Source organism: Prionailurus bengalensis, chromosome D2 (assembly GCF_016509475.1).
Source record: "Prionailurus bengalensis isolate Pbe53 chromosome D2, Fcat_Pben_1.1_paternal_pri, whole genome shotgun sequence".
Classification (NCBI taxonomy): domain Eukaryota; kingdom Metazoa; phylum Chordata; class Mammalia; order Carnivora; family Felidae; genus Prionailurus; species Prionailurus bengalensis.
Genome location: NC_057351.1, coordinates 13,978,456 through 14,100,351, shown reverse-complemented (window position 1 = coordinate 14,100,351; position 121,896 = coordinate 13,978,456). Strand labels below are relative to the sequence as shown.

At 44.3% G+C, this 121,896-nt stretch overlaps 2 protein-coding genes and 1 long non-coding RNA gene across 5 annotated transcripts; 1 reads left to right on the top strand and 2 right to left on the bottom strand.

Annotated features, from left to right (window-relative positions):
* Nucleotides 1-6,675: 6,675 nt before the first annotated feature.
* Nucleotides 6,676-13,661, top strand: LOC122492729 (cytochrome c oxidase assembly factor 6 homolog). 2 transcript variants are annotated; one of them, XM_043596286.1, is made up of 3 exons: nucleotides 6,676-6,784; nucleotides 7,461-7,620; nucleotides 13,347-13,661. In XM_043596286.1, the coding sequence occupies exons 2-3, from the start codon at nucleotides 7,477-7,479 to the stop codon at nucleotides 13,440-13,442; spliced, it is 240 nt and encodes a 79-aa protein (XP_043452221.1). In that variant the 5' UTR covers nucleotides 6,676-6,784; nucleotides 7,461-7,476; the 3' UTR covers nucleotides 13,443-13,661. The 2 variants fall into 2 exon arrangements, with proteins under 2 accessions (XP_043452221.1, XP_043452220.1); XM_043596285.1 differs by lacking the exon at nucleotides 6,676-6,784 and adding an exon at nucleotides 6,791-6,959.
* On the bottom strand, nucleotides 7,618-8,672 carry LOC122492730. The gene is made up of 3 exons (XR_006299755.1): nucleotides 8,526-8,672; nucleotides 8,273-8,415; nucleotides 7,618-7,827 (listed from the first exon to the last, which is right to left on the bottom strand). It is a non-coding gene; the product is annotated as an uncharacterized LOC122492730 (long non-coding RNA).
* A 7,126-nt stretch (nucleotides 13,662-20,787) lies between the features above and the next one.
* On the bottom strand, nucleotides 20,788-109,289 carry TARBP1 (TAR (HIV-1) RNA binding protein 1). Of its 2 annotated transcripts, XM_043596284.1 has the most exons (30): nucleotides 108,314-109,289; nucleotides 102,870-102,967; nucleotides 101,319-101,388; nucleotides 98,939-99,087; nucleotides 98,002-98,054; nucleotides 96,377-96,474; nucleotides 93,092-93,227; nucleotides 92,396-92,492; nucleotides 91,155-91,244; nucleotides 85,301-85,442; nucleotides 79,896-79,995; nucleotides 78,752-78,924; nucleotides 72,918-73,015; nucleotides 68,839-69,000; nucleotides 62,589-62,776; nucleotides 61,899-62,160; nucleotides 61,587-61,775; nucleotides 59,922-60,112; nucleotides 59,431-59,502; nucleotides 57,629-57,749; nucleotides 50,628-50,738; nucleotides 46,756-46,905; nucleotides 38,695-38,781; nucleotides 32,229-32,425; nucleotides 27,536-27,617; nucleotides 25,496-25,667; nucleotides 22,369-22,560; nucleotides 22,066-22,190; nucleotides 21,508-21,644; nucleotides 20,788-21,196 (listed from the first exon to the last, which is right to left on the bottom strand). In XM_043596284.1, the coding sequence occupies exons 1-30, from the start codon at nucleotides 109,251-109,253 to the stop codon at nucleotides 21,028-21,030; spliced, it is 4,851 nt and encodes a 1,616-aa protein (XP_043452219.1). In that variant the 5' UTR covers nucleotides 109,254-109,289; the 3' UTR covers nucleotides 20,788-21,027. The 2 variants fall into 2 exon arrangements, 1 of the variants encoding a protein (XP_043452219.1); XR_006299754.1 differs by lacking the exons at nucleotides 20,788-21,196; nucleotides 21,508-21,644; nucleotides 22,066-22,190; nucleotides 22,369-22,560 and adding an exon at nucleotides 26,649-26,740 and having other exon boundaries at nucleotides 25,557-25,667.
* Nucleotides 109,290-121,896: the final 12,607 nt, after the last annotated feature.

Here is a 121,896-nt window from a genome sequence, read left to right as displayed (position 1 = left end):
CTACTTACAAAGCGGGCAGCATTGTTCATCAACTTTTTGAGGCTCTGAAAAGTTTTCACAGCCAAGGGAGGCGGGGGGGGCCTGGGTGGCTCAGTGGGTTAAGTGTCTGAGTCTTGACTTCTGCTCAGGTCATGATCTCACAGTCGTGAGCTTGAGCCCCCTGTTGGGAGGCTTCCCCAGAGAGAATCAGCTTAAGATTCTTTCTCTCTCCTTTCTTTCTGTCCCTCCCCCATTCTCTCTCTCTTTCTCTCTCTCTCTAAAAAAACAGCAAACAAACACACAAAAAAACTTTTAAGAGCCAAGAGAAGGGAAGGGGAGAAGATGAGGACTTGCTCAAAGTGCTTAAAAGCATAGGTGGTGAGATTGGTGGAAAAACACATTGGTGACTAGGTCAGAGAGGGACTCCAGGGACTAGAGCTCTAAATATAAAGAAGCTTTAGGAATACAATACCTTAGTCAATTTCTGCTTTTGTTTTCCTTCTTATGTGTATGTGATATGATTTTTAAAAATTCATACATAAATATGCCTAAATAAGTTTACTAAATTTAAGATTAGAACCCTAGTTAAGAAAAAGGAATTGCATTATGGTTTAATTGGGAATGCTTTTTCTTTTCTTAGTGGAACATAAAATAACGGTGCAAATTATTTATAATGAATGCATCTTTGATTTGGTGAAACATGGTATTCTCTTCAAAGGACTTCTCTTCCTTGAAGTCCAAGGTCAAGTGACCTCTCAAATACAACATTAATAACTTACACTTACCTTTTTCTTTGTCCTGTAATACTTCTCTATAATACTACCTATAAAATTTCTTTTTTATGTTTGTTGTTCGTTGTCTCCCTGTTAGAATGCACATTCCACGAGGGCAGGAGTGCTCATCTGTATCGTTCCCTGATGTCTCACAAGCCCCTAGACCAGTGCCTGGCACACACAGAATAAGCAGATGAGTGAAATCCTTTTGTGTGTCGGGCACTGTTCTGAGTGCTTTGCCGGGATAATTTCATTTAACATTTACAAGAAACCTAGGGTAAGTATGACTACCATTCACGTTCTCCGTTGAGGAAACCAACATAGGCAAAGTTCCAGTAACCTGCCGAAGGTCACATAGCTTGTCTTTGGGGGAGGCACGATTCAAGCCATCTTGGCTCCAGAATCTACACTTTGCTGCCTCTACTACAGCCTATATTTCCCTTCTGGATCGCTTTGGGAGAACTCCTATGTGAGCTCCCACTGTCCTGGGCACAGGCATGCCTCTACCATAGCTCTTACTCCCATGTGTTAGAGGACAACGTGCCCCCCGTCCCCCACTAGACTGAGCTTCTCGAGGGCTGAGACCTGTCCTCGTTCATCTTTTTTTCCCCCACAGCCTGGCACTGTGCCTGGCACTGAGCAGGTGCCTAATGTCTATGAAATAAACTGGCTGCGTGAGTACAGAGCAGGAAGCATGACAGAGGATTCATAGGTCCCTGACTGGCAGACAAAAGACTTGTGGAACCAATGAAAAGGGAAAAACTGTTCTGGAGAGAAGACACCATGGGTCCAGTTTTGAGCTTACTGGACTAATGGAAGGACATACAAGTGGGGATGTCCAGGAGGGACTTGGAAAGAGAAAAGTGGCACAGAGGTTCCCTTAGGACGAAACTGTAGGCTCAACAGGTCTTTCTGATAAGAGTGAATCAGCTCACCAAGGAAAACAGAGCAAAGAAAATGCAAGCACAGGAAAAAATGAAGAAGGAAGAAGGCCAGCACCTTGGAGAGCAGATCTGTAGTTCACGGGAGGAGAGAGACCAGGGGCTGGCGCAAAGATCGCCGGGAAATTCACAAGGATCTCTGCAGCAACACTCCAGTCAAGGGAGGCTTTCTCCTGTTTGTGTGCCTGCGTAGGTGTCCGTGACACTGGTTGGTACAACAGTGCAGATTATAAATAAAAGTCTGTGGGCAGCAACAGAGAAACAACACATACGCTTTCCCTGCTCCAGGGTCTGTCTGGCCCTGCCCAGCCGTGCTTTGGGGATCGACTTAGCTCAGACTAGAGATACACCCACACGAAGTTTCCTCTGGATGGCAACAGCCAGCACAGCTCTCTTCCACCTGTTCATGCGGACCTCTCTTCGCCCCCTCTCTCCTCCATACACGCGGGGAGACGACACTCCCTTCGTGGCAGGACAACACATGTGAAATCATCTTTTGGCAGCCCCGTTCTCTTCCTTGCCCACAGCCTTCCAGATTTTATAAGGCGAGTCTGGCTTTTGCAGTTCTTACCCTGTGTCATTTTTGGCTTGTCTTGTCAGCCTCTCAAAATGTCTCTTTCCTAGTTGTTTTGTGCTCTGTTGGATAAATCGGGCTTTCTCCGTTGGTGAACCACGGACCTCCTTGGAGGTAAGGGTGGGGACCATTACTTTAGTTCATTGAACCTCTTTAGTAATACTTTCCTGACTGGGGGCGCCTGGGGGAGGGTGGTGCTCAGTCACTTCAGTGTCTGACTCGATATCGGCTCAGGTCACGAACTCACAGTTGTGGGATCGAGCCCTGCGTCGGACTCTGTGTTGACAGCTCAGAACCTGGAGCCTGCTTCAGATTCTTTGTCTCCCTCTTTCTCTACACCTCGCCTGCTCACACTCTGTCTCTATCTCTCAAAACTAAATAAACATTTTTAAAAATTAAGAAATAAAAACTAAAAATTGTGGCATAGATCATTCATACAGAAGAGTGAATAAAACATGCTTGTACCATTTATTTAAAGAATAATTAGAAAGCAAGCACCCAAGTCCAGAAATAAAACTTTGTCGGCCCTTCAGAAGGCCCCTGTTCACCTCTTCCTTTTGCTAATAGTTTTACTACTCGTCTATGTGTCCCAAACATAGCTCATGTTTTGCCAGTTTTTGAACCTTAGGTAAGTGGAAATACACGGTATCTATTCTTTGGTTGACTTGCTTCTCAATACGAGATACATCCTGTTATCGTAAGTGGACTATAAATGCTCCTCTCATTGCTGCATCATGTTTCATAGTATGACTATACCATGCTTTATCCATTCCATTGTTGATATAAGTTTAGGTTGTATATGGTCTCTAGCTAGAACAGACATGTGCGTGTAGAAGTCAGTCTGTAGAAGTGCTGAGCCATAGTGAATGTGTATCTTGAACTTCACTAGATGATGCCACACTGTTGTCCAAAGTGATGGCATCGATTTATATAACCGTCTGTGTATGAAGATCCTTCTTGCTTCATTCTTCTTAAACTTGTTACTGTCAGATTCTCTAATTAATCGCTCTTTGGTCCGGTTGGTGTCTAACAGCATTGCATTGTGATTTGAAAGTTCAAGTCCGTGGTTACTAACAAGGATATGGGTATTTTATTTTATCGGTCATGTGTATTTCCTCTTGCGTTCTGTGCTTATGTAAGCTTTGGCCTATTTTAAAAACTACATTGTCTCTTTCTTATTGATTTCTAAGTGTTCTTTATATATGCTGGGCACCAATTCTTTGTTTTACAAACTTCTCCCACACCGTGGTTTTGTCTGTTCCACTTGCTTTATGGTATTGTTTGGTAAACAAAAATTCTTCATTTTAATACAAATTTATTGATCTTTTCCTTTATGGCTAAAAATACTTCTTGACCCCTAAGTCATAAAAACATTCTTCCATACAGGCCTCTGCATTTTATCTGAAATTCTTGGAGCTGGATGTGTTTTGGAATACAGACTTTTTGGACATTGGAAAGGTACTGTGGAAAATACAATATATATTATTTATGTAACACTCTCAGCAGGAACTGGGAGAGCACCTCTAGTCAATAACCAATATTCAAACATTACTATTTCTGCAGCAAAACATGTAATCACCTAAGTACATAAAGAGCCTATATAGGACTATAAAGAGCCTCATGTCACTAAGTCACATTTTCACCTAATGAGTTCCAAATACTTTGGTGTTTCAGAAGTGGGGGATTTTGTAATTAGCACAAAAGTTATGGTAGCCTCATACAGGAAGAATGTAATTATTTCAGAGTTTAGAGGAACTTACTGGTGGAGCTGTGGACCTGGAATTTGTGTGTGAAAATTTTTTACTACGGATTCAAATTATGGTTTAGGCAGATTCATATTTTCCACTCTTGAGTCAGCCAGCTGTGTTTTGCTTGAATTTGTGCATTTATCTAAATTTTATTTGCATTAAATTGTTTATAAGATGTCCTAACTTTTTGGATGTCTATAGTTTTCATTACTGATACCAGTTAACATCCCTTCTTTTATTGTTCAATACTCTCAGATATTTGTCAATTTTATTAGTCTTTTATTGTGTGAATACTACCATCATGGGCAATTTCAAACCACTAACTTGATGTTAGTGACCATGGAGCTGGGGAGAGGTGTGCACAATTTGCTCTCCTGGGTCAGTACCAACTGTCTCTAGCACACTACTTTTGTTTCCCATTTCATTTATTCCTGCTCTTAAAATTATTTGTCCTTTAATTTTTTGTCCTTTTACTTTCTTTAAATTTTCTCTCCTTTTTCTAACTTCTTGAAAAGGGGTGTTTCGCTAAAAACCTTTTAGCCTTTTTCCTAATATACTTAAGGCTACAAATTTTCCTCTAAGTTCTGTTTTAGCCTCACTCCACAGGCATTGCTGTTGTATTTTATTGTTCAGCTCAAAATATTTTCTAATTACCATTGTGACTCTTTATTTGACTAGGTTTTATATGGACTTGTTACAGTTCTTTAAAAAAATTTTTTTTCATATTTATTTATTTTTGAGGGAGAGAGAGACAGAGTGCAAGTAGGGGAGGGGCAGAGAGAGAGGGAGACACAGAATCTGAAGAAGGGTCCAGGCTCTAAGCTGTCAGCATAGAGTCCAATGCAGGGCTGGAACTCACAAACCGTGAGATCATGACCTGAGCCGAAGTCGGATGCTTAACCAATTGAGCCACCCAGGTGCCCCTGGACTTGTTATAGCTCTTTATTGATTTCTAGCCTAATTGTGTCATGGTCAAGAAACACGTACCAAATGACTTCAATCTTTAAAATTTGATGAGAGTTGCTTTACAGCTAAGTATGTGGTTGATTTGGGAATCATGCCATGTATACTTTGGAAAAAATGTACATTCTGATTTTGGTTGTGTTCAGTGTATATTCATTAAGTCAAGTTTATTAATCATGTTATTCAAATTTTCTAAATCCTTACTGACTTTTCTTTTACTTGTCTTAAAAATCACTGAGAAAGGCTTATTAAAATAACCTAATAGGACTATATATTTTTTCTTTGTAATTCAGTCAAGTTTCACTTTTATATATTTATTATTAAGTACAAATAACCTTAAATTTTTTAAAAATTTAAATGTATTTTTTTTCAACTCACACGTCATCCAAGACCCGTTCTTTTTTTCTTTTCATCCTTTTTATATTTCATCAGTCATACTTAGAAGATATTATCTTTATATAAACTACCTTCGATAGACATAGTGTAAAAGAAATGAGTGGCTGCGGTAAAGATAAAGCATTCCACTATCATCTGAGTCCATTAACTATTACAGAAATACTTCCCATATTGTAGAACATATGTTTGGTAGTACTTAGCTTCACATAGCTGCCCTGAAAATCTGCATATATTTAATTTGGAAAATATCAAACACCTGCATCGAATGCAGAACTGTACATTGTTGATGAGTTTTATAAGCACTTCAGAACAGGATTAGATGATGCAGGTGGAATATGTTAAGAGAACCAGACAGCAGACGACTGACTGATCTTTATCCATAAACGCGCTTTTAAAGATTCTGCTCAGAGATATTAACTTGTTTATCTATTAGAAAAAGCATACTTTTGAAATATCTGGAGCAGCTCTTTTCATTCTGTTTTAAAATACCTTGGCATTTGGGGAGTAAAAAGTCACAAGACTAAATCAATATTACAGATACTGATTTTCTTCATTCTCCTGACCAATTTGTGCTACCTTTCCACAAATTTTATATCCAAGTCCACAGATCCTATCTGTAAACTATAATCAGGCTCACATTTTAACTATCACATCTCAGCCGAACGGCACTTTGCTTTCACATTCTCTTTCACTAGATGTCTCCAAATACCAACTAAAAAGACATTTTCTTTGCACAGAAGCAAGCCTCAAGGGTTCAAGGCAAGCTGGTGATGTTGAGAAATGTACCAGGATGAAATCTCAACCAGGGGGCTAGGAGCTCAAAGCCTAGGGTTCGCAGCTTGATGCACTTTTTTGCCAAGTCTTCTGGGTCGTGTCCCTTTCCCTCTCTACCCATCTCTCTTCCCCTCTTTCCTCTCCCCCACCTCCCCTCCCCATCTTTCTCTCTCTCTCTCTATCATCTCCATCTCGGTCTCTCTACATATCTCTCTCTAGGAAGCGATGAGTCAGGCTTTTCATCTGTAACGCTTTGTCTAGCTCTTATCCCTCAGGGGCAAATTTCCACCCCAAACTGCCTTCTCCCGCAGGGCTGGCGAATCAAGCCTTCCAGGCGGCGCTGGAGGAAATATACATAGCCATTGATATTTACGAAAGGAGCACAGTTCCTCACAACTTTTCAAAGCTGTGGGGGGGGAGAGACTTTACACACCAAAAAGGTTCAGGTCTCTCTAAGCGGTGACAGAGTCACACCCAGCCTCCACCTCCACACCCCCAGGCGCCGCCACCCACAACACCGGAGACCCGGAAGGAAGTAGCTGCAATACGAGAGAGCGGAGCCGGAAGTCCCGCCTTCCTCGAACCGTGAACGGGATCCCGTAAGGGTCATTCCAAGCTGGAGGGCGGATTCACCGCGTGAGTTGCTTTCTCAGGTTGGGGTGTTCTAACGCCGCTCGAGCCCCAGCGGGCGAGGCGACCCTCCGGCCCCAGGACTCGGCACTGTGCCTTCTTCTCCCAGTTTGTTGGGCTCCATGACCCCTGCCTCCCCCCACACCCCCGTCGGTGCCGAAGGAAACCTGGTTCTGGGCGGGTGAGAGGTCAGCGCGCGGTTGGGTCCGGGCGGGCGAGCGAGCGTGGAACGAGGACGCGGCGGTCACCGACTCTGCGCTCCTCGGGCTCCTCTTCTGCAGGCCTGGGTAGCACTCCTGGCCCTTGCGGGGTGATTTCGCCCCCGTGCACTTGTTTGTGCAGAAGTTTGGTTCCATCGGCAACCTTGTAAACTAGGCACTGCTACCCCGTTTCACAGATGGGCAGCAGGTCCTAGAGGATAAATGAGCTCCCCGAAGTGACAGCCCCGTGCCAGAGCCGTACTTCTAACTCGGGCTTCCCGAGACCAGGCTGGCACCCAGCAGTGGACGCGGTTCCATAGAGTAGGAGCTAAGCTTCAAAAGCAGGTGTTCTCATGGGATCGTTAATTTAGAACTGATTGATGTCAGTTGCATCATTAAAAAGAGGAAGTGGGAGGGAACTGCGGCATTATCTGTGAATTGACCAGTTCCTCGTTAATGTCACATGTTGTTTCGGCCGACAGCTGGAGCCCACTGGGAATGGCGGCCCCTTCTATGAAAGAAAGGCAGGCTTGCTGGGGAGCCCGGGATGAGTACTGGAAGTGTTTAGATGAGAACACAGAGGACGCTTCTCGGTGCAAGAAGTTAAGAAGCTCTTTTGAATCGAGTTGTCCCCAACAGTGGGTAAGGCACACTCGGATGCGTTTCCCTCCGCTGTTAAAATGCATAGAGCTTACAGGGTGAGTGGTCGATGACGAAATGAAGCCCTGTCCAAGGCGTGTCACATCTAGTTTCTGTGAGCAGCAGAGAGACCTCTGGTAATCCAGGCATGTTTTGTGCACTTACATCAGGGAGGCATTTGGGATATGTTACCTGACACTTTAAAGATCACTGAAAACAAACATATAGACAGTAACCAAAAATTGTGACCCACTACATGGGTAGGTTTCTCCAGGATCTTAAGAAGAGTCTTGAATCTTGGGCAAGGGTCGGCAAATTCATGGGCCTAGAGCTACTGTCGGAAATAAAGCATTCCCTGTCGCCCACCCCAAATCATAGGGCCATAAACCCAAAATGCTCTGAGAATGGTTTAGAAAATAGAAGAGGATGCCCTTATGATGGCTTCTGCCACCCTCCGCCCCAGATGCCTCCCCGACAGGCCTTTCCCTGCTCTGTACTGCCTGCCCTTCTGGGAGTGGGTGGAGAGGGGAACTAACATTGAGCTCAGCAAATGGTCCTAAGTGGTGGACACTCCTGTATCCGCATCCTTTCAGATGGGCGGTTTGCTCTTTGTCCGGAGGAGGCATCTGAAGCTTGGGGTATTGAAATAACTTACTCTATTGGTCTGTCAGTGGCAGAACTGCAGTTCGAAGTCAGGACCCGCTGGCCCATGGCAGATTTGAACCTGAATTTGTCTGTGCTTTTTCACTCCCATCGTGCTGCTGCAGAGTGTGCTAGGTAGCGTGCGAACAGATCATCCTAGAGATGAGACGTGCTTTTAGGGTTTTTGCCACATTTTTAGATGAGGAGCGGGAGGCGTGCGGGAGACCAGGTGGAGGGTCGGGGGTGGGGTGGGGGGGGGGTCCTACGGGAGGGCTGGGCAGGGAGTGAGACAGTCCGAGAACCTGCTTTAGATGAGCTCCTCGTCAGATCAGCATCATGCCATGTACCTCATGGGATTCCCATGGAGAGTCGATGTCTAACTTGACACAGAAACAAACCTGATAAATGTGGGGCTTTGTGATCAGATTGCATCATGATTTAGGCAAAAAAAAAAAAAAAATGTTATACCTCCCTGGTTTGCCCACTAGCCGGATGCCCTGTGAACTCCCTGGTTTAACTAGCAGGTGGAATTTGGGCTGATCAAACCCGATTCCTGGAAGGCCCTGATCCCTTTCCTGCCTGTGCTGCCCCCTTCCCACTGGGCCCTCCGCCCCGTGGTCACAAGGGGTTGCTGAGAACAGGGCAGGACTAGCCCTCCCCCCACCCAGGCGGGTCACAGCTGGGGTGTTGGTTCCGTTCTCGCCCCACCCCCGCATTTTCTCAGGAGAATTTTGTCACTAGACCGGTCTTTTGACAAGTGTTGCCCTGATTTTCCACTCAGATTACGTCTTAATCATGTGGACGTTTGCTGAACAGCCATGTCCCAGACCTCACCTCCGATTTGATGAATGTCTGGAAATAGAACCCGAGCTTTTCAAACTGGCTGTGGTTCTACAGGTGATTCTGACAGTAACCACCCTTGGGAATCACGATCTTAGCCCCTGGCAAAGTCGCACTTCAGTCCTATTTTTGTCCTTTCTCCATGGAAACCCACTGCTTTCTCTTCAACCCAGGGTTTGGCAGACCCTCTCCCTCCCCTACCTTCAGGGCACCTTCTGTTCTCTGCATCATAAAGGGTTTTGTTTGTTTTTACTGCCAGCCAGTGGCTTCTTCATTCTGTGTCCCTTCCATTCTGACACTGGCTGAATGTTGCAGCCCGAGGGCCAGCCCTCTCCCCAGGTTCCTGTGTCCCTGTCACGCCTCTTACTTACTGAGGAAGGGCTCTGAGCATCTCAGATGTGTTCCTCCTAGCAGCTGTCACCTAGTTTTGCAGACAGGGACCCCGGGCACATTGAAAGGAAATCACCTGTAAGCGCGGAGCCTGGATTTGAGCCCAGGAGTCTGAGTCCGGACCCCACGCTTTCCCCTTCTCCACACGCTGCCGCTTGTGCTTGCCCCGCGACACCGAGATGCCTGAAAGTAGCCTGCACGAGCCTCCTGCTGTTCTTGAACCTCAGTCCTAAGTTTCCAGTCCTTTGAAACGCAAGAGCCCCTTCTCCCTGGGCGCCTTTAGGGTTCACTGCCCTAGTTCCCTCTGCGTGTGTAGCAGCCACGCCTTTTGGAACGCCTGCCTACGCGTGTTAAGGGCTGTGCCCGCTCTCCCGGGGCAGGCTGGTCTTAGTTGGTGCCCGATCTGCAGCTCCAGCTCCGGAGGCACCTGTCGAGCGGTCTAGTTAGATGTTCACAAGCACCAACCTTGCCCTCTGCGTACACAGGACTGAACTCCTCCCCATCCTGTGCCCAGCAGGCCTCTCCTCCCGTGCCCCTCACCTCGGTGATGGCCACCTGCATCGACACAGGCCCGGAGAGCAGGGCGTCAGCCTTCACTGCGGGGCGTACTGAAGGAGCATCCTCAGGAGGGCAGCGGGACAACACAACGGCCCTGCTGTTTAAGGAACAGCAAGGAGGGAGTAGCGGAAATCAGGGTCGGAGAGGCGACCGGAGGCCAGGGGCCGTGGCATTTACTCTGAGTGCTGCGAGAAGCCGTTGGAAAGCTTGGAGTTTGGCAGTGAGGCGGGCATGAGGAAAGGAGAGGGAGCCAGTGACAAGGTGGCGGGTGGGTTATTGGCGTCTGGGTCTCACAGAGAAAGGGAAGAGCTGGTGGTTGGAGAGCAGGATACTCAGGATTGGGACTGCGGACAAGCTGGATTTATTGGGAAGGCCGAGGCCTACACTTTGGTCCTGGGAGGAAGGTTGGGGGACAAGGTCACGGATGAGGTCAAGGAGCCGGGAGGCCTGGGCCACGGAAGCACTGATCCTGCAGACGCTGGAGCCCCCCCCCCCCCCCCCCCGAGCATTAGGACAGGAGTGTTGGTGGAGAGAATGTGCGTAGCCTGCAAAGCCAACCCCAATGCAGGAGGGCGGTGGGTAGTGCAGCAAAATACTGGAATTGACTTCTGCAGCCTTTGACCGTGGTGGCCACTTTCCTGGTTAAAATGGTCTGATTCTGCAGTGCGGTGCTCTTTCTCAGCCACCTCCCGCCTCACCGGAGCGCTCTGCGCAGGTATCAGCTGTTGCAGCCTTACCCCAGTAGCCAGAGTCTAGAAACGGAAAGATGTTTTCCGGAGCGGTGTGTGAGAAGGCGGGGGGTACATGGGCAGGGAGGAGTCAGAAATGCAAGTATCGTTTGGGTCCATCCTGGGTGAGACATTTTTTTTATGAGCTTTATTTTTCATTCAGTCTCGTGAGTACTTGTGTGTTTCACACGGTAGGACCTAAGGCTTAGAAAGGTGAAGTGACTTGTCCAAGATCAGCTGAGGTCAAGTAGGAAAAGGACCTTTGTTACCTAAGAAGCGTGGCAAACAGCTGAAATGCTAGCTGTCACCACAACGAATTACTCTTCGCTCTTGCTTTGTGGCTTTTAATGGCGCTCGTCAGCCTAACTTGTGTAACAGGCCTGTGTAAAGTCTCCTGTCGGTTCAGCAGAGGAAGGAGCAGGGATGAGATCCATCATTCCGGCATCATCCGAGAGACCCGATCCCATTATCAATTTCAGATACCATCTTTTTCATATAAACCTTTGATACGTTGTAGAAATTCCAGAGCATTGCTGTTCGCACTGCTGTCCTGTATCTCATGTAGCGGCTTAGAGGATGCTAGCATTTCGCGTACACGGTCCTTCTCGGTAACTGCTCGTTGGCTTACTAGCTTGGAGAGAGAGAACGCGTGCGCCGTGTCGATCCTGGACTGTGAACCGAGGAGGGGACGAGGAGGGGAAGGCCTGGGAAGAGAGCGGTTCGGGCAGAGGGTGGAGCACACAGAGGCCTGCAAGTACAGTGTGCAAGAAACACATCTAGGAGCTGGAGGGGCTCTGTTGGGCCGGCATTTCAGGGACTGGTGGCACATTCAGGGAGGACAGAGACCAAGCCACAAATGGCCTTGTCTGTCTTGCTGAGGAGTTTGGATGTGGACCTTAAAGCGCAGGGATACCCGGAAAGACCTTCCAGCAAGGGATGGGACCAGCTGTGGGCTGGGGAGAGACCATGCCTGGCAGCAGCACGACAGACGGATCAAGGAGGGTCAAGAACCCAGTTTGGGAGCTGTTGGGACAATCCGAGCTAGAAGGGAGGGCCTGTGCTGTAGCGACGAGGAGGGGGCGGGATTGAAGTGTGGGGGTGCATACAGGCGCATCCACCGAAGTGTTGGAGGACAGACGTGTTTGAAGGGGCAGGAAGTTCGCGACAGGCTGGGACTGAGGTGTTAGTAGGATGTCTACGCGGAATTGTCGGTTAAGTGGTTGGCGATGTGACATATGTGACAAAGATCTGTTAACTTGCCACAGATGTCCAGACCCTGTCCACTTCTTCCTGTGGGATCTTTAATAAAGAACACCCGTCCCAGCCACCAGGGGTGAATCTGTAGTCCGACAGATGTATTAACACATAACCGGGGAGGGAGGCCACATATCAGAGGAACTGTGGGCATCTCACCAACCGGAGGAAAGGAGTCCTCCCCAGGCATAGGGGCAGGATGGGATACAGGCAAAATTGAAATGAAACGGGGCTGCATCTAAACAGGTCATTGTCAGCTCCGGACTGAGAAGGGGACCAAGGGTCCTGTTTTCTTAAAGATGAACATCGTGTTCAGAAATCCCTTGAGATCCTGCCCCTGGGTTGGAAATGAAGGCTGCTGCTTTGTGTTAGATTGCCTTAGCTCCTCTAGGCAAAGGTAAGAGGTTTCACTTTTATTGATAGAACCACTAAGAGCAAATTTCTGATAGTCTCTGGTTGCAGAGGACAAGGTTTCTTGGTGAGGCAGAAAGCAGTAATCCCTTAGCGGGGTCTGTCAGGACGTTCTGTGGCTGCGGTGTCCTGGGGAGAAATGGTCTGTGTCTCTCATTCCAGCGTGAGATAGGTTTACATTCTCAGTCTGATTTTCACTTAGGATTTAATTCTTAAATTATTTAGTGGAGCCTAAGGAAAGCTTTTATCAAAAGAACTGGTGTTGTTTATTCTGACAGTGAAGACGTGTAGTATTCTGCCTTTGCCTGGTCTGCAGAGCAGCTCAGATATAGACACGGAGAGTTTTGTGGTTGACCTTGATTTTCTGCTGGAATTTTACTGTTTCAGGATATGGGGCTTTAAGATACTTCGAATTCCCTAGGCAAGAGGAGGATGTAAATAAGAGGATGTCTTTGGATGGTAAAATTTCAATAAATTAGTTTATACGTAAAATTTATAAGTATAATTTTTAACTACGTGTTTCTGGATGAGATCACCTTGCTAAAAATATGGTTGGTGAACTACAAAATTTATTGAAACTACAGTTGATAAGAAAAACTTGTACAATGTCTTTAAATCATGAGTGTTATGACCTATGAACTCTCAGCCTGCATGGCAAGATTCATACATCCAGGCACAGGGGCATTTTTCGAGAAGGTTCGTGGGTTCTTTGAAGTCTCAACAGGATCTATAACTCAAAAGGGGTCAGGGCTCACTGGTTTACATCCTCTTTGGAGACTCATATATGCACGGATTCAAAATGATTCTAGAATGCAAATCACTTATACCACTTACTCAACTAAATCTGTGCTTTTGTTTCTTCTAAACTGCAAAAGTTTCCCTTAACTTCACTTTTTTTCTCAACAGATAAAATATTTTGATAAAAGAAGAGACTACTTAAAGTTCAAAGAAAAATTTGAAGCAGGACAATTCCAGCCTTCAAAACCAACTGTGAAGTCCTAGGCTATTCCTGAACTTGTCAGAAGGGTTGAAACGATTCTCTCTGCACCTGCAGCAATGCTCCGCTGACCGTGGCAATGATGGGACTCACCATGCAAATGGTCAAGTAACAGATTCCATCATTCACACTATGAAGAGTGGAAATGGTATGAAGTATGCTTGGTTTTAATGTAGTCAGAAATCTATATTTTAAGAAAAATTAAAGCCTATTATAAAAACCCATGTACTCTTGTTTGTTTTGGTTGGAGCGTCAGTAGTAGGCAAATACAGGCAGACCTTGGAGATGGCGCACGTTCGGTTCCAGACCATTCGATAAGGCAAAGAGCACAACTAAGCAAGTCAGATGAATGATTGCTCAGGGTACATAAAAGTTATGTTTACACTATACTGAATTCTTAAGTGTACAAGAGCATTATGTCTAAAAAAACAATGCACGTACTTTAAAAAAGATGATAACCATCATTTGAGCTTTCAGTGGGCTGTACTTTTTTTTTCCCTGCTGGTGGAGGGGCTGGTCTTAATGTGGACGGCTGACCAGGGTGGTGGCATTCTCTTAAAAGTAACGAAGTTTGCCCCGGGTTGACTCTTCCTTTTACAAGCGATTTCCCGTAATATCTTAATGCTGTTTGATAGCCTCTTACACACAGTACCGCTTCTTCCACGTTGGGTGTCCATCCTCTCAAACCCTGCTGCTGCTTTATCAACTAAGTTTCTGTAGTATTCTATTGCTGTTTGTTAGCATTTCAAGAAACTTGACAGCATCTTCACCACGGGTGGATTCCGCCTCGCGAAACCACTTTGCTCGTCCGTAAGAAGCACCTGCTCATCTGGTCAAGTTTTAACATGAGATTGCAGCCGTTCGTTCAGTCCCGTCTTCGGGCTCCGCTTCTGATTTCCGTTCTCTCGCTGTTTCCACCACATCTGCAGCAACGCCCTCCCCTGAAGTCCTGAACCCCTCACAGTCATCTGGGAGGGCTGGAGTCAACTTCTAAACTCCGTTAATGATGTTCACCTCTTCCCACGAGTCATGAATATTCTTCATGGCATCTAGAGTGGTGAGTCCTCTTCCAGGTGTGCTTTGCCCAAATCTGTCAGAGGGGTTCACTATTTCCGGCAGCTCTAGTGTATTTCTTAAGATTTGGGAGCTGAAATTTCGTGATCCACGGGCTGCAGAATGGATGCTGGGTTAGCAGGCATGAAAACCACAATCTGGGTGCATCTCCAGAGCTCATAGGTGACCCGGTGTATTGCCAATTAGTAATATTGTGAAAGGAAACTTTTTGAGTAGGTTTAAAACCTGCAGTAAAACTATGTTGTAGACAAATGTCTTGTCATCTAGGCTCTGTTCCATTTATACAGCACAGGCCTTTATTATTATTATTATTATTATTTTACTTTGATTTTAGAGAGTGAGGGAGAGAGAGAATCCCAAGCAGGCTCCATGCTCAGCACAGAGGCTGATCCCATAACCCTGGGATCATGACCTGCGCTGAAATCAAAAGTCAGACGCTCAACCGACTGAGCCACCCAGGCGCCCCAGTACAGGCTTTTAGTTAAAGGCACTGCGTTTAGTTAAAGCTGCGTTAGCCCCTAACAAGACAAGCAGCCTGTGCTTTGAAGCCAGGCACTGATTTCTGCTCCCTAGCTAGAGAAATCGTAGATGGCCTCTTCTTCCAATAGAAGTTAGGCAGTTCTGCCTACACTGACAATCTGTCGTTGAGTGTAGCCGCCTTCACTGATGATCTTGGTAGGTCCGGATAACTTGCTACCTCACTTTATACTTTGAGGTTATAGAGACGGCTTCTCTCCTTCAACCGCATGAACCAGCCTCTGTGCGCTTCAAACTTTTCCTTTGCAGCTTCCTCACCTCTCTTGGCCTTCATAATACTGAAGAATTAGGACCTTGTTCTGCATTAGGCTTCAGTTTTAGGGAACGTCGTAGCTGGTTTGATATTCCCTGCACACTGCTCAGATTTCCTCCGTATCAGCGGTAAGGCTGTTTCACTTTCTTATTATCCATGTGTTCACTGGAGCAGCACTTTTTAACTTCCTTCAAGCGTTCCTCTTTGCATTCACAACTTGGCTGTTTGGCAAAAGAGACCCAGCTTTTGGCCTGTCTTGGCTTTGGACATGTCTTCCTCACCAGGCCCAATCATTTCTGATTTAAGGTGAGATGTAGGATTCTTCCTTTCGCTGGGAGACACTGTAGGGTTATTAACTGGCATAATTTCAGTGTTGTTCGTTCATTCTTAATTGCCAGTCACTGGAACAGTCAGAACACACACAGCTTTAAGTTTGCCACCTTCTATGGACACCCTCATGGTGCCCCAGAACAATTACAATAGTAACGCCAAAGATCACGGATCACTGTAACAAATATAATAATGGAAACGTTTGAAATACTATGAGAATTACTAAAATGTGACACAGAGACATGGAGTCAATGGTGTTGGCAACGTGACATCAATAGACTTGCTCAACAGAGTTGCCATAAACCTCCGATGTCTAAAAAAAAATGCAGTACCTGAAAAGTGCAATAGAACGAAATATACCTCTATACTTCAGATAGTGAAGAAAGTCGGCTGGTGTGTGTCCTGGGAATTAGCATTTTAATATAGGCACAAAAAAAATGAAGACTGGAAGAAAAAAGTCTAACTTAAAACATAGAGGTAAAATAACAAAGACCATCTATAAAAAAAACCCTACAGCTAATATCATACTTAATGTAGGAAGATAATACACGCTTCTTCCCTAAAATCAGCCGTAGGGTAAGGATGTCCCTTCTCATGTCTGTTCAACATTGTGCTGGATTCCTAGCTGCTTCAAAGACAAAAAAGAAAGAGAAAGCATACAAATTGGGAAGGAAGAAATGAAACCGGCTCTACGAACGTAAGACACAGACAACTGTGGTAAGTTCACTGTCTTATGTGGGCATGCTTAACTGCTCCCCAAGACAATTTCAGTAGTGATGTCGAAGATCACGGATTGCAGATCACCGTAATAAATATTCTAATGAGAAAGTCTGAAATATTACAAGAATTACGAAAACGTGACAGACACAAAGTGAACCAGTGCATTGGAAATACGATGCCTAAAGTCTTGCTGAACACAAACTTCAGTTTGTGGCAATGATAGTGTCTCTGTAGAAAGTCTCAAAGAACTGACCAAAAAGCTCCTAGAACCGAGCGGATCTTAGACGGCAAGAAACAAGGTCAGTATACGCAAGAAAATCCTATTCCTGTAGACCAACAATGAATAATTGGAAGTTAAAATAAAAAGCATACCACTTATAGTAGCACTAAAAAAATTAAAATACTTGACATAAATCTGCATATAGGACTGTATCTGAGAACTACAAAGCCCAAAATATTTGAAGTCAGAGAAGATCTAATTAGATATACTGTAGACAAGATTTAGAAAACTCGTCTTAATTTTCTCAATACTCTTAAATCCTCCCAATTTGTTCAACACAACCCTAATCAAAATCCCAAGCTTTTTTGTGTAATTATTGACAAAAGCTGATACTAAAATTCGCATGGAAAGGCAAAGGACCTAAGATAGCCAAAGTAATTTTGAGAAGAACAAAAAGTTGGATGATTCGTGTTACGTGATTTCAAGGCTTATTATAAAGGTACAGTTATCAAAACTGGTATTGGCAAAGGACTCCCACTGAGCTCAGTGGAACAGAAGAGTCAAGAAATACACTCACACAAATAAAGTGAACTGAATTTGAGCAAAGGTGCAAGGCAGTTCAGTGGAGAAAGAAGAATTTCAACATGTGGTGCTGGAGAAAGTGTCCTCCCACACACAACAAAGCGAACCTTGACACCACACATCTTACTAAAAACAAACTCAAAATGGATCATAGACCTAAATGTAAGATACAAAGCTGCAGAATTCCTAGAAGAAAATACAGAGGAATTCTGCATTTTAATTTTTTTGTAATGACATCACAAGCACAATCTGGAAAAGGACAAAAGTTTTGTAAAAGCTGAAACTATGAAAACTAAAAATGCTGCGTGAAAGATACTATTAAGAAAACGAAAAGAGGGGCGCCTGGGTGGCGCAGTCGGTTGAGCGTCCGACTTCAGCCAGGTCACGATCTCGCGGTCCGTGAGTTCGAGCCCCGCGTCGGGCTCTGGGCTGATGGCTCGGAGCCTGGAGCCTGTTTCCGATGCTGTGTCTCCCTCTCTCTCTGCCCCTCCCCTGTTCATGCTCTGTTTCTCTCTGTCCCAAAAATAAATAAAAACCGTTGAAAAAAAAATTAAAAAAAAAATAAAAAAAGAAAACGAAAAGATAAAATTACAGACTGGGGAAAAAAATATCTACAAATCACACAAAAAATTTGTACACAGAATAAAGAAGTTTTCCAACTCTTGACAAAAATAAATCACCCACCCAAGCTTTAAAAAATGGGCAGATTATGTGAATATTGTTGTATATCTACTCATAGTGTTGAATATAACATTAGGAAAAGAAGCTCCATGTTAGTAATGCAAATTAAAATGAGGATGATCTCACACCTATTAGAATGGCTTAAAAATTAAAAAGCTGATGGTACCAAGTGCAGATGACACAACCGAACAGAAACTCGTAGTCACTGCTGAGGGGAATGCAAAACAATAAAACCCCTCTGGAAAAGTTTGGAATTTCTTATAAAGTTAAGCATCTGCTTACCTTATGAGCCACCAATCACACTCCTAGGTAGTTCACCAAATGAACTGAAAACAAAACCTGTGTTTATAGCAGCTTCACTTATAATTGCCCAAAACTGGAAACAACCCAGATTCCTACAACAGAGGAGCAGAAAAACAGGTATACCACTCAGCCATAAGAAGGACTGAACTTCTGAGTCTCACAGCAACAGGCACGAACCTTCCATGCATTTTTCTATGGGTAAAAAGCCAGACCGCAAAGGCTACGTGTTATATGCTTCCATTTACAGGATTCTGGGAAAGGTTAAAATTAGCACAGAAAACAGATGAGTGGTTGGGAATGGGGAAAAGGGTCTTCTCTGGCTCTGTGGTGGGGGATTCGTGAGTATGCACTCATCAAAGCCCAAAGAACTGTGCACGCTAAAAAGTGACTCTGTATGCACATTAAAATAAAATCAGCCAGGATTTTGGAGGGATTCCGGTTTGGAAGGTAGATGATGACAAATGAGTCTACTTGTATTAGAAACATGTGCCATATACTCACTGGAAGGGATGGCTAAGAGAGGAGCTGACCCATGCGACTTTGAAAAATGGTGATCTGACTGGATCCCGTAAGGCTCAAGACAACTTACAGAAATTGCGAAATTTCACAGGTTCCGGGTTAGTGACTCTCAAAGTACAATAATGAGAAGCATGTGTAAGTCAGAAAAAGCAGTTAAAAATAAGCTGTGTCAGAATTAACCTTGTAGAGCTGGACTGGTGTCCGAGAGCTCTAAGAATTCATGCTTACATTCAGACGTAGACGTTGTATTTCTGTGCACATGCGTGGCAGACGCCTAGATTCCTTAGCTCCAGCCACCGACAGGGCCTGCAGGGATACTCGGGCAGCCACGGGCACATCTGGAACCAGTGGTCCTTGGAGAAATGTCTGATTCTAGAACCAGGGTGGAGAAAATAAAAGAGCCTGGAGCACTGTGTACTGCCAGAGAGTAAGGAAGGTTTAAGAAAAGAAAAAAGAATGGAAGAATGGGAACAGGTCAAAAGGACAGGAGCCAGCCATCCACGCTGATCTAAACAAGTGACTGAATAAGAAGGGACTAGTCTTCCTTCTAGCAGAATCCCAGGTCATGGATGTAGAAGAAATGAGGGAGACGGACTCTCACCGTGAGAACACGGCAGGCAGTACCCACTGACAAGTATTAAAATGAGTGGGCAACACACTCAGGAGCCACCTATCAGCATAGCCTCCCAAGTATCTCTCCCACAGTATTAATTACCATGGTCGTTTTAATAGGTGCCCCCAGCAGAGGTTGAAGCTTATCTTCTACCCTTGAGCGCAGGCTAGGCTTAGTGACCCCACTTCTAACAAAGAGACCACGGGAAGCAAAAAACAGCAACTTCACTGAGGAGAACACGGCAAGCGTTGCCTTCAACAAATGACCAGGGTGACGGTCGTGCTGCGATGTGAGGACAAGGGCACATCATCCCTGCAGTGTCCTTCCTGAAACCCCAGATGCCTCAGTCCGACCATGAGAAGATGCTAGACAAACCCAAATTATGAGACATTTACAAAATACCTGACCAGTACGCCTCAAAAGTGTCAAGGTCAGGAAAGACAAGGAAAGATGGAGACCTCATCACAGATCACAAGACACTAAGGAGACTTGAAACCCTAAAGCGACGTAGCGTCCTGGAGTGGCTCCTGGGACAGAAAAGAGACGTCAGTGGGCAAATAAGAAATCTGAATATAGGTCAGATTTGTAGTCTGCAGTTAGTGAACAGCACCGTTACCAAAGTTAATTTCCTAGTTTGGATAAATGTCCACAGTTGGAGAAGATTCTACTACAGGCATCTGGGCGAAGGGCATATGGAAACTGTGTACTTTCTTTGCAACTTTTCTGCAAAACAAAAATTATTTTAATAAACCTACAGAAGGAAACATATATACTGGTAACAGACTCTGAAATTTAGATCTTATTAAAAAGGACCCAGACATGACTGAAGTTCATTGCTGGATGGTGATAAATGGTCACCATTAAATACTGAGGTAATTGCAGTATCAAACAAAAGCCCCCTCAGAACAAGAGAGAGAGAAAATCAGCCTTCTTGGGCTCCATTCTCACTCTTGGTGATGATGTGCAAGAAAAATTTACGGTCTTTGGGTGGAGAGAGTGGGGAGGGGCAGAGAGGAAGGAGGGCGGGGCGGAGAAAGAGAATCCTAAGCAGGCTCCGTGCTGCCAGTGCAGAGCCCAATGCGGGGCCTCAAACTCAAGAACCGTGAGATCATGACCTCAGCAGAAATCAAGAGTCACATGCTTACCAACTGAGCCACCCAGGCGCCCCAGAATATAGTCTATTTCTGTGAACTCTGTGACCAGAAGTAGTATATGAAAAATTTCCCAAAACTTCCTATGAATGATAATGGCCTATTATCTGCGTATTACGCATTCAGGAGGGGAGCTGGCTCAACATCCTGCCGAGCAGGTTCCCTCCCTGGGAATAAGGCGACAAAAAAGCAGCAAACAGGACCTCTCCCGTGCAGGACCTTGGCCTCCACCACACCGTGTTTCCTGAGGACGTTCGGGGGTGGTGTTCACAGATAAGAGCCGCTGTCATTCTGCCTTAGTCCCATCACTGTCCACATTTCTGACAATGCTAGCCCCTAGGAAAGAAAGAAATCTTAAGACACGTTGTTTTATTTCCACAATTGCTTAAAATAGTTTATTAAAGACAATGCAATTTAGCTAAAAATATTTATTAAAGGGGACGATATATAGTAATGTATTTAAGGCACATGAAGAAGTTTTGGCATTAAGTTGCAAGAAAAGGAATACAAATTATCTCAGTAAATTTCAGACTATTACATTAGCACACATAGTTTTTCAAAAACGTTTCAAGAGCACCAGTAATCCATCCCCGATAAGGCACAAGCTTCATGACTCGGTGTCCCCATGCTTGAGCAGCTGCTGTCTGGTATACTCCCAAATCAGCAGCGCCCCACTCACGTGGACATTGAGTGAGCGGATAATACCCTGCTGAGGGATTTCCACGCAAACATCCAGCTGCTGGATCAGGTTTGCTGGAATTCCTTCACGCTCGTTTCTGATGAAGAAAAATGAGAGAAGAAAGGTTAGTTTTTGTGTAAGACACTAATTTTTTCTTAGCTGTCATGAACGTCAGCGCAGAGCCAGATTAACAAAACGAAGTCTGTGGCCCCGGGAAACAACATGGAGATTTAAGGGTTGATCTCTGTTCACCTGACCATCCCAAACAGGTGACAGAAAACAAAAACCAGGGGTCTTTCCATAAGCGGGACACGTGAGAAGTCCTGATGTGGGTGTAACATCAGGAGTCTCGGTGAATCCTAAGATTTCCGAAGCATTTTCCAGACCGACTGCAACGCATCTTCTTACCCCAACAAGAGCAGAGACCGCTCAGGAAAGCTGTACTGGGTTAGGTCTACACTTCTGGCGGTTTGTTCCACACCGATGACGGTGTAACCTTCCGCTTTCTTCTGTTGCAGAAAATCGATTAGCTGAGGTGGTCTTACCTTAAAGTGAGTTTTAAAACAGAATAGTAAATTATTCATTTATAGCCTTGTCTGGAGTAAAATCAATTTCATAAAAGTTATTTTGAAACTCTTAAGTCTTTTTACAAGGAAAAGGAATTATACGCCATAAAAAAGAATTCTCCCCAGCATCATATATATTTATAAAAGTATTCCTAAGAGTGAGTTGCAACTCACAGGACATATGTTACTGAAAAGAATTCTATGTTATTGAGGATCTCTAAAAATACCACAATGTGAAAGATAATTTGGACTAGAACAGAGGGGGCTGTATTAAGTTTATTTTAGGCTGTTGAAGGCTGGACAACTGTAAAATACTCCAAAAGGATGGACACCTGAAGACAGAGGGCTATGAAAGATTTTAGTGAAGAAACATTTTAATAATAAGTTACTTTATACCCACCTCCACTAAAGGAAGCCACTGCTCAGCGGAAACACTCAGGCACTGAAACTGCTTGTCTTGGGTGCACTGCAGGCTGCCTACTGTGAGCGCCGAGGCCCCGAACACCTCGCAGGTGCGGCACAGTCCTGCAGAATGGGCCGCATTACTGTTTCGCACGGTGCCGCGCTCACTGTGGCCCACGTATCCCTCCAAAGCTCCCAAGGACAGTTAAATGTGGAAAAGACAGGCAAAGTGGCATGGGACTGACTGTAGGTTTTCAGGATCCAGAGATTTTAAGCAACCCCCCTGGAAAACTAATTTTACCTCCTAAATTAGTTGGCTTATCGATGAGTGAGGCCACTACAATCAGTCTGCTAATCGACTTTCCAAGTTTGGCAACACGATCCTGAAACACGAGCTCCAGATCTAAATCTGGAACGTTGTTTTTCCATGGGATAATCTTCTTCTGAACATCAGTCCACTCTGACTGGTCATCTGCTTCACCTGAGTTAGAACCTGGGAGGGAAAAAGAAAATAATCCCATATCTAAAAATCTATTTATTTAAACACACACTTTTTTTTTTTTTTAAGAGTTTAAAATGATAGTTTAGGATGAGATTCATTAACTAAAGAACTTTACTTGGATTGGGACACAACTGCCATTTTCAATAGTAATTTTAAATGTTCCAATTCAACTCTAACAACCAATACTACATTTCATGAAAATTTAAGATGCACTGTTGTTTACGTTTTAGCATATCCAAACTTAGGAAGCATATTAGTATCCACAGGGTCTCATAGTTTGGTAAGATTTTCACATTTTTTCTTAGAGGTCCATAAAATAATGGTGTATCTTAAAAACAACAGAGTATTAGTATGGAATTTTCTGTAGAAATAGTGTATTCCTGAAAACAAATAGACAGTCTTTATCTTAAATTATTGGACAAGTACTCGGGCGAACTTTTCTAAAACAAAGGATATTCTCCGAAGCAATGCTCCGAGTACGCAGAATGTTGTGGACCTCTCTCATGCAGTGTTGTGAGCTGTAGTGCAGGACTGAGACTATCCTTCCAGGCTCTTCCTCAATTGCTCCACTCAAAAGTGTTCACTGAACCATCAAGGAGCACTTAGCTCACGGGGATGGAAGAGACACACAAATACTAGAACACGGTACAACAGTGAGGGTAGGTAATGTCTGCTGGGGGAGGAAGGGAGGCGCAGAGACCCAGGAAGACTCAAGGGAAGTAAGAGTTTGCAAACAGAGAGGGGGAAGGGCAGCACTGACTGTGGGGACGGCGTGTGCATGGGCACAGGACGTGGAACGAAGACGACGGGCAGTGGCAGGACTTTGGTATAAGCTCACAGCCTGCCCGGATGGAACGAGGTGGCTCAGACCATGCGAAGAGCATGAAAAGCATGTAGACAATGATAAAGAATTTACAGGTAGGAGCCATTAGAGGCTGTTAAGAAGGGGGAGAACAGTACTGGTTTTGTGTTTTCGGAAAAACCCCTCATAAAAGTGAGGTGGAAGATCAGCTGGAGCCTTTGTACCAGTCCAGGCAAAGACAGAGACAGTCTAAATTAAGGCAAGAGCAGAAGCAGCCAGATCTGGGAGGCAGAATTACCACGATTCAGTAACAGATCAACGTGGCTGGCACGAGGGAAAAGAATGACCTCTGTGATGATCCAGTGACACCCGTAATAGAAAGCGTTTATAGAGGAGGCAAGTTTGGGCAAAGAGGGAAATCCAATTTGTGTATGCTGACTTTAAAGAGTTTATGGTGTATCTGGGTGTAAATGTCCAGCAGGCTCAGGAAAGAGGCCACAGAGAGATACAGATTAGAAGTTATGCTAACTGGCAGTGGTTCTGCATTGTGGAAATTAATACAAATGTTCAGGGAGAGCATGCAGAATAAGGAGACCAGGCCCATGAAAACATTCAGGGGATACGAACACCTAGTCCTGCCATAAAAACCGCACTGTGATACCCTTCTCCTTACCACACACCAAACAAAACAGACGCAGACCTCCTCAGCCTTTTTCCAACCAAACAACACCTGATTTCTCAGCTCCGCTCTGTGGCCCAGCTCAAACCAGCTGCCCACACACGTCGTCCTTGTCTCTCCTCTGTCTCTGCTCAGCCTGCCCTGGCGGGGCCGTCCCCACTACACTGATGAACTAGCTTTTGTTGCCATCTTTTGCCCCCAAATCTCCCTGACTGATGTCCTGCTTTGGGAAAGCCCTTCCTCCAGATCTCTGCTCCACCTGCTCTCCCTTCACATGGGTCTCTGCTCATTGTCAACTCCTGAGAAACGTCTCCTTGATCCTCCGTCACTATCTCTATCTGCTCTGCTCTCATGGTACTATTTTCATAGGAACGTAAGCTCCTCGAGGGCAGGGACTTGGTCTATGTCTAGCACACAGGAGGCAATCGCTAAATCTCTGTTGAAGGAATGAATAAACTTAAGGTGGTAGGTCGAAAAATGTATTCACAATTTTGATAAAAAAAATTTTGATAAAATTTTGAATTTTGATAAAAAAGATTCTCCAGACATAGTGACTTAAAATCTAAGGGTGGCCCCCCAGTATCTGTACTTTAACAGGCTATCCAAGGGATTCTTGAAAACATTAGCATTTTAGAGAAGTACAGATCTAAGGGACAAAGAGGGGAGCTCCTGAAGGGGCTCAGAAGGGTCAGACTGAGGAGGAAAATCATAGCAAGACGCTAGCAAATACATGCCCCATAAAGGGCAGTCCTTAGACTTTGTGAAGGAGGCGAAACGACCACTTCTGATTTTCTGAAAGAAGCTTCAGCGGTCGTGGGTCGGGGAGGGCCAGAGCAAGCAGCGGCACTGCGACAAGCGTGGGGACTGTGGACCATGGCTACGGTCACTCAGATCAGCTGCGGTGTAAGAAGAGGTGGCATTGGTCCTTGGATGGGAGGAAGAGGAGGAGATGAGCAATGAAGGAAATGAGAAAAAGGCCCCAGGGAAGCAGTAAGTGGAACAGAAAGGTGGGGACACAGGAGGAAGAAGGCCGAACAAACGGGTGAGGTCCCGCCAGTCCCCACAAGGGACTAGAATCAAGGGCTCTGCTTTACTCCTAAATGGGCCAAGAAGTGAGATTTCATAATTTGGCCCTTTCTAAAATCTATACTTTTACAGGAATATATATAATGGGAGAGTGATAAACAGTAATAATATTTCAAAAAAAAGAAAAGCTACTAGCTTGATATAATAACGCAATCAGGCTCTCTTGGCTTTTTAGAGCAAAGCTAACAAATTAACATTGCTAGTTAGTTATACCACGTTTTTTCAGTCTTTTCTCTAAGCCATCAAGCAGAGTTCACTTCAGTGAAAAGCGGTCTTATCAACTGTGTGTTCTCAGTAACTGAACTGAGTAAGCTGAACCAAGTCAACAAGGGGAGGGAAAAATAAAATTTTTTTTTTACCTATGTCCTGCTGAGCCCAGTCACCTGGTTTCCGTTCACAAAGTTGAGTTGGAGAAAGATACCACTGAAATCCTGAGTCTAAAGGAATGTCCGTGAATCTGGTAAATTTACCAATGGCAATCCATTCGTCTTCAACAAGGCCTGAGAGGCGTGGAAGGATGTAAAATATGGTCTGAAAAGAGAATTGTAAAATCTCAAATTTTTTTCCTTCAAAAATAACACAGAAACACCTGGTAACATGTCTAAAATACAACTTTTACTTACTCTTACTGATGTATTCTCCCAAACTACCACAATGATCATATTATGTACTTTTATGTACATTTTATCTTGTAGCAACTCTCTCGACGTATTTCTCATCTACTCTAAAGAATCAGGGGATTCATTTAGGAAAGCCTTGAGGGCAGGCCCATCTTCCACCCTGGTACTTCTGTGTAATAAACCACTCTGTGCTTGATAAAAGCAAAAAGGGTTCAGTAGGATTGAGCAATATTCATGGTGGCAACATTTAGATAAGTGCTATTTGTTGATAACCGGACACCTCCATAAGCGGCCAAAGTCAAGCTCTTTTGAGCTTGTTACCATGAGACAAATTTGGAATCTAAACTTTGCATTGGCCGTAGATTGGCTGTGACATTGGGCAAACCACTTAGGCTTTCTTGGCTTCAACTTCCTTGTTTGTAAAATGAGGATAAGATCAGGTTCAAATGGCACATCGAGGTGTCTGTAAACTGCACGTTATGACACCACTGAACATGGTAGTTAGTCAGTCGTTACATAAACTATCCCCCTTTCCTTTCTTTACCTACGAAAAGAAACAGAACCAGAGAATCATCAAAGGAGAAAAGGCACATACAAAACAGAAGCACAAGTAACAGGCAATGCAAAAATGAAATGACGAACACCTGACAACGTGAAGCCTTCATGCCGGCCCTGCTTGTACGAATTTAAACTGGCGCGAGGACCGCCCCACGGTGTCCACGGAGTAGAAACCAAGTACAGTCCAAATGCAGAAAGGGGCAGAATTTGTGAGCCGCTGTGTTATTTACACATACAAGTACAGCTCCTCTATCGTTCACGGGGAACAGAATACATGGAAAGGAGGCGGTGAGGAGTCGGACAGGGAGGAAGGAAAGAGGGAAGAGGGACTTACTCCTGCTGCAGAACTGAATAGAGAGTGCTGACTTAACACTAGAGAGCTAGTAAGAGTCCTTCAGAAAGATGTCAAACAAAGCATTCTGGGCACTAAAGAACACAGAACAGAGCATGTTAAAATAATTGAAAAATCCTACATTTTTTGCGACGAAGCAACAGAAGCACACATTAATATTCTGGAGCGAATATCTCACCATATAAAGATTAATATTTTTTTAAAGGCCAGCTTATTAGTAACCGATCCCCCAACTGCATCTGCACAGCAGTAGCTCAAGTTACTGTGGAAAAACCCTAGGTCACCTGTTTTAAATTCAAAGGCAGAACACTGGAGGAAGTGACACGATTTACACACATTTTAATAATCTGTATATTAAGTTCACTCACATGCTAATTGTAATAAACGTGTTTTATGATTCTTAAAATTAAGTGAACACCTTTGGATACAATGAACGCAGGGGTGTGTGTGTGCTGTATAATTCCAGTCACCCAGCATCGGGAAAATGCGAGTGACAAAGGGACAGATCTTTTTGCTTTCACAAACAGCTTCATCACAGCAAAATCTCACCTGCACACACGTTCTCACCCATCTCCTTTTAATGTCAGAACAGATTTCTGTTTAGAGTTAAATATTCCCCCTTCCAGTGTTTACAAGCCTGAGAAATAGAAAGTGACGGTGACTCGCCAATTTTCACTGCCTATGAGCGAAACGCGAGCAAGAGTCATCTGCACGAAGTGGCAAAGTTAAACTTAGGACTTTCCGCTGTGAGGGTGATGCTGTAAGGGGGAAAAGTTCACCTCGTCATAACCCTCCAAGAACTGTGGCAGAAAGGGAGCGCCAGGATTAAAGACACGGTAGGGAATTTACGAACGACACTCTCCACTCACCTCCAGACAATAATCCTTAAGCGGGTGAAATGTTTCAAAAAAGAAATGCTCTTGGATGCGTTGCCAGTTCTTCTTGGCGTTCCTAAGGAGTAAAGATACGGTGTGAGGTCCAGACAAGTGAGAGAACTCTGGTGGGGGGCGGGGAGGGGGAATCAATCAGATAATCCTAGGGAGTGCAGAGGTTAGAATGCACGGAAAATCTTGGGAATTTTATCCTAAGATTTATACACCCCCCTGCCTACCTCCCAGATCAACGTACTTCACACAAACTGACACTGAATTTGACATTTTGAAATGAAAGTCAAAGAAATGACTGTTTCACAGTCCCACAACAATGACTCAACAGGACCCGAAGCCAGGTCTCCGCGCTTAAAAATACAGGGATCACTCCCATAGATGGTGCAGAGGCCTGCGCTCCATCAACGCTGATGGGATGTGGAAATGGCTGTCCACTGGCAGCGATGGGGAGCCCTCACAGGAGCAGCCTGTGACATGTAGCACTTATGTGCTCGGGGCAAAAGAGCTGTAAAAGGGAACCGTGTGAGAAACCTGTCCTTAAAGAGGACAGTCCTCAAGTCCCCACCTGGCAGTAAGCGCTTTTTCTACCGCGAAGATTCACAACGCATGCCAAACCACCGGAGCTCCTAAACCACACAGACAGAATAGGGAAGGTTTTAAAGTCTTAACACATCTGCCACGTTTTCAAAGGCAAAGGGGTAGGGATAGAACTCATAACCCAGCTGGTGGCAGGTTGCAGTGTGAATTCGTGATCAACAGCCCATAAGCCAAGTAGTTTCGAGGCTCCCACGCTGGCCTGGCCGGTGTGCCTTCCTTACCCCTCAGACCCTCCACCCCGCCACCCGCTCTGACAGCCGAGCCTCTGGGCACTGCGGGAAGAGGAGAGAGTTCTCACCTCCCGCACCTCCTACCACCTGCCTGCTTGGCTCCCCACCCCAGGAGTCTCCTAGACCCGGGCCCCTGAACTGTCCCCTTCCGGCTCCTCTAGCCTGATCAAAGGGCTCCGTGTCTTATCTTAAAAAAAGAACCGTACTGGGGCGCCTGGGTGGCGCAGTCGGTTGGGCGTCCGACTTCAGCCAGGTCACGATCTCGCGGTCCGTGAGTTCGAGCCCCGCGTCAGGCTCTGGGCTGATGGCTCAGAGCCTGGAGCCTGTTTCCGATTCTGTGTCTCCCTCTCTCTCTGCCCCTCCCCCGTTCATGCTCTGTCTCTCTCTGTCCCAAAAAATAAAATAAAATAAAATAAAATAAAATAAAATAAAATAAAATAAAATAAAATAAACGTTGAAAAAAGAACCGTACTGAAGCGCCATCAGGTGGGGCTGGAGAGCTAGCCTGAGGCCCACCACATAAGGGGACACCCACGCACAAGGGGATTCCTTTGGGGGGCAGGGGGCCGGGACGGGGGGTGCCTTTATCTGACACCTTTCTGCACTGTTCAGCTTCCTAACCACAAATCCTTATTTAAAAACTAATGTGGGGCACCTGGGTGGGTCAGTCGGTTAAGCGTCCAATTTCGGCTCGGGTCATGATCTCACAGCTGGTGAGTTCGAGCCCTTCATCTGGCTCTGTGCTGACAGCTTAGAGCCAGAGCCTGCTTGCTTCCGATTCTGTGTCTCCCTCTCTCTCTGCCCCTCCCCTGCTTGCACTCTCTGTCTCTCTCAAAAATAAACATTAAATTTTTTTTTAATAAAAAAACTGATGTTACCAAAGATAAAATACAAGCCCTCCTTGACACGACATCCTCTACAGCTGTTCTATGACAGTTCACAGAAGAGTTTTGGGAGAGAATTATTGCCTCAACATGGCTGTGTTTTTACCTTCTTCATTGTCTTTTAAACACATGATGTATTTCAAATATGCGAGTGAAGAAACTAAGCTAATAGGCAGCAATGAGCCCATCACCGGATTTAACATAATGTATTGTCCCAACCACTCCTAATCCACTTTAATTTGGTTTCTGCCCCACCAATGAGGCTGCTGAAATGGCTCCCCCTAAATCCAGCGGGTGCTTTTAGGCTCTCATTTAACTTACCTCAAACCTGTCCATTTCTCTACCCCCCAGTAACCTAACACATGACTTCCTCCCATTCTTTTTTTTTTTTCTTCTAGTTTATTTATTGTGGGAGAGAGAGAACATGAGCAGGAGAGGGGCAAAGAGAGGGAGAGAGAGAATCCCAAGCAGGCTCCGCGCTGTCAGCGCAGAGCCCGACATGAGGCTCAATCCCACGGCCCTGGGATCTTGACCTGCCTGAATCAAGAGTCAGACACTTAACTGACGGAGCCACCCAGGCGCCTCTCCTCCCATTCTCTCCTGCGGTCCCCTGATCTGTTCTTCACACTTTAAAAAATGCAAAAGCAAACCCAGTGATGTCATTCCTGAGTTTAAATAATTCACTCAACAGAAGCCCAACCGGCCTGGCCTCTGCCCCTCGCTTCCTGCACGCACTGCCCTTGGGCAGACCAGCCCTGTTCAGGGCTCTGAGTGCACCGTGCACACCGGCACACCAGCTTCGGGGCCGCCCAGACCTCACCGTCCTCCATTCCTCATCTGCCCAGTCCCTGCCCATCCCATCAGATGGTAATGGAAACATCATGTGACTTAGAAAGGCCTCCCCTCACCCACCCAGCCTGGAGAGGCCGCATTTTCTCATTGCGATCCTTCCTTTTCCACTGGAGTACCTGCCATGATTTAATTTATTATTTGTATGAGTGTTTACTTGATGTCCCATCCACCTGACTGGGAGCCACACGGAGATGAGAACTGTGTCCACCTGGCCTGCCGCTGATGCCCCACAACTCAGCCTGCATCGGTCACAGAACCGATTCTGCCATGTATCAGAAGAACAGAGATGGTCCGATGCCCAGGGTTCCTTATTCTAATTGGTTAAATCTCCTACCTGGTACGAGGATTTTAAAAAGAATTAAGTTACTTTGTTTTTTTTTTAATTTTTTTTAAACATTTTATTTATTTTTGAGACAGGGAGAGACAGAGCATGAACAGGGGAGGGTCAGAGAGAGGGAGACACAGACACCCAGGCGCCCCAGAATTAAGTTACTTTGTAGAAGAGTGTTTTACTGCTTAAGAAAGGAGCCGACCCAACTGTTTTTAGAAATCAAAACACAGCCGCCCAGGAACTCTGACCAAGATCAACCACCAACCCAAACATCCCAACAGCAAATGATAAAGCCCTGGTTTCATCATAGAGAAAACCGTAAACGGACAAATGCCTATCCGCATGTAAAATGTATTCATTTCCCTCAAACTTCCTTCCACTAGGGGAAGGCGGTGTGCTCCCACCCACCCACCCACCGAGGGGAAAGGAGACCTGCAGGACTGCCCGAGAAAGAGGAGGGATTCCAGCTGCCACAACATACCTGGAAAGGTAGGAACTCTAAGCACTGCTTGGTCAGCTACTAATTTTAATGATCAGTCTTTGTCGTGACCAGAATTTCTATATAACAAACTGCGTACAATGTGTCAGAGGTGACCGGCGCCTTCCTTTGCACTTTTGTCCCTCACCTGTGAACCTGCCCTGTGTCCCCAACCTAATTTTCTCTTCTGGTTTTTCCCTGTTGTGTCTCACGCAATTATATTTTAGTATTTGTATTTGCTGAATTGAGTGTCTTCCTCCTGAGACGCCAAAAGCTCCCTCACCCACTCGATCACCTAAATGCCTCTTTTCAACCAATGTATGGGAAGTAAAAGCAGGCAGAAGGGCTATCGGGTACTTTGTGGCCGCGGGAGTACCTCAGTCCTGGCCCCACACGAAGCTTCGTAAGGACTCAGTCTTATTTACACCATCTGTTAGCTTGATGGTCAAAGACCCCCCCATATGTTACTGGTTTTCCAAACACTGTTTCATGTGCTTAACATGCTGCCTCAAACCTTTATCTGTCTGTTTATAAGAATCTGTAACTATTTTTGGGCTTCTGAAAGAAACTTTTTATGTATTGACTGATATTGCCTGGGTCTCTGGAAGTTATAAAAATCCTGGCGTTCTTGGATAGTGATAATCAATGATAATCAATGATAATGAGGAAACAATAAAACAACAACACTCCCTTAGAGCCGGGGAAACAAGTTCAGATACCAGGAGACAGGATACTCGAGCCTGCCTTTGTGCGCTGAATTGAACAGGACTGGGTGTGGGAGAGGCGGCCTGTATAGAATACTGAGCCGGGTGGCCCCCCTCCCCCATCCTGTACCAGTGGCATTTTATCTGTTCGATACTGAGCCTCTGTGCAGGATTTTGTTTGGGAAATAGAGACACTCGCTTAAAAAAAGGAAAAGAGAAAAGCTTCCATCTTTAATTAGTACACCTGGGCAGTTGGGAGCACGTCTTTAAAGCCAGATCGTTCTGCTTCCCAGCGCTTCTTTGACAACAGAGGAGGGGGACATTCAGCTCTGCTGAAAAGGAATATCTAAAGGTATGTAAAACATTACTGTAAAATAAAGGATCAAGGATAAGAAAACAACGACAAAAAAGGTTGAGATGGAGCTGACCACAATGAGAAGTGTGACGGAACGAGGCATCCCACGGTGCTCTGCCCACGCCCCACCTTATCCGAGCTCCGATATCCACGCACGGAGTGATGACAGGCTAACGGGACAGAGGCACCTCCTCGTCCCCTCTGCTCTAGTGGAAGTAAAGTGAAGGGGAGGGGGTCTGCTTACCCTGCTCCAGGCATGTTTTCCACTTGACTAAGACTGGACTCAATAACAGAAGTCAAAGCGTCAAATTCTTCAACGTGCCATGTCTTACACATGCTCCAGATTTTCTTAAGGGCCACTAAGGCGTACAGGCGGATACTAAAATTGTGACTGAAGCACCACTGCAGGACGATGATAAAGGCTTGCTTCAGAATTGGCTTCTGAAAAGAAAGGGCAAAGATTCTTCAAATGTAAACCCGGGCCCTTGACTGTAGAACCACAAAGCAGACAGAAGATGATCTGATTTTGCCGGTTCTGCATTAGCGGGGCTCCTCAGACACACCCAGAGTGCTGGGGTTCGGATCTCCTCGAGGGAGAATTTCCTCACAGCTCCAGGTTCCGCTTACAACACGGCTGCGGTACATCCTCCCCGCACTCCAGCACCTGCGGTACCATGGACAGCACCTCCACGCCAACCCTTGCTTTCCCACAATACATCCTCCCCACACTCCAGCACCTGAGGTACCGTGGACAGCACCTCCACGCCAACCCTTGCTTTCCCACAATACATCCTCCCCACACTCCAGCACCTGAGGTACCGTGGACAGCACCTCCACGCCAACCCTTGCTTTCCCACAATGTGTGAACGACAGCCCCCATCACGTATGACCTTTCCCTGGGCTGGAAAAGTCAGAATGTTCTCTAAGAGCCCCACTTCTGGTGCACTCCAAAGTGCTTCTGGAGCAAGGCATCTCACACAACCTTCTTTTCCTCCTCGTCTTTGATGTGAACGACTGTTTCCCCAATGGTGCTGTTGGACTCATGTGGCACTGAGTGGTGGCAGGAAAATTAAAAGGTGGGGAGAAATATAACAAAGCAGTTTAAACTTCCCTGTAGTCTTTTCCTGTGAAATTACAGACTGTTCTATCTTCACAGCCTGCAGACTTCATGCAATGCCAGTCCCTGATTTCCAAAACCACACAGTTCCACAGATATCAAAAGGCCACAGAAGCGACGTAGATTAACGTGGAAACCAGATGGACTGAAACTTTTAATAAAATATCAGGAGCTGCCTCGCTGCTTCTACCATGTGGGTCATCTGTAAATGTTTGCAAGGTTGCACCTAGCCAAGAGTCCTGAGGTTTCTACTGAAACAGCTGTGCTCACAGAAGACTTTTACCAATACGCGGGCATGGTTAACAGCTCACTTCAATTTCCCAAAGCTCCTCAGAGAAGGACAAAATACAGATATATATGATCCTCTTATTTCATTCCTTTATTCAAAATATGGTCAACAGCTATCAAAGGTCACTGTACTGCCAGCATCACATGGACACTGTTGGGATATGTGAAAGTACACACACACGAAACTGTAATACGTAAATGACGTATAAATGTGTGATGAGCAACCAACAAAGACCATGTTTACGTAGAGCAAAGTGCGGTAACTAGTCAGATGGGGTCCAGCAAAAAGGCATCATGTAGGTTCCCCAACATGGCGCTTGAACTCACGACCCTGAGATCAAGACCTGAGCTGAGATCAAGAGTTGGACGCTTAACCGACTGAGCCACCCAGGCGCCCCAAGGAAGAACGAGTTTTAAGAAGAGGAGCAAGGGAGCTGAGGGGCACACCACATGTGCAGCCGAGAAAACCAGGACATGCGGTGTAGAGAAAATATATTTACTTGGCCAGGAGGAAGATGAAGAGAAGTATCTGGGCGTCAAAGAGGCAACTTCCAAATGATACATGATTGGGTATTTAGTTGTATTTTACAAGTTGAAAACCAAGGCAGGTTATCCAAGACAACCGAAACACCATGAGGAGTGAATTTAAAAATTAAAAGAGGGGAAAGAGAATGTTGATTATTAATTACTAATATATTACAGTCCTTTACAATTTTACGAAGCATACACGTGTGAGCATCTAACCATGAACACTACTGCTGGTGTTACGTAACCCCGGTGTTTGTAACACTCGTATCTTCAGCAGGGTTCACCCCGGTTCACCTGCAGTCCCTCAACGCCCTCCGAGATACACTGGCAACAGCACCCATCTATCCGACACACCGCCCCTCCTGGTCTCGCAGCTGTGGTCCCAAAGCCAATGACAGCTTCTGAGCTGTAGTTCCTATTCAGAGACCTACACACGGCTGCTGCCTGCCATGCCTATGGGACACCCTGTGGGTGACACACTCATAATCCCATCCACTCATCGCCACCCTCCCCCCATCCTGGTCTACTCTCCTACTGCTGCCCTGTTCCAGTGAAAGTCACCACCACCCCTGCCAGCCCAGGTCACTTCCCTGCTTCCCTCCACCAAAGCCATCCTCCAAAGCCATCCTCCAAACTCTGGCGTTTCTCGCTAGCACATACCCGTCACGTCTATCCACCCGCGACCTCCATACCACATCCCAGCACCGCTCGAAGCATGAAGGTAGCTTCCCAGAGGTTTCCGGTTTTAACCCCGTGACCGATCCTACACACCGCACTCACAACACCAAGTCTGCTCATGTCACGTTTCTGCTGGAAGTTCAGCAGCATCTCCCCAGTGCCCTCTGGATAAAGTCCAAATTCCTCCCATACGGAGTATTTACTGTACGTCTACACCACCGTTGAGTTACTTGACCGAGTTCACACACCACATAGGAGGTGGAGCCAAGATCCAATCACAGGGCCCATTCACTCAAGCACTGAGCTCACCTCCTCCACCTGCCTGACAAGGGCCCTTCTGTGCTGGGCCCTGCCCCCCCTGCAGCCCCACCTCCACCTCCAACCCAGCCAGTGTCTTCCGGATCCCGACTGCACCAGGCTTCCCTGCACTAGCCTGTTCCCCTCCCTGCCGTGCAGACCTCTGCGCTCAGCTATGAGACTTGGGAGGTCTCGCCTGCACCCCGCAGTCTCGTGCACGCCGCGCTGGTCTGCACAGATCTGCGTCCTGCCTCCCCAAACCTCCACGGTCTAGTGTCGTGCTTCATTACAAGAAGCACTAAAACATATTCTGAATGAATGAATGAGAAAAACGGAAGCCTTGATCCCAAACTCTGACAGGTATCAGGAAGGACTAAGGACAACCGTGACAGGAGAGAAAGTACCTTCTGTGTTATTTAATCCTCACAAACATCCCGCCAAGTAGATAGTACTGTGTCCACTTTACCTAATAGGAAACCCGAAGGGATCGAGTCCAAACGCCTGCCTTCCCTTCCCAGTTTCTTACGGCTCCTCTATAACCTTAATCCTCACTCCAGGCTTTGTTCAGATTCCCTGTCTTCACTGATGTGCCTGTCCTGATCCCGATTGCACCCCGGACACCACGGTACATCTAGTGGTCGTGTCCCCTTACCCTCCTCCCTCCTCTGGGCTGTGACAGCTTCTCAAACTTTGCTGGTTTTTGACAATCTTGTCAGTTCTGAGGAGCAGTGGGCAGGGGTTTTGTGGAATGTTGCTCGGCTGGGCTTTGGGGGATGTTCTTAAAACCTCATGATGAGGGGCGCCTGGGTGGCGCAGTCGGTTAAGCGTCCGACTTCAGCCAGGTCACGATCTCGCGGTCCGGGAGTTCGAGCCCCGCGTCGGGCTCTGGGCTGATGGCTCGGAGCCTGGAGCCTGTTTCCGATTCTGTGTCTCCCTCTCTCTGCCCCTCCCCCGTTCATGCTCTGTCTCTCTCTGTCTCAAAAATAAATAAACGTTGAAAAAAAAATTAAAAAAAGAAAAACCTCATGATGAGACCAGGGTCATGGTGTTTTGGGAGGAAAACCACAGAGGCCATTTTCATCCCATCCTATCAAGGGCACAGACTGTCGTACGACTGACCGCTGTCGTGGGTGCCCCCGCTGCAAGGTCACTTTCCCTTCCACACTCTAGTCTTTGGAAGGGCATCACCAGGGCAGCCCGCGCTTAAGGACTGGGCGGGTTATGCGCCCCCTCCTTGCGGTCAGTGTCCATGTAAGTTATTTGGACTCTACACATCTGTCTTTCCCATTTGTTTATTTAGTCAGTCATTTATTTGTATCAGTATGAACTCATAGATACTTATTTTATGTTTTGGTTGTAATCCAGTATGACTCTACTGTGTTGCTGATCTCAGTGTTAGCAACTGGGAGCTCCTGTGCCCCTCTGCAGACCCACCCCGTGTCAGTGTGTGTGGAAAGCACTTCTTTTCTGGTACTACAAGATGCTCCAGATTTACCTTGTGTATTGTCTGCCCTAGTTCTAGAATCAGCTGTTTCTCCAAGAAGCCCTGGTTCCTTGTGTGAGAGAATGATACTAGAAACCAAGGTCTGGGAGTGAGGTATAGATTACTCGTGAGTGCGAAACAAAAATCCAGTATAATTCTCAACAGGGAAAAGAATGCTTTTATGAACACTGCTCAAGATACACTGGTATTGCCTGTGACCATTTGCCTTGGCCAAGACTCAGCTACACACCGTTCACGCTGGAACACCAGCAATGCCACCTCGTATTAGCTGACGAGGTTTGGGCACACTGCACAAGACGACAGGACGACACAACGATGTGTGTACTGGAGAAAGGGGTTTTTGATTTCTCCCCCCTCTGCTTTTAATTTCCATAGAACATTTAGGGTTCTGACCTCTGTCCTGTTTGATGGTAGTTCTGAATCTTCTCGGACTACTTAGCACAGACCCATAAGGTTAAGTGCACATATTTCCATACCTTGCAGAAAATGGGAAGTTTTGAGACTGTTTCCGAGAAGTCTTTAAACAAAAACACATCTGTCAATTAAAAATGGACTTTAAAACAGACACTGTGAGGGGTGTGGAAACAGACTAACAAAAGTAAACTAGTCTGGTCTTTACTTAGATGTCTCAATTTAGATTTTTTTTTTTTTTTTTAAATACAGAGAGAGCACAAGCAGGGGAGAGGGGCAGAGGGAGAGAAAGAATCCAAGCAGGCTCCACACCCAGCACAGAGCCCGACATGGAGCTTGATCCCATGACCCTGGGATTGTGACCCGGGCCAAAAATCAAAAGTTGAACGGTCAACCAACTGAGCCACCCAGGCGCCCCGAAATGATTATTCTAGTCTGCTAATCAGCATTCCTTCTTTTGGATGCTTAAAAGTAAAAAATAAACCTAAAATATGTAATATACACCAGGTGCAAACAGGGCTGGGTGGGAAAATAGCCTGTTATTCATAACAGACCTAGCAGGAGATCTTCCAAGATGAATTCATTTTCAGAACTCGCCTGAACGATTCTTGAGCTATTCCAGCCACCCTGCCACAGGACAGTCCCTTGTCTGTCTTACCTCTCGTGGTAGATTGCAAGCACATCTCTTTCCTGCACATATTTAAAATAGAAAGATAACATGTGATGTTATTCGATGCTCGAGCTTGCCTGATCTCTCCAGAAGGTGTTAACACGAGTTTTTACGTAACTGTAACTCACACACTGCCATCTGGCTGACAGACACTGTAAGACACGAGCAATTTTAAGATCATCATGATCTGAGGAGTTAAAATGTGGTGGGGGAAAAGGATGTCAGTCTTCGAACTGATGAAACAGGTTAACAACTGAATTTGATTGCTACCACTGTGTAAAGACAAGAACACAAGAACACTCTGAGAAATTCTAGGAAACCCTTTCCCCTCCGTACTTTTCTTCCACTTTTAACACCAAACAATACTTCTTCTACATACTCAGTTTTCTCCTCGAGTTCACATCTCAGTGTGCTCTTTCCTGTGGGTTCAATAATGCAGAATCTTGCTCTAAATCTTACTGGCAGGTTTTCCTGAATTCTTACCGGCTTTGCCAAATTGATTAACCAGAATTAGCGACGATCTCTACCGGTCTGTGGGGTACAGCGCTACGGAGACGGCTCAAAGCCTGAGAAAGACGAAAGACTGGCCTCACGCTCCCAACGATGATGACCACAGCTCATCAGCCTTCATGCAAGCTCCTCTGCATGAGCACATGCTCGATAACTATGTCAGTCAAGGAACAGTTGAAGATGCAATAAGAGAATTCCTACCTAAATAATCGTATGTAAATACCTGCATAAAATTGATGACCTATCACTAGAAACTGCCCATTATTTGTCTGCAGATCTAATACAGGCTCAGGCATCCCTCGGTGTGTATGTGTGCAGGTGGGTAACACCTGCCTGCGTATCTGTGTCGTACATGTGCACGCTAACGGAGTAGTACAAGGGGAGAGAAGTAGCAAAAATCACAAGAAATACTTACATTAAAAAAAAATAGTACGGGGTGCCTGGGTGGCTCAGTCAGTTAAGCGTCCGGTTTGGGCTCAGGTCATGATCTCACGGTTCGTGAGTTCGAGCCCTACACTGGGCTCACTGCTGTCAGCACAGAGCCACCTTTGGATCCTCTGTCCCCCTCTCTCTACCCCTCCCCTGCTCGCTTGCTCTCTCTCAAAAATAAATAAACATTAAAAATATTTTTAAAAATTAGTCCAAATCTATAAAATTCTATTTTGATAGACTGCTCAAACTCCTCTTACAGACACATTTAAACTCACCTTTTCTGGAACATTTTGCGTAATGATGTCCAAATGTGACAAAACTGATAAAAATGTACAAATGCTTGTTTTAAGATTTTCTTCACCCTGGAAAAAAGTCAGATAAATAAAATAGTCATTCAAGGCTCACCAGGGTGCTGTGGGGCCCAGAACAGAGGCGGGATGTGAGGCGGCCGGGCCTGGGTGGGGATCTAGGATGAAAGGAAATAGCTTCCTAGAGCCGAATGCCAACACAACACTCCGCAGACACCACAAGGTTACAAATGAATTTAACTGTGAAGTAAGCGGTACGGCCAAGGACGCACTCACCTCAGAAGAGACGTGGGCAGCACGGGAGGGCAGGAAGGAAAAAGAACTTGTGAGAAGTAAACGTGATGCACTAAGTCTGAGGTGATGGGGAGGCAGAGGTGGGGAGGCAGAGGGAGGAGGGGGGTGGATGGTAGCAACAGGCTCAAAAGTTAGACAGGACCTTGTAGATGACTTTAGAGCCAGGACAAAAAGCTACATAAGAGTGTTCAACTGGGGTTCAGAAACCTTCCCGATAACAGGGATTTGGAAGAACACAACATTCCAGTGATAGTAAGCTGATGAACCCCAGACAGACTGGAATGGAAAGAGACTACAGACCCTACAGTCCAGAAATTGCTTCAAAGGCAAACAAGACGATTAACCTCTTTATGCACCTGGCAGTTACTGGTCTTCCGTGTGCCAGGGATGATGCCAGAAATCAGGGGAAGCAAAATTAGATAAGGTTCCTGCCTTCAGGGACCTTCGTCTAGTGGGGAAGGAGGACAAAATCACCCAATAAAGTAAAATCCCCATTATAACAAGCACTATTTATGTGCTACAAAGACCTCTAATCAGGGGATCTCCAAACCACTCTTCCTTTAAGAAATGACACCAAGGACATGTAGGTGGAGATCTAAAGGAAGAGAAACAGTTCTGTAGATGAAGATGAGAAAGGGCAGTTCAGGTAGAGGGCACAGCTCATGCAAATAGCCTGAGAGCCAAAGGACATGTGACAGAAAAGGTCAGAGTGACACTCGGATCCATCTGTAGCTGCCAGTGACCCCGGCTCCCCTGTGCCTATGCCCTAATGCAGGCCCCACCCACCGTCTGAGGCTCGGTCGCACCATCTGCTTTGGCCTGTGCGTCATCAGCGAGCAGGATGCAAGCAGAAGCTGGGGAAGCACATGCACGCCACGACACGACCTCCTGGGTTGCTCGTTCCGGGAGCCCCGAGCCACCACAGAAAGAGGTCCAGCCACCCTTGCCGGTCAGAAGCAGCCCGTTGGAAGTTCTAGCCCCAGCAGGCACCACATGGAGCAGAAGTGCCCAGCCAGGCCCATGTGACCCAGAATCGTGAAAAATAAAACACTGTTGCCTACACTCATGTGTTCTGGACTGTTCTGGCAACAGAAAACGGGAGACTGTCAGTAGAAGTGTAAGAGCACCTGAGAGCCGCAGGCCATTCTGAAGACTCTTGGTCTTTATTCCAAGAGCAATGTTTTTTAATTTTTTTTTTTCAACGTTTATTTATTTTTGGGACAGAGAGAGACAGAGCATGAACGGGGGAGGGGCAGAGAGAGAGGGAGACACAGAATCGGAAACAGGCTCCAGGCTCTGAGCCATCAGACCAGAGCCTGACGCGGGGCTCGAACCCACGGACCGCGAGATCGTGACCTGGCTGAAGTTGGACGCTTGACTGACTGCGCCACCCAGGCGCCCCCCAAGAGCAATGTTTGAAGCAAGTGGGTAACCTGACCAAATTTTCATTCTGAAAAGCCTGCTCTGGCTTCAGCATGGAGAATGGATTCAAAGGGAGGCAAGAATGGACGCAGGTGGCCCAGCGAAAGAAGCACTGCACTGGGTCACGGCGGCCTGGACCGAGACAGAATGCTAGAGACAGAAGGGAGGCAAAGGAGAAACCCTTGGGACGGAAGGGCCATAGGAGCTGGTCACGGATCAAGGTTTCTGTTCTGTGCAACTCTATGGAGGGTAGTGCTGTTCATGTAGTTGGAAGATCAAGTGTGGGGAAAATTTGAGGCACATGGTGTCAGATATCCAAGTTCCAGATGATCTACAAACATTCGAGGAGAATGTCTGGAGCAGAGTGGGCTGACTTCTTCTGTAAAGGACCAAACAGTAGTCCTAAAAAGGTGGCTTTGCGGGTCGCACAGACTCTGTTACAACCGCTGAACTCTGTCATTTGGCACAAATGTGGCCACAGACAGTATGTAAATAAATGGGCAAGGCTGTGTTCCAGTAAAACCATGAGGCCGAACTTGGCTGTAGTTTGCCAACCCCTGATTTAGCACTTAGGGGAAGGTGTCTGGAATCAATACAAATTAGCCATTACATCAGATAAGTGAAACTGTACCTTAGATACACCTGAAACTAGAAAACAAGGAAAAATGAAGGGGGGTTAAAAAAAAAAAAAAAGGCCCAGCCTTGAGAAGCACAGACATTTCATGGTTGCATGGGAAGGGAAAGGCTGGAAAGGACACAGGAAAGAGGAAACAGAGGGACGAGAGGAACCTGGAGAGCGTGTCAATGAACCGAAACCAAGGAAGTCATCAAGAGTGTGGATGGGGCCAAAAGAAGAAAGAGCAGGGTGACGACAGACTCTGGACAGTGTCCTCTGCAAAGCGACAGCACTGGACTGCAGGGTCGGTGGGAGGAAGGGGGAAACCCAGCTGTGGAATACGGATGCCCCCTGCAGGAGGTCTGACTACAACACAGGAGTGAGACAGGGGGACCACAGGGGAGGGGCGGGTGGTGCAGTGCAGACATCCATAAACGATGGAGGAGACGTGAGAACACGGAAAGCAATGGAAACCATTTGGTTAAGAAGGAGAGACTGAGTACAGAAGACAGACTGAAAACAGAAGGTTCCTGAGAAGGCAGGGGAAGAGGAGCCAGAGAAAAAGCAGAAGAATGATCTTCAACAAAGATTCAGGTCCTTTATGATACAAGGAGGGAAGAAGTCTCAGATGGATACGGACACAGGCAAATGTGTACCGCTGTGGAGAAGGTAAAGGTATCCCTCTGTGAAGACTTCTGTTTTCTCTAAAAAATAAAAGTTGAGGTCCTCGGCTTCCAATAAAGGAAGAAAAGGGTGTAGTGGATATTTGCCTTCATTTGGGTATCTATCCTGAATCCCCTTCCAAGTTTAGGAAATTCTCCCACCTTATAGGTCTTGTGGGAAGCAAAAAATGCCTCATACATTCCTCTTCCCAGCCTCTTGGCAGCTAAAGAGAAGGTACCTGAGACTTGGATCCAGAAGCATCCACCCTGAACTCTGAATCGAGAACTCTCAACTTATAGGGGCAAAGCCCACGGAGGCAAGAGGCGTACAACAGGTTAGATGGCACGTCATCTCCGGTGGGGTAAACCAACGTCCGCCAATGGACCAGCTCCATGGCATGGCTATGGTGCAGCTGTGGGCCGTTCAACCTCCTTTATTCTTATTTTCCAGCTTTCTGGGCATTCTGCATACCTCCTGATTCCCTACTCCTCCTCTGCTTAAGTTCCCCGCCCCCTTCTTTTTTGAGAGCGAGCACGTGTGTGCACAAGACAGTGGGGGTGGGGCATGGAGAGAGGGAGAGAGAGAATCCCAAGTAGGCTCCAAGCCCAGCACAGATCCCAATGCAGGGCTCAATCTCACGAACCGTGAGATGATGACCTCAACCAAAATCAAGAGTCAGATGCTTAACCAACTGAACCTCCCAGGTGCCCAAAGTCCCTTCCTGATTCAATCAAAAGTTGTTTTATTTGCTTACAAGGAATACCCCTGACTGACATCCAGAGAAAGAGACCTGACGACAAGATACAAGGTCTGAAAGCTCTTTATGAAGAGAGAGACTGAACTAAGTGGAAAAACGTCACAGAACTGCTGGCATTGCTGGGGCTACAGGAGAGACAGGACGTCTCAGAAGGACACCAGAGCCAACCTGCCTTTCCTGAGACTTCCTGAGGCAGAGCCTCCCCACCGGAGAGCAGACAAAGTAGACGACGTTAATAAAGCAGCAGACAGGGGAAGCAATTCAAGGGAAAATGATGGAGTGTTTTCCTTAGTTCCACGTACACGAAAAGGGGAAGGAGGAGCCAGACGGGGAATCTCACAACAGCGAAAAAGAACGCAGCTCCGGAAATTAAATGGAGTTTGAATTAAAGCTATGTCATTTCTTTTTAAAAAAAATTTTTTTTAACGTTTATTTATTTTTGAGACAGACAGAGACAGAGCATGAACAGGGGAGGGGCAGAGAGAGAGGGAGACACAGAATCTGAAGCAGGCTCCAGGCTCTGAGCTGTCAGCACAGAGCCCAACGCGGGGCTCAAACTCACGGACCGTGAGATCATGACCTGAGTCGAAGTCGGACCCTTAACTGACCAAGCCCCCCAGGTGCCCCTAAAGCTATGTCATTTCTTACTGGTGTGACAAGTCAATCTCTCTGAACTTCAGTGTCTTCCTAAGTAAATTGTAAGAAAAAGAAAAAAAGAAAAGAAAAGCCCGACAGATCTTTCAGGCTGAAGGAGCAGGATGAAGGAGCCCCGGGCTTTAGGGACACGTGGGTTTCAAGCGAGGAGACTGGGAGAAAAGAACGAGAGAAAGGAGATCGATATCAGGGAAAGGTGCTATCATCAGGCCAGGTTTACACGCAGATCGGAAGTGACCCTGTGAGAAAGCCCGGCCGGTGGCTGGAGGGGCAGGGAGCCACGCACATGGGTTTAGAGAGCAGAGCGCAGAAAGAGAAGCACCAGGGGCTGAATAAGGATTCTTCTTGTTCTCACACTGAGAGAGATTTCAGTTTATTCCAAACAATGTGGACGGGGCGTTCTTGTATAGATCTCTTCTTTATTAACAAATGTTTGTATTTGAGTACAGCTGACACATTACATTAGTACATTGGTTTCAGGGATTACAGTTCCTAGTGACTCCACGTGATTATACATTATGCTTTGCTCACCAGGAGCGTAGGATTCTTAAGATAAAACCAAGCGTAAGGGTTGAGGGAAGGAAAGAGAACACATCAAAGAAAGAGGGAAGGCGTCCATCAACCTGACAGGGAAGGGGCCACATGGTTCACTGCAGCGGACGTCAGCTGTAGAGAAAGCAGGTGCCAGCATGAAATGTAAGGAAGACGGAGACAGAAAAAGGCGGTCTGGAGCTGTGTATGAAATCCTCAGTATAGGATTTCTGAAAACGTAGTTGACCACAGTCGTTTACGTAAAGGAAGAGAGGAAGGCAAAGTTCACGCATCCGAAAGGATAATTCAGGCATGCCTGGGAAACACCTCAGGCTTCAGGCTTGGTTCTGGACCATCCCAACAAAGCAAGTATCACAATAACAGGAGTCAAGCAACTTTTCTGGTTCCCCAGTGCATATAAAGGTGACATTTACTAGACTCCATGTACACCAGACTATAGTAGACTATGAAGTGTTTGGTAGCCATTATGCCTAAAAATGCAATATGCATACTTTAATTAAAAAATACTGGGGCGCCTGGGTGGCGCAGTCGGTTAAGCATCCGACTTCAGCCAGGTCACCATCTCGCGGTCCGTGAGTTCGAGCCCCGCGTCGGGCTCTGGGCTGATGGCTCAGAGCCTGGAGCCTGTTTCCGATTCTGTGTCTCCCTCTCTCTCTGCCCCTCGCCCGTTCATGCTCTGTCTCTCTCTGTCCCAAAAATAAATAAACGTTGAAAAAAAAAATTAAAAAAAAAAAAAAAACTTCGCTGCTGGGGCGCCTGGGTGGCTCAGTCAGTTAAGCGTCCGACTTCAACTCAGGTCACAATCTCGCGGTCCATGAGTTCGAGCCCCGTGTCGGGCTCTGGGCTGACGGCTCAGAGCCTGGAGCCTGCTTCAGATTCTGTGTCTCCCTCTCTCTCTGCCCCTCCCCCGTTCATGCTCTGTCTCTCTCTGTCTCAAAAATAAATAAACGTTAAAAAAAAAAAAATTAAAAAAAATACTTCACTGCTGAAAAATGCTAACCATCACCTGGGCTTTCGGCGAAAGCCAAAAATCACCATAGATCACCGTAATAAATGTGATAATGAAAAAGTCTAAAATATGGTGAGGGTTACCAAAATGCAAACACAGAGCCCCACTGTGACTAAGTGCTGTTGGAAAAATGGCACCAGGAGACGTGCTGGATGCAGGGATACCACAAACCTTGCATTTGTCTGGATCACGGTGTCTGTGCAACGTAACAAAGCAAATCACAACAAAATGAGGGGTGGCTGCGGAAAGGGAAAGATGGCACTAAGACAATGGCTGGACAGAAGAAAAGTCAACAGAAGAAGAATGAAGAATGAAGTCCCCCTAAAGTACAAATAAGGATGGGGACAGATGTGACAAAGACAATTTCTTCCCCTGAAACAGAAAGGAAGAGTCATAGGGTAGATCTATTTTTAATTTTTTGAGGAACCTCCACACTGAAAAAATTAAAAATAGATCTACCCTATGACCCAGCAATAGCACTGCTAAGAACTTACCCAAGGGATCCAGGAGTGCTGATGCATAGGGGCACTTGTACCCCAATGTTTATAGCAGCATTTTCAACAATGGCCAAACTATGGAAAGAGCCTAAATGTCTGTCAACTGATGAATGGATAAAGAAGTTGTGGTTTATATACACAAGGGAGTACTACGTGGCAATGAGAAGGAATGAAATACGGCCTTTTGTAGCAACATGGATGGAACTGGAGAGTGTTATACTAAGTGAAATAAGCCATACAGAGAAAGACAGATACCATATGGTTTCACTCTTATGTGGATCCTGAGAAACTTAACAGAAGACCATGGGGGAGGGGAAGGAAAAAAGAAAAAAGGTTAGAGAGAGAGGGAGCCAAAACGTAAGAGACTCTTAAGAACTGAGAACAAACTGAGGGTTTATGGGAGGTGGAAGGGAGGGGAGGGTGGGTGATGGGCATTGAGGAGGGCACCTGTTGGGATGAGCACTGGGTGTTGTATGGAAACCAATTTGACAATAAATTTCATATTAAATAAATTAAATAAAATAAAACAATTATAACTGGACTGTAATAAAAGTTATATGAATGTGGTCTCTCCCCCCCCACACACACACAAAAAGAAACATAAAGGAAGAGACAGAAAGATACGTTGAGGAAGGAAGGCATCTCCATTTTCACACAAAGCAGAAGGCAAGGTCATTTGTATTAAGAAAAGGAAGTTGCTTTGGGGAACCAAAGAAAAACATTCAGGGCAAGTATTTAGAACTGATGTTTAGAAAGAGTTCATTATTTGCCAGGAGACTGCAATCGTAAACCCTATCACTTATCCATGCCTTAAAAATGATTTGCAAGATACAAGAAATGTCAGGCAGAGAGGAATGGGGTGGGGGTGGGGGATGAGGGTAGAGGTGAAGTAAGAATGGAAATCAGTGGATATTTGTTCTAAGCTGGTGAGGGGGCTCCCTCCCAGTCTCTCCACTTGGCTTGTGTGGAATTTCCCTATTTAAAAACTCTTTTAAAATGTAAAGACTGCATTTAATTCCTCTATGTTCTTATTTTTTTTTATGTTTATTTATTTTTGAGAGAGAGAGACAGAGCATGAGTGGGGGAGGGGCAGAGACAGAGAGGGAGACACAGAGTCCAAAACAGGCTCCAGGCTCCAAGCTGTCAGCACAGAGCTCAACATGGGCCTCAGACTCAGGAACTGTGAGATCGTGACCTGAACCTAAGTCAGACGCTCAACTGACTGAGCCACCCAGGCACCCCTCACTGTTCTTATTTCTGAAAACAAACACAGACATTGCTTGGTGAGTAAGGATGGAGAAGGCACCCATTTCTCTTGACTTCCCAGTAACATAAGCCTTTTCCATCCTTACTTTGTGGGAACAGAAGACTGATAACTCAGGAGGAATGCCAGGGATCTCTGTCTCTTCATTTAATTCAGATTTTGCAAAACAGAACACAGGAAGTCAATACATCAGGAACAGGACAACTGACAGGCAAAAACACAACTTTAAAATGAAACAAATCTCCCAGCATAGCCAAAATATTTGAATTTCAAAAATTATGAAAAATCTCTTTTACTTACATAAGAAAAACAATCCCAGAACTTCGGAAGAAACTGAGGAAATTTATGAAGAATCAATATAATAATCCATTCTATAAAATATTTTATGGATGCTTGATTATTGATGAAACCAGCACGGAAAATCTTGTCAATAATTCTATTCAGGAAATTCTGAGAAAAATAAAGTTCATAAATTAAATGGTTATGTTATGGTGATTAACTGTTTTATTTTATTGAGATATAATTGATACACAACACTCAACTTTAAAGTGTACATCATGTTGATTTGATACACTCATGAGCTGCAATATGATTGCCACCATGGCATGACCAAGGCGGGAACAATTAAGATATAGTCTTTTTTTTTTTTTTTAATTTTTTTTTTCAACGTTTTTATTTATTTTTGGGACAGAGAGAGACAGAGCATGAACGGGGGAGGGGCAGAGAGAGAGGGAGACACAGAATTGGAAACAGGCTCCGAGCCATCAGCCCAGAGCCTGATGCGGGGCTCGAACTCACGGACCGCGAGATCGTGACCTGGCTGAAGTCGGACGCTTAACCGACTGCGCCACCCAGGCGCCCCTAAGATATAGTCTTGTAGCAACTTCCAAAATGGCTATTGGGGCACCTGGGTGGCTCAGTCAGTTAAGCGTCTGACTTCGGCTCAGGCCATCTCATAGTTCGTGGGTTCAAGCCCCACGTCAGGCTTCTGCTGACAGCTCAGAGCCTGGAGCCTGCTTTGGATTCTGTGTCCCTCTCTCTCTCTGCCCCTCCACAGCTTGTGCTTTCTTTCTCTCAAAAATGAATGACTAAACATTTAAAAGGAGTCGCATGTTGGGGCACCTGGATGGCTCAGTCAGTTGAACATCTGACTCTTGATCTCGGCTCAGGTCAGGATCTCACAGGAACAGGAGTCTAGCCTGTTTAAAATACTGTACATATTACAGCTCAACACTAAAATGCATTTAAAAAGAAATACTAGAAACGTTTGACTAGGTTAACTGAGAGTATTTTTTTTGTCTTGGCACAGAAGGGCCCCGAGGACGAGGGGAGTGTTGGGGAGGGGTGGGGGGCACGACAGAGCAGGTGGGCTTGTCAGGAAGAACTTCAGCATGTTTGTTAGGGAGCAGCCACTGCTGAGAATTTTAAATTCTTGTACCTTGTGGTTGCACTTAACTTTCACACCCATCGTGCAAGGCAGGCCATGCGTGTGCCCCTGTTGCCCAGCGGGGAACTGGAGTTCAGGGAGGCGGGTGTGAGTTTGAGCCCCACGTTGGGCTCTGTGGTGATGTCACAGAGCCTGCTTGGGATTCTGTCTCTTCTTCTCTCTGACCCTCCCCTGCCTCTGCATGCATGTTCTCTCTCAAAATGAATAAATAAACTTAAAAAAAAAATAAAAAATAAAAATAAAAAGGGCTGCATGCTTTACCGACTGGAACCCTGAAATAGCTTAAAATTTTAAGTAATTATCAGATCTACAACTCTCTCAAGCAAACCTAAAAACTGTTCACTGAATCATAATGATAAGGTACTTTCCTGGGTACTTTATAATTTGCTTGGACATAAAGTCTATGAGGAAGGTTATTGCTCTGTATTTTCATAGGGAAAAGAAAAGATTCAGAAAAGTTAAATATTTTTTCAAAACCTGGCAGGTGGCAGAATTCAGATTCAAACCAGCATCCATCAAGATGTCATGGGCTTAAAACTTGGAACAGGAAGGACGGATGCCAGAGTCCGCAGGAGGCAAACGAGACCCAGGAGAAGTAGGTCCGGGGCTCCTTTCTCCCTTTGGACTGCACATCACCTGCCCTTACAGCCTCCCCAGTTCTTCTGGCCAAGACCTTAAGCTCCCACATCATCCTCCCTCGCCCCAGCCTTCTTTTCAAAATTGTACTTCCATCTGGGTAAGGGAACATATCTAAGTAGCAGGTAAAAATATGTACACATATATACTTCTGTAACATATAAACACATTTATGATGTATATTTCTTTATTTTAAAGAAGAATCTATCTTCAAAACATTTCTAATTGGCAGAAGAGGAGCAGACAAGCTCATTTGTGGGGCCCTGAGACAGCTCTGTAAAATCCGGCTTGGAGTCGGATAGAGCCGGCTGTGAAATTCCACCCCCATCATTCAGCTGCCGCGTTATCGTGCAGGCAGGTCACCCGCCTCCCTGAACTCCAGGGCCCAGCTAGGCAACAGGGGCACACGCATGGCCTGCCTTGCACGATGGGTGTGAAAGTTAAGTGCAACCACAAGGTACAAGAATTTAAAATTCTCAGCACTGGCTGCTCCCTAACAGACATGCTGGAGTTCTTCCTGACAAGCCCACCTGCTCTGTCGTGCCCCCCACCCCTCCCCAACACTCCCCTCGTCCTTGGGGCCCTTCTGTGCCAAGACAAAAAAAATATTCTCAGTTAACCTAGTCAAACATTTCTAGTGTTTCTTTTTAAATGCATTTTAGTGTTTAACTATAATACGTACGGTATTTTAAAAATCAAATAACATGAAGAGGCCTATGATGAAAATCAGCAGCCCCCACACATCTGCTAAGATTCCTCCCCAGAAAGGACACTTTTAGCCATTTCCTCTTACATTTATCCAAACAATTTACTTGGACATACTTCTGTACATAGTTACTTAAGTGTTTATCTCTCACAGATAGAAGGCTTCATAAGTTTGCTATGTTTTTAAAACTCTCCGAAACATTTAAAAGACTTTAGGAGGGAAGACAGGGTGTCTGGGTGGCTCAGTGGGTTAAGCATCCAACTTCGGGTCAGGTCATGATCTCGCGGTCCGTGGGTTTGAGCCCCATTATCGGGCTCTGTGTTGACAGCTCAGAGCCTGGAACCTGCTTCGGATTCTGTGTCTCCCTCTCTCTCTGCCCCTCCCCTGCTTGCATTCTGTCTCTCTCTCACTCACTCAAAAATAAATAAACATAAAAAAAAAAAAAAGACCTTAGGAGGGAAGAACAGGAAACTCTGAACATTTTGCATTCAAAAATGCTTTTTAAAATTGTGTGAGATATACCTAACTTTCCAATAATGATCTATTTTCTTTTTTTAATTAAAAAAAAATTTTTTTTAACGTTTATTTATTTTTGAGACAGAGAGAGAGCAAGCATGAACGGGGGAGGGTCAGAGAGAGAGGGAGACACAGAATCCGAAACAGGCTTCAGGCTCTGAGCGGTCACCACAGAGCCTGACGCGGGGCTCGAACTCACGGGCCGCGAGATCATGACCTGAGCCGAAGTCGGCCGCTTAACCGACTGAGCCACCCAGGCGCCCCAATGATCTATTTTCTTAACAGGAATCCTAAGCAAAGATGATCAGAGAAATCAGACAGATTCCATCCACTCTTCCTCAGGGAAAAGTAACTGGACAAAGACTGTTGTAATAGATTAAGATCTTGGCCTTGGCTTAGCTGGTTTATATGATCACAGAATTCATGAAATTAAGGGGGGGGGCGGGAAATCAGCCATGGGAAATGACTATCTCATCCAAAACAACAGCACTCCAAAGTAACTTAGCTGTGGGAAACGAGAAGTGAACGGACCTATATTTTCTAATCAAATGGCACACCAGACATTAAACAGTTACGATGTTATTTACATTAGGTAAGAAAAAAAGGAGAAAAAATATTAAGTAGTGCCACGTAAACTAGTTTCCAATTTATTTCTACGATGCTAATTGCCTTAGGATTCTTTCCACTAAACAAAAACAGAAACAAAAACAAAATAACAAAACAAATGAGTAACTTCAATTTTAAGAACTGAAGAATAAATTTTAAGATTACTTTCTCACTATTAAAACAGCACATGACAGTTTTTACTATTTTTTGTTCCGTATCAAAACATCATGCTTAAAGGTACCGATGGAATACAAATTATACCTGATCAAACCTGGGGAAAATCACCAGTAGCGCCTGCCATATTCGGTTCTTCACTCTGTGCTGTTGAGAATTCACATAGTATCGGGTTCTGGACTTGGACACCAACTCATCCTGGGGTGGGGAGAGGACAAGGATCACATTACCCACTGAATTTGTGATCAGTGAGAACAAAACCAATGACAACTTCAAATGTAAAAGGTGTCAACAGTGCAGAGGCACTCATGACCCCTCCCCGAAGGCAGAAAGGAAGGTAAGTAAAGACGCTTTCTTATGAACACTTGATTTCCCTTCAACACCATGAATTTAGTTGCTTGTGTTCATTTATCTGCTTTTCAAGTTAGAAAAGGGATCATAAAACTGTAGTGGGCACAAAAAGTATTTGGAAATATCTGTCTGTGCCTTTGTGGCCACTTTAATGTGGAGATACGGGGTCACGGGAGTGAGGAGAGATGGAGACAGTTGACACGTTTTACGATGCACCAATATACGCGCTTCTCAGCTGCTGCCTCTGTGTCCTGTGGAAGTTTGCGGTAATGGTATCTGCAGTTTGGTGTGAACACCATTAAGGGAGACACCAGAGAATGGCAGCAGGGGGACTCTTCCATTTCTTGCTTGTGATGGTCCGTGCTGTCTAAATTCAGCCAACTGCCAGGCTGACTTTTGTTCTATAACTACTAGTGCTTAGCTGCTGAGTTATGGTTGCAATAAAGAGCGTGCTAACATTTTCATGGGGTACCTGGGTGGCTCAGTCAGTTAAGCGTCTGACTTCAGCTCAGGTCATAATCTCACAGTCTGTGGGTTTGAGCCCCGTGTAGGACTCTGTGCTGCCGGCTCAGAGGCCCCTCTCTCTCTGCCCCTTTCCTGCTCACACTCTCTCTCAAGAATAAACATTAAAAAATTAAAAAAAAAAAAGTGTGATAACATTTTCAAATGTCCTAGCAATGAAAAAGTAGGTCATCCGCTATCTCCAAACCCAGTCATTGAATGTAGACAATCCTCATCTACTTGATAAATTCTGTGATCTTTCTTCACTGATCCCATCCTATGCATGTCAATATGTATACAATTTCATGACAATAGCTAAGTTAATGTAGATTTTAATGCCTCCTGACGACGATTAAGATCTCACAGCCTCCTCTCTTGCCATGATTTCTTTGGGGACATTTTCTTCTGAAAGAGGTGATTCAGGTTTCATGTCCTACTCAGCCTGGATGCAGCTAAGCATGGAATCATCACTAGGGCGATCACACAGCACGCTGGAGCATCACTGGCCCAGTACACTTGCCACCGGGGCCTCACTGGAGTCACCGTCCTCACTTGGAAATGCTAACATTCCCTCTTCGGCTCAAAATTTCCTGTCCTTTCACTTGTTCCACTCAATGAACTCTTTTATTCAGAAACATTTTTCTTTTCTCTGCCAGTCCGTCAATCTCTCTAGTTTCTTGCGCCTCCTGACCCACCCTGGGCCCAAGAACAATCTCTACGCTATCTTCAAGAGCACATTCAATTTCTTTCACTATACCCTCCAACCCATTTGCAAATTCCCTACTTTTGAAACAACCCAGTGGTCTTATGTAATCTGATCCTACTTTCAAGTTGCCAGGCACTGCTGAAGAAAAGAAAAATCATCTGCTCCAACCGACTTCATCGAAAGCATGTATTCTGGGCCCTGACCGCCACTAGACCGGTGGTCTCCAAGTCTATAGAGTTTCAGGATCACCTTGAGGGCTCCTTCAAACAGACTGCTGGCCCACCCCCAGAGCTTCTGACTCGGCAGAAGGCGGATGGGGCCCTGGAATCTGCATTTCTAACATGTTCCCTGGTGATTAAAGCTGCCAGTCCAGAGAACACACTTTCAGAATGACTCCACTCATAAATGGAATCTAAAAAAAACACACCAAAACAAACAAACAAACAGCAGAATGGGAACTCCAAATACAGAGAACTGATGGCTCCCAGAGGGGACGGGGGTGGGGGGCTCGGTGAAACGGGTGAAGGGGAGAGGGAAATACAGGCTTCCAGTTATGGCATGAGTAAGTTGTGGGAATAAGAAGCAGAGCATAAGAACAGCCAATGACATGGTAAGAGTGATGGAGCAGGACAGGTCACAGCTACACTTGTGGTGAACACAGCATAACGTAGAAACCTATCCAATCGCTAAGTTGTACACCTGACGCTAATCTAACATCGTGCCAACTACACCCAATTAAGAAAGAATTACTGTGTTCGACCATCATTATGCTTTTCTCAAGTCTCGTCCCATTCCTATTTCCACAAAAACAAGTTAAAATCTTTCCTACTTTCCCAAAGCCTTTAACCCGGTCCAGTTTTTTCACTCTGACCATGTGATCTTTCCCACTTCAACAATCCTTCAACCTTCCTCACTCCACTTTCTGTCTCCGGCCTTCATCTTCTCGTATCCGAGGAAGAAAGGTCCTTGGGTTTCCTTCAGAGATTCATCAAATCAGTTTTTTTAAAGTACTATTCTTGCGTTTCGTGCGTGTCCGCTACCCCTTCACTCCACTGCAAACCGGCCCTACCCAGTGGGCTTCCGAAATCTCAGAAATGCCTCCCAGCTTCTCTCCTCGGCGCCCCACCTGCTCTCAGCTACAGTGGATGCCACTGGTAACAGCCCCTAGACACAGCTTGTGGTGGAAAAGAAGAGGCTCTGAGTTTGAACTTGTGCTCTGAGATTAAAGGTTATAATCATGGACAAATTCAGAGGTTTCTATGCCAAATTTTCTACAGATGAGGTTTTTCTTTTTTCTTTTTTTAATGTTTATTTTTGAGAGAGAGAGAGAGAGAGACAAAGCATGAGGGGGAGGGGTACCGAGAGAGGGGGACAAGGATCTGAAGCGGGCTCTGAGCTGACAGCAGTGAGCATGGTGCAGGGCTTAAACTCACGAACCATGAGATCATGACCTGAGCTGAAGTCAATGTTTAACCAACTGACCCACCCAGACGCCCCCTGTAGACAAGAGTTTTAAATGAGATCAGTCAAGAACACTAGCAACACCAGGCCAGCACCATCTAATTCTGCTTCTATTCTCCTTTCTCAGACCTCTTTTTCATGATCTTTCTCTGGTTCTTTTTCCTATCAACATACTTCAAATGTCAGTGTTTTCTAAATTCCCATTTTTAGCCTCCTCCTAGACGTTCTTGTCTTCAAAGTTTCAGCTATCACCAGGTAGGATGGCTTCCATTTCTTTCCCAAATATCATACTCCTGTCTGTTACTGGGTAATTTCACATGGAGGCCCCAACGCAACTCAAATGTAATATACCCAACACTAAGTTATATTCTCAGATTTTCTCTTTTACCTGACTGAAATTGGGATAAGGGACTGAAACACACCAATATGTTTAAGTTAAAAAATAAAATAAAATAAAATAAAATAAAATAAAATAAAATAAAATAAAATAAAATACATCACTGATCACCATTAGAAGAAACTAGAATACACTAGGAAGCTAATTTAATTCATTATTTTGAAAACTGGTAAGTAACAGGAAAAAAGCAAGCATTTATCCTGCCTTTCCTATAGGAAACATATCTCAGGGTATCTAAATACCTCATTTTGGGTACACAGGAACTTCAGCCAATAGATGAAAAAGGAATAAAACAATTAGAGTATCACCATTTTGAAAGAATTAATGGAATGAGACAATTCATCAATGACTAACATCCCAAAAGAAGAGACAGCCAAATACTCTAAGCTTCCTGATGGATGTACACTCTTGCTCCACCTCTACCCCCAAAAGGAAAATCAAACCTAAATCTGATCAAGGCTCTAGATCTCAATACCATCTTGTATGAAGGGGTCAAAAAAACATTGTAAATGGCACCACAGAAATTCAAACAGCAAAATCCAGTTTGTGGAAGTCTCTACAATGAAAACAATCCACTTTCTGCAAAAAATACATTCAAGTTTAAAAAGAATGAGGAGGGGTATCTGTAGATTAAAGGACATTAGAGACATCTCAACCAACCGAAGGAATGGACCTTATATGGGGTCATGTTTCAAACAAACTGACAAAAATGTAAAGCAATCAGGTAGATTTAAACACTGACTGGATTATTTGATAATACTAAGGCATTATGAATTCAGGTGTGAAAATGATATTGTGGGTGTGGCTAAAAAAAGAATTCTCATCTTTTTGAGATACATACTGAAACGTTTAGAAATAAAACTCATGTCTGGGATTGGCTTCAAAATGATGTGTGCTGGGGGGAATGTCAGACCCGACAAGACTGTCCATCACTGATAACTGGGCCAGGAACGGATCACTTTGGAAGCTACTTTGACTAAATCTTTGCAAGTTCCCAGTAAAAGGTAAGCAGAGAACTACCTACACAGGCCTCAGTAAAGCCTAAAGAACTAGAAGAAGAGCGAGCGGGCTGCAAAGGCCAGGTGCTCAGTAGCTGCTTGCCCACGGGGTGGCCAGGCCGCCGTGAGCCTGGAGCCAGGCAGTGGGGGCCCGATACACTCACGGCGCCTCTTTCCAAAGCAGGTCTTCCGTGGCGCCAGGCGGCCCTTGAAGATCTGCCCAGGCGGCCACCACGTCCTCTTGCTCCGGTTCACTCTATCCATCCATGCACTCGAAACTATGTGCGTGTCTACACACGTGCGTGTCACCTACGATGACACGTTAGACACACGGTTGTCTAAGCAGTGCCACGGTGGTGTGGAATTCCACCCTCTGTGGCTCCGGCACTTTAACCACGACCGTGTATTAATTCTAACCGAGATCTTTGCTACAACTTCAACCTTCACCTCGGTTTTCAAACGCCAACCGTGTTTCTGCATCTTCCCTCTAGAAATGATCCTGCCTCCTGGCCCAGAACACAAGGGCGTCAGGCGTTCCCTCCTTTCACACAGACTCAGTGCCGCCCCCCTGCGGACTACAGCTACCCAGCCCACCCCGGTCTGAGTACGATCCTTTTTCACTTTCTCTAGGATTATTCTTTCATTTTTTATTTTCAAATTACCTTTTTCATGTATTATTTGCTCTGCTCAGTTTTCTTCATCTTCGAAAAACAACTCCTGGGCCTGAGCAAGTGTCTAACATAACTTTTTGGTCTTTGCTTTTCCAGCTCTTAAATAAAGCTAATCCTTCTGTTGGACGTTAGGGCCAATCTAGACTATTCAAGGATTTTTTTAAAAAATATAGTTCGTGTGCCATAAAAATCACCATTTTAAAGTGTCCAATTCAGTGGGTTTGTGTGTATTCACAAAGCTGTGCAACCATCACCACTGTTTATTCCAGAACATTCTCATCACTCTGAAGAGAAGTCCTGTGCCCATTAGCATTTGCTTCCCGATCTCTCACCCTGACCCTGCAGCCACTAATCTATTCTGTCCCTACAGTTTTCCCTATCCTGGACACTTCATATAAATGGAATCGCACAGTATGTGGCCCTTTATGATGGGCTTCTTTTCACCTAGGGCAACGACTTCAAGGTTCACCAACGTGGCTACTTTCAGTCTGTCTGTTCTAAGAGCCAGCCTGGTGGATGCGAAGCGGCTACTCGAGGATTTCGCCTGTGTGACCACCCTGGCCTCTCCACTACTGTCATCCGCCCCCCACCCCGATCATTTCCTTCAACATACAAACAAGCCCCTGACCCACGCCCTCCTCCAGACACCATCCCGTTACCCCCTCTCATCAGAGCAAACTCAAGAGTGCCTCTGCTCATCTCCACTGGCTCCACAACCATTTTCTTCTCAGCCCTTCCATTGAGGCTTATTCTCACCATGCCAGTCAAAGGTCTTTGTAGAGGTGGCCAACGACAGCCTTCTTGCCGAATCCCACGGACGATGGGCATCCTCGTGTCCCTCCACGCCTCCAGCCAGCACTTCCCTCATGTGGCCTGGGGACACCAGCCTCTCCCGGCGTCCTCCAGCCTCACTGACAATGCACCCAGAGTTCCGTCCAATGTCACCTATCAGAGAGGCCCTCTCTGACGCTCCAAATAGCTGTCCCTTGTCCTTATTCTGCTTTTCTTTGAAACACTCTTATATCTCATATCACGTATCAGTGTTCACTAGGATACATCTGTGTGTTCTATCTGATGGAGTATCCTGCAACTCTAAAGTCTACTCATCCTTCAGGAAACCAGTAAAACACTATTTCTTCAGAGACCTGCCACCGACTCCAACACTGCAAAGAAGGGAATTTTTACATTAAAAAAACCCCACTTCCTAGATTGTACCTGACGCTGATCTGCTATCTGCAGAACATAAATGCATGATGAACACTGTTATTTCAGTACAAGTGGCTTAAGTGGGTGCTATGGCCATCAGTTATAACCCAGCTTGGCCCAGAGGTGACAAAACAGACCGGGATTCCATCTATCTCAGCCTCAAATTCAGAAGAGAGCATTAGATTTAACTTTGCTCCTTTTACCTTCCTCCTAGATTTATAAATGGTTTTGCAAACAAACAAAAAAAAAAAATCAGTTCTTTTTTTTTTTTTTAATTTTTTTTTCAACGTTTATTTATTTTTGGGACAGAGAGAGACAGAGCATGAACGGGGGAGGGGCAGAGAGAGAGGGAGACACAGAATCGGAAACAGGCTCTAGGCTCCGAGCCATCAGCCCAGAGCCTGACGCGGGGCTCGAACTCACGGACCGCGAGATCGTGACCTGGCTGAAGTCGGACGCTTAACCGACTGCGCTACCCAGGCGCCCCAAAATCAGTTCTTCAAATCACGCTACTTCCTAAATTTTTTACCTTTTTATTCCATTTCTTATATAAAGCACTGTATGGATATATGACTCTAAACATAACCGCTTTTGACTGGTACTAGGAAATACACTGAGCAAAGTTTAGAAAGTACAGGGAAAATATTCTTCTTCTCTAAAACCAAACAATTGGACAATCGCTAATGTTTAACTAAAAACGTGTTTTTTTCTTGATAAAAAATATTCAGAATACTACCGTGTTGACATAGTTAGCTATCAAGAACAAAGATTTAAAGTATAAAATAAGGCATATTTACTTTATCTAATAGCTTGATTGCAAGATCTTCCACAAACAACTTATGAGACATATTTGAGCCATCTAATAAACACAGGAATTTGACAGCACAAATTCTCACATAATGGTCTTCTCTTTTAGTACTAAAAAAACGTAAAATGACAAACTATGTTAATACATTTTCAAAACAGAAAAATAGGTCACGTATTCGTTTCAAAATATCAAAACCTTCCAAAGATTTCTAAAATTAAGGAGCTCCGTACTTGATGACTATGCTTTTTCATAGTTTAGGATAACGCAAGATGACAAATGGATATATCAAAAAGAGAGCCTGTACTGAAGGTCCGAATGAGCACAAATTCACCCAGACTTCTGGTAAAACAGTGCACACACACCACCCATCCTGGGTCAGTAAGATCTCTGTGGACAGAACAGATCACACAGCTCATGAAATGGTTCCTTAAAGACGACCACGGACACCTGTTTGCTGGGGGGCATGAACGCACATCAAACACCCGATCACTCGTCTTTACTGTGCACACAGTGTATGCACGTTCTCCGAGTGCTGGGCAAACTCAGGAGCAGTGCACGCTCTGAGCAACCTGTATGTTCAGTATCCACATGTGGGAAGATCAGTTAAGTGACATTGTTAATACATGTTTCCAAAGCTCATTAGAGCTGTTATAACGTCGGCGAATGTCACTTTAACAACAAAACATTCGTCTAGTAGAGACCAAAGTATTTTGAAACCATCAAATAAAAAATTTCACTTTTATTGCTACTTTCAACCAGCCAAGAAAACAAAAAATCAGTTAAACAATTAACAATGAAAAATGTATTAAATATAAGAGTGGCAAGTGATTTAAAAAACAGCTATAACTTTTGGAATAATTAACACTGTGATACCTATATGCAATTATCATTTGTGCATTTTTTATGAACATCTAAACACACATTTTTGAAAATTATGTGAAAAAAAAATTTTTAAAAGGCTACTTGACAAGCTTTAAAAAATTAATTCAGAGGTTAGATAAGAACGGTCTTACCCCAGAAATCAAAACTTTAGGGCCTATTCCAGAAGTAATTTTATTTTTATGTGTAGTATGTTGACTTGTTAAATGGTAAGTTGTGACCAAAACTAACAGAATACTATGTGTATGTTGATGACCACCCCTCCACCTAAAAAAGAAAAGGGATTGGGGTTTTGAGATCCCCGTAGTCACTTTCTTATTTATACTGGATTTTGCAGTAAAATGTGTTTTTCTCCAAGAAAATTCTCATTTATTCCCATCAAGAATGTGATATTGGGGCACGTGGGTGGTTCAGTCAGTTAAGCATCCGACTTCGGCTCAGGTCATGATCTCATGGTTTGTGGGTTCAAGCCCCGCATCGGGCTCTGTGCTGGCAACTCAGAGCCTGGAGCCTGCTTCAGATTCTGTGTCTCCTTCTGTTTGTCCCACCCCCGCTCATGCTGTCTCTCTCAAAAATAAACATTAAAAAAAAAAAAAAAATTAAAAAAAAAGAATGTGATAACATTGTAAAAAGATGTCTTCCAATGTCATTTGCTATGATTTCTTCTCACTTTTTCTTCATCTTCAAAACATTTTTTGAGCTTATCAAATTTTAGTAAAAAGTTTTACATCTAGAGAAAATATATTAGCCAGGGAATGTAATTTCTAACATGCTTTTGAAGGCTCTTTCACTATCTTATAGATATCACTGGGAAACACTTATTAAATGTAACAAACACAGGATGTCTCTCATCTGATGTTAAATTTTGAATATTCCATTTATATCAAGACATGGAAAATCCACCATACTTACTTTTCTATAACAGTGTTGGCTGCACAATCATGGCCAAGATTTTCTATGTAGGTCTGCACATCCTGAATAAGTCTTCCCATAAAAAATATTTGACAAAGAACAGGTTTTAGACAGGAAAATATTAAAACCCCAAATTTAAAGTTAACTAATACTTTATATCTGTCTAATTGAAAGCCTCAAAGTAGGGGCACCTGGGTGGCTCCGTCAGTTGAGCGTCTGACTCTTGACTTTAGCTCAGGTCATGATCTCACGGTTCATGAGTTCGAGTCCCACATCAGGCTCCATGTTGACAGTGTGGAGCCTGCTTGAGATTCTCTCTCTCTCTCTCTCTCTCTCTCTCTCTCTCTGCCCCTCCCCCACTCTCTCACTCTCTGAAAATAAACTTAAAAAATAAATAAAATAAAAATTTGAAAGCCTCAAAATAAAGACATAATCCTACTCAAGTAGGTACTTAATAGAAATGAAGACAGGTTGAAAATGGTATCTTTTACCTTTGATCACGCCTGAACACAGTTCCAAATATACAGGCCTCAAGGACAAGTTCGCTGTAATTTTTAGCAGTTGATAAAGACACTTGGGACACATTTGAAGCAGAAACTATCCAAGATTTGCAGCAATAACTTATCAGTGTATTGAAGACTCCAGTTTTTATAGCAGACATTTCAATTATCTTGTACATAATCTGGAATGAAATACAATGGTCATTTTATTCTTTGATCCATTTAGGTTAAAAAAAAAAAGTGTTGCTAAAACAACTTGTTTGATGGCTTCCAATGACAGTTTCAACCTAACCATAGAGGATAAAAAGTTAAAAATTCTTTATCATTAAAAGTTTTCCAAGATGATTGATAATCACAGAATGCTTATTTTTCATTCCTCGGTAATAAAACTAAATGCAATTTCACTGACAGTGATATTCTCCCCAGACTCTCCAACAGAAAAAACTGTCCAAAGTAATAGAATGGAAGGGAGAAAAATCTCTCACCCTTTATATTTTCAGTTTCCTTTGCATTTTGTCACCGCCTCCCTCCCTTCTCTGAGGCAGCAAATACCCTGGTCTCTAGGTGTGTACTGTGGGACAGGCAAGGACAGAGAGGCAGTGCAGGGACCGCAGCATCATAAAAGGACTTCATTTTCCATTTCCCCCTCTGGATAACAAGGTCTACACGAGTTCCTAGACATGATGTCCTTCCACCACGATACGTCCCCTACCGTGTATCAGTGGTTGCAAAAGCCAATGCCTTCAGGAACCAGGAAGACCTTTTGATTACGGTTATATTCAGAGAATTGTTCCTTTATACAAGAAAAGCAACAGCACCCGCGTCAGGCTCTGGGCTGATGGCTCAGAGCCTGGAGCCTGTTTCCGATTCTGTGTCTCCCTCTCTCTCTGTCCCTCCCCCGTTCATGCTTTGTCTCTCTCTGTCCCAAAAATAAAATAAACGTTGAAAAAAAAATTTTTTTAAAGAAAAGCAACAGCATAAATGTGGTGACAGAGGGCACCTGCCGTCTGCCATTGATCTCCAGGATGGTCAAGGACTGGTTGTGGAGAAATGCAAGGGGCGTGCCCTATCTGGACGGGCAGCTCCTAGGAGTGGCCAGGTCATCCAATTCTCCAGCATTCCAAGAGAAGGGAAACACAGACTTTCATGCAAATTGCCTAATTCTTAAAAGTTGGCAACTAATTAAAAAAACTTCTTAAGCATTATATGAATCAAAGGAAGTTTCTGTGGCACGTGTGGTTCACAGGCTACCCTTTTGCACAGCTCTTCCATTTAACAGGTTCTGTTCTTACTCATGACACTGAAGAAGGTTCAAAATACATACTGACTGACTGAATACATAACAGCAAATCTAATACGTAATCACAAATAGAACTCTCTTCTTCCTCACGTGCTACAGGTCACACAAATTAAAAAAACAAAAAGTTACCTCCTTTTAACCTAAAGTAGTCAAATTCATAAAAACAGAAAGTGGAACGGTGGTTGCCGGGGGAGGGAGAGAAGGGGAGCTGTTTCATGAGTACAGAGTTCCAGTTCAAGTTCAAAAAGTTCTGGAGACCTGTTACAACATGACCATACTTAACTCTACTGAACTTGAAAAATTTAAGATGGTACATTTTACATTATGCATTTTTACCCCAATGTAAAAAAAGTTACCTCTTTTATTTTGAAGTATGCCTGGCCCTTGATTTTTGCAGCAGTGGTAAGAACTTTGGTATCAAAAACAAATTGAACGAAAGCTTTTAAATTAGACCAGAATACCAGCTGAGTGTTGCTTAAAGCAGATATAATTTTCCAAGCCATGTCAAAGGACTCCACACAGAGTGATTCAGAGGAGGTCAAAAGCTGGTAGGAAAAAAAAAAAAAAAAGAAAGAAATAAAAAAAAGAAATACGTAATTATCTCTTAATTTCAGAAACTGATCTCTGTTCTGTAGTTATTCTTCACTTCAGGTCTCACTTTCTCTCACCTTGGGAACCAAAATTTTCATGCAGTGGAACACAGGCAGGACCTGATCCGAGGGCAGGACCGTGAGGGCTTCGAGAGCGGCCTGCAGGGTCCTTACTGGCATTTGGACGGCAGGTAGGATGGGTTCCAGAATTTCACCCTCTGAGGTTGGTATCAGGGTGTGATATTTCTTCAGCAAGAAAGAGAGGCAGACCCACTGATCACGGATATATTGTGCAACTATTTTCCCCCATCCTTGGGAAGACGAGGATTCTTCGCAAAGACTGAAACAAAAGATGAAGTCACTGCCCCAGGCCTCCGCCAGTCTGTGTCGGCTTCTTCTGCATGTAGTGCACTATCCTCACGGGGGGAGAAATTCAACAGTCATTATTAAATAGCCCGTCTACCGAAAAGCAAGGGAACCACAGAAACCTCAGTTTTCTAACTCTGAAGGTAGGTGTTTTCATTCACTTTAAGGGGATTCACCGAGAACCGCGTGCAGTCGGGTCAGTGGGTTTCCGGTAACAGAGACGAGTAACGCGAGAACACGGGCTCATCCTGAACGCAGCCTCATCTCCAAACTCCCATCCCCGATAAACAAGGTTGGGCCATCGCTCATTATCTCAATGACTAAAAGCAAAACTGAAACTGTAAATGTGAGCAGAAAGACGCCCTTCGTGTAGAAGCTGTCCTCCAGGGTGCACACGCCTACCTGCTCTCCTCCTCTGCGTGGGGCTTCTGCAGCGTGTGATTGAGCGGGAGAGCGGAGAGGAACCTCTCCGTGGGCCCAGCCTCCAGAGAGCCGAGCTGCAGTTCCGGCGTCCGGTCGGTGGCCTCACACACCGTGGCCAAGGCAGCCATGCTGATGACCCTCTGGACCTGCGCGCCCAGCGTGGGCTCCTGAGGGGGAAACGGAACAATCTTATTTCACGTGGGCCACTCCCACCCAGGCAGGACCCGAGAGCCCAGCCTACGGACGCCTCACACCCTCCCGTCCCCCTCCCAGCGACCGCCCATCAGCGAGAACAAGAGGGAACCCGACACCGCACGTCAGGTTCGCTCGCTTCGCCACTTCCGTACAGATGGGCGGTGAACAAATGTAAGGTGGCAATAAAAATTCAGCAGTTCCGACTAAGAAGACAACTGGATCGCTTCGATTTGGGGGGTGGGTCCCTGGAAGCAGTCCCGTGACGGATGAGCCGCACACAGAGCCCGCGAGTATACGTGAAGCAGCACTTCTCCATCTTTTTCCTACCCACGCACGCATTCGGACAATTTCTACGGGGGAGTCTCGCTTTCACTGTCTGGCTGGAGTGTGTGAAGGGAGACAAGGCTCCAGGCGTACATGCAAATAATTCCTCCGCTCAGCTGTTAGCTGCCTCGGGAGAGGGGACACAGCACCGCGACCAGGAGCTACTCATGAACCACCGGGAAGAGGTCTGAATCCCGGCTCTGAACTCGATACCGGTTTGCCTGTGGACACGGCGCACCTTAGCTTTCTCACCTGTAAAATGGGGAAATAATAGAATCCACCCTTCAGTGTTACTGTGACGGTTAAACAGATGCGAGGATTTCACGGGTAGCGCTTGATGCTCTACGGGCAGGAGCGCAAAGGAAGGAAACCAACACAGCCTGGCGTCGCACTGAGACGGGAAACCCATTACCACCACCACCGAAGCCAGGAGCGCAGGCCAGAATCCAACACACGGAAAACAGCTGCATTCAGAGTCTGAAAGAGGGCTCCCCAATACTACCAGCCCGAGAGGACCTCTCTGCTACTCATTCCGTTCCTCCCCCCCCAACCCCCCGTAAAATAAATCCACTATCTCTACGGATAAATTGTGCGTAGCGACACTGTCACCACAAGAAGTAAAATTCAGTGTTACTTGTAGTCTGTATGGTCCCTGTTAACCTTAACATAACTCAGTGAATTACTAAAACAAGCCATCTTTTAAGAATCACTGTGATAGGGTTCATGATTTTGGTCTACATTCAAAGCTCACAAAGTCCTCTCATGGCGCGAATGCATTAATACATACTGGACAGGATGCTGAAGTACTAATCAGGCTTCCTTATCATTTTCTTTCGGGACAGTTCCTAAAAACAACTTTAAAAACTACATTATTGGGCGCCTGGGTGGCGCAGTCGGTTAAGCGTCCGACTTCAGCCAGGTCACGATCTCGCGGTCCGTGAGTTCGAGCCCCGCGTCGGGCTCTGGGCTGATGGCTCAGAGCCTGGAGCCTGTTTCCGATTCTGTGTCTCCCTCTCTCTCTGCCCCTCCCCCGTTCATGCTCTGTCTCTCTCTGTCCCAAAAATAAATAAACATTGAAAAAAAAATTTTTTTTTAAAAAACTACATTATTAAAGCAATCATGTACATTCTCTGTTTTAATTAGCAGCCTGGACTTTCCGTGTGCCAGACGCTGTTCAAAAGTCTTAGCATGTATGAGCTCACTTTAACTCTCATGATCAACTCTGTAACCCTCATTTTGCAGTGGTGGTAAATGAGGCACAGAGACGTTAAGTAACTTCCTCAAGGTCACACAGCTAGCAAGGTTCCACACCTAGGAAGTCTAACCCCAAAGCCTGTGCTCATAACCACTACGCCTTTTTATGCCATGTTTTTTTTTTTTTTTATGAAATTGATTGTCAAATTGGTTCCCATACAACACTCAGTGCTCATCCCAACAGGTGCCCTCAAACCCATCACCCACCCACCCCTCCCTCCCATCTCCCATAAACCCTCAGTTTGTTCTCAGTTTTTAGGAGTCTCTTATGTTTTGGCTCCCTCCCTCTCTAACCATTTTTTTTTCTTCCCCTCCCCCATGGTCTTCTGTTAAGTTTCTCAGGATCCACATAGGAATGAAACCATATGTTATCTGTCTTTCTCTGTATGGCTTATTTCACTTAGCATAACACTCTCCAGTGCCATCCATGTTGCTACAAAAGGCCATATTTCATTCTTTCTCATTGCCACGTAGTACTCCATTGTGTATATAAACCACAATTTCTGTATCTATTCATCCGTTGATGGACATTTAGGCTCTTTCCATCATTTGGCTGTTGTTGAAAATGCTGCTATAAACATTGGGGTACAAGTGCCCCTATGCATCAGCACTCCCATATCCCTTGGGTAAATCCCTAGCAGTGCTACTGCTGGGTCATAGGGTAGGTCTATTTTTAATTTTTTGAGGAATCTCCACACTGTTTTCCAGAGCGGCTGTACCAGTTTGCATTCCCACCAACAGTGTAAGAGGGTTCCCGTTTCTCCACAGCCTCTCCAGCATCTACAGTCCCCTGTTTTGTTCATTTTAGCCACTCTGACTGGCGTGAGGGGATATCTGAGTGTGGTTTTGATTTGCATTTCCCTGATGAGGAGTGACACTGAGCATCATCTTCTCATGTGCCTGTTGGCCATCCGGATGTCCTCTTTAGAGAAGTGTCTATTCATGTTTTCTGCCCATTTCTTCACTGGATTATTTGTTTTTCAGGTGTGGAGTTTGGTGAGCTCTTTATAGATTTTGGATACTAGCCCTTTGTCCAATATGTCATTTGCAAATATCGTTTCCCATTCCATCGGTTGCCTTTTAGTTTTGTTGATGAATGTTTCCTTTGCTGTGCAGAAGCTTTTTATCTTCATGAGGTCCCAATAGTTCATTTTGGCTTTTAATTCCCTTGCCTCTGGGGATGTGTCAAGTAAGAAATTGCTGCGGCTGAGGTCAGAGAGGTTTTTCTCTGCTTTCTCCTCTAGGGTTTTAATGGTTTCCTGTCTCACATTTAGGTCCTTTATCCATGTTGAGTTTATTTTTGTGAATGGTGTGAGAAAGTGGTGTAGTTTCATCCTTCTGCATGTTGCTGTCCAGTTCTCCCAGCACCATTTGTTAAAGAGACTGTCTTTTTTCCATTGGATATTCTTTCCTGCTTTGTCAAAGATTAGTTGGCCATACTTTTGTGGGTCTAGTTCTGGGGTTTCTATTCTATTCCATTGGTCTATGTGTCTGTTTTTGTGCCAATACCATGCTGTCTTGATGGTTACAGCTTTGTAGTAGAGGCTAAAGTCTGGGATTGTGATGCCTCCTACTTTGGTCTTCTTCTTCAAAATTACTTTGGCTATTCGGGGCCTTTTGTGGTTCCATATGAATTTTAGGATTGCTTGTTCTAGCTTCGAGAAGAATGCTGGTGGAATTTTGATTGGGATTGCACTGAATGTGTAGATAGCTTTGGGTAGTATTGACATTTTAACAATATTTATTCTTCCAATCCATGAGCATGGAATGTTTTTCCATTTCTTTATATCTTCTTCAATTTCCCTCATAAGCTTTCTATAGTTTTCAGCATACAGATCTTTTACATCTTTGGTCAGGTTTATTCCTACGTATTTTATGATTCTTGGTGCAATTGTGAATGGGATCAGTTTCTTTGTCTTTCTATTGCTTCATTATTAGTGTTTAAGAATGCAACTGATTTCTGTACATTGATTTTGTATCCTGCGACTTTGCTGAATTCGTGTTATCAGTTCTAGCAGACTTTTGGTGGAGTCTATCGGGTTTTCCATGTATAATATCATGTCATCTGCAAAAAGTGAAAGCTTAACTTCATCTTGGCCAATTTTGATGCCTTTGATTTCCTTTTGTTGTCTGACTGCTGATGCTAGAACCTTCAAAACTATGTTAAACAACAGCGGTGAGAGTGGACATCCCTGTCGTGTTCCTGATCTCAGGGAGCAAGCTCTCAGTTTTTCCCCGTTGAGGATGATATTAGCTGTGGGCTTTTCATAATGCCTACTTATGATGTTTAAGTATGTTCCTTCTATCCCGACTTTCTCGAGGGTTTTTATTAAGAAAGGATGCTGAATTTTGTCAAATGCTTTTTCTGCATCGATTGACAGGATCATATGGTTCTTATCTTTTCTTTTATTAATGTGATGTATCACATTGATTGATTTGCGAATGTTGAACCAGCCCTGCAGCCCAGGAATGAATCCCACTTGATCATGGTGAATGATTCTTTTTATACGCTTTTGAATTCGACTTGCTGGTATCTTATTGAGAATTTTTGCATCCATATTCATCAGGGATATTGGCCAGGGATATTCTCTTTTTTTTATGGGTCTCTGGTTTAGGAATCAAAGTAATTTTGGCTTCATAGAATAAGTCTGGAAGTTTTCCTTCCCTTTCTATTTTTTGGAATAGCTTGAGAAGGATAGGTATTATCTCTGCTTTAAATGTCTGGTAGAATTCCCCTGGGAAGCCATCTGGTCCTGGACTGATAAGAATATGGTAATTGCAGGGGACTTTAATACTCCACTTACAACATTGGATAGATCATCTAGACACAGGATCAATAAAGAAACAAGGGCCCTGAATGATACACTGGATCAGATGGACTTGATATATTCAGAACTCTGCATCCCAAAGCAACAGAATATACTTTCTTCTCGAGTGCACATGGAACCTTCTCCAAGATAGATCACATACTGGGTCACAAAACAGCCCTTCATAAGTATACAAGAATTGAGATCATACCATGCATACTTTCAGACCACAATGCGATGAAGCTTGAAATCAACCACAAGAAAAAGTCTGGAAAACCTCCAAAAGCATGGAGGTTAAAGAACACCCTACTGAAGAATGAATGGGTCAACCAGGCAATTAGAGAAGAAATTAAAAAATATATGGAAACAAATGAAAATGAAAATACAACAATCCAAATGCTTTGGGATGCAGTGAAGGCAGTCCTGAGAGGAAAATACATTGCAATCCAGGCTTATCTCAAGATACAAGAAAAATCCCAAATACAAAATCTAACAGCACACCTAAAGGAAACAGAAGCAGGACAGCAAAGACACCCCAAACCCAGCAGCAGAAGAGAAATAATAAAGATCAGAGCAGAAATAAACAATATAGAATCTAAAAAAACTGTACAGCAGATCAATGAAACCAAGCGTTGGTTTTTTGAAAAAATAAACAAAATTGATAAGCCTCTAGCCAGGCTTCTCAAAAAGGGAGATGACCCAAATAGATAAAATCATGAACGAAAATGGGATTATTACAACCAATCCCTCAGAAACACAAGCAATTATCAGGGGATACTATGAAAAATTATATGCCAACAAACTGGACAACCTGGAAGAAATGGCCAAATTCCTAAACCCACACACTTCCAAAACTCAAACAGGAAGAAATAGAAAGCTTGAACAGACCCATAACCAGTGAAGAAATTGAATCAGTTTTATGCCATGTTTAAGAAAAGCTTATAGGTACTAAAATCTAGAGGAAAATACACATACACATAAGTTATTCCCAAAACAAGAAAGACAAATACTACAATGGAGGCATAAAGAATAGGTAAATAAATGAGTCACTGACCCAAGTTGGGCCCTGTAAGGACCGAGCAGATTACTGACAAGCATTGTCAGTGGAAGGAGCGGACAGAAAGCCTAGATGGGGAAGGATGTGGCATGTGCTTGTCGTCCGTGAAGCTCTACGAGGTGGCCTAGCGTGACTACAGCAAAATGGTACTGGTTGGGGGAGGAGTAGAGGGGAAACAGTGTAAGTCCAGGGCAGACAATGAGGTCGAGAGGCAAGGATGGGGGATGCTGATGTGTTAGTACATGTTATATGTCATATATCAGATATTATGTATGTTATATGTCACATACTATCTATTGTATACATTTAGACACATTAACGTGTCCCTTACTGGCTGGTATGGAGGCAAAGACTCAGTGCAAATCCACAATCTGTATCTAAATGGTCTTAAGACTGAAGTCACCACGCCTTTGTTATATACCTAATATTAGGATAGGAGTCCCAGTCTTCATCAAATATTATGAACAAAGGATACTATGTTAAAGTTAAATTTCAGCAGACACTTTTCATGTCAGAATATTGCATGATAATCAAATATGTATTCTACGTACGCCTCGTTCAACCGAACTATACACCCTGAATCAAGGATTACCTGTCCATGGTCCATCTCTTGAAGATGCCGAATGGATGCATTTTTCAAAGGAGAAATAACTCTCCAAATGGGGTTGCCTCGTTTCCACCCAACCTTCAAATGGAGATTTATAAGCTCAGTTAATACCATCAGGTATAAATGGCAACGATCCAGATCGGAAACCTAAGACAGACAACAAAACACGTTAACACGCAGGGCTCGTGGTTTTCATCAACCTGTGAGAGTTCAGACAGAAAATAAATTACCTTATTTAAACGCAGTAAAACAAGATACTAATAAGAGAAAACAAGCCATCTCCTCCAAGAGGCCCTCCATAATCTCCCCGTGCAGAGCTGAAGACTTCCTTCCCTGTGCTGACACAGCGACCGCACTTCACGCAACTGCAGCACACGTCACCATTTACTCCTCTTGCTGGCGCTCTGATCACGAGACCCTGGAAGGCAGAGACTATGTCCTGCCAACTCTTGCGTCCCAGGGCCAACACGTCATCAATAATAACAATCAGAACAAGGAAACTGCCTTTGTTTCAGGCAGATTGCGACACTCTGTTCTTACTAGGAAGGCTGCGGTCCCACCTCCCTAAGACGATGACTGAGTTTCAGAGAGGACACACGGCTCCCCCAGCATCTCAGGGCTGGTGTGCAGGAGAGGCGGAACTGAACGCCTTGTATCTGAGACTTGTGGACACGTGCTTCAGTCCAGCTCTACCACCCACCGGCCCCGTGACCTAACCTCCACAGGCCTGATCCCTCATCCACACAATGCGGAGGGTAACGTCCACCCGTCACAGTGGTTCTGAAAGAACTGAAAGTATGCTAAGTGGACGAGCCCCGAATGGTGGCCCTGATGATTACTACCGTGCTCATTACGGATGATATCCTCAGAGGCCTTCCACCACACCAGGAAGCACAGAATTCATCCATTTAATCAGTTTTTACTGAGCAGCCACCACATGTGAGGCACTCCAAGGGCCGGGCCCCCGGGCAGACAGGAAGGAGCAGCTGCAGGAGCTGGTGGAGACCGGACACTGGGGTGAGACTGACGGACAGAGTGCCAGGGAGGATTCTTAAGTGAGAGGCTACAGAAACTGGCCGGATGGTGGTACATTCACTGAGGAGGGAATGGTGAGGGCTTCAGTTCTGAATGGCTGAAGTGTGACAGATGCAACTGGGCCATCAAAGAGCGCTAGGCTGACGGGGCGGTAGGCTGGGGAAAGCAGCCGGCGGTGAAGACGGAGAGGTAGGGTCCCTGGCACCACCAAAGCTGGGGGTGCAGCCTAGAGCGCCTCCCTCAACAGAAGAGCGTGAGGAAATAAGGGCCAGGGCCACCCTTACAAAAGCACCGACGTTTGGGGTCCCGGGGTGGCTCAGTGGGTTGAGCGTCCGACTTCAGCTCAGGTCATGATCTCATGGTTCACAGGTTCGAGCCCTGTGTCGGGCTCTGTGCTGACAGCTCAGAGCCTGGAGCCTGCTTCGGATTCTGTGTGTGTGTGTGTGTGTCTCTCTCTCTGCCCCTCCCCCACTCGTGCTCTCCCTCTCTCTCTCTCTCTCTCAAAACAAAACAGAACAAAACAAAAAACACTAAAAGTGCTGACATTCAAGTCTATGTAGCAGAGAACGGACGTTCAAACAGAAGTGGGGGTGACGGCAGAGCAATGGGGCCACAACCAGGACAGGAAGGTGTCACAGACGCTGAGGACGACTGGTGTTTCCGGGGGGGAGTGGTTGATGTGTCCAGCGGGGCTGAGGAGTCAAGGAAACTAGGACTTGAAAAGCACCCATTTGGTTTATGACAACTTTAGAGACAGCTGTTTCCGCGTGACAGAAGAGGCAGAAACCAGAGAACGGAGTGGCAGGGCGTGTTTATAAACAAGCTGACGAAGAGGGGAAAACTGAAGGGACCATGGAATTGAGAGGGTCTTTAAGATGAGGGGCTCTTAAGTTGTTTCAATGCTCATGAAAAAAAAAAAAATCCAAGAGACAAGGAGAGGCTGAAAACACGAGAGAGAGAGAGAGAGAGAGAGAGAGAGAAGGAGGGAGGGAGGGAGGGAGAGAGGGAGAGAGGGAGAGGGAGGGAGGGAGAGGGAGGGAGGGAGGGAGGGAGGGAGGGAGAGAGGGAGAGGGAGGGAGGGAGGGAGGGAGGGAGAGGGAGGGAGGGAGAGAGGGGATGGACAACCGTAAGGTTCTTGAACGGATGGAACGGTGCAGACTGCTGTGCTCTACAGGAACCCGGGAAGGCGGGAGATGGGTTCAGGTGTGGCAGCTGCTGGTCCCATGTTGGGGGGATGCAGTGTTCCCCGGGGGGGTGCAGTGTGCCTAAGGGGGGGGCAGTGTGCCGGAGCAGCCTCGCTCTGATTCCACAGCCTCACGTAGGCAACTTGAAATCAGCCATGGAAACTGATATGATACTACGAACCTGTCTTTTTTTTTCCCTGAAAGCTGGTTGTTAAATAAAATCACATTAATCCTTCCCCCTTTTTCTTTTAAAAGTTTGTTTATTCTGGGGCGCCTGGGTGGCGCAGTTGGTTAAGCGTCCGACTTCAGCCAGGTCACGATCTCGTGGTCCGTGAGTTGGAGCCCCGCGTTGGGCTCTGGGCTGATGGCTCGGAGCCTGGAGCCTGTTTCCGATTCTGTGTCTCCCTCTCTCTCTGCCCCTCCCCCGTTCATGCTCTGTCTCTCTGTCCCAAAAATAAATAAACGTTGAAAAAAAAAAAAAAGTTTGTTTATTCTGAGAGACAGAGACAATGCAAGTGGGGGAGGGGCAGAGAGAGCAAGAGAGACCGCGAGAGCAAGAGAGAGAGAGAGAGAGAGAGAGAGAGAGAGAGAGAATCCCAAGTGGGCTTTGTGCTGACAGCCCAGAGCCCAACTTAGGGCTTGAACTCATGAAACCACAAGATCATGACCTGAGTGGAAATCAAGAGTCTGATGCTTAACCAACTGAGCCACCCGGGCGCCCCTAGTCCTTCCCCTTTTAAAGCTATTTTTAGCTTTAAATTCCAAACAAACCAAAACAGTTATCTTCTGTAACGGGTACATGGAGGCTCATTATACTTCTTTTCTGTATGTCTGAAAATTTCCCTAATGGAAAGATAATGTAATACTGGTGGTAATAAAGTGATATTGACGCAAAACAAACCCAAAGAGTTACTTCTTTATGAAACGCCTTCTTTGGAACATATGTGTAGCAATGCCACTATGAGCAACTGCTTAATAAGAAGAAAGCTAAACACCCCCCCCCCCACCCCACTCCAACGGGCTTTTTCTCCATATATCTTTGCCTTCCTGTCGTAACAGTTCAGGTCTTGCAGCATAAAACTTGCCTTTTTTGTATTTTCACACTTGCTCATGAGGCTTTCAAATGTACTTAAGTGAGTGTTCTAAAAAAAGTGAAATAAGCATATTTTCACACTTTGTTCACAATCTATTGATTCTAAACCTTTGACATTTGTCCCTAGAGATTTCAACCAAAAAAAAAAAAATTAAGAATAAGCATTCCTACATGAATTGGCATTTTCAAAATATTCTTGAAGAAAAAGGGAAATTACTTTCTTTTTTTTAAATTCCAGCATAGTTAACATACAGTGTTATATTAGTTTCAGGTGTTATTTTTCTCAGCTGTCCTAGAAGGAACAGTCTGTGGAGAATAGAGACAGAGCAGGTAAGGAGGACACTTACCTCAGAACTGACTGCTTTCTACTCTGTGTTTCAGAATCACTTGCAGAGCTTTGGAAACATACATGTACTATTACCTGGTCCCACCCCAAACATCCCAAATCAGAATCTCTGGATCCTACGACCAAATACACATCGAATATGCTAAATATTCCAGATACATTACACCATGCAAAACTCCCTAGCCCCTGGGAAGTAGATGTATTATCTCCATCTTGCAGATGAGGAAACTAAGGCTCAGAAAAGCTACATAACTTTCCCAAGGACTTGGTTATGACTCAGATGGAATGAAAGTAAGGAGGAGACTCCGAAGCTTGTGTTTTTTTCTGCTTCCTAAGGTGTCTTCTCCAGAAACTATCACTCACATATTGACGAAAAGAATGAAAAGTGACTCCTAGGAATACTTACACTGCTCAGTTCGTTCATGGTAAGCCGTCGGAGAATAAATTCAGAAATGCTCTCTGCAGTAGACATGACAAAGTTCTGAAGAAGAGTAAACACCTCATCTGTACAGGAAAAAAAGCGTGCAACTGAATGACAGATGTAAGTTCCTCGGTACAAAAAAAATGCCAGATTTTCTAGTAAAAGTACATCTATGTTAAGCACGTGAGTGAATCACTAACCAAAACTGAATTCCAATAAAACAACAGTCATTAGTATTATGGGGAAATCTATAATTCACCTTAAAACTCATTTAGGAGTTTTAGTTCTGGATAAGATGGAACAGGGACACACCAGCCTCTCTCACTATAAAACCCAGACCGAATAACTGAGCAGCTATGTGGAGACTCTACAAGGTAAAAAGTAGTGGGAGGATTCAGAAAGCAGTAACACCAAACACAGTGACCTTGGTCTTCCTGCAGACTGGAACCACGTGCAGGAGCAGTCAAGAAAGCAGGCAGCCTGATGGGCCCCAACTTTCTCATCAGAGAATGAAAAGGGGGGAACCCCAGAGGAGCAGACAATGAGTCCTTAGGAGATTCCTGAGAGAGAGGTACTCAGGAAAATGGCCCCAGAAAGTGGTCTGTGAACTGCTGGGCTCCCCCCGAGCTGCCCTGCATGGACCGGCTACTAAGCAGCATCCCAAAGACTTTTGGAACTCAACTAACAGAGAGACAGCTGCCCACGTCCCAGACTGGCCACTGGGAGGATCACATGTCAAGGTCAAGACCACACCACAAAGGATCGGAAAACAAAAGTGACAGCAGAACGAACGTGCACAGAAGATGGGACATCAGAATTGGGGCTGAACCTGAAGCTGATTGTCATTGACACAAGAATATCAACGTTCTCCACAGGATGTAAACAAGACCCAGAGTCTCATAACACGATATTCAAAATCTCTAGGATACGATCCAAAACAAGAGGGCACATGAAGCATCAGGAAGTTCCTACCCCACGAGGGAAAAGACAATCTACAAAAGCCAACAAGATGATGCAGACTCTAGAATAATCTGACAAAGACTCCCAAGCAGCTAATGATAAAATGCTTCAACAATCAATCAATACACCCTCTGGAAACATGGGAAAATAGAAAGTCTCAGCAAAGAAATATAAGATATACACAAAAACCAAATAGGAATTTTGTAGTTGAAAAGTACAATTACTGTAATTTTAAAAACTCACTGGATGGGAACAATAACAGAAAGGAGATGCAAGAAAAAAGAGTTTGTGAACTTGAAAACAGACCAACAAAACAAAATAAATCATATGCAATATGATAGAGTATAACCAAACTGCTGAAAACTAAAGACAAAGAAACAACCTTGAAAGCAGAGAAAAACAGTGTTATTACCTACACAAAGAACACTTGGAATTACCAGAGAATTCTAATGGCATCCAGAAGCAAATGCAGTATTTTTAAATTGCTGAAAGAAAAGACCCATCAAACCAGAATTTTATATCCAGCAAAATATTCCTCAAAAGGTGAAATAAAGACACTCTCAGATGAAAAAAAACTAAGAATTCACTGGCAGCAAACCTGTTCCAAAAGAAATGCTAAAAGCTGTTTTTCAAACACAAAGTATATGATGCCCCAGGAAAACACGGGGCATCAGGGATGAAAGAAAAGCAAAAGAAACCACAAACATCTAGGTAAATACAATAGGCTACTCTCTTGAAATCTTTAAAATCTCTTTGATGGTTAAAAGCAAAAATTCTAACATTGTCTGGTAGTTTTCAGTAAATGCAGATAGAAGACAACTATAATACGTGGGGGAGAAAGGGGCAAAGGGAGTCCAGAAGGTGGTCAAGTTTCTACATTCATTTCAAGCACTAAAACATTAATTCTAAACAGACTGTTAGGTATGCACACTGTAATCCCTACAGCAATCACACACAAACACACACACAAAACTTTAGATGTTTAGTAAAAAACACAATGGGTAAATTAAAATGGAATATGAAGTAATGTTCAAACTGCCCAAAACAAGCCAAAAGAGGGAAAGACGGAAATGAAAAATGGGAATAAACAGAACACAAAAAATAAAATGACAGACCTAACCCCAAACATATATGTAATTACATTAAATGCGAATAGTCTACACCAACTAAAAGACAGTGTCAGAATGGCCAAAAAATCATGACATATGCTGTCTGTAAGAAATTCACTTCAAATCTAAGGATGTGAATAGAATAAAAGTTAAAAAGCCAGGGAATAATACAATGCAAATTCTAATCCGAAGGAAGTAGGAGTGGTTATATCACTACCAGGCAAACTAGACTTCAGAGTAGAGGAAATAACCAGGGATAAAAAGGGATATTACATATTGAGGAAAGAGTCAACTCACCAAGAAAACACACTCTTCTAAACATGAACACATAGCATCTAACAACAGAAGTGCAAAATACAGGACGCCAAACCCACAGAACTAGAAAGGAAAAGAGGCAAACTCAAACTCAGACCTGGGGACTCCAGCACTCCCCTCTCAGTAACAGAGGAAACAGACACATCAAGTATATAAAATTGAGATGCACCACGTAAGTCTTGGATCTGACATTTATAGGACACTCCACCCACCAACGGCAGAATACACATTTTTTCCAGGTGCGCATGGAACAGTAGCTAAGACAGACCATACCCTAGATCATAAAACAAACCTTAATGAAGTTGTAAAAACTGAAAAGTGTACAAAGTATGCTCTCTGCCTAGAATAGAGTAAAAATAACAGAAAGATAATAAGAAAATCTCCAAACACATTTCTAAGTGATTCACGAGTAAAAGAGAGATTCTCAAGAAAAGTTAGAAAATACTTTGCACTGAAATACAACACACCAAAAGTTTTGGGATGCAGTTAAAGCAAAACTTAAAAAAAAAATTATAGCATGAGAGGTCATTTTCAAAAAGATCTAAAATCTACAACCTAAACTTCCACCTTAATTTTTTTTTAAATAGGCAAAATAAACTAAAAGCAAGCAGACAGAAGCAAACAAAAAACAGGAAGGAAATTGGAAAAAAAAAATCAACAGGGGCGCCTGGGTGGCTCAGCTAGTTAAGCGTCCAACTCTTGGATTTTGGCTCAGGTCATGATCTCACAGTTTTTGAGTTGGAGCCCCACGTCGGGCTCTGTGCTGATAGCGTGGAGCCTGCGTGGGATTCTGTCTCCTTCTCTCTCTGCCCCTCTCCCACTTGCTTCCACTTGATGCTTAACTGACTGAGCCACCCATGGGCCCCAAATTTAAAAAATTTTAAACACAGGGCACCTCAGTGCTCAGTCAGTTGAGTATCCAATTCTTGATTTCAGCTCAGGTCATGATCCCAGGGTCATGAGATTGAGCCCCGCATTGGGCTCTACACTGACATTGAGGAGCCTGCTTGGGATTCTCTCTCCCTCTCTCTCTGCCCTTCCCCCACTTGCGCTCGCTCTCTCTCTCCAAAACAAATAAACAAACTTTAAATAAATGATTTAAAACACAATTCAGTCAAAGTTGCCCCAAAGAGCATACTGCCAAGCCTCAATCCCAGCAGCTCACAGTAAGTCTACCTGGGTATTTCTGACTTTACCCTTATTTCTTCACTGCCCCTGGTACTGGTAATTAATTCCAAGACTGTTTCCTCATTTATAAAATGGAAATAGCTCTTTTCTATTTTCCTCTTCCTTCATAAAAGAAATCTTTCAGGATTAAGGTCTAGTTACAGTTAGCGAAGCTTGATATGGTTTACCAGTCAAATGGAAGCCAACGGCTATCAAAATCAGACAGTATTTCCCTGGCTCTTCCTTGGTGACGTAAAGAGAGATAGGCCTGAGGTACAACAGGAACACTGACATTCTGCGGGAAAGAATATAAAGCGTGTACACATTTAGGGACGCGAAGCTGGAAAGAAAGACACTTTTCACGACCTTATAAAGCTGAATGTGCACATACCCTAGGAACCAGTACACAACGCTGGAGAGAGACACACACAGGCCCACAAGACATGGAGACACGTGTTGGTGGCAGCACACATGTGACAGTCATAGCCACACTCCAACGTCCAGCACTAGGAAAGCGCATAAATAGCGGTGCCATCATACGAAAGATTACACAACGGGGAAAGTAACAAAGTCTAACAAAGCATGTGGAGGAAGCTTAGAAACACGTGAAGTGGGAGAAGTTACAGAAGACTTCCTACGGTGAAGCGACATTTCTGTAAAGCTCAAAAGCAGGAAAACTGGACAGTACGTTGTTGAAGAATACCTACAGATGAAATAAACCCATTTTTTAAAGTGCACGGAAGTGATAAAGACAAAAGTCAAAATTAGGAGGCAAATAGAGGGGACTGGGGGGTAACAGGTAACATCGTTCTTAGCTTGGGTAGTAAGTTCACAGGTGTTTGATTATCGGGCATCGTAACTTACATATAACATCACACACTCGTGTGTGTGTCAAATACCACAGTTTTCCAAATGGTGCCTATGACCCAGTCCTGCACTTGAAAGCACTGAGCTTAGTACAGTCAACACATGTCCAAGGAACCCAAATTTACGGCCTTAGCGAGTTGAAAAGCTTATAAAAAGTTACCATTACATGCGTCCAGCACCTGATTCTGCTGCCAGTATCAAAAATATCAGAATTTGGAAACTGGCTTTAAAAGTTCACAGGCCACACGCTAAAATATAATCCCATCAGTGTTTTCCTCAGGCTTAGCCTCACAGCAGCGCTTCTCTAGGATTTTCACACAGCAAATTTCTAAAATGCCAAGTGAAACTGGTGAGAACGGATTGGGAATCAAGGCTAATCCATGAATATTCTTGTCTCCAGTGTCTGTGGTTTCCAGCTACTGTTCTGCATGTATCTTTGTTTAAGGAGAGACGAACTCAACGTTTCCATTACCACTACACTTTCTGTATGAATTATTTTCTACTTAAAAGGTACTTAGAGGGGCGCCTGGGTGGCTCAGTCGGTTAAGCGGCCAACTTCAGCTCAGGTCATGATCTCGCCATCCGTGAGTTCGAGCCCCGCATCGGGCTCTGTGCTGACAGCTCAGAGCCTGGAGCCTCTTCGGATTCTGTGTCTCCCTCTCTCTGACCCTCCCCCATTCATGCTCTGTCTCTCTCTGTCTCAAAAATAAATGTTAAAAAAAAAAAAAAAAAAAAAAGGTACTTAGAGGGGCACCTGGGTGGCTCAGTCAGTTCAGCATCTGACTTCGGCTCAGGTCATGATTTCATGGTTCATGGGTTCAAGCCCTGCATTTGGCTCTGTGCTGACAGCTCAGAGCCTGGAGCCTGCTTCAGATTCTGTGTCTCCCTCTCTCTCTGCCCCCTGTCCCTGCTCGTGCTCTCTCTCTCTCTCTCTCTCTGAAAAATAAAGATTAAAAAAAAAAAAAGGTACTTAGAGACCAATGTATTTGCAAACAACTCTTTATAAAATGACTACCATTCTCACGCTTTAGCTTAATTTCTGCAACATCTATCATAGTGGCCATGAGAAAGGGATTTTGCTGTAACATATATGAAATAGGGATCATTTTCATGGTCTGGAAATCAATGACTGAGCATAAATGGAAAAAAAAAAAGACAAGCAAAGAATATCAAGTTGTAAAACCAACAGTAACTGGCACATCTGTAAAGGCTTTGTTGTCAGCTCCATGAGGGCAGGGGGCTTGTACCTTCACTGCTGGATCCCCAGTACCACCGGGAAATAGTCGATATCTGCTGAATGCATAAAGTAATCCTCTTATTTCAAAGAGTCAGGAATGTCCTCTCATTCCAAACACCAACAATATACCAAGCAAGACACCAACAGAAACCATTTGTCCTCACCATCTTGGGTACTGGAACCTTTCAACATGCAAGTGTGCAATAACTTCACCAGCAACTGCAGGCATCTGTCAGTTTTCAGCAAGGGCATGTAGGCATTTGTGCCCAACTTCATAAGGGATTCCAGAAGAGGATCTAAGAATATCCTTAATACATTCTGTGTTCTCCGCTTTTCACTAGATATTAAAAGACATGCCCAAATCAAGCATTTCAAAACCATGAAGAAATTCGTTTCCATCTATAACTTGCGGAACTGGTTACATAACTAATGGATTCAGTTAGACAGAATTAGTCTTCTAGATGATGCAGACACGTAGCACCTGTTAGGACTGATCTCTCCCTCCGGCCTCTTCGCTGACCTCTCCAGTCTGTGCTTTCTCAGGGAGTACAGCATTGCACTCACAAAGAAAGCACAGGGAAGAACGTTCCACACTCAACGTTAAGCACAAGTATAAAGGGAATCCTATACCCAATTCATTCGGAAATTAACACGCTGAGACCCTGCTACAATAATTTAAAAACAAAACAAAACAAACATATGCTAGCCAAGGAAATGAGATGTTAACAAAAAATACAAAGAATTAAGGATTTATAAAAAAAAAATCATAACCAACTTTAGTACTAAAGCTTTGTCTAGAAAAGAGATTTGATGTTAATCGAATTAACTGCATATCATGCAAATACACTAGCAAGTGGAAGTTGCTTTCTGCAACAATCATAATCTGGTGAGAACTGATCTGCGCACATTTTCAAAATATAAATGAGATCGCTTTATCTTTATTACGTTACTAAAAAGTACACATTTTACAAATGTGTTGGGTTTGACCAACCCAGTAAATTTCTTTACCCAATCATATGCGAGAATCTTAAAATCTGTTCTAATATTCTTATATAAAACCAGTGATTACTGTATATAGTGTTTCTGACCTTCTCGAACAGCTGAACTTACTAACCTAAAAGCTAGTAAGGCCCTATTCATATTAATTTATTGTTAATTTTAGGCATTTCTTTAGTGTATTGACAATGCTCTAGTTTCTTCTTTTAATACCCTGTGATCAACTCCATACAAATAATCATGGAAAAGTCAGAACAAGTACCATAAATTTGATTAGCCTTTTTTTTTTTTTTTTAGCTTGGAAACACTTACCTGTATTGAGACTTCATCCCTTCCACATCTACAGCCAACAAGACCATCATTGCAACAAGCTTGGCTTCAAACCAGTCAGGCATAAAGCAGTTTTCTCCTGCTTGAATAATAATAGTCAAGGTTTGCAAAGTGTTAACAAAATCCTTCAAAGATGAGGTTTCAAAACAAAACAGCCAAATGATTATGTCTTATCAATATCAGATTATAAGAGCTGAGATGAAATGCAGGACAACACCTTACAGTATAGCTCATCGTTATACGTGTTTAAATACAAACAAACAGGGGCACCTAAGTGGCTCAGTGAGCTAAGCATCCCACTTCAGCTCAGGTCACGATCTCACAGTTCGTGTGTTCGAGCCCTGCATCGGGCTCTGTGCTGACAGCTTAGAGCCTGGAGCCTGCTTCAGATTCTGTGTCTCCCTCTCTCTCTGCCCCTCTCCTGCTCATGCTCTCTCTCTCTCTCTCTCTCTCTCTCTCTCTCTCTCTCTCTCAAAAATAAACATTAAAAAATAAATAAAACAAAACCAATGCCTTCTGCAGGACACAGATAAAGGAGCTGACCTAGGTGCTGAAGACACAATGGCTCCTGTGCTAACGGAATTTACGTTGCAGTAGAGGAGAAAAACATTCGTCAAAGAACAATGAAATGTAAAATGACAACTGTAGTGACTGGTATAAAATGTCACGAGGGAAGTGCACACTAGGAGGCTATGCTCTCCTCTTTCTGGGCAGTAAAGAGAAAGTGCCCCGAAGAACGAGTAGGCTGAGCACAAAGGCTGGGAAAGAGTACAGTAGTTGAAGGGATGCAAGGCCTTCCCAAGTTAGGAAGAGCACATCAAGGGTCCTCTGAAGCAAGCCGTGCTCCAGGAGATACAGGGGCGCCCATGTAGCAGGGACTCACAAGTGCGAGGAGTGCCAAAGATGAGGTTGCAGAAACAGCCAGGGAAGAGACCAGAAGACTGAGCAGGCCATGCAAAGAATTCCTGTCTTGACCCTAAAGGCAAGGGAAGCCACTGGAGGTTAAAGTGAAGGCATATAAAACAAAGGGAGGAAACATCTGTAGAGCCAAATTAGTAGTTTGAACAGATTTCTCCAGGCACAGTGTGGGAGACAGACTGTAGGGGAAGCAAGAGGAGATTCAAGCGGATGGGTTAAGAGACAATTCTAGTATTTCAGTTGAGAGAAGAAAATTCCCTAAAATACAACCAGGAGGAGGATGGAATAGGTATGGACACAAAAGTTCTGGAGCTTCAGACGTGCGTCTGAACCCGAGTCCTGTGCTCGTTAGCTGTGGGACCCTGGAATAACTAACTGCTTATCCTCTCAGAAAACTTAGGTCTATGCTGAAACTAACCTAACACTGTGTGTCAACTACACTTAAAAAAAAAAAAAGTTTAGATCACTTTCTATGAAATCAAGCTAACAAATAAGACTTTCCTTGGGTTTATTATAAAAATACATGCAAAGTTTCTAGAATAAGTTTTGGAAGAGAGAACATGGTTAACAGATAAAATGAGTATTTCCCATCTCTGAAAGCCAGTTAAATTAAAATAAGGCATGAAGAGAAGATTTCTTCTTTATTCGTGGTGTATTACTATAGTGAGGTCACACTTTTCACCTCAATTCCCAAGAAAATTTTCAGCAAGAGGTCTAGTTTTCCAGCCCAGGAGTTTAAATACTTAAACCATTTTCTTAAACACTCTAATATATTTTGGGGATAATTTATTTTGATACAAATTTATTGGAATGGTACAGAAGATGGACAACGGTAAAAACATGCTTGCATGTAGGAGAACTCAGTTAAAAAACACAACAAAAGGAAAAACTTTGTTAGACATTTTAAAAAATCTTATAAATGGCACTTAGTTGCCGTCAATAAAAAATCTGGTCATTTTTATTAAAAAAAATCCCAATGTTGGTGCTATCTAGAAAAATTAAGTAAGCCATATTTATCAGTGTAAAGATGAGTTATTCAAACTTATTCTCTGCAACATTTTTTCTCATTAATGCTTTACATCCCACATTTACACTGAAAATTCATTTATAAACACAGACTAAAATGAAATCAAATGCCAATATGCTCTTCAGTTCCTTCTATGCTTTTTTTTTTTTTTTTAGTTCCCTCTATTTTGAAGAGCATTTATATAATCAGATACCCTTGACCTCACAGGAGGTGGAAGGGGTGGGGGTGCTATTTAAGAAGGAAACCTTTCCAAATCGCAGTGGCCCTTAAGCATCTTCTCCACTTACATAGCATGTGAGCAGGAAGCCTTTGGATGCAAATACTACACGTTTTGGTATGAACAGCACATGCTGGGTCCTCAAAGTGGCTACCCTGACAGTTCTCACTTCCTCCGGCAAAATACCAAGAGCACAGTTCTAGAAGCACAGATCCTGTCTGAAATCTTGAGCAATTTTTCACCTTGGATACCGAAAGGGAAGGTTGTAAATGAGAAGTTTAGTGGATATTTAATGCCTTCTGCTGTCAAGGAACGCCACAGTACGAGGCCAGTAATAATTGGGCGCCTTACTCCTCCAGAGGAAGGCACACCTTTGCAGGGAATTTTGCGGCAGGTTGCTTCCTGAGTACTTTGTCACCATACTAAGCAAATCCATGCTTCAGTGCAGTGGGTCTCAAACTTCAAAATAACTGGAGACTTTATTAATACAGAGGGTGAGCTCCTACCCAGAGGTTGATTCAACAGGTTTGGGATAGAGCTGGAGAATTTGTATTTCGAAACAGTTTCCAGGTGATGTTGGCATGGCTGATCTGGAAACCGTACTCTGCAAACAACTAGCAGAGAATTCCTATTTATGCTCCGTTTTCTCTCCCTGGAGGTAGAAAAGTGGAGGCAACAGTGGTTTTAAGGAAACAAAAGAATCGCTGGCTATTATTAATCACCTTAATGCAACTTAGCCCTGAATCGCCGGTCAAACCTTGCCACCGTGAATTTTAAAAACGGAGTGCAATTCTAGAAAATGCAAACTAATCCAATGTCCTGAGAGCACATCAGGGCTCGTCTGTGCTTGGAGGAGAAAGAGGTAGAAGCAGGAGGTAAGAATTATAAAGGGGTGCGAAAACACTTTTGAGCCTGACAGTTATGTTCGTCACACCTTGCTATGCTCGTGGTTTCATATATACATAGGTCAAAACCCATCACACCGTACAGCTTACGTATGAGCAGTTTAACATACATCAACTATACCTCAAAGCTGTTTTTATCATTTGTTGTACAACTGCAATATACTACTTTGGGGTTATTCCATAGCCCTATATTTCTTAGTTACATTTCAAGTAGGCACATTAACCTCAAAATCTTCACCTATCAAATATCCTTTCTGAGGACCGCTTGATTTCAGTATAAATTTCTTCAAATGTATTTCACATTCTGGTTAATCTTAGCACATCCAAGTTCTGACAAGCCTTTGGTGCTATTTCCAAACTGTTGCACTTTCTGTAATTTCTGATCTTTAACATTTTTGTTTGTTTGTAGGTGATGCTGGTTCTGTGTGGTTTTTGTTGTTGCTCTGTCCTATTGTCTTAGGTATCGTGTGAACAACACAGCGTGTGTGTGTGTGTGTGTGTGTGTGTGTGTACCCCATATCCATCCTTACCTCTTACCATTCTTTCTTGAGCTCCGTGTCATAAATACACTGATGAAAGATACACAGATATACAAATACACAGATGGATAGCTGCCTGCCTACTTTCTGCTCCCCGGACGCAAGTTCATCCAAGCCTTGTGGGATGCTCCTTCCCTCTTTTCACCTTAATTTCTATTCACACGTCAGACGTCACCCACCTGGTGACATCCCGCTACCTCTAAACAGACAACTGTTCGTACAGGCTCCCCATCCCAGTGCTTATGGCTTTCAAGGCACTGTGCTAGGATTATCTGCCTACTTATCAACTTCCTTGCTAGATGATGCTCCTTCTGAAGGCAAGGGATACAGCTTTTGTCTCTGTAATTCCGATGCCTGGCACTTAGAAAACACGTGATATGTGCTTGCTGAATCAATAGTATGAAAGCTACCTGTACTAACTGTATACCAAAAGCCAAAGAAAAAGCTACTTTAGATGTAGAACCTGACTGAAAATAGTGTTTTGGCCAATGAGTTTTTATATAAAAATGAATGTGAATATTATATGTATCTTACGTTCAGAAACTCAAGATAAATATCGTTTGCTTTGGAATTTATTCATTTGGTCTCAGAATTGCCCAGTAGCTGTCAATTAAACTTCATAAAGGCACTTAGCCAAGGGCATTAAAAATCAAGCAAACAAAAATATTAAAACAAACACAAATGCTTCCTTTGTACTTGAAATCAAGTTTTAATTTTTTTAAAAACTTAAAATAGCATGTTATATATTAAATAGTATATTTTAAGTTCTAGAAATATTAAAGAAATTCTAAAAATATCGTTTCATCCGATTTTGAGTATCTAATCAGATCTGACACTGTTATATACTCTAAATTATAAAACAAGTTCTATAGATATTTCAGGGAGCTTAACGTGTGTTTACTCTAGTAGGAACTAAAATTTATTTACTTTTGTAGGCCTAACAAAAGAATCCTCCAAGTAACAGCACAGAATTATTAGACATAGAATAAAATACAAAAGGGAAATATTCTATGAAGGAAGAAGAGATGAACTCACATATTTTGGAAGGATAATTATCTGATCGTTTAAAACCTATTCCATGATCAGAGAAATCAGTACATGAACACAACTTAGTCTGAGACAACGCTAGGAAATTTAAGACACGTTAAATTCAAAGATGTAATTTACCCAAATTATCCCTAACGACTTTAATGAAGAAGCATTAGAAATGTAAGAAGAATCCTAATTAATGAATCTGCTAATAGTTCTTCCCTTATGTAGTCTTACACATTTCCCCAAAGAAGTTGGAAAATTGATATCGGCTAAGTATCTGGTAAAAAGAAAAAAACTAACAAAACCACCCTTTCAAACATAACTTTTCTCTAAAACTACTTTTCAGAATCAGTTCATATTACATGTGATGTTTTGAAAACAAACACATAAAAGCTACCCATATTTATCTACAAATATTTCCACTTACAGAGGCTCTAAAAACACATAGGCGGTATGGAGCCTGTGAAGATTCAGTAATTATAGAATGAACTTGTGCCCAATTCCTACTTTGGCAACCTACTAGTTTCTTAAAATATACAAAAATAGTTTGAAAACCTCAAGTCCTAGAACAGATAAAATAGGAAACGTATTTTTACATTCCATTATTCACATCTGGCTGAAAATAGGAGTTAGATACCAGTAAATCACGCATTTCTTTGTTAAGCGTGTATCTTGATCTGAAAAACTAGTTAAAAGTCCTTTGAAGACAATTTGGTGATACCAATCCATATAAATGATTTCAGACTTACTTTCCAAAGCAGGTGACTTCATATACTCTTGAACTAGGTTCTTCACGTAAGCATTTAGAGAGGACGGCTCAGGAAGTCCAACGCAACTACAATCTGAGGCTCTCCTAAAACAGTTTTCATTAACACGCAACCAATCACAGAGCTAGGAAGAAGAAATAGTTATTATTTTATTTTAAAAACCTACCTGAACAAAGGGTTTCTAATTGCCCTAAGCCAATTTTCTTTCTTCCACAATAAACTGAATTTAAATAACTGAACACAACAAAGTAATAAAATATTTAGTCATGATGGAGTTCTACAGATAATAGTGCAGATAGAAAAAAAATGTGTATATGTATATATATGTAGGTATCTGTGTATATACACATGTGGGTGTTTCAACCTCCCTCAGAGAGTGCGTAAACTTCATTAACAGGCAAGAATTTTTAAAGAACGGCGGCACCTGGGTGGCTCGGTGCATTAAGCGTGCAACTCTTGATCTTGGCTCGGGTCATGATCTCACGGCTTGTAAGATCGAGCCTCGCATAGGGCTCTACACTGACACCATGGAGCTTACTTGGGATTCATTCTCATTTTCTCTCTCTCTCTCTCTCTCTCTCTCTCTCTCCCTCCCTCTGCCCCTCCCACGCTCACAGGCCAACAGGCACGCCCACACTCTCTCCCAAAACAAACAAACTTAAAAAAATTTTTTTAAGTACCTAATATATAGTACACATTTTGATAGGGTCTTCTAAAGAACATCTCTGTGAAAAGTGACACATTACGTAAAACAAATTACAACCTTAAAATTCATTCCAACTTCACATACAAAAATAAAGATATGTTTGAGAGAATGCAGAATGTATTAAGTTGTAATTAAAGTTCCCACCTTCCTGACAAGGCTACTTTCTATCATACGTACCTTTTGAAATGTATGAATTAAAAAGAGAAATACTAGTCCTTTCCCATTACATCTTTTGGAAGATGTACAAAACTACAAGTCACAGAATTCAACTTTGATCACGCATAATTGTGAATTCTGTTTTGAAATCTAATTATGTTCTAGGTTTTCCTTTTACAGCACATCTCTTACTGTACACATTCAACATACGAATTTTTTTTTAATTTTTTTTTTTAACGTTTATTTATTTTTGAGACAGAGAGAGACAGAGCATGAACAGGGGAGGGGCAGAGAGAGAGGGAGACACAGAATCTGAAACGGGCTCCAGGCTCTGAGCTGTCAGCACAGAGCCCGATGCGGGACTCAAACTCAGGGACCGTGAGATGGTGACCTGAGCCGAAGTCGGACGCTTAACCGACTGAGCCAACCAGGTGCCCCACAACATACGAATTTAAATACGACGTCAATCATTATGAAATAAGTCTTTCTAAAAAATAAGAATTTTCTCGGTATTAAGGTCATCCAAAATTACATGCAAGGAGACCGTGATGCATCACCTGACCAAAGACAAACTTCATGAATGAATGAATCAGTCAAGACTAAAACCAACATCCCATAGGTGCCAATGAATGAGCAGTTCAGAAACACCAATGTGTAGGTCTTTATTATCAAGTCAGAGAACTGTAAAATCTCACAGGGAGGCCAGCGAAGATACTGATCTCTCAACAGAATATACTTTTTCTTTATATTCCTCTCACACTGGTCAGGCTACGTTTCTTAATTACTGCTGTAAAACGTGTGAGGTTTTCCAAATCTTGCATTTCCCACAAGCGGCATCCTACTATGACAAAATAACCGACAGACAAGTAAACTCAAATTCATATCTGCTTCTTCCTTCCATCAAATCTGTCACAAGACTCAGAATGTTGTCTTCTTCAAAGAGTTTTCATGTCAGAATTATGATTTAAAATGGCATCTACCTAGCAGTCTCTGGGAGACAGGTTCCCTTGATTTCCCATTAAAATACAAGTCTCAAACGTTGATTTGGATACTGTCAAGGAAACGAGAAGATGCCACAGACTGGGAGGAAACTATTTGCAAGAGACACATTTCTGGTAAAGGATTGGTATTCAAAATATACAAAGAACTTACCGTTACGAAAACAAATAACCCGATTTTTACAAATAGGCAGAGATCTGAACAAACGCCTCATCAAAGAAGATACACAAAGAGCAAACAGCACATGAAAAGACGTTCAGCATCACATCATTAGAGAACCGCAAATTAAAAAACAAGATACCACCACACGCCTCACAGAATGGCTAACGTTCAAACCACTGACAACACCAAACACCGATAAGGATGTGGGGCAACAGAAGTCTCCTTCGCCGCTCGTGGGAATGCAAAATGGTACAGCCACTTTGGAAGACAATTTGGGCTCGCCTTAAAAAACTGAACATTCTCTTAACATAATCCACAGCAACTGTGCCTTTTGGTATGCACTCAAGTGAGTTAAAACGTTATGTCCATGTAAAAACCTGTATGTTAATGTTTAGAGCAGCTTTATTCATAATTGCCAGAATTTAAAAACAACCGAGGTGTCTTTCGGGAGGTGAATGAATGAATGAGCAGTGGTATATCAGACAATGGAATGTTATTCAGTGATAGGAAGATGTGAGCTATCAAGCCATGAAAAGACATGCTTATTTCTTAGTGAAAGACGCTAATCGGAAAAGGCTTCACAGCATAGGATTCCAGTTAGAGGACACTCCGGAAAAGGCAGAACGATGGATGCAGAGAAAGTATCAGTGGTTGCCCAGGGTTTGGGGCTGGGGGGAGAGAAGAAAGGGACAAGTAGGTGGAGCACAGGGGATTTTTAGGGCAGTGAGACTCATCGGTGTGATAGGGTAATGGTATTTGTGTCATTACACACTTACCAAAGTCCATGAAATACACAAAACCAAAGAGTGAACCCCAATGTAAACTATGGACATTAGTTAATAGTCATGTATCAATACTGGCTCATCAATCATAACAAATATATCCCATTAACGCAAGATGTTAATAATACAGAGGGAGGAGGAGGGGACTGGTGAGGAGGTGTAGGGACCTCTCTACACCTTCTGTTCAGTTTCTCTGTGAACCTAATACTGCCCTTGAATTTTAAAAATTACTTAGGTTGAGCTATAGGAAAATTCCATTTCCACAGGTTAAAACTGACCGAATATCAATGATTTTACATGATTCAACATAATAGAGATTGTTACTGCAATGAGGACACTACTCCATATGCACTATAGCCAGAACTAAGCTAAGGTACATATATACATATTTGCTTCTATTTTTAAACAGAAAGAATTACAGTTTGGGTTCAGATAAACCACCAGCCTGTAAGCTTTGTGAGGACAGCGGCCATGTGTATCTTGCTGACCACGAATTTCCAAAACTTATCAAGGAGTCCACTGTGTGCAAAGTGTGCACACGACAGTCTTCAGTAAACCAAGATATTAAGGGATAAGCAAACAGACCAAAAGAAAGTTAAAAAGAAGGAAAAAGATGAAGACATAGGAATGACTCAGCGAATGAAGAAAATAAGCGGAACTAATTAAGAAATCTAAGGGGGGCTCCTTGCTGACAAATAAAACAGCATCCGGCTGGTCAGAGGGGAAAGGACAAAAATGGTAGAGTGTGTCAAACTTAGTGTGGATCAAGCATAGTCTGAAGCATTTTCACACGCCTTTTCTCACTGAAACCTTACCATTCATACCGTGTCCCAAGATAAATTTCAGATGGATCCACCACAATTTACAAACTGTACACATCAATGCCATGAAGTGACCTCATTTGAATACTTGAACAAAGCTGAATATTTGAACAAACAAAAAGCAAAGTACAAACACACTTACTGAGCATCTGGAGAAATTTAAACACTGAATATTTGAAATCAAGAAATTATCATGAACATTTTTAGGTATGATAAGAGCCTACTTCAGCCCTTTTTAAAAAAAATTTTTTAATGATTTATTGATTTTTTGAGAGAGAGAGAGAGAGAGAAACAGGGTGTGAGTCAAGTAGGGACAGAGAGAGAGGGAAACACAGAATCCAAAGCAGGATCCAGGTTCTGAGCTGTCAGCACAGAGCCTGACACGGGGCTCGAACCCATGAACCACGACATCATGACCTGAGCCACAGTCGGACGCTTAACCGACTGAGCCATCGAGGTGCCCCTATTTAGCCCCTTTTAAAGTCTTTGTCTTTTAGCAGCACATACTTCTAGATGAAATGATAAGATCTGACACAGAAGTCCAACAAAAAGAACTGATTCAATAAATTCTAAAAGATTTAATCACCTGAAATTTTAAATATCACTTGGTGGAAGATTATTTAGCAACATGTTAAAATGCTCAAATGTACGTGAAGATGAAAAATAAAATTCGGAACAGCATAATTGTAACTTTGTTTAGAAAATCACACATATTAATATTTATTTTATCTTATTTTATTTTTAAGTAGGCTCCATGCCCAGCATGGGACCCAGCGCGAGGGCTTGAACTCACAACACTGGGATCAAGACGGACGCTTAACCGACTGAACCACCCAGGCGCCCCTACTATGTTATTATATGTATATGAGGTAAGAAAGCAAGACTGAGAATACATATACTGAAAACATTAATAATTAAGGCAAAAATTATGGATTTAATTTGGTTGCAGGCATTACAGGTTATTTTTATTTTCTTTATATGCTTCTGTATTTTTCAGATTCCACCTAATGAGATGCAGTGTTATCAAGAAAATACGATGAAATTCTAATTTTTAAAGGCCCCGATTTTCTCCTCCTTCTTCATTCCATTACCCTACTCTATGCCCTCATGATTTCACACCTAAATTATTTTAGCATGGCTCAAGTTGATTTCTCTTGTTTCTGAGCATACATAGACAAACTTGCTTTCTAAAATAAATTAATCACATCCCTGCCCTCGGTAATCTCAGTAATCAGTAATTGGGAGAAATATAAATCTTTTTTTAAAAAGCTCCCTGTCCTCAAAAACTGTAGAACTGTATAAGATTAGAATTCAACCAGCTAGACCCATCATATGAGCTGATGTGAGTAGTGTGGATGGAGTCCCATGGTTTCAGACAAAACAAAGAGGAGGAAGCAGACCAATGAAGACCGCACGGACAAAAGGAGCACCGTGAGGCCACAGTGGCACCCCGAGGCTGCCAAGGCTGTCGCAGGTGAGGCAGTACTAGTTAAGGGTCTCCTTAAGACCCTTAACTCCTTAAGAGCTCCTTAAGAGCAAGGGTGGCAGAAAAGGAAAGGCACTGAGGATTTCATGGTGGGTTCGATGCATAAAGTCAGGAAGAATCAGGAATTACTAAAATGTGAGACTTGGGCAAATGGGTAGATGGAACTGCCATTAACAAACAGAACAAAAGGCAAAAGAGGAGGTCTGTGTTCCTGTTTTTGAGTTATCGTGACTCCTAATACATCACATCCGGACTCAAGATCTGCCTACGAGCCCTACCTTCTCTTCTAAGTAAGTCTGTCTCTATCCCCAACATTCTCCTGTCTCCCCATAAGAATCCAAGCTGCACTGTTAGGTCCATTCAAAGCAAATATCCAATATTTTAAAAGCTCTGTTGGTAGGGGCGCCTGGGTGGCTCAGTCAATTAAGCAACCGACTTCAGCTCAGGTCATGATCTCACAGTCCGTGGGTTCGGGCCCCGCGTCAGGCTCTGTGCTGATAGCTCAGAGCCTGGAACCTGCTTCAGATTCTGTGTCTCCCTCTCTCTCTACCCTGCCCCACTCGGACTCTCTCTCTCTCAAAAAGAACGTTAAAAAAAAGAAAAAGAAAACCTCTATTGGTAGATAACAAAGCCATCACTGTATGTTACATAAGAGACTAGTGAATTAGAATAAAATTTTTATAACATTTCAAAGACCTTATCATTAAATTATTTTCAATCTCACCTCTGTCCACAATGAGGTTCCTCGTCCTAAGGACTCCTCTTGTCTCAGACACATGAGAAAAGTTGAAATATCAGAGAGTGACACCTTCTCCTATAAGATGGCGGGGGGGTCGGGGAGAAGGTGTCAGGGCAGTTAAAAAAAAAATCACTCATTTAAAAATTTTTAAGCAAATAAAATGAAATCACTCTAAAAGCAAAGCATACTATTTAAAGTAGAATATTACTAGCTAAATCAAAAGAAAGCTATTTTTTTAAAAAGAAAATACTCAACCTTAGAAATGAAGATACTGACTACAAACGTTACATCATTATATAAAGTCAATGATTATTTTATACACCTATTTTCCTTACAGTCAAGGCTACTACCTTAAAGACAAGATGGTCACAGTCTAAAAGCAAAACAAAAACATTCTATAAGAAATTACTTAAGTCGAAAAGTGATGCTTCCTTTTCTAAGCCCTGCTTTATGAAACGACACCCTGCCTCATGAAAACCACCTAAGTCTTTTCATTCTCTTAAGACTGTACATCTTGAATTAAGATACCTTGCTCTAGGCCAGGAGTCAGCAAAACCACTCGCAGCTGTTTTGTAAATAAAGTTTTAGTGGTACAGAGTCCCTTTATTTATAAACTGTCTATGGCTGCTTTTAAGTTGTAACAGATACACACAGAACCTTAAAAAATGGGACTTTTTCTGGCCCTTCACGGGAAAAGTTTGCTAACCCCTATTTTTAGCAATCGTAGTGGTGTGGCTCTGTAAAAAACAAAGATACCCTACATTCCTTGAAGGTGGATTTACAGGAAGATGTGAAGAGGAAACCCCTCTCCCCCCAGTGAAATCACCCGAAACAGGTTTAATCCCTCCAGCAACAAGCTGTAACAACATGCGAAATGTTGTCTACCAGGGAAGAGACTTATGGCCCTGGGTTTTTACTGGGAGCTGATCACACAGCCATCTCTCCAGAGCACCTACCAAAGTCCCAGACTCCGAGAAGGAGGAGGTGTTCAGTATAGACGACTGTGTGTGTAAACACCTGAGGCACAGTACATCACTCTTACCAGTGAGGATAGGGGGAAACCTGAAATCCAAGTTCCCAGCCACGAGCAAGGGCTGGGCTGACCTTATGAGCAGGGCTTTCTAATGACAGCACCACAGGCCTGCTATGTTGACACTTTTCTGCACACCTGCTCATGGAGAAAGACTTGTAAATTGAAGTATCATGAGTAAAGAAGACAAACTTACCACGTCTACCAAATTCATGGCTGTCTGAAGAAGGTAGCACTGAGCCGCCCCTCTCAATAGAATCTGATGGGTGATCATAGTACACTGAAGAACATCCCTGACGTCAAAAAACAAAAACAATGCGTTTCCATGTTCTCAAAGACAATTCTGATAACTCGTAAATACTGACAAGCTGATTTCTAGTATCTACGATTCCCATTGCAGAAAGTCACTGTCAGTGCAACTTCAAGGCTATTATTTTCCATGAGGTCTCTACTAGAACTCAATTTACTATGAAACATACCTCTTTCAAAGACTATAAATGACACTTTTAAAATAAGAAGTTTATGGTTTTTGAAATACTTTACAATCAATATTACCGTCTGGTATTTTAGTTCTAGTTTCCTACATTATCAATGTAATTTAAGAGAACCTTACCGGCCTTGTTTCAAAATCATCAAAATCCAATAGCATGTATCATGGCACAAACTTACATCAGTAATTCATAAAAACAAAGTAAGCTCAACCACATACACAGATTTTTTTTTTTTTACTACTTAATATAAAAATTAAAGGCTCAGAAGTCCCAAGGCCAGTATTAACCAAAACCACTCACGATAGATGAAAGCAGAGGGGAAAACAAAATTTACTGACGGAAAGTTATGGCAGATAACCATATGTGAACACACAAACGTATGTGAGCAGGAAGTAAATTACCTGAGAGCAAGAAGAGCTTCGATACCCAGGGCCTTACATCGTGGGACATTTGCCAAAGCCTTTGACAGAAACAAAATGGGAATGGCACACCAATGTCTACTTGACATCTTCTGAATACACTTTAATAGGAAACTGCCTGAAAGAAAAAGTTGTAAAATATCACCGTTGCCAATAAGCACCTGGAAAGCTTCTCAACGTCAGCAGTCATTAGGTATGAAAATGCACATCAAAAACCATGAGACAGAACTTCACACCCACGAGGAGGGCTACAATCATAAACAGTAACAAGTGCTGACACAGACACAGAGAAATTGGAACCCTCCCACACTGCTGGTGGGAGTGCACAACGGTGCAGCCAGTATGGAAAAGTTAGGTAGCTCTTCCATGAGTTAAACGGAGAATTACCAGAGGAGCCAACAATTCCTCTCCTGGGCATATACTCAAAAGAACTGAAGGCATATGTTCATACAAGAATGTGTATGTGAATATGCACAGGAGAGTTATTCATAATATTCAAAAGTGGAACCAGGGCACCCGGGTGACTTAGTTCGTTAAGCATCTGACTCTCGATCTCGGCTCAGCTCATGATCTCAGGGTTCATGAGTTCGATACTGAGTGGGGCCTCTGTGCTGACAGCGTGGAGCCTGCCTGGGATTCTCTTTCTCCCTCTCTCTGTGCCCCTGCCCTGCTTGTGCTCACTCGCCTTCTCAAAAATAAATAAGTAAACTTAAAAAACAAAAGTGGGACCAATCCAGATGTCTACCAACTGATAAAAGGATAAATAAAAATGTGAGATATCTATACAGTACAGTATTATTCAGTCACAAAAAAGAATGAAATATTGATACATGGGTCATTATTGGATGACCCATCATGGGTTAAACTAAAAACATTATGCTAAATGAAAGAAGCCAGACATAAAATAAAAGGCCACATACTGTATGATTCCATGTACATGAAATGTCTAGAGTCGGCAAACCTGTAGAGAAAGATTAGTGGCTGACAGGAACTGAAAGGAGGTTAGTGGAAACTGATTGATGATGGGCATAGAGTTTCTTTCGGGGGGGTGATGAAAATATTCTGGAATTAGAAGTAATGGTTGTACAACTTTGTGAATATACTAAAAAATAAATGAATTGAACACTTTAAAAGGGTTTTATGGTATGTGAATTTTAGCTCAACAAACCTGTTGGAAAAAATCAATGTTATTTCAAATTGCATTCCTATAAGTATTCTACTCTATTGTAAAGATTCTGATAACCATGCAGCTATAGTAAAAAAAAAAAAAAAAAAAAAAAGCTTAAGGTAAAAGATCAACTTTTTACTGGTAAAAGCCATTCTTCTGTTGGAGATATTAAAGAAAAACAGGGTAAGAACGGGTCTAATCAGGGCGCCTGGGTGGCACAGTCGGTTAAGCATCTGACTTCGGCTCAGGTCATCATCCCAGTTTGTGGGTTCAAGCCCCACATCAGGCTCTGTGCTGACAGCTCAGGGTCTGGAGCCTGCTTTGGATTCTGTGTCTCCCTCTCTCTCTGCCCCTCCTCTGCTCACAGTCTGCCTCTTAAAAATAAATAAACATTAGAAAAAAATTAAAAAAAAAAGACATTTCATAGCTTTCAAAACAAAAAAGAATGGATCTAATCACTGTTTATTTTTCTATTTTGAGATACAAACCTCAGGTGCTCTGTCCTGCCTTCTCTGCTAATATGTGATTTCCTAAAGGACCCTTACGTCATGCAATTAGCGTAAATGTCTGCTTCCTCTGATCATCCCTATAGAATGACTTAAGAAATCCTTGGAAGCTGCTGAAAGGAACGTGTGTTTCATGTTTTACTTATAAAATAATACTTTATACTACTTATTTATAAAATATCATGCATTTTGTATCTTCCAAAGTATCTAGCACAAAACTAGATACATTTAAGATACTCACTGGAAATTGTTGACTAAAAAACTACCAAGTAAAACCTGAGTAAACAAACACTTTACTTGCCCTCTTGTGGGACTAATTAAGTTCCCCCTTTTGCCTAACACCTCACTCACAGCACAGAAGACGGCGATGGCCACGCTTCCATTTCACATTCATTCGACATGCTTTCAGGTATCCTCTGCATGCTGGCTATGGCCACAGACAGCAGGCACTGAAACCCCGGGGGCGCTGACCCCCACCCCCTCCCTCGCTTGGCGCTGATCTGGGATGTGCCAATGTGGTCGGCACAGTAATCTCCGTATGGCTGACTTCGGGCAAACTACAGAGCGTCTGAGAGTTACCTTCTCCAGGAGCGGATTTTTTACAAAAGCAATCAAAGTAATCAATTTTCCATAAGTCTGAAGTTGAGATATACAGATCATCTTTTCCCTTTTCTCCTGACTTTTAAGTAGATATTACCATCGGTCACTTGTTTCGCTATACTTGCAGATGAAATACAAAAGGAAACATGCATATATTTCATACCCAGGTTCACTTTACAAGCCACAAAGCCACGAGTGAAAAGGACCCAGGAAGTAGAGTTAAGTCTTTCTGCTCAGCAAACGAAAGAACGCTGGTTTTGTTCTTTGCTTATCAACTTAACTCCTCAGAAAGGAAAATAAACCCCCAATGTGAACGGGTATTTCTAAGATAGAAGGTCTTACATGAAACAACTGTACGTTTCTGTGACCTTTTAAGTTCATATCTATAGACGGGCAGTTTTGCCACAACGGATATTCTGTTTACAACTTTTTCCTAAACCCAGGCTTCACTTTCTTCAAACAATTTTACTGATTTTTAGAAAACGAATAGAGAAAACTAGAAAAGACAGCCAACTGCAGCACCCATTCTAAAATTACTTCTATGTTGGGGCGCCTGGGGTGGCTCAGTCGGTTAAGCGTCCAACTTTGGCTCAGGTCATGATCTCACAGGTTCATAGGTTTGGGACCTGTGTCGAGTTCTGTGCTGACAGCCTGGAGCCTGCTTCGGATTGTTTCCCCCTCTGTCTGCCCCTCCCCCACTCGTGCTTGCTCTCTCTCCCTCTCTCAAATATAAACAAAAAAAATTGTTTTAATTACTTCCACTTTACTCGTGCCAATACTAGTAATTACGTATTATATATAAAGGCAAAAGTGTGCACTCAATTACAATAAACACCTGTATAATTCTGACAAAATAGGTAAATTCCAAAACAAGGAAATTACTTTGATAATATTGATTATAATAGTTATAGGATAGTGCTTATCACCAATATACTAAAAAAATTTTTTAAGCCTTAAAGCTAATAAATTAAAAAACTCTTTGCCAACACATACTCTTTATTTCTTCTGGAAGAAGAGAAATATAAGTGACTAAAAACTTCTGTAATTTCAGTCCCAATGGAGAACCACTTCCTATCAGCTGGCCTGGGGACCTATAGACAAATGAGGGAAAGAAACAAATATTTAAAATTTACAAATAAGGATACTGAAACTAGATGAACTATGGCTCAAAAGTCTTTCAACAACAAACATCTTTTTCTGAACCTGCATTTTATTTTTCAGTGAAATTTTGAAGCTCCTTCTGATTACAGAAACATCAGGGTCTTCTAGGAAAACGGACATGGGTTAATAACGTAACATACTAAGTAGCCGCGAATTTCCTTTTTGCGGTAATTTCCCTGACACGCATATAGGACTCTTGCTAAACAGCGTCAGTTTTTAAAAAATCTAAAAATGATCATTTTCAATTATACTTCATTGTTTCCAACGTATAATCCAATGATTTCAAATCTTTAAGTATTAAATAAAAGAAATAACATTCCCAGAAAAACATATATGGGTAATTAATTACTTCTGCAAGAGCATTTAACTATTCGCGTCTGTCTACTAAAGTCGTGGTTTTTTTCTGCCATATGCTTCCGCCAGGGACATTATCTGTTAACTGAACACATTAGAGTGGGCGAAAACTGAAGGCATTTCATAATAAATGTGTCTGCCGGCTCCTTTAGAGGCACCAAGTAGGTTTTACTGCTCTCCAGCTGTCTAATTGCTTCACAGAACTATTCAATAGTAATGAGTTATCTGAAAACTAATTGGCAGATCAAGCATTGCTATGTTCTTTCAATATTTATTAAATAGGATTAAATATTAACAGCAGCACAAACTAACTTAAACATCTCAAAGAGACTGGCAGTGGGTGTGTGTTTGTTTTTCTGTTTAGAGGTACACCGAACAGAAGACCTGCAAGTATAAATTTACTTCATCGATGTTGGAAAGACAACGTAAGTTCAAAAGCAAGGGGAAATTCTGAAGGTATCATTCAAGAGTACAGATAACGCTGAAAAACTGAGGCCATCGCACAATGACAAACTTTTCGCTGTCTGACTTTTCAAAGTGGAGAGGGGGCAGGAAGTGATATATTCTAGACAATGGCAGCCGCTGTCAGATTTGGAAACGGCAAGGTTAGTGAGCCCTGTGGTATCAGATTGGCATCGGAGGTGCTGCTGTGAACTCCTGGCTTTTCACGTGGATGGAGAGGCAAATGGACAGACAGACTGACAGACCGACCCTGAAAAGAACACAGATGGGTAAGTCTGCCCAGCAGACAGAGCTGCTGGTTAGCCAAAGTCACTATAATTTGCAAAAGGGCAGAAAACAGAGCAAGGGGAAGAAAGTAAATAAACTCTGTGACCTATACTTTCCAGAAGCCCAAGAGTGGAAGGGTTCAAGGTAAGAAATAAGAGAAAAAGAAGGAACACTTGATACGCTAATAGAAAGAGAGCAAGAAGAACCACAAACACAGAGGGACGTTGTAACAAGAAAAAGTTTCATGTCTCTTCAGCAACACGGAAGATGTACCAAATGCATTAAACTGCCTGGTCCTATTTCACAAACATGTTAAATTTATACATCAAGTACATATTCCTACATTGCTGCTGGGTTACATACTGCCTGTTTACCTGCTGTATAGAGAGCTCTCTGAAAGTGCATCCATTAATGGTCCAATGATAAACTAAAAAAAAAGAAAAAAAGTAATTAATGTTAAGCTACAGCTGCAACTTTGAAAAGTCAGCTTTGCCCTAACTGCATATCCCAGTAGCGATGCAGACGAGCTGGTCTATGCAAAGCTCATCTCTTACCCTGCAGGCTAATTCCATGCTGACCTTGGAGGGTCCCTTAAATCTATTGCCACAACAAATACAGAATTTTCCCACCCGATAAAAACTTAGGAAGAGCGTTCATATGGGGCCAGGAAGGAAGAAACAAACCCCAAGAAGAAATACACGATGGAAAATAAGCACAGTTACAGAGGAAAAAAACAAAAAAGATACTCAAGAGAAAATGTAGGCTCCTATGCCTGGAAAATAAAATGGGGGGAAAATTATATTTTCAAAAATATTACCCGACATAGGGCCAAAAAAGCAAGAGTCCAGGAAGCGCAGGGAGGACAGGAGAATGTGGAAAAGGAGACATCTCAAAACATGACAGCAGGTCCTCAGTTAGGAAAGTTTACTAGGGTGTCTCTAAATAAGGGGTAAATCACTGTGCACCCAGTGATCACGTGACTCACCGGCACCGTAAGACTTAAATCACGGCTATAATTCTCAGTCTCCGCTTTGTGTGATTTCTGATCAATGGACGTATAGACGCTAATAAATACAGCTCAAAAGGCGATCTCTGCTTAATACAATAGCTAACACTAATTCAGGGATTCAGAACTGTGGAAGCAGCATCGTTATGCAAATCTATAAAGTGTTACTTGCTATGTGAGAGCCCCAATATACAGATTTTTTGAAGATCACTTACGATGCAACAAATGCCTTTTCCTCTCATCTCTTGACAAAGGGAATGGGGGCGGGGGGGGGTGGCGGGGTGGTGGGGAGAAGCTGTCAGTACCTCAGAAAATTCTGGCGAAAACGGAAGAACCTTTGTCTCATATAGCTCCAAAAAATGGAGAACACCTTCTTTGGTCAGGATTTTATTTTCGCTTTCAAACATTCTTTTATAAATACACATATGCCAGGATGGGTGAAAGAGCCAATTTCCTGTGGAAATAAACACCTGATGTTGTTGACAGCTGATTCTCACACTGTGTCGTGCCACACAGACTATAGATTCATAAATAAACACATTTACACACAGATACGTTAACTTCATTAGGACACTACAGCACTGAGTTTTTAAATCATATCCAAGGGTGCTCACCGAGTGACCAAAAGGACTTCAGTCTTCAGTGTTCCATGATCAGACGGTTTCACTTAGAGAGACCACAGGCAACTTTACCACCTCTACGGCGCACAGGGTTGGGACTTTAGATTTGGGGCCATTTCAGACAATCCCTGTCACCCTACTTCAGTCCATTTTTCACACAGAAACCTGAAACTGTCCCTCCTCCACTTAAAACCCTTGAGTGGCTTCTCATACGTGGAATAAAATCTTAACGGGGCACCTGGGTGACTCAGTCGACTCTTGATTTTGGCTCAGGTCATTATCTCTCGGTTGGTGAGATCGAGGCCCGTGTCGGGCTCTGTGCTGAGTGTGCAGCCTGCTTAGGTCTCTCTCTCTCTCTCTCTCTCTCTCTCTCTCTCTCTCTCTGCTGCTCTCTCGTGTTCCCATCTCAGGACCTCTGTACACAGTGTCGCCTCAACTCTGAAGTTGGACGTCCTTTCTCAGGTAGGCCTTCCCTGCCCCGCTCACTATATACTCCATTTCAGTCCTTTGTTTGGTACCTTTACAGAACTTATCACGCGACTTTTTTTTCACGGAAACGAGACAAAAGTTGAATCAAAAACAGTACATCTGTCTCACCGCTTTTTTCCTAGCACTTAGCATACACTGGACGCTAAGGAATTTCTGTTAAATATATAAATGAGTGAGGGCAAAAACACACAAAACATGGAATAAATATGTACCTTAGAGATTTTTTTTTAAACTCTTTTGAAATATTCTTTAATTCTTCTAGGAAAAAAATTATTCAGCATTTTTAACTCATGGCATTCTAGAAATAAATTGGTCCATTATTTGTAATTTACGCCAAGATGCTTGTTCAATGCTTTGGCAATGGTAATTTTTCAAAATCTGTCACTGCTATTTGATTTGGCTTGCCAAGAGCTGTGGGCAAAACATGGTAATAAGAGAATCATTTTAATAGTAAATGCATAAGGGAAGTCACAACAGGATTCAATTAAATTCTAGCCCCAGGTGACTACAGATTCTTTCGCTCTGTGAAAAATCCCAGTGTATCCAAAAACAACTACAGCGCTTGGCTGAATAAAAGCTCAACTCCTAAGGGGTCAAACTATTAAAGTTGTAATTATCTAGAGAAGGCACTAAAACCCATTTACCTAGGTTAATTCTCACGGGTAAACATGATAATGTAACAGTTTATCATTCATATGCATACTAACCACTGTCAGCCTGCATTTAGCGGTTTTGTTGACTCAAACTTCATTTCATAAAATAATTTCAGGAAGCTCCGCTTCCTTCTATGTCTCCTAAAAGGCTCTCAAAATACAGTACTAGGGAAGGGCTTAAAAAACCGTTTTCCAAATTCTGTCTTGGAATCTTCCTCAGAAGTCCAAGTGACAGAGTAGTAATTGAACCCCCCAAAAAGGAACCAACAAACAATGAAACGGACCTGGAGAATAAGAACGGAGAGCAGTTAAAATACAGAATACCAAGGAGCTATTATTAAAAACGTAGACCACACCGACATCAAAACATTGCTGAAGAGCCCTTATCTTTGAAGGATATGCGCTGAAGTAATTATAGACAACATGATACGCTGTCTTGGGGTGGCTTCGCAGTCCCTGGTGGGGAAGCAGCAGGACAGGTTGAGAGAGGATACGAGGCACCCGTTGGCCACGTGTTGATCACTGTCCGAAGCTGGGCGAGGGGGTTCATTTTACACGCTATTCTCCTCCTTCTGTGAGGGTTGAAGTGTGCCGTCACCAAAAGTTTACAGAGTTAACCCTACCTCCGGCTCACAGAAAACTCTGCAGTCGTTTAAAATTACGTTCTCAAAAACTATTTACGGATATAGGTAAACGCATCGGGACACAAGCCTAAGTGAGACAAACGTTACGATCCATCAGTCCAGAGGCGTGGGTCTGGAACGTTAACAGCCGTTCTCTTGATGGCAGCAGATTCACATCATCCTCCTTACACTTTTAAAGTTTTCCCCAACTCTCTGTAATGAGTGAGAGGCAGGTATACAAACGAGGAGGAAAAAAGAAACTCTAAATGGCACAAGAATCAAAATACACGTAATCATTACCATTTTCCTCGGACACCGCATATTCAAACAGACTGTTGAGCTTTGGTAAAACTGGCTTTATAACATGGATCTGAAAACAAAAACAAAACAGCATATGAAATAAAAATTCACCTTCGAAAACGTCGAGGTGAACTTGAAAAAAGAAAATGAATCTGCTTTTCATCCGTTTATAGAACAGTAGCCCTTCTGGGTTTTTTTTCCCCATAGAAAAACTATGCAGAAGGTGCCAGATTCTTCCAGTTGTTAAATCATATGAATTCTGGTGTAGGAGACCGAGTGCGGCAAAGCTAACGACCACAGACAGCCTAGGGTAGAGGAACAGGACCGTCACATTTGTACAGTGGGAATCATAAACCACGTCATGTAATCCTCAGCTGTGCTGGGAAACAGGCAGAGCTGGTAATACCAACAGATCACAAAACAGGGAAAAAATATTCTCTCTAGTCGCTCAAGTTGTTCAAGGCCATACATTTAGAAGTAGGGCCAGTTCAGAGTTCAGTGTTCAACTACTTAGACTACGGTAGGTAAATCAGAGTTTCTAAACAAACTATAGGGATCTTATGTATATACTGATTAAGGAAAACCATAAAAGTTTATTTGAATTTGGAAATGCTTTTTTTTTAACGTTTATTTCTTTTCTGAGAGGGAGAGAAAGTGCGAGCAAATGCGAGAGGAGCAGAGAGAGGGGGAGACAGAGGATCTGAATCAAAGCAGGCTCCACATGAAGAGCAGCGAGCCTGAGGCGGGGCTCGAACTCACAAACCAGGAGATGATGACCTGAGCCGAAATTGGATGTTCGAACTGATCCACCCAGATGCCCTGAATTTAGAAATTTAGTGGTGCCTGGGTGGCTTAGTCAGTTAAGTATCCAACTCTTGATCTTGGCTCAGGTCACGATCTCACAGTTCAGGACTGGCCCATGGGGCTCCATGCCGATAGCCCGGAGCCAGTTTGGGATTTTCTCTCTCTCTCTCTGCCCTTCCCACACACATGCACAATCTCTCCCTCTCTGAGAGATTCCTCTCACCTTAAAAATTTCATGATTCTACAAAAACTAACTCAAAGTTAACTGAAAATGACTTTTCAAGTTTCCACTTGCATGACTAGGTACACACAGATACAAGAACTAAAACAAGAAAGAAGGAAGGAAGGAAGAAAGGAAGGGAGACCGGCCTACAAAATTAAAGGGCAATTATTTATTTAACAACAATTCATCTCAGAATCACCTTAAGTAACATTTTCCTAAGTGTGTATTTCTTTGGAGATTATTCAGAACACTGAGAAAGTAAAAACTAACACTTTAGAAGGAAATGTCAAGGGAAGAATAAACAAGGCTAAAAGTCTCTGAGTCACAATTTAAGTCGATTAAAAATACGCTTTAATTTCCTGAGTTAACAGTTTTAAATTGCATTTATGCCAGAGAACAAAGGGCACTTGTATCCCATTATGCTTTATCCAAATTCGTCTTTTTTGCACTGCTTTTATAAAACATTTGAAAAAAAAATTAAAACTGCATCTACATAGGATTTGTTAAAATATGAAAACACCCACCTGATTTCCTTCTAGAGTTTCCATAATTAAAATATAGTTTTCCCAAAACTTGAGAAGTTCATCCTTTTTCTTCTCAGACCACCAAAACAGACTCGGGCCTGATGTGGTTTAAAAAGGAAAATTAGTTCCTCCTTTTGCGTATTTCTTAGGTTTCTTAATGACAGTCATTTTTAAAATCAGGCCACTGTTACCAGATACCGTATCCTCTAATAATGCAAGGTACCACTGTATCAAAGCCCAGAGAGGAAGCTCGGGCTAACAAGAATCTCAAAAGGAGTTGTGTTTTTTGTTGGTTTTTTTTTTCTTTTCCTTTGCTTTTAAATAAGATTACTGTTTTGGAGTTCTGGGTAAGAGTCATAAACCCTGCTTTCTCTCCCTAAGAACCTCGCTGTAACAGCCAAAGATTTTTCAGAGGCAAAAGCCCAGAAGCGTGGAGAAAACAGGGAAGCAGACAACAGCAGTGAAGTTTAGCTTGAAAAATTAGAGAAAAACTAAGCAGACTCAAGAAAAGTGAGTATTAAGTACCCACGGGGAAAGCCAAGAAAAAAATTGATTTCTACTTTAAAAATTTCCCCAGACCTAAGGAATTGACAGCAAAAGCGAACTCTGTAAGTAGAAGCAAAAACCGAGGATAAACTAAAAGAGGATGTGTTCGGTGTGTTTAAGTAACAGAGCCTTGGTGCCCCTTCCTGTGCTCTGAGCCAGAAAAAGCCTGGAAGTGATTCTCTGGAGAAGGTAAAACTGTGGGTCTCTGGAGGGAGAGGCATTGGACTCCGCTGAGGTCAGGAATGAGTGCCGTATGAAGCCGGGAATTAAGTGACCATGGAAGCAGCCGGGTGCTGAGATCCCCCTCTACCTGCCCCTTCTACCACATGAGCCCCTCAGGTCCCAGAATGCTGACCAGGACTTCACTATGCAGCAGCAGACTAGAAGGTCTCCGTGGAATCTGGCCAGCCCAAGAGGAAAGACCTGTCATGGGAGCTCACCTTGCAGTGAAGTTCATGCAGGCTCTGCTCATGTGCTTAGAGACTTAAACTTGGTTTTTGGCTCCTCATTCTTAAATAGAAACAGGTATCTAAGGATCACCAGATGTCTGAGGGAACGTGCACATTAAAGATCAAGACCAAACAAACAGAGGAGATTTGGAGAAAACACAACTAGGGGGAACAAGATAAACCTCAGGCTGCCGTAAGAAAAGGATACGATTAATAAGGGCGCATTGTAAGAACAAGAAAGATCGCGTGAGAATAAAAATTCGATAGCAACAAACAAGAAGCTGCAGAGAAAGGACCGGAAATAATGCTGAGAGAGTCACCCAAGAAATAGAACAAAGAGACAAAATCATAGGAAACAGGAGAGAAGACGCTTTGCTAACCAGTCCAGGAGCTTCAATATCCAACATGAGAACAGAAATAAGGAAGGAAGGAAGGAAGGAAGGAAGGAAGGAAGGAAGGAAATAAAGTAATTCAGGAGAAGTTCTCAGAACTGAAGAACATGATTTCCAGATTGACTAGGTCCACCAGTGGCCAGCACAGGGATGAAAACTGACCCAAGCCAAAACTGTGAAATTTCAGAATGATGGGGGCACAGTCCCTACTTCCACGGAGAAGAAACACAGCACATATAAATAAACATGATTCAGGATGGTTTCAGACTGCACAAGAGCAACGACGAAAGCTCCAGCTTCGAAGACAATAGATCAATGCCTTCAAAATTTTGAATGGAAACGTTTTCCAGGCTAGAATCCTGCTCCCGGTCAAACCATAAATCAAATGTGATGGGAAAACAAAGGCATTTAGACACGCTTGGTCTTAGCTTTCACTTAGGATATAGAAAGCCACAGAAGAACATTCCTGCCACACTGACAAAGGGAAAAGCGGGACAACACACAAAATCTTGAACTCCTGAAACCTAAGGCTGTCGAGCAACCCGGTGATCTGGACTCTAAAGGGCAGAAAGTCTCTCCAAGAACAGACAGGACACGCAAACTGACCTACCTCTGGCCAAGTGCAGGAAGAGGTGGTCACCAAAAAGTAGTTTAAAAAAAACAACGAGGGGCACCTGAGTGGCTCAGTCAGTTAAGGATCCAACTCTTGAGTTCGGGTCAGGTCATGATCTCGCTGCTCGTGGGATCAAGCCCCACGTCCACTCTGCGCTGACATCACGGAGCCTGTTTGGGATTCTCTCTCTCTCTCTCTCTCTCTCTCTCTCTCTCTCTCTCTCAAAATAAATAAAGGAACTTGAAAAATAGAGAGGCAAAGAAACAACGAACGTTTGGGGAGTTTCTCAAGGCCAGGTGTGGGCTAGTTTAACAGCCTAGCACCTGGAGAACCGCAAAGGGAATCCACAACCATTCACCAGCTCAGTTCCCTTAGGCCTCCTCCAGCTGTTCTGAGAAAGACTGTGGGAAAGGCAAGAGACTTTGCAGCACAAGCATGCAGGCCCCACCCAGGTTCGAAGGGGCAGCAAGACTAACTGGAGAAGCCCATCCTAGCCCTCCAAGGGTACAAGATGGTGTTCAGCTGCTTAAGCCTGTCTGCACCCTGGACCCCCCCTCACACCAGAGGCCACACCTGTCCGCCCCTGGGGGAAAGCCTCGCACGTCCCCATGCCTGCCGCAGTCCTGATACCAGGCAAAAGCTGGCTGCCCTGAAGGATGGACAGAAACCTGCACCGACAGGAGGAGACCGTCTCATGCCCAGAGTCCTGCACTGGGACTGGCAGCAGGTCTGCTGCTGGGAGAGGGCAGGAAACCAGCAGCCAAGACCTCCCGCAGATACAAGCAGAACGAAGCCACCAAAGGACAGGGTAAGGGAACTCTAAACTCTCCACTAAGCGGGAGGCAGAGATGTGCTAGCTTCGGCAGCACACAGACTAAAAAGGGTAGGAGACAGAGGTTATTGGCCACGGGGGTGGGGGCAGAGATGGCATAGAAAGCTGGAACCCTGAGGTTCAGGCACATGGGGCCTAAGAAGAGGCTGGTGCAGAAGATATGAAAAGTCCCACCCCCCTTCACCCTCCACCTCCAGCCTTGCACCGAGGGACAAACATCAGCGGTCTACCCCTGAGGGAAGGACCCCAGCTGTGGTGTTAGCATCAAGGGCCTCAGAAAAACAAGTACACTGACCGAACCCCTGGGTACTCCCGACTTCCCACTGAACATAAGCCAGCAATAATCCACAACCACAGCAACAACAAGATCCAAATACACACTAGTGTGACTCAACCCCCAGCACTAATGGCCTAACAGAAGAGCGGCCTTCTCTATGCATAAATATTTGCTTCAGTCTCTACTGAAGACAGTGACCCCACCGCCAAGAAATAAAACAAAAACCCAAACCAAACTTAGAAATGGCCCATGCATACACACATGACTAGGATGAGTATGTTGAAGATGTTAAAGGACCTAGGGGAGAAGGCAGAGAGCATGTATGAACAGATGGGGATTCTCAGTGAACGGAAGTGTCAGATAGAAATGCTGGATATAAAAACATATCAGACACAACGGGTTCTTTGATGGATTCATCAGATATGCTCTTAAAAATTTCGATCTCTGGAAAAACAAGTAAGTCAAAAAAGGGGAAGGTAAGAACCCCAGGAAACAAGAGTTCCAAGACAGGACTCAGGTGAAGGCAGATTAAGAATGACAACTGGGCACCAGGCTGAACTTCTACAGGCATCTAACAGAAATGATCAAGAAATCCAAGGGGCGCCTGGGGGGCTCAGTCGGTTAAGCGTGGTCTTGCAGTTCGTGGCTTCAAGCCTAGTATCGGGCTCTGTGCTGATGGCTCAGAGCCTGGAGCCTGCTTTGGTTGCTGTCTCCCTCTCTCACTCTCTCCCCCTGCCCTGCTCACGCTGTCTCTGTCTCTCTCAAAAATGAATAAACATTTAAAAAAAAAAGTGTCAAAGAAATCTAAGAGAAAAACCAGGAAAATTTTGTACAAGAAAAACTGAGACAACTAGCTAAAAATCTGAGGCTGAATTAGTGATACAGGGAGAACCAGATTTTTAAATGATGTAATTCCAGGAAAAACTTGAAAGAAGGAAAAAAAAAATCGTAGCTTACTACATAGATCACCTGTGAACAGTAATTTCAGTCATACCTTTATAATGTTGAATTCACATTTAACCAAAGGGTAACTATGACAATGGATGTTGCTTTACCCAGATCATTGGAAGACACAGAGGTAAGTACCAAAATAATCCATTAAAAGGGTACAAGACGTTGTTTTCTGAAATGGAAACTAGAAGTGGGAGAGCACAGAAAAACTATTGCTTATCTTTAAAACTCTGCAGAATGATTCTTTAAAATAAATGGCTTTAATTTTGGTATTTTTAAAGTCTTCTCCAGGGGCATCTGAGTGGCTCAGTTGGTTGAGCATCTGACTTAGCTCAGGTTACGATCTCACCATTTGTGACTTTGAGCCCCACATTGAGCTCGCTGTCAGCACAGAGCCTGCTTCGGATGCTGCTTCAGCTCCTGTCTCCCTCTCTCTCTGCCCTGCCCCTCCTTGAGCTCTCCCTCAAAAACAAATAAGATATTTTTTTAAAAAGTCCTCTCCAGTGAAAACTCTAATTAGATGATCACCAATTGGTGGGCTGTCAAAATATTTACTATCTAATGTTTTAGACAAACAGGAAAATCTACTCACAACTTCAACCAAACAAAAATCCTTTACCAGTAATAGGCAGCTATGGCTGACAAAGTAGAAATTTTCTGTCTACTGAGACAATGTTGAATCAATCTATTTTCGGTCTTGGAGAGCTCAAAAAGATGACCGAAGGGCATGTCCACACATTTCAGTGAACAAACCAATTAACAGTTAAGTACCAAATAGAAGGGAGTCCTGGTTATTTCAACTACTCTTGTAGGAAGCCCAGGCTCAAAAGGTTTAAAAAAAAAAAATTACTTAAAATCAACAGCAAAAATACCCTCAAAAGGTCGACTTAAGGACTACACATTTAACAAACTTCAGTAACTCCCAGAGAATTGCCAAGAGAAACTTTCAAAGAGTGTGACGATTTCGGGTTCAGAATTCTAACACTCAAACCTCAATGCACTGGTCAGGACAGGGAAATAATTTTTCTTTCAGTCTGATGGAAGCGAACCCTTCCTTTCTGTTAGGATGGACCTACCACGAGATCGCACAAATGTGGTCTGTAAAATCCTGAATGGGCTCAGTCCTGTTCCTAATTATTCCACGGACGCAGGGTTCCGCCCCGCTCTGGGTCAGAAAGGTTAAGAAACGCTGACTGTTCTCAGCTGCTTGTGATTGGTGACACTTGGAGCACATCCTCTCGAGGTGAGGCTCCCAAGGTGTCCGGGCTTTAAGGTCAAGGGAAGGCACATCAGGCACCGAGGGCGGAGGGCTGGGTTTCAGAAGCGGGGGGCCTCCCCAGCGGAAGGCCAAGCGGGGTGGGGCCGGGGGCAAAGAGGCAAGTACCGTTTCCTTCTTGTGGGCCGCAGGCGCAGCGGGCCCCCAACTCCGCCGACACCTCCACCGCCCTCTGCAGCAGGTAGCGCGCTCGCTTGCGCGTCAGGGCGTCCTGGGCCTGGGCCAGCCCCGCCTGCACCGTCCTCCAGAAGCGCCAGCAGCGCCGCGCGTCCGGGCCCTCCTCGCGCGTGCGCGGGTCGCGGTCGGCGCCGGGCTCCGGCAGCAGCCTCTCGGCCAGGGCGCTCAGCACCAGCAGCTGCGGCCCGACGCGGCCCGGCCCCGGGGGCGCACCGGCCGCGCCCAGCCCGTCCCACACGGCCCGCAGCGCCGCCCCGCCGCACTGGCCCAGCGCCGGCAGCAGCCGCCCGGCCGCCAGCGCCGCCGCGTCCTCCGCGGGCCCGGCCTCGCCCCCGTCCCCGTCGGCGGCCAGCGCCAGGGCGAGGGCCGCCTGCGCCACCCGCTCCAGCAGCGGCCCGTCCTCGCGGGGCCGCAGGCAAGGCCCGACGGCCGCCAGCACCTCCACGGCCGCCTCGGCGCCGGGCGCGGGCCCCCCGGCGAGCAGGTCGCGCAGCGCCTCCTCGGCCAGGGCGGCCGCCAGCTGCGAGCCCCCGGCGAGGCGGGCGCACGAACGCAAGGCGGCGCCCGCCGCCCTCAGCACGCGCCGGCGGTGGCGGGCCGGCGGGCCGGGGTCCGAGCCGCCCGCCGGGCGCCCGCGCAGGCCCCGCAGCAGCGGCACCAGGTACCCCGCGGCGACCTCGCGCGCCGCCTCCGGGAGCGCGCCCGCGCCCCTGCCGCCGCCGCCGCGCGCCTCCTCGTCTTCGAGTCGCTGCAGCAGAAAGCACAGCGTCTCCACGCGCTCCGCGGACGCCTCCCCGCGGCACAGCGCTCCGAGCAGGACCCGGGGGTCCCGGCTCTGCGACAGCAACGCTTCCGCGAGCACCCACTCCATTTACCCCCGCGCGCGCCGCCGACACCCGGCGCCCAAATGAGGGGCCGGCGTGCGCGAGTGCGTGCGCGTGCGCGGCTGGCCCGGGCTCACGCCTGCCCGGAGGGGGCCCTCAGCCCGCCCAGGTCCGGCCCTGCGCGCTCTGGGGCTCCCCCCTGCAGCACCGCCTGCAACCCGATCCCTCTCGCCCCTCCCTTACTAGTTTGTAGTGGAAAGAAAGCCCTCGTTAAACGTTACTGTCATCAGGGCATCAACTCCATCAATTCCTAATTGGAGATGGGCCTGCCCCAGAGCCCTAAATCAAGCAGGCGTGCCTGCGACCGTGGGCCAGAAGCACACCTCGGTGTACTTCAGTCTCCTAGAAGGTTGTTTGCAAAAAGGCGCAGGTTGACACCGCTCACAAAGAGACTGGGTCTCAGTGGGTCCGAAATGGGTTCCGGACACCTGCAAAAAAACAAACCAAACCAAAAAGCCATACAATGAAAACAGAATGATTCAGAGGCCCTGAAAAGTACTACAGCTATGTGTTAGGGACAGGGCAGAAAACGATGCCAACGCCAGCCTTTGCGGTAAATGCCCAAGCTGATGTAACATGCAGATGTTTCCACATAGTGCTTGCGCTCCAACGAGCGATCTGAAAAATTGCCCATCTGTGTATTTTCTGTGCATCTAGAGCTACCCGCAAAAACAGAAAACCGCACCTTAGCATGTACCTTCCTGGTTTGTTTCCTGGCTTAATCCTAGGCAAACGATCTGTCACATGGGTTTTCTTTGCCTTCTAACCATAAAGATCTCTCTGGCAGTCAATGGGGGAGGACACAAGCCCATCTTCAAAGAGCTTGACGTGTATTAAACATAACTGATGTGGGGCGCCTGGGTGGCACAGTCGGTTAAGCGTCCGACTTCAGCCAGGTCACGATCTCGCGGTCCGGGAGTTCGAGCCCCGCGTCGGGCTCTGGGCTGATGGCTCAGAGCCTGGAGCCTGTTTCCGATTCTGTGTCTCCCTCTCTCTCTGCCCCTCCCCCGTTCCTGCTCTGTCTCTCTCTGTCCCAAAAATAAATAAACGTTGAAAAAAAATTAAAAAAAAAACAAAACAAAACATAACTGATGAGGTATCAAGTTATTTGAAGTTAGGTTTTTTGTATATAATTTTAAGTTATTTTTACATTTCTGATTTTCTATAATTTGAAGTTACCGGATATCCTATATGCAAGATTTTTTCTGTATTTCAGACTCATTCAGTTTTCCGTTAATAGAATGCATAAATGGTTCTGTTGTAAACCCACTAAGAATGTGTCAGTAAATATCAATTGCCTTCAACATATCACATGCCAGTAAATATCAATTTCCCTCAATCTACATTTTTCATATACCTAGCAAACAAAAATGAGCAAAACTCTTGAGCAGACACTTAACCGCAAATGTAGACCTCTGAAAAGGTGTTCAATGTTGGCTGCTAAAGAAATTCAAATTAGACCACCAAAGAGATACCACTTCATACCCATCAGGATGGCTAAATTTTAAAGGCGGAAAAGAGCCAAGGACGTGGAACAATTGGAACTCCCATACATTACTGGTGGGCGTGTAAATGGGACAATCACTTTGGAAAGCTGTTTCTAATGAAGTTAAAATGTACCTCCTTGATGACTCGGCCATTGCACCCCTAGCTATTTGCCTGAAGTCAATGAAAACATACCCCAACAAAAATGCTTGTGCATGAACGTTTTTGCCAACCTTAGTCGTTACCAAAAGTTTATTACAACCTAAATGTCCATCGATGGAAGAACAGATGAGCAAACTGTGACCTACTCATATAATAATGCTATTCAGCAATACAGAATGAATTACGAATCCGTGCAACAGCATGGATAAATCTCAAAACCCTCATTCTGAACAAAAGAAGCCAGAGAATAAAGGTGACATACGGTCTGATTCCAGGTATATGAAATTCAAGAATAGACAAAAGTAATCTTTTGGGTAGAAATGAGAATGGTGGTTACCTGTAGGGAGTGGAGATTAAAACAGGACACAAGGGAACTTTCTAAGGTGGTGGAAGTATTTTATCTTGATTAGGGTGCCGGTTACACCAGGTTTCACACTTGTCAAACTCCTTGAATTGAATCCCCAAGATCTATGCATTTCACTGCATGTAAGTTTTACCTCAGGGTTTTTTTTTTTAAGTTTATTTAGTTATTTTGAGAGTTTATTTAGTTATTTTGAGAGAGAGCACATGCGAGAGCAGGGGAGAGACAGAGAGAGAGAGAGAGAGGGGATGAGAGAGAATTCCAAGCAGGCTCTGTGCTGTCAGAGCCCTGTGTAGGGGCTCGAATTCACAAACTAGTGAGATCATGACCTGAGCCGAGATCAAGAGTCGACGTCGCTTAACCGACTGAGCCACCCAGGGACCCCTACCTCAGTTTTTAAAAATGACTTACTGGGGCGCCTGGGTGCCTCGGTGGGTTAAGCAACAGACTCTTGGTTTCGGCTCAGGTCACGATCTCACAGTCTGTGGGTCATGAGATCGAGCCCCCATTTTGGCTTAGCACTGACGGCATGGAGCTTGCTTGGGATTCTGTCTCTCTTTTCTCTCTGCCCCTTTCCCACTTGAGCGCTCTCTCTCTCTCTCTCAAAATAAATAAATTTTAAAAACAACCTTTAAAAAAATGACTTATTAAAAATACACTCATAAGTTGGCCTATGTATTCATTCCCTATTACCTACAGAATAACGCCCAACTTTAGAGCACGCTGGTGGCTTCTTGGGCATCCAGTGAAAGCCAACCAGCCTCATAACCTAATTTTCCCTACTCTGCCCATGGTTCCAGACACATGGAACTCCTCTGTTGCCACATGTTTGTACTGCTTATTCTCTCTGCCCGAATTATCTCCCCCAGTCACCACTTCCCTGGCTCACCAAGGAGGGCAGGGGTCTCCTCATCACAAAAGCCACCTCTTCTGTCCTTGTGGTACTTCACGGTTGAGGACTTCCTTTTCCTGAAACACTGTTTTTCTCCGGTTCTCATGACCTCACTTCTTCCTCCTCTTGGCTTTTCTCGACTTTTCCAGCTGTCTCTTCTCCACCTCTTTGGGGGAAGACTCCTCTTTCTCTTCCTGGCCTGCTTCCAGGGTTACATCTTCAGGCCTCTGTTCTTCTCACTTTATAAATTTTCCCTGAATAGCGTCACTAAAACGCTATTTACATGCTAACAATGCGGGGGGGAAAAATCTAGATCTCCCACCCAGATCTCCCTCCTGAGCTCCAAACCTGTCTATCCACTGCCTACCAGACATCTCCTTCGGCTTACCACCAGGGCATCAGTCTCAGTTTCCACTTTTTCAGACTTCAGCCTATTATCCTCATTCCCCAGCATCCTTACTTCTCGCCAGGTATTTCCCATTTAGGGGAATGGCCATTTTCAGTCAGCCGCCCAAGTCAAAAATCCCGGGACCCTGTAGACTTCTTTTTTTTTTCAACGTTTATTTATTTTTGGGACAGAGAGAGACAGAGCATGAACGGGGGAGGGGCAGAGAGAGAGGGAGACACAGAATCGGAAACAGGCTCCAGGCTCTGAGCCATCAGCCCAGAGCCCGACGCGGGGCTCGAACTCCCGGACCCCAAGATCGTGACCTGGCTGAAGTCGGACGCTTAACCGACTGCGCCACCCAGGCGCCCCAGACTTCTCACTCCTTTCCTTGACTGCCACGTATGATCACTCTTCAAATCTATCCGTGGATCTTTCTAAATCTCTAGTGTCCCCGCCTCTCTGTCCCCGACTAATACCTGAGTTTTTGACTGATGTCGTTTCTTACTAAGATAACAGCGACAGCCTCCTACCCGCATCACCCTCCACTCCGGTACATACTCGATGTTGCTACCATGATGATCTTCCTAAAATCAAACCATCGGGTGCCTATAGCCCTTTTGAGATACAGTTCAAACGTCATCTCTCCAGAAAGTCATTTCTTAATACCTCACTCCCACCAACAACACCCACCCCACCTAAGTAGGTGACGCTCTTCCAAATTCCCAAAACACCCTGGCATATCCACAGCATTTGTCATGCAGTGATATCATCGCAGGCTCACTTTTCTGCCCACTTCCCCACCATGAGCAATTGGTGGGGAGGAGGAATGGAGTTACGTCTTTAATCACATTAATCTGGCCTCTTGCATCTCTCGCTGTAACGCGCTCCAGGAATGCTCACTGAGTGACTAGCCATCTCCAACTCCTCCACGAGGACCTGAATTCCAAGGCATCTACGGAAAGCTGTTCCCAATGCCCAGTTCTGTACTATCCAAATCTTCCATTTAGTAATAATAATTTGCCCATTATCCTTACGACGAAGAACACACAGTAACATTTTTATATATGCGTCGTTGCATTTAACTCTCAAAACAGCTCCTAACTGAAGCGCTATTATTTTTCTCACTTTACAGAAAAGGTAACCAAGAATGGGCGAGGTTACGTGACTTGCCCAATGTCACGCAACAAAAAAGCAGCAGAGGGGACTCGAACCCGTGCCCTCTGCTACATTACCTCTAAAACATCAAGAAAGTCTACGATTAGTATGTGAGGTTTACTGCCTCATAATCTCTGCACTCCCCGTGTCTAGCAGAGAGTAGCCACTCGGTAAATTTACTTTCATACGAATGGATGAATATGTATGTTTCCACCACGGTTTACGAGCCCCTTAAGAATTAGGATTTTGCTTCAGTTCATTTTGTATCCTACACAGCAAACACAGTACCAGAAATATGGTAGCTCTCCAGTAAATGTTTGAAACTGGATAAACAAGAATTCAGGGGCCCCCGGGTGGCTCAGTCGGTTAAGCGGCCAACTCTTGACCTTGGCTCCGGTCATGATCTCACGGTTCGTGAGACTGAGCCCCACATCAGGCTCTGCGCTGTCAGCATGGAGCCTGCTTGGGATTCTTTCTCTCTCTCCCTCTCTCACTGCCCCTCCTCCACTCGCGCTCTCTTTCTCTCTGTCTCAAAATTAATAGACATTAAAAAAAAAAAGAATTCAGTATTTTGTAGTGGTAGGTGTGATAAGTTCTTCAGCCAGAAAATTTGCAGGGACACAATTCCTCTTGAAACACGAGGAATCTGAAAGCTGAAATCCTTGTCGCCTGGACCAGCATGTAATAAGCGTGTTGCTTTGATAGAGGAGACTCAGACCCTCCAGCCACCCCTCCTCACCCTTGCAACTGCCAGTGATAGAGTGGTGTGGAGAGAGGTTTGCTGCCCCCGATCCCTGCAATTGTCCTGCGTCACCCACAAATGAGTAAGAGTTTATGGCGGTTATTTTAACGGCAAAAACAGGTGCCAGGAGAGACGAGCGTTGGTCTCCCCTGCCTTCTGTTTAGCGACTTTAGCTCAAGTATTCATGTATTCAACATTCTCTCTTGCTTCCCTTACACCCAAAGCCTGCCACGTGCTGTTTCCTCCAACAACAAATGTGTATGCTTCTGAGAAAGAAACCCTGCCCGTCTGGTGCATGCAGATATCTGGCAGTGGTCCCCTGAGGAGCTACTCCCTAGGATGTGACCCCCTCTGCTCCACCTCTGGCTCTCACGGCTGAATGGATCACCGTGCGTGGGCTCTCGCCACGCAAGTTGCAACATGCAAATAATTCAAATTTTGGGGCATTCGTTGCCTGCACCGTATATTCTAAATCTTCCCATGAGACCTCTAAAGATGGGTATCCTGGATTCCCTTCGAGGCTGAAATAGTGCACTTGGAAATGTGATTGTTTGATAAGGGAAGGGAAGCAAAAATAATATAAAAACAGAGAGAGGGGCAAAACATAAGAGACTCTTAAATATAGAGAACAAACTGAGGGTCACCGGAGGGGTTGTGGGGGGGAGGGATGAGCTAAGTGGGCAAGGGGCATTAAGGAGGACACTGGTCGGGATGAGCACTGGGCATTATAGGTAGGGGATGAATCACTGGAATCTACTGAAATCATTATTGTAGTATATGCTAACCAACGTGGATGTAAACTAAAAAATAAATAAAAAGAAAGTGGCTGCAAAATGTAAAGGAAAAATAAACAAAATCTAATATACTTGTCTTCGGGGCACCTGAGTGGCTCAGTTAGGTGTCCGACTTCAGCTCGGGTCATGATCTCATGGTTTGTGAGGTCGAGCCCCACATCAGGCTCTGTGCTGACAGCCCGGAGCCTGGAGCCTGCTTCAGATTCTGTGTCTCCCCCTCTGTCTGCTCCTCCCCTGTTCATGCTCTGTCTCTCTTTGAAAACTAAATAAACACTTTTTAAAAATTCGATATACTTGTCTTCAAATTAGAAAAATAAAATAAAATAAATATGACTGTTGGGCAGTGCCTCTGACTTTTAATCCCAGGTCTTCTCATGTTTCCAACTTAAAATGAATACTGCTTCCTTCTTAGCAAGGGTAATGGAGAGTAGTGAATGGGGAAGAAGAAGGGTAAGTTAGGGAAAGCCATCCAGGTAAACGTTTTCTCAGATGGGTCTTATAGGACTGTTTGCGTGAATTCCCTGTTTGCTGCTGCTGAGGCACCTTGCTGGTACTTACCCGGATCTTTCATGATGCTGTGGCTAATAGATATCCATAGAAAATAGTGCATGATGAACGTCCATCCAGAGATAGGTATCCAGGGCTCAAAACCCACTGAAAAAGTCCTCTTTAAATGCCTGAATCTTGGTTGCATGCACACAGGCTCTGGAATGAATGCACAGATATGTCACCAAAACGGATCTGGTTAGGGGCACCTGGGTGGCTCGGTGGGTTAAGCATCCGACTTCGGCTCAGATCATGATCTCACGGCTGGTGAGTGCGTCGGGCTCTGTGCTGACAGCTCAGAGCCTGGAGCCTGCTTCGGATTCTGGGTCTCCCTCTCCTTCTCCCTCTCTGCCCCTCCCCCGCGAGCGCCCTTTCTCTTTCTCAAAAATAAATAAACTTAAAAAAAAAAAAAAAAAAAGACGGATCTGGTTAGAAGCTGACACTTCCCGGGATAGGAGACGGTGCTGTTGTCAGTGCAGTGTGCTTTTCCATCCTCTGTGTTCACAGTTGCAAAGTGGAGGTCACGTAGAGAAAGAAAGCATAGCAATTACTAGCCAGATTTTAGCTGGAGTCTTCGGCTGTTTACCTCTGAGGGTCTAAGAAGGAGAGAGAGCTGTCTGAGAGGTTCCGTCTGCGACTTGTGCCTTGTGATGTCTCCCATGCCCCGAGAGAATCTCCGTGGAGAAAGTTGCTGCATCGGTACGAGGCGTAGGTTCGTGTGAAGGGTGACTGGGGCAGACACCATTAGTTGTTAACCCAGTATCTTACCTCCCTCCTCCATTGCTCACAGAACCCTGATTTTGTTCCAGGTGGCAGTATGTTACACACCCTCCCCCTCTTCCCAGGGCAATGGCTCACCCTTAGGCAGCCAGCGGGACAACCGTGTCCCCTACTCTCCTTTCCTGAGAGTTAGGGCACAGGGGCTGGCTGTGTGTCCCGTCTTTGACAAAGAGACTTGAGCTGAACTCTGCTAGGGATGTGGCTGGGAAAGCTTTCGCTTTCTGATAGAAGGAATGGGACCGACACTGCCCCAGCCCACCTCTCCTGCTTCTTCTCTGAACACAGTGTCCTCCCCGGACCAACGGCAGCCATCACAAGCCCGTCAGAGAACTCTGCATTAGAGGGAAGAAACCGCGGGAACAGTCTGGCCTCCTTGGAGCTGCGCGGCCAGGGCTAGAAAATATCCATTTCGGGACTTAATGTTATATGAGAAAAATAAGCCCCTTGTTTGCTGGAGCGTCTCTTGTTGAATATTTCATACTTATCATCAAGTATTCCTACCGGATACAGGACTCCTGCCCAGCCTCACATTATTTAGAATTATTGGCTCACTTAGCTCTGACATCTCCCTCTTTCTGGGCTGAGGGGCCTCTTTCTGACCAGTTGCCACCATCATTCCTGCCTGGAACCTCACATTCACCGTGGCTAAGCCTTGCGACTCGTGGCCCAATACAGAAGGAGGCAACACAATGGATCCTGGCTGGGCATCCATTCCTTCCGTCTCTGTTTCTCAACTTGTACTCAAGTAGCTGATCAAGGGGAAGTTTGGGAGAGACAGTCATTGGCCTCCGATGAATACGTACCTTCGAGTTCTGCCTTTCTAGTATGTAAGATCTTCGCTTGTGTTGCCCGAAGCCAGAATCGTGTTGGTTTTCACCTGGGTGCCGATCAGAATCACCAGGGATCCTTCATCCCCGGAGCAGCTCTGCTCATAGAGAGCACCTGGCCTCACTCTGGACCAATTAAACCAGAAACTCAGAGCACGGGGTACAGGCATCCATATATATATATATATATATATATATTTTTTTTTTTTTTTTTGAGAGCTCCACAAGCTGGGTGAAACCTGTTGGCTTCTGTCATGCACTTTCCACCCTCATGGTAGACATTCACAGCAAATTGGGGGAGGAAGGGAGAAAAAGAAAAGTGAAATATTTGGGAACAAGCCATCCTTTCGACAGTCCGCCAATCAGTCTACTAGAGACAGATACTGTCCCACTTCTGTCCGGGACTGCCTTGCTCATCGGAAGATGCTTAGAAAGAAAGGCGTGAAGAGCCCAGCGAGTCACTGGCCTAACTAAGGGGAGGGAAGGAGGTGTGACCATGCTCACAGGGGGACACGTCCGTTCGCAGTGTTGTCTCCCCTGAGAGTGCAATGAAACGATGCTGTGGGGGTTGTGAAATTTTCGATCAGTTCATCTCTCAAACACAATCTAAGAGCTTTTAAAACAAACAAACAAAAAATTGTCCTTGCTCCTACCGCTAGGTCCTTTCCTATCCTTTTCTGGTTTTCTGCAGACAGACGGGGGTTCTGCATCACCGTGCCTCTCCATTCTGGTGAGGGCAGGACGACCCACTGAGGCTGCTCTAATCCCTGGGCCCGGATCCCTAGGAGTTTGGCAGCAAGAGAGAGCAGGCTTAATCCCGCTTCTGAAGCAAACCATCCTGTTTCTTTCTTTCTTTTTTTTTTTTTTTTTTACATTTTTATTTTATTTTTGGGACAGAGAGAGACAGAGCATGAACGGGGGAGGGGCAGAGAGAGAGGGAGACACAGAATCGGAAACAGGCTCCAGGCTCCGAGCCATCAGCCCAGAGCCTGACGCGGGGCTCGAACTCACGGGCCGCGAGATCGTGACCTGGCTGAAGTCGGACGCTTAACCGACTGCGCCACCCAGGCGCCCCTAAACCATCCTGTTTCTGAAGCAAAATCCGAATTCTCGAGCTTTGCTGTCACTGTCAGTGTCTCTCCCTCTGCTGTTTCCGCCCCGGGGAGAGGAAGGCAGTGCACAGTCACCCAAGGATTACTGTTAAATGATGAATTGTGATACCAGGGAAGGCCGCGAGTCACTGCAGGGAGAATTTGAAGCCGAGGGAGTTCTTGCCCACGGCCAGGGTGAGAGCTCTGGAGGAGCCTTTAATGGCGGCATTTGCAATAAAGAAGGAGGTGAAATCCATTACCAACTGTCTTTATTTTGCTAGCCCACTGATAAGCCATCGCGCGGCTGCGTCCGGCCAGACTTGGACATACCAGGCCCATCAAACTCTCGCCAATAATAGATGCTCCCCAAGTAGCTTTTCCTGAAATACTGGGAATTTCCTTCCCCTGATAAATAAGTACGGATTTACATTTTTGTGTCTGAGCTCAGAGCCAGAGGGCATTAAGTCGATATTGCTGATTCCTCGCTGGGGGGTGTGACAAGGCTTTTAAGGTGAGCTCTTGAGACAGTTTTCAAGAATTCACACAAAGGTATCGTGTGGCTCATTCTTTTTCCTGTGTAGTGAGGGCAGACGTGGTCTCCGCCCCACGAAGCGGGTGCCATGGGTGACACTCCCCTCTGCAAGGCTCGGTTCTAGGTCTCGTGCAGTGTGGCCCCTGTGTTTTTCCTCACGGAAATATGTCCTCTCCTGGGTGTTTCTTTGTCAGCGTGCACAAACAACTTATGATGGCTAATTTCACGTGTCCATTTGGAGAGTGCTTTTGCTTGAGATCAATATTACGTGGATGAACTTTGAAGTAAAGCAGATTGTGGTGGGCCTCATCCAATGAGTTGACGGCCTGAACAGAACAAGAAAAACCGGCCTCCCCGAGCACGAGGAAACATGGCAGCAGATGGCCTTCAGAATACATCTGCACTACCGGCTCTCTTGGGTCTCCAGCCTCCTGACCTACACTGTAAACTGGGAGTTGCCGGCTTCCATAATCATGTGAATGAACTTACAATAAATCTCTTTCTCTGTATATATATATGCATATATATATCATACATATATCCTATGGCTTCTGTTTCTCTGGAGAACCCTGGCTAATACACAAGAGCTCCCAAATGCTTAACTACTTCTGAAAACATTGCTTACTAAATGCAATGCTAAGTAAAAACAAAAAAAAAAAATTTTTTTTGCTGAATGTTAGAAGTTCATTTTACAGACTATCGTGCTTTTAAGTCGATAATCTCTTACGTTTCTAACGATAGGCAGTTTTAATTGTTAAGTTCAGCATTGCTCTCATTGGCTAATAAATACTACAGTGTTTCTGAGTTTGTAAGAAACAGGTGCTATTTAACTGTTTAACTTCTCTCAATCAACCAACCAATTGAGATAAATTCGTTTAGCATCCATCCACCATATACTACCTAAATGGTTTCTAAAAGCCAGTGCGTGGGAGTGCCTGGGTGGCTCAGTCAGTTAAGCATCAGACTCGGTTTTGGCTCAGGTCATGATTTCACGGTTTCGTGGGTTCGAGCCCTGCGCTGGGCTCTGTGCAGTTCAGAGCCTGGAGCCTGCTTAGGATTCTATGTCTCCCTCTTTCTGCCCCAACCCTACTCACACACACTCTCTCTCTCAAAAATAAACATGAAACATTTTTTTAAATAAATCAAAATAAGTAAAAAATTGAAGACCACCTACCCTACACACACACACACACACACACACACACACAGCATTCCACCCCTTGTCCAGCAGCAGATGGTGAGAACAGAAAAAGACTGAATGTCCTGACTTTAGGAGGCCTGATCCCAGAGCAAGAAGACTTTGGGAGCAGGTGGAGTGGGGGGGGGGGGGAAGGAGAGGAGGAAGCAAAAGTGTTAAAAAGGACAAAGAAACAGCGAGAGAAAAACAAAAGTAAGTTGTCATCGGATGTACCACCCCATCACCAATATCCAATTCCTTTTGCAAAGAGGAGCGGGATGCTGGGGGTGCCCGTACAGGAGGTGAAAGAAACAGTTTTTCATCCTGTTGGCATTCAATTTGAAAATCTAGCTATCGGTAACCTAGCCTCAAAGCTAGTATTTGGGCGATTTCTTTTATAACTAGAGCTGACATCGTGAAGAATATTAACGTCCGTGTGAATAAGCAGGACCATGAGTTGGGCGCCTGACCACAGTTCTCTGCGAATATTGATTCCCCTTGGTTAAGAATGATGGCAGAACTCGTTATGGCTGCCACTTTGACCTTGTTTGCATTAGGGGATGACCGATGGCTACACGTGAAGTGAATTTTCTTTGCCTGGGGTCTTAGCATGTGTCATAGCCCTGACGATGGGGCTGGCAGAAAGAGTCCACATCACAAAGGGACAACGTGACTTCAGGCTTGTTCCTCTGGCCAATGTCCGAGTGCCTGCAACATGCCAGGTACCGTGCTGGGGGCAGTCAGCATCTCTGTCCTCCTGATGCTTCTTGTCTGAATGATTTTGTGAATAATTAATAACTGGTTCAGTACATACTCTGCAAGACAGGCAAAGAGCGTGCGGAGAGCCCACAACCAGAGGCCCCAACTGGTCTGCGTGGTAGGACTGGCTTCCCCGATAAAGGGTGTGTGTTAACCGATAGGGAAAGAATGAAGGGAATTAGGCAGATAAGTCCTGGTGGACGCTTCCCCCCTGGGGGAAACTATGTGGACACCCTGAGACAGGAGAGAGCAGAAGAAAAGACAAAAAAAATGAAGGACGCGTGTGTGTGTGAGATGAGCTGAGAATTTCAGACTCAGCTCTAGGTGGGAAGCGACCGTGGGGGTTTTGGGGGAAGGGGGGAATGTTGGATGAAGCGATTTGCAGGTTTCAAAAGTGTGCTTGTGTTGAGGACTGCACAGTTGCGGCAGAAATCACTCACCAGCTCCCTGATTCAGCATTTAACATTCAAAGACTGTGTCCTGTTTTTGTTTTAATTGTGGCAAAAGACACAAACATGAAATACACCATTTTTTAGGGCGTATTTCACTGGCATTGGCAATATTCTGTTGTTATCCAACAATTACTGCCAAGAACTCTTTCCATCTTGCAAAACGGAAACTCTGTACCCATGAAACAATAACTCCCTGTCCCCTCCCCAGCCCCTGTGGGCCACCATTTTCCTTTCTGTCTCTATGAATTTGACTCCTCGCGGAACCTCATGTCAGTGAAATCGTACAGTTTTTGTCCCTCTGTGACTGGCTTATTTCTCTCAGCACAAGATCCTCAAAGTTTATCCAGGTGGTAGCCTGTGCCAGAATTTCCTTTTATGGGGCGCCTGGGTGGCTCAGTCAGTTAAGCATGCGACTCCTGGTTTTGGTTCAGGTCATGATCTCATGGTTCATGAGTTTGAACCCCATATCCGGCTCTGTGCTGACAGT

Excerpts from the sequence above, each read along its gene's own strand:
- LOC122492729 (XM_043596285.1), top strand. The coding sequence starts at position 6,901 with ATGACCCCTGCCTCCCCCCACACCCCCGTCGGTGCCGAAGGAAACCTG. Across the intron at positions 6,960-7,460 it reads GGAAACCTGGTTCTGGGCGG|CTGGAGCCCACTGGGAATGG; the intron begins GTGAGAGGTCAG and ends TTCGGCCGACAG. Across the intron at positions 7,621-13,346 it reads CGAGTTGTCCCCAACAGTGG|ATAAAATATTTTGATAAAAG; the intron begins GTAAGGCACACT and ends TTTTCTCAACAG.
- TARBP1 (XM_043596284.1), bottom strand. The coding sequence starts at position 109,253 with ATGGAGTGGGTGCTCGCGGAAGCGTTGCTGTCGCAGAGCCGGGACCCC. Across the intron at positions 96,475-98,001 it reads GAGAGCTCTCTATACAGCAG|GTCCCCAGGCCAGCTGATAG; the intron begins GTAAACAGGCAG and ends ATTTGTCTATAG. Across the intron at positions 62,777-68,838 it reads AAGAGATGGACCATGGACAG|GAGCCCACGCTGGGCGCGCA; the intron begins GTAATCCTTGAT and ends TTTCCCCCTCAG.